General features: G+C 50.2%; 1 protein-coding gene across 1 annotated transcript; it reads right to left on the reverse strand.

Annotated features, from left to right (window-relative positions):
* Nucleotides 1-15,637: 15,637 nt before the first annotated feature.
* Nucleotides 15,638-121,605, reverse strand: IGDCC3 (immunoglobulin superfamily DCC subclass member 3; the record flags this gene model as incomplete). Its single annotated transcript, XM_082321378.1, has 14 exons — nt 15,638-15,802; nt 15,912-16,119; nt 16,603-16,741; nt 17,872-17,976; nt 18,235-18,423; nt 23,443-23,607; nt 23,988-24,235; nt 35,186-35,351; nt 43,299-43,457; nt 50,365-50,502; nt 56,042-56,172; nt 59,046-59,190; nt 109,910-110,215; nt 121,536-121,605. 14 exons carry the CDS (start codon nt 121,603-121,605, stop codon nt 15,638-15,640), a joined length of 2,334 nt encoding a protein of 777 aa, XP_082177504.1.
* Between the last annotated feature and the right edge of the window lie 8,308 nt (nt 121,606-129,913).

The following is a 129,913-nucleotide window of genomic DNA, read 5'->3' on the forward strand; positions in this document are numbered from 1 at the left end:
TATGTTTCTGTTCTTGGGAACTCTAATGGTTTTTCTATCCTGGCAGAGAGCTGCCTTGTGCAAGGGCTGGAGGCTTTGCTGTAAGCACTCGTGGGCTGCCCTGCGCCGTAGAAATGTGTCCGGGCTGGTGGAGCAAGGCTGCTCTGAAATCCAGCTATGAGAACTGCTTTTGCAGAAGGATTGTGAAAATACGCTTTTTTTCTATTAAAAAGCCACATGCAGTGCAGACGGCATTATTGGCACTGGGCAAGTGAAAATGTGTTGGGTTTTTTATTTTTTTGGTGCTTGAAGCTTTTGAGTCTTAATGAAGAATTGTGTGTCCTCTCAAGAGCAGCAGAGTGGAGAAGGAGTCACTAAGGAGGACAGTCATTATACACTAAAATTAACCGGTATGAGATGATCCTCTAAAAAATAATACCTTTTATCTCAGCTGTATCCTATGCGCCGGCTTTATCTGTGCATCTTTATCTTTACCTTTGATGCGTTGGTGCATGGACAAGCTCTTTATTGTGTCCCTATGGCCCGTTCCTAACCTCTGGGATAAATATGTCCTGATAAATACATGCTCATGGCATGGCAATGTCCCTCTTTCCTTTCAGTGATGGACAACCGAGTCTGGGTCCAGCTGAGACACTTGGATCCTGCTGATTCCCTACCGGAGACCTCCCAAATCCTGGTCTCCGGAGAGAGAGCTACAGCTGAAGATGTTGCTGCATGTGCAAACAGAAAACCAAACCAAGTGTCCCGGCTGTGGGGAGACTTTCCCGGCTCCCCGTTCCTGGGGCTGCCCCGGGGCGATGGACGGTGCATCACCTGCAGCCGCCGGCCCATCTGCGGGCAGTAAATCCTGCGGCAGCATTCGGGGCTGACCGCGGCTTCGTTCCCTCTTTGCCTCCGACAAAGCTTTATTGTTTCGGCGTGACCTGCTTTTAGGAGCCCCCTGAGTTACAGCCATATATCTGTCCTTGCCAAATTCTCGAGGGCGGCTGGGACCCCGGCGGGGTCAGTGAAAGGGTACGTCACGGCTGGACGGCAATTATCCCCCGGGCTGGGAAAAGCCAGGGCCAAGGCTGCGCCGTGACCTGCAGTCTTTTAAAAAATCTTTGAAGGGTCCCAGGCTAGCGAAGCACAGGGTTGCTCTGCATCAGCGCATCCTCTGCATCCTCCCCTGGGCATCCTCTGCAAAAAAATTTCCCTGCTTCTGCTTAATCATTCGTTTATTTGGACATCCCATAGCAAATGTAATGCTTTGCCCTGCCCCAGACACCCCTGGGCTGGCGGGGAATGTCTTTTGACTCTTGGATGGGCACTTTCTGATGAAATCCTGCAGGACTGAAGTACTGCGCTGGTAACCCTGCCGCTAACGGGGGTAACCCCAAAAGAAACGGGCAAACTGCAAGTGGGCAAACCGCTGGGCTGGTGATAAATGGGAGATGAGAAGCAGAGCCCGGATGGTGACAGGCAAAATAAAACAAGGTGACTTGTATCCAGGTCAGCTCGGGAGGGGACGGCTGGGGAGGTGTCACTGTCCCCTGGCCGACGGGCTGGAGGGGAGGCAGCCACTCCAGAGGGAAGCCTCCATGTGCCTCCTCCTGATGCTCAGCAGCACTTTATTTACTTAATCTCCTCCAAGAAAAGCAGCCCAATTCCCTCTCCTGGCCGCAAGCAAACTCCATCCCCGGGAGCGAGCAGCAGCGCCCGGCCAGCCCCTTCCCACCGCTCCAGCGGGAATGAAGGCTGCTGGCTCCCATCAAACCACTAAAAGAAAAAAAACCATGGGCAGAAGGTGCTGGTTTGGGGGGAAGGATACTGTCGCCCCGGGGAGATGCTGGTGTGTCCTGTATGCATTAATGAAACACTTTCTTTCCGGTTAGGACTTGAAGGATGCTCATTGAAAATCAGGCTGCCATGGAAACCAAAGGTGTTTAGTCTTTTGGGAATGCTGTTGGACGGAGCCAGGGAGAGGTGTGGGAGGGGGGAGGAACAGCCTCTGCAGATGAGGCATTTTAGCAAAATCCTTGATTTGACGTCGGTCGGTACCTGTCTGTTGCTTGTGGCTGCTAATTGTGGGAGAGAAGGGTTTGCCTCTTTGCTGGATGCTTTTCCTGGCCCCAGAGGCCTCCCTGGCCTCGGCGTCTCCCTGTGTGGATGTGGCACGTGGATCCTCGTGGCCGCGGAGGCAGGGATTTGTCGTAGCAGTGGTGCGGGGCCCGGAGGGGATCAGCAGCCACAGAGCCCCGAGCATCCTTCTCTCCTTGGGCACCAGGTCCCTGCTGGCAGGCAGCGGGTCAGGGGACCTTCAGCTGCTCAGAGCCCCCCAGTCCCGGCAGGATGGGTGCCAGCACCCCGGTCCCCTCCATCCCCTGCCCCGCTCCTCGAGGACGAAGCCTGAGGAGGTGCAAGCATGGAGAGAAATAATGGAATTATTGCACCTCCCCTGCTCGCTCTGTCAAGTACCATTCGTTTTAATTAATGCAGCACATCCGCCCCGTGACAGCAGTATTAACGAAGGTTAGGAGGTTATTGCAAAAGAGTGTCATCTTCCTACACCTCGTCACTTCCCAGCGCTGTCCCCGGACCAAACGCCCTCTCCTTCCCCTGCTCTTTCCCCTCTCCATCCTCCAGCTCTTGCTGGGGGCCCGTGGCCATGGGCAGGAGCTGGGGGCTAAGCCCGCTCCCCCTCGGCCCCCCCAGCCCCTCACCATGAGAAGTACCTACCAACGCACATTTTAATTACAATAATTAAATGAGTCGTGCTAGGAAGAAGGACCGGAGCGGGTCCGTGTTGTAGCTCTTCGCGGTGGCTTGTGCAACACCCTGCAACACTTGGCTGCAAGCACTGATGCTGCTGGAGGTCGTCGTTAAGTCTAATTAATGGCAAAGATACCCAACACTTTCTGTTGGGTACCTTTTTATTAGGGGCTACAATGTCAGCGCATCGCAGCGTGGGCAAAGTCAAGGAGCCGTGCACTGGCTCAGCCTGGGTTTGAAGGCAAAGAAATAGATAAAAAGAGCAAAGCAGCCATCCTCCCTCCCATCAAATGTTCCTGAAATCAGCACATTTCTGCAGAAAACCTCGGCGTTTCTCCAGGCGCAATGGAGAATCCTCAGCGACGGGGGACAGGGCCGTGCAGGGGATTTCAGCATCACCCGCCCAAAGATCAATTAACCCGTGATTTGGATTTCTCTCCCACAGCCGTTCATGCACTGCCAGTGTTTCACCACCATATCCAGGCCCTTAATTACAGTGACTGCACGGATCAATTAACAGCCGCTTAAAGCCATTAGCAGCTCGGGCCCGTATAGCCCGTAGCAGCCCGTAGCTCATGGCCAGCAGCCCTGTGCGTGGCGGAACCGCCTCGGGAGGGACCCATCCTCCTGGTACCTGCAGTGGGCAGCCCCCTCACTTATTTTAAATTTAAATTTTAATCTTGTTTTCCTCATTGCACATCAGTAAAAATCTAGTGATGTCCCTAGCAGGGATGCTGGGCATCCCCCAGCTCCGGGGTCTAAGGCTTCGGCGTGGATTCTCTGATGTCTGATAAAATCAGTCACTGGCCACTAAGACGCTCGAAGGTGAACAGGACGGATTTGCTCTGGGACTGCAAAACCTGCTTTTTCTTTTCTTTCAATTTTCTTTCTGGCTGCAAATATTTCCTTTCTCTGGGATTTCAGCGTCACCTCTTGGGGTTGGCCAAAAGGTGACGCTTCTGCTTTGTAACGGGCTGTTGGGTTGGAAATTTGTCCTTGTTCAGTGCTGGGAGAAACCCAAAGCCCCCAGGGGTCTGGGACTGTCTTGAAACATTCCTTTTCAGAGGGAAAAGCAAAAATCTTTCCTGGGGTCTCACCCAAGGGGGCGAGGGAGCTGGGGTGGGAAGTGGAAGAGGTATATGAATGCCTTTTCATACCTGAAGCCGTAAAGAAAGACAAATATTTTCTCTGTGCCTCAGTTTCGCTGTTGAAAATGTAAATATTGCCTCTACCTGCCTGTGTAACCCGCAGCGCTCTGAATCATGCAGATTCGGAGCTCGATGTTTTAGGTTAAATGGTTTATCACCGGCATGACAACGGAGAGCCAGCCAGCTCTGGTGGGGTGGCTCAGGTTAAAGGATGGAGATGAAGCTCCAGGCTCTTTGTGAAGTCATCTTGACATAGCAGTGAGCACAAGCACCTCAAACACAAGGTTTCCATTCCAAATATAAGCATTTCCATTCACTTTTTCTCTTACACTGAAAGAGGACAGCAAATAACATCCAAAATATTCCCCAAAGAGATCATTTCTTTCAAGGTCTCCCCAAACGTGCAGGTTAAAAAAGTCCCAGGAGAAGCTAGAGGCTGTTAACCAAATCTTGTAATATCCAACATCTCACACGCAGGGACTTTTTTCTCCTCTTTTCCTTCCTCTGATGAAAGGATTTACCGCGTTTAACGGTGGCATGTCCTGACCTGGGTGGCCCTATGGCCAGGGTGTCCTCGGTGGCCCGGCTGTCCCTGGGCAGAGCCCGGTGCCCCCAGCAGGGAGGACCCCTCTGCATTTAAAAAATGTAAATAGCTGGGAAGGTGGTTTTTTTCCTTTTTCTCCTAATTTTGTAATGATAACAAGAAAAAAAGATTAAACTGCTGTGAAAACCGCAATATTTTGGCTGGGGCTGAGGGACCCCCTATGCTGGAGACCCTGTTGGGGCTGTGCTGGTCCGTGGGGTGCTCGGGGGGTCCATGGGGCAAATTGGGGGTCCCTGGGAGAAGCTGGGGGGGGGGGCTGGCTTCCCAAAACCAAATCATAAATCACGCATGTAAAAAGTCACTCGGGGCACTGTCTAAACCAGCGTGCAGCAATTGTAAATATTTCTCATCGAAAGGATTATTTTCTCTTTGGGAAGCGGATCGCTCTGTGTGTGACTTATCTCGTTTCTAGATTGACGTATGTGGGGTTTTATAGGCAGGCACGTGTGCCCTTGTATCTGCTCGTGGTTAGTCGATAATGCAAAAACATATGGGCTGCCGTGTACTTTTCCATGTATTCCTGTTATATAGGATACGAAAATAACTTGAGGGTTAAAAAAAAAAAAAAAATCTCGAGGATGGCATTGTTCGTGCTGGATAAAATCCTGTGAACAAAGCAATTGGCATCATTTCACTTGCAAATTGAGCAGCGAAGCAAAATACCATTTATGAAACTGTAATTTATTCTTGGAAAATCAAGCACTTACAATGTTGGCTTGTCGCAGGTTAAGTTACAGAAAAGGGAAAAAATAGATTAATGATGAACGTGACAACATTTCAGGGTAAATCATCACAGCGAAAGCCTTTGAAAAGCTTGTACGCTCCCTGCACAAACTGGATGTGGTTTTTTTTCCTCCCGAGAACATTAAACCAGCGATTGCTTCGGGGCTCAGCGATGCCGGCTGCAGCCGAACAAGCAATAGCAAGGTCCGGGGAGGTCCCTGCACCCCTTTGCCCCCGTCCTGCTCCATCCCGCGCTGGGGAGCCCTCGCTGCCTTCAGAAACCAAAAAGCAAATTCTGGCTCATTATTTTTTCCCCTGCCTGCAATTAGGCCATCCCTTAATGATCCTCTTTCTTTCTGGGCACCCCTTGATAGCCAGGAGACGCCATGGAGTTGTTGCAACGGGGATGGGAAGAAAATTAATATAATTTGTGCAAGAAGAGGACAGAGCTCATCAAAATAAGTCAATAGGTGATTAGGAGATCTGCCTCATCTCCCAGCGTGGGGGAGTTTCTGGATCACTTAGAGCTGTGAATCCTGGCTTGGGGTCACACTCTGGACGCGTGTTTTATGTCTTTATTAAGGGAAATATCAGGAAATAGTCCTAATCCTGGCAATTTCTGCACCAGCATCTTTTAAGGTCTCACCCCAAGCTCTGGATCCCGCCTCTGCCTTGGGAACGGGGTCTTGGCAGGAGGGAGGAAATTCCTGATCTTCCAAACAAAGTTTCAGATAAAGAAATTAATTAAATGGCCTCAAATGTATTATTGCCGGTGGTGACCGTGCCGTGACCGGTACCTGACACCCCGCAGAGGGCTGGGGGCTGTCTCGAGGAGCGTTTGGTCTCGCGGGGTGACGTGAGGCCAGGGGGGCACCCGTGGTCCCTGGGGGAGGACGGGGTCGGGCAGGCGGCGGTGGGCTGGAGGGGACCCTCGCTGGTGCAGCCCCGGCAGCACGGTGCTTTCAGACCCGTCTTCAAAGGGCCACACCTTTGTGGTGGGCGGGCAGCTGCGATGAGTTTGCCAGTGCTCAGCGCAGGTGAGGGGACCAGGGCCAAAGCCCAACACCCCCATTCCTTCCCTCCAACGCTTCAAACGCTCCGGGTAAACCCCTAGATGAGGGTTTCATGCAATTAAGGTTTAATTTTGCCTTTTACGCTTTGGGAAGGCAGGTAACATCAGATGCAGCGGGGCGGTGTGAGCAGAGGTGTGTTTTTTGCGCGCTGCTAAATCGCAGTCCTGGCAACGAGCTATTTGGGGCAGGAGCGGGTGTTTCCATAATTCGGGCCAAGGCATCAGGTGATGGTAAAACGGAGTTCGTGACCCGAGGAGCTATTGCCAGCTGTAATAGTGTGTCACGTATTAAGGGAGCATGTTTGAAACCACATTATATTATTAAAATTCATAGGAGTGATTTATAGGGGTTTTTAAAAACAGCAGCTTGCCAATATAAATTGGCTTAGGAAAGTCAACTGTAATCCACCCAGGTCCAAATAATGACATTTCCTCCAATACATCCAAAAAGCTGAAAAGCAGAAAATAATATCCAGGCTCCAGAGATAAGGCGAGAGCCCAAGGGAAAGAGGACTCTGAAATATTCATGCGGTTGTAGATTGGATGGTGGAAATGGCCGTTCCCAGCGGCTGTGTTTAGGGACTGATGAATTTAGTTACTGTACCTTTATATTTATCGCTCAATAAACAAGACAAGCTCCTTTACGACACCGAACAAGACTAATTTAGCTATTTTAGTGCTAAGGAAATGGCTTTCTGGGCAAGACGAGGGTTTGATAGTTTTGTATGAAATTAGGAGACTTAATTTAGCCAAGGCAGCGAGCGTTGGTGGGCTCTGATGGTGCTGTGAATAACAGGGACGGCGACTCAGATTTGGGGATTAAACCTGCCCCACACCGGGTCGGGGGTGCCCAGCCCTGGGTTTTGGGGGACCTCGCACCGAGAGCGGGCGCAGCCTTTCGGGGCTGCCTGCACCTGCTGATGAAGATGTTCCAGCTCTTGATTTTTACAGATTATTTTTCGAGGCAGAGACCGTCGCTATAAAGGTTTTACAGCAGCTGTGCTGGAATTAAGCGTGGCTTCGTAAAAGTGTCAGCAAATGAAACGGTGATGCCCGAGCGGTATTAGCACTAAAATGACCTTTCGGATAGTTAGGGCTTTATGGGATATTATAAATTCTCCCTGTGTTGGCAGGGTTATAACTAGGACATTAGCGGTAACATCTTCTCCAGTGATACCCAAGGCAGGAACCCCGTGTTCGGAGCCGCAAATACCCAACTCAATTTTTTTTAGTATTTCTGGAGCTGAAGAGTTGATATGAGCTGTTTCCAGCACAAATTTGAATGTGCACGGTCAAAAGAAGATTTCTTTTATTAAAGATGAGTTTTGAATGCTCAGGTAGGGTTTTTTTGAGACTACTAATATTTCCAACAGCCAAAAAAATCAAAGCTATTTAAACGTATTGCTTGGGGGTTTTATTTCCTTAGTTTCTAAGACTTTAGATTAATATTGTCAAGCCTTTTTTTTTATTGCCATGAAGGCAGGGAAAGTCCTTTTTTAATGAAAGCCATGAGCTTTATACAATACCTTGACTCCGCAGCTGCTACCTGAAGCACCATATTCCACTGAACTTACACGCAAATCCCCCGAGTGAGCTACCTCTGATCTTTTTTTTCACCTCTTGAGTTGCCACTGGGAAGTAAAATCAGTTTTTATGCTTGTATTTATTACAAAGTATATATTTAGACACTCCGTGCTGCAATTTAGCAGTTTGGAGAGCTTCAGGGAGTTGTTTGAAGCGACTCTTCGCTCACCTGCTTTTTGAAACCCTCTTTAGAAAGTGCTGCTGGGCTCGGCTTCACGCATTTATTCCCTGCAGCCCTTCGCTTTGGCTGTCCTTTGGCACCGAGAGCAGCAGCAGGAGGAGAGGACGGGGCTGTTCCTCCGGCCAACTCATCGATAAATGGTGTTTTCCCAAAGCAACCCGTCCCGGGGCTGCTGGGGATGGGCTCGGCTTTGCCATTAACATCAGGGAGATGCAGCTCCTCCAGAGGGGTCCCACACACCGATCCTCGCTCACAAGGCCGTTCATTACTTTCGGCAGCAGCTAATTGCCGCTGCATCCCCCACCCGGCATCAAACCCCTCTGCATGCTTAGGCGAGCTTTTAGGGGTGGGCTGAAACCCTTTCTGTTGCTGTTAAGATGCTCAAAGCATTGACTGCATCAGCTGCCAGCATCCCTTGGGATGTGCGGTTTGCTCGAGCGTTGGGTGGTTAGGTTTTATTGCGGGGTACCTGCTGGCTCCCGTTAAAAACCCATCACCATGAGCACACCCGGCACTCGCCTCGCAGCTCGGCGATGCCAGCGGTGCAGGTAGAGACCTGGCAAACTCATTGCTTGGTGAAAAGGGGTCATCTGCAGCTCCTGTCACTTCTGAAGTGGCTGGTGGCAGCAGCTGCCCTTGTCCTGGGAGGGACTTTCTGGCTGCAGATGGTGCAAATGAAGCAAGAAAAAAACCTAAAAGGACCTGGAGAAGGCCAAAGGCATTGCAATATTTCAGTTTTGGTGCTGAATTGATGCTCGTGGTCAGCTGGGCGGCTGGGCTGAATGGAGAGGCACCGTCTCCAGCTCCCTTCCCTGCCTCTGCACAGGTAGTGCCTGAAAACGTGGCAGAAACAGTCCAAAAATACAGGATATCATAACCGGGTTGGACTTCTGGCTGGTGTGAGTTGGCTGGGCTCCTTCAGTCCCTGCAGGACTGTGTTTGTGTCCCCATTGGGATCAGCTGGGCCCCCAAAAGATCGCTATTGGCCCCGTCCCAGCCATCTCTTCAGGTGGAATAAAGAAAACAGACCCAGCACTGAGCCAGCATCAACGCTCTCCTTTGTGCAGCGCTGAAGCACATGGGACGGCTGCAAGAGGGTGGCCCATGGTTCACAGCCCCCGTTTTGGGGCAAGGATCCAGCTTCTCCATCAGCCCCATGGATGCCGCCGTGTCATTAGGCTTTGGGCTTCATACCTGGCTCATTGGTGCCTTGCGGAGATGCCAGTGTTGGGTTTAACCACTCTGCCCGAGATTCCGAGGTCTGTGCCCACGGCTCGGCGCTGCCCGCTCCCAGGGATGCCCCCACAGCCTCAGCCGTCGCAGACCAGTTTGCAGCTGGAAAAGGCCGGAGCATGGCTTTAATCCGGAGTTTCTGCCAACAGCCACCAGGTAAAGTGTTGCCCCATTAGCGCCCGAGGCAGTGCGAAAAGCAGGTGGCAGCAATAGCTGAGCAAGAGCCAAGATTAACTGGAAATTAATTTGCACCTCTAAGCACAAGGTGTCACACCGTGACCCTGGAGCGCCTCATCTCAGCCACCTCCCCGGCTGCCAAAGAGCCGCCAGCAGCCCCGACGCCCCAGCCCGCCTCCGCTGATGGCTTGGCCTGAGGTTTATGAGCAAAGCAGCAAAATAAAAACCCCTCAGCCCTTAAAAACTGCATTTTGGAAGCTGCTCTTTGAGAAGAGCCAAACTCACCAGCCCTCTGCACGAAGTGGCGATGCCCCGAGCTGCCCCGCACGATCCCCACGCCGCAGCCCTGCATGTGCTGCGGCACAAAGAAAGCACCACTCAGGCTGAACCACTTGAGCTCATTTATTCTAGCTTTATTTTTCTTGTACAAGTAGCCACAGGCTAAAATCTAAACAGAGCAAACTACAAAAAAACTGGGTTTTATTTTATTATTTTTTTATTTATACAGAGCTAACAATCGTAGGATCAGTGGGATTTCAAATATCAAGACAGTTCAAAGTAAGAAAGGTAGAAAATAAACAGTAGAAAAGTGCTTTGCAATTTGGGTTTTTAATATTACTCTTAATGGTTGATTCCCGAAGAGGGCTGGGACAAAGGTTTAGCATCGTCTTTATTGTTATTTTATCACAAACGTAAAGATATTGGGAGTTTAAATGATGGAAATATGATCAAAGTAAAATCCCTCTTTGCTTTGTAAGTAAGACCCTGATCCAAAGCCCCGTGAAATCAGACTTTTCCCCGACTCGCTGGGCTTTGCACCGGCCCCGGCCCCTCTCGTTACAGACTGCTGAAGCTCAGACTCTGCTCTCGGAGGAAACCCAGAGCCGTTTCACTGCTTTCCAGCGTCACGGTGGGTTGGGGTGCCGTGGCCCCGCACCAGCAGCGCTTTCGGCTGGGGATGCTGGTGCTTCACACGTAACCATCTCCCTGCCCGCAGCGCCAGCCCAAGCATCTTTCCTTTTTTTAATTTGATGGGTGACGAAAATAAATGAGCAGGCATCAAGTTGCTAGATAGGATCTTTACTCTGCCTTCACTGGCGCAGCATGGGGAGGGATAGATTTCCAAACAGTGTTTGCACAGATGAAGTAAGTAAGTAGCTTCCCCCCGTGCTGCTGGCGTTTATTTTCATAAGCTTTTAATTTCCTTTTTTTTAACCGATCTTCCCAGACTTAAGTGCTGTCAGTCAGCTCAGAGAGGGCTCAGACACTGCAGTGGTTCCCCCCGAAATGCCAGGGGATGGTTATCCCAGAGGAGCACCCCCACACGCAGCAAAAACCTTCCCTTCACCATCCAGAAGCAACAGCGCTTCGTAGCTTCTCTCCTCTTTTATTGCCCACTTAAAATGTACAGTCCCTTGGTATAATTTTGGGTGGAAGCTTTAAAATTCCCAAACTGGTCCAGCACTTAAATATTTCAGCATCTTTACAAAACAAGGAAGAAGAAAGATATGGTAGACAAATAAATACCTGAATCCAACAGCGTGAAAATACCCTGTCACAGCATAAAACTATTCCCTGTTCAACTAAAGACAATGTGGATACTATCCCTGAGGTAGCAGCCATCTCTGGTAAACTTGAGAGCTCCAAGAATAGGTTGTGCCCATTATGGGTTACCAAAAAAAAAAAAAAAATCAGCTTTTGAGTACGTTATTCCTTGCTGTAATTTCATCTCACCACAGCCAGAAAAGCAAGAAGTTTTTTTTGGATCTGCCCAGAAAAGGCAGCGAGTGGAATTAGTGGAATTATTTGCTTGGAAAAGTACTAGAGGATGAGATTCCTACCCCAAATGCGGGCGGTTGCCAGCAGCTTGCGCCAGATCCACCACCTGCCCGTTATCCAGCGGTTTTATCTCTGGATAAAACTCTCTGATTCTTCCCATCAAAAAAGGGGTTAAAAAAAAGAAAGAAGAAATCCGGCAAGCTGTTGCTTAAATGTTTGGGGTGTATAAATGGATTATTGGGGTGAAGGGCACGCCTGCCGTTAGGTGATCTCTGGCAGGCGGGCGAGGACGGGTGCAAGGCACCGGTAACAACCGCCGGGACACTACGGCTGGTTTGGCCCTCTGGTCCGGGTACGTAAAACGATGCCCGGAGCCCTTTGCTGCGGCATAGACCCACGCCCGCACACCCCGTCCCGTTCCTGGCCCCGGGTGGTGGGTGTTTGGTGGCCGGTGGGTTTGCACCGGGGATGCAGCAGAGCTTTGCCCCAAGACTTGGGAGGGCTCGTCCCTCTTGGGCCGCTGCCACGGCGGCTGCCAGCAGCACAGGGACACGCTCCCAGAGCAGAAATGTTACTGTTCAACCAACAGCCCAGCACAAGCCTGAAGGTGAGTCCTTTGAAGAAGCCTCTGATTCCATGAAAATGGGTACATGCTCACAAAAAACCTGGGAGGAGCATTTTTGGTACCTGTAAAAATGCATCCAAACCACCGGCAGCACATGGGGACGTGCAGTCCTACCTGTCTACCCAAGTACAACGTGTCTACCCGAGTACAACGTGTCTACCCGAGTACAATGTGTCTACCCAAGTACATGTCTACCTGAGTACAACATGTCTACCCAAGTACAACATGTGTACCCAAGTACAACACATCTACGCCAGTACAACTGCACCCCAAGCACAGAATAAAAATCCAGCGTTTCCCTCAAACCCAGAGCAAGAGTTTGGATGGACCAAGGACAGACTTGAAGCTGTACCCCACGCTGAAACCAAACACAAGCTCCTTTTTTTTTTTTTTCTTTTTTCCTTCTTGTTTTACAGATTAAAGCCCAGACACATTCCAGGTGATGTTTTCCCAAGTTTTCGGCCGACACAGCTTTGCCTCCAGCCCAGCTCAGGGGCTGTTACACGTTGCTTCTCCACCTAAGTGGCAGCTGGATGTACTCCACAGCACAAAGCCAAAACGTGCCATTCCAAGGGTTTTTTTGCCCAGTTTTGTGGACTTGAAAGGCTTGGATAATTCAGGGAAGACCATGGCCTCCTGCTGGACTCCAGCCTCATCCCTTCGGGGGCTGACGCAACCGTCTACGTTAGGTCCCAACGGTACAGATTGACAAGAGCGGAAAAGAAACCCCAAAAAAGAGGAAAAGCTAAACATCTAAAAAAGAGTCTTTAAAGATTCACATCCACCTTCAATCATCTCAAACCAACACATAATCTGCATTGGTTTAAGCCATTACATTTCTGCATAATTATTTAAAAAAAAAAAAAAGAAAAAGCTCTATTCTTGACATACTTTCGTATTTCAACTAGTCAAATGGCACAGCATTTCCCTTTAATAAAAGGAAGTAGTGACAAATACTTGTTACTATTACAATATCACAATAATATGATATTAAATTAATAGCATGTTCACAGCTCCAGGAAGTCTGAGCTGAAAGCTAGTCTAAATTCTGTGTTCACTTTGGCAACAGTACTTATTCAATGTGAACGTCGGCGTTACACACACAAATAAAAAACAATAAAAAGAAAAGCTGGGCTGGAGCAGGAGCGGGATGGCAGGAGGAGATTGGGATTTCTTTGATATGAGGTTATAACTCGAGCCGTTTGGCATCTCCTCCTCCCTCCTGCCCTTTCCAAGCCCCGGCATCCTCCGGCTCCTGCGATGGGCTGGGCTGCGCTACTGGTCTCGCATGGTGCCACCAGCGCTGTTCCCCACGGTCCCTTCCCAGGCTGTCTCCAGGTCCGGCATCGCGCGAGAGGGAGCATCCCCTGCGGTAGGTGTGAGCAGGACTCGGTCTGACGGCCCGTTTAGCCTCTTTGGTGGGGTGGGGAGAGACTATCTGGGGCCTTAATGCATAAGTTTAACCCTTCAAATTTTTTCTGTCCTGCAAGATGTTGACAGGAGGAGGAATTTTAGTGGGAGAGGGCTACAAACACTGAGCCTCAAGAGCTCGTTGCTCTCAGGGTCAATGCCGTTACATCTGCTTGGGTCAAGCTGGATGATTTGATCTGGAAGGAGAGAGTCCTGCTCACAGCTAACCCAGCCCAGCACCAGGACACAGCACAGGGGAAGAGACGTTTGCCTTATCGTCCTGTATATTGTATTATTTACACAATTATCGGTAGCATCCCGTTGCAAATGGGAAGGTGATGGGGGATGTTTCAGAGACAAGGGACTCTCCCACTGGTACCATTTAAAAAAATACAATTATTATTTTTTTAAAACTTAAACTCATTTCCTTTCCTGATTCCTTTCATTTTTCCTTGCAAATACGGCGACATTTCATTTACCACCACCTATACAAAGAGTTCAAACCTTCACATTCGCCCAGTTTTAACCAAGCCACGCAGCGGGGAAAGGGCTGCTGCCCTCTGGCACCGGCTGGCCGATGTCCCTGTCCCCCGTGCATGCCCCCGTCTCACCCCAGGGATGATGCTGGTCACACACAGACTCACAGGGCTGCACCATGCCAGGACAACCCAAAACCCATGGTGGCATGTTGGTGGTGGTCCCTGGAGGCAGGGGGTCACGCACAAACCCTCTCTTTGGTGTCGGGAGCTCCTTTGCCCACCACAGGCATGGGGAAGGGGCGGCTGCCGGCAGCCCCCAGCATCCTGCATCACCGCCCGGGAGCCCTCCTCGCCTCGTCCTCCCAGGGAAGCGAGCCCTTTTTAGCTCAGCTCATCCTTTGGCCGTGCCTGCGCGCCCGGGGATGAGCCCCTGCTTGTTGGAAATAGGCTGGAGGAGCTGGGATCAGCTCAGTAGCATCTCAAGGGGTTTGGGAAGCGCTGTATCAGGGTTTCCTCGTAGGCGCTCCTGATGGTAGGGTGGGCTTTGAAGGGACAAGATGGTGACGACCAGATTCCCACCTCCCAGGGGTGCGTTACGCTGCTCGTCCTGGCACATGCCATAAATCATCCTGTGGGGAATCAGCCCTGGGAAGCCGTATCCTGAATACACCCAGGACGGACCAAGGCAGCCACCACCAGCGCCAGATTTGGCCCTGCAAGAGCAACAGTGCCAGCAAGCCATGGGGCATCGAGCCGTGTGCCTGTGATGGCCCCAACAGTCTTTAAAGTAAAAAAACCATGATACAAATCTCCGCCACACAAAAATCACACCGGAGCCCCGCTACGTGCCTAAAAGTAAAGCTCATAACACTCGTGAAGCATCTTGCTTCACACGGGGCTGGGTGGGAGAGGCAGGAATTGGGGGAGAGGAGAGGACACAGACACACACACACACACACACATGAGTTTCTATCACGCTTGAGGTAGAACATTGCTTTCAAGGTTTGGAAGTGCTTTACATGGGAAAGACGACAACAAAACCACCGAGGCGGCAGGTACAGAGCGTGACTGCTGAGGTAGGACCAAGCTTGTACTGACCAAGTGCTATGCTACTTGTTTTTTGAACACGAAGGAAGACGCAGGTATTTCTGCTTCCCAGAAGACATTCATTCCGGTTGAGGTAGGTTCTGAGTTCACTCGGGTTGTCTGTCCAAGTCTTTCAGTAGCCCTCAGGCAGGCATCCTTTGACACACACACTCTTTTTTTTATCCTTTTTTTTTCTTTTTTTCATATTATTTTGAGTCAGTCAGCAAAAAAAGTATCCTGAGAAATAGCGAAAGTGTACAAATTCATTAAATCCATGGAGAGACGGCCTTCCCGGGCCTCAATTTTTGGAGCCAAGTTAGAAGGATTTCTCCAAATCCAGTCTTCTGGAAATAAAAAATAGATCCAAAAAGTAGTCCTAAAGCTGCTGATCAGGAAAAAGTCTGGGATGCCAAGAGAAGGAGGCTTCACCGTATCCCCAGTCTGTCAGAGACGGGAGAGTTTGTCAAACTCTGCCAAGGAGTCTTTTACTTAGCAGCTGCGGGGAAAATACATCGTGACCAGTCTCGGTAAAGCCATCATCGGAGAAAACGCACCGAGAGGCCCGAGAGAGGTCAGAAAGATAAACTTCACAGAGTTTCCAAAAGGCTGTATACATATATATATATATTTATATATATATAAAAAAATAAAGCAAAACAAAAAAATAACAATCAGACCGTAGAAATCTTCAATTGACCTGAGATTGACGACTCGTTGTAAAGACATCACCAGCCGTGGGTTTGGTTTCTGGTAACTCCTACAAGAGGGTTCGAGTCTTGGCAGTTTTATCCTTCATTGGTGGGACCGTGGTCGGGAGCCGGAGCTGCAGGGCTGCCACCGCGGGGGCTTTTCGGGCGGGAGTCTGGCTGCTCCTCGATGATGCTGAACTCATCCAGAGGGCGTGTGGCTATCTGGGTGTCGTCGTGGGTGGCCGGCGGGCTGTGAGGCGACTGGCAAGAGGGAAGGGGACAATGCAATGACGGTGGCAGGTCACCGATGCTCTTAGACACGCAACTGTGTCTGTATTTCCCAGGCATGCTCCCATCCTGCTGGACTTACCATTATTCCCTTATCCTGCTGCTCCTGGGATGGGGAGGCTGGGAATAACCTCTCCAGCTCATTCATATCCAGCTGCTTTCCATTTAAATCCCGGTCGTCCCTGTCCCTGCGAGCGGCCCCGTTCAGGACGAGGCCTGTGGCGCTCCGCTGGCTCCTGGGGATCTGCGGGGTTGACAGCTGCTCCTGCACATTTTTGCACATCAGCAGCCTGAAAAATAAAGAGGCAGAGCCTGAGGGTGAGCAAAGCCAGTGCCTCACCCCCTTCCTTCCCCCAAGCCTGAGTCTGCCTTATCCCTCTGCTACGTTCCTTCACTCCTTAAATCCCTCCTATAAAGTCACGCCTCTTCCCCTCGCCGTGAAAGGGCTTTTGGTTTACAGGGAGGGTCAGGGCTTGCCATAGTGATGCTCCCAGGAAGTACCAGGTCCCTTGATGGGGACCGGAGCTGATGGGGTGTATTCGGAGAAGCCCGCTGGGTCTGGGTGCCTGGGAGGGAGGCAGGAGCCGTGCTGCAAACAGCACCCGGTGCTCACAGGAGCCAGGCTGCGCAATCGCATGCCACGGGATGCGCGTCCTGAGATGTGCATGGGAAACAGCCCATCATCACACTGGGGGTGCGAGACCCCCGGGGGGATACCCACACGGCGTTAGGGACCATCGCCCCTCGTGAGCAGCGGCACGAGCAACCCCTACCTTCCTCTGTACCCAAACATGAGGAAGAGGACGCAGAATATGATGCACGTGACGCCGATGTGGATCCCAATGATGATGCCAGTCGTGGAGGTCTTATTATTCTGCTCATCCTTCATGCAGTCGCAAGAGGGATTCAGCACTGCCAGAAGAAAGGGGGAGAGGGGGGGTCAGTGGTGCTGTTTTCCTGTGGTTCCTCCAGCTTTTGGGGAGCCCAGAGCAAAAGCTGGAGCCTGGGCAGTGCTGGGAGCCGTGTATGGGGAAGAGGAGAGTGGGCCGGGGGGCCGGGGGGGTCACTGCCTCCCAAAGCAGCTCCCCTGCTCCTGGTACTGCAGGAAGGCAGCACAGCAAGCACAGGACTGGGAGGTCCGTAGCGAGCCAGCCCCATTACCTGAGCTGTTGTTATTAGACACAATTAATGAACAAAAAAGACTCCGATGTTAATTTTTGCAAAACTCTGTGGCCGAGGTGGGAGGTGAGAAGTGGCCCCCATGCCAGAGCAGGCTGATGCCTGATGCAAAGTACCAACTAGGCAGATGCCAGGGAGATGAGTATTTACTCCAACACAGACAGAGGAGTAATAACTGTCTCTTGAAGGTATTCCCACTGGAAGGCTTAAAAGGCTTCCAAGAGCAGCAGGATGTTTTTTACACATAGATGAATACGAAAGGTGTGATCAGTTAGAGATTCCCTCTAGAGATTTCCCCTTTTCTGCCACATAATGCAGTGCTCATGCTCTGCAGCCCTCCTCCTTTCCAAAGCCATGCGCCCTCCCTTCCCGGCACCAGTGAAGGTCAAAATATCCAGGAGAGCCCCAGGAGAGTGAAGATGCTCATGCACCGTGTCCCAGCCGAGGATGGTAGCTCTTAGCTTACATTTGGGGGTTTGTTCATGGTCGTGGCCTCACCTCTAGCTCGAGCTTAGGGGACAGAACTGGCAATTACAGGAACATTTGTTTTGTCCTCTCCCTCCCCCTGGTGAAAAAGTCACCAGGTTGAACCGTGCCGTGAAGGGGTGCTGGCTCGGTAATGCTAATGAAGGCCAACCAACAGGGATGGTGCAAGCCACGTGGCAGAGAAGCCATCCCTGCCAGCACCAGGTGGTCCCAGCTCCGCAGAGTTTTGCTGCATCGTTATTTGTGATGCTGAAAAGAAATGAGTGGCTGAAAATGAGATGGGGTAGAGCTGCGGGTGTCTGGGGGATGTCTGGCCTCCCCACCTTCCTGCAAAGCAGTTCTCACAGACCACCTCCAAGACCAACATCCCATCTCACCTGTCCTCTCCACAGTTTCCCTCAAGGACACGAAGCGGACAGTTGAATTTCCATCCCCGTGCTGGTTATAGGCGAGGAGCTTGACTTCGTACACCACCGACGCATCTGTTTCGAAGGAGACACAAGAAGGGCATTTCAGCCTTAATCATTAGCATTATCTCCCCCAGTGATGCTTATTTAGGACACGTCTTACCAAATACACACAAGATGCTGCAAACAAGTACTTGCTACTGGGAAAGCACCCCAAAAACCTGGGGAGAGCTGCAGTATCTCCCATTTAGTGGCTGTGCAACACATCTGAGCTCTCCCATCACAACAGGCTCTCCCAGGGTCAGGAGGGGATCAAGTTGTCACCATACTCACCCAGGTGGGTGATGTTGTATGCTGTTATGTTGCTGGGCAGCAGCACCGGACCTGTGTACTGGGAGAGATGGACCTTGCGGTAATACAGCTTGAAGCCTTCGTGCTGGCCCAGTTTGATGGAGGGCTCCCACGTAGCCTGGACGGCGGTGCTGTTAATGACTTTAATAAAGAGGGATGGCATGGCTGGGACTGAAACAGAGAGAGAAAGACAGTGGGTTGCATGTGCTTTTTTAGTCTGCGTGATGAGAAATCCCCAGCAGCCTTTCCCTGCGGTCACTGCGCCAAAACACATGCTGAATGAGATTGAGAAAAATCAGATCAGATCCTGCTTTAACAGCTTTGAACTTCTTCAGGGAGCTGTAGGAGTTTCCAAGGGTTTCCTCTGCTCTGTTCAGCAAGCAAAGAGGCTACTTTTACACTCTGGCTGCAATCTGATGCTCAGCCCCCTCGGGTCAGGGCAGGAATGCAGCGACTTTGGCAATGCATTCCCAAATTCCACTTTTCTGCCCTCACCCTGAAGGTAGCAAGGACCTTTCAGAGTGATTAATCCCCCAGGGAGGAAGGAACCAGAAGGGATGGAGCTGGAGACATTCATCTTAAAAGCGTGCTAGGTACCTGCACTGGCTTGCAGGGTGCGCGGGAGCTTGCTCTCCCCGTCGGCTTTAGGAGGGAGGTTTGTGATTCTGTGCTGGGGACTTAGGAGAGAAACAGGGCATCTTCATTAACAGCCCTAAATACCTGAGCAGCCTGAGATCCCTGCACAGCTCTGGCTGGTTTGTTTTGGTAGGCAGGCACTTACCTGGCCTTAGGGGTGCACAGGGGTTTAGCTGGGAAGATGTCCCTGCTGCTGCCCGGTGTCACCGAGGCCTGATTCAAAGTCCACCAGGATGCCTTTTGCTCCAGTCAAAGCCCCAAACCCCTGCCCTCGTTCTTGGGGTGTGCTGCAGCGGGGGGTCATGGCCATTTCCTCCCCAGGTCCCCAAAAAGCTGCCTGGCCCCATCCTGCCCCATCAGCCTGGGCTGAGAGGCAAAGATTTGCAAACCAAAGCCACTTTTCTTGTGATGGAAACACCTGGGTTTTCCAAAGCTGGTTCTGCACCAAACCCTGCCCCAGAGCCCTGTGAAGCACTGGGGCACACAGGACCACGTTTGCCCCAAGCCTCCTCCTTCCCCTCTCCCTCCCTTTCTCATGCACAGCTCACCCCAACGCAGAGATGTGTCTCAGCAGGACATTTCACTGATGATTTTTTTTTCACCTCATTTCCACAACACCCCCCCCCCCCCAAGGCCAAATGCTCCCATCAGTTCCCCAGCCTTCCGCACCAGTCAGAAGGTGCAAAGCACCCGGCGCTGCAGGCTCTGCCCTGCCCAGGGCTCTGCTGCGGCACAGGGAGGGAGAAGGATTTTTGGGCACTCTATGGGCAGCGAGCTCAGCTAAATCCTGCAGCAAAAGCACCGAGCAGAACAAGAGCCCTGCTTCTCCAGCAGCCTCCAGGCTTTGAGGCAGAGCTATTTTTCCAATCCCACATGATTACAAGCTCAGAAATCCCCAAATATAAAGATTGCTGGGCTTGTATTGGACCAATGATGTTTTTTGTCTTGTTTTTCCCCAAAGGGTCTCTAAAGGATGAGCAGTGGAAACCCAGCCTTGACGGCGTCGTTTGGCAGAGAGTTCAGCACAGCCATTTAGTGAGCGATGGTGAAAAGCGGATGAAATGTGGCTGTGTCAATCTAAGACTGATGAGAGCTAAAAAGGGCACTTCCTCCATTTAACAGTAAAGGCAAAACCGCACAGCACAACGGTTTGCCTTTTCCCAGGCACTGAGAGCTCAATCTTTTCCACAAGGAGATTTAGGGGAAGGAAAGACATCTCTCCTGGTGAGCAGGAGGGTCTGGGCAATCCTGTCTCTTCCCAAAGTGATGCCCTCCTTCAGGTTGCAGGGGCTTTGCCTGATGCCCTTCGAATAAGCACGGGGAGAGGAACAAGTCCCTGCTGCCTGGCGAGCATCTCCATGTGGATTCAGGAGGAAAGACTCAGAGAGCAGCTGTCCTCGGTCAGGTTAATGAGATCCCATCCTCCCTGAGTGCTGCCAATGGGAAAAAATGTGTAGAAGTACTTCTTCTTGCTAGCATTTATTCTGATTTCATTGATGGGAAGTCTGTGCTTAGCAATTTCTGGGTGCAAAACACAGAGTAAATTCTATCGATACCAGAAGGTACCGTTCTTCCCAAGGCTGCATATTTTTGCAATCCAATTAAATACTCTTTTTTTCTAAGTCTCCCAGTTCCCTGTAGGGCAAAATCAGGAATTGTCTGGATCCCCCCTCTGAGAAGTTGGACTCTTGCTTAAAGCGTCATTTTCCAAATCATGGGTGAAAACGCCACAGAAAGGGAAATCGCATTATCCCATGGACAAAGAAACACTGATGTGGGCCATCCTGATTTGTGAAGAGTTGGCTTTATTTTATGGTTGCAGAGCCTTACATTTAATAAAAACCACAAGAATATCTCTCCTTCAAAGTATGGAATATATAGTATTTATTCAAACTTTGAGTATATATATATATGTATAATATTGATTATATGTATGCACTCGCAGAATGCGTGTGCTGTTTATCAAGTTATTACACAAATAAGTGTATACAGATGGAGTATATCTGCATGTGTGTAGAAATATATGTACACACACCAGTGTATATGTGCTTCACAGAAGTATATATAAGACATAATATGGATCTACTATAAGTAAGGCATGTCCCTCATGCTAAGGGCTGGGACACTTGTTTTCCTCTTCCGTGCTGTTTGGAATTTTCCCCAGGTCATTTCAACTTTCTTCTTGAAGGCGTCTTTAGCCGAAGATGACTAAAGGAACAGTCTTCATCCTAGAGAAATGTCAAAAAGTCCTGGAGAAAACCCTAAAAAGCATTAAAAGACAAGAACAAGGACTGTGTGCTGCTTAATGAAGCGGAGAGAGTTTGAGATTCAAAATACCACGGCATTTGTGAAACGGCGTAAAGGAGAACGACAGGGAGGAGACAGGAGGACCTTCCTAGTGAGAGAGGTTTGCGGAGGACAAGGTTCACTTGGGTACTTTCCCCGCAGTGTCTTCCCTTCTACTTTTTATCCAAAATGATCACTGGCACAAAGGAAGGAGCACCGCGCTTCTAGAAGGCGCTGGAGGCTTCAGCCAAGTGCATTCTCAGCATATTCCTAGCCCTGAAAAGCTGACCTCCCCGAGCCAAAAGCAGCCCTGCTCCTCAGTACCTTCACCATACCCCTACTCCAGACAATACCAGTATAACACGGTCACTCAGACCAGTCTCCAGCTGGCAGCATCTCTGCTGGCCACTCCGACAAGCACTGCCCGGGCTCCGCCGCGCTGTCCCTGGCTGGCAGATTCACCCACCGTGTCCTTTCCACGCAAGGCAGGACACGGCAGCATGGTGGCATGGGGGGCCCTGCCGCCATGGGGCTTCACGCACATCTCTCTGCACTTCTCACGCACACCATGCTGAGCCAGGATGACAACGCCGTGACACGGTGTGTCGGGGAAATCCCATCCCTTTCCGAGGCTGTTAGCACAGATCCAGGGGCTGCGCAAGCCCAGGGGAGTCACAGCTCTCCGGTGCACCTCGGGAAGGCACGGGGGGAAATGGCTTGGCTGTGAAAAGAGGCAAATCTGCAGTGAAACCTTCATTTGGTGACAAAAGCCACTGGATCCTGGCTCTCTGACCTGCTCCCTCCTCTGTGAGCAGAAGGCAACAGGCACCCGAGTGAAGCAAAGCAAACAAATCAAGGCAGAACTGGGGCTTTTAAATCTCTTTTTGTCTTCCTGCAAGGCAAATGCAAGCTGGGGTTGAGTGATCTTAACCAGGCCAGCTTGTCCATCCTGAACATGAGGCTAATTGCTGAAGCTTCGTTACACAGGACAAGCCTTGAGCAGGACACTGATGCCTTGAAACTTCGGAAAGCCAGGAAATTTATGATCCCATTACTGGATACCTAACTATTTCTGTCATGATTGAAGGTAATAATGACAAAAAGTCCTCTCTAGCTTGACCCAGACTTCTGCAGAAACACCAAGCTCTATGAAGCATGGCTGGCTTCTAGCTCCAGTAGCTGAACTCAGAGCATCGGGTCAAGGAGTTTCAAGTTTTGCCTGAGTCCATCCTTCTCTCTCTAAATTGGAAGGAAAAACAAACTCCAAGGGTGACCGATTCTCTGCAGAGTCCCAAGGAAAATAAACTTGCAGGGTAACAACCCAGCAGGGCGAGGATTTATTGGCGTTTTTGCTTAAATGCCATAGTAAACATCTGCAAAGGCTGAAAATGGAGTGAGAACTGGATCCTCCCACCTGGAAGCCAACACGCTCTTTCATTTCATCCTAAATAACATCCTCACACCCAAGGCCCTCTCTGCTGCAAATTCATGGTTACTGAGCGTTCACGAGAACGATGCAATGCTCCTAAGAAATTAGTCTCCGTATGTGAGACGAGCCAGGATTCAGAGGTGCTGGAGAGGTACATGAGTCTCTAGAAAAATGTTCCTGAAATGCCAGCTGACAGATCACACTGGGGCTGTGGTTTCTGTCTGGTGTCTGTGTGCAAGGGTCCTGCATTAGAGCACCCGCTTTCTTACCAGGGAAGCTAACCGGTGGCCACATCTGGGAGGCCCGGTCAGGGAAAAAGCCTTGGAGATTGCCCTAACTTCCCACTGAAACAGAAGGCTGCTCCAAGGCAGGGATTTGTAGGTCAGGACAGCTCAGCTCTAGTGTGATTTCTCCAGGGTAGAGCAGAAAAAATTCAAATTCAGAAAAGTGTGGCACCTATCAAGTAAGAGCTGTGAGTACCAGAGCTGCTGGAGGATGCTGAGACGCTGCTTGAGCGGGAAATCTGCATTTAGCAAGCAGTTTAGGAAAAGGCCAGAGCAGCTGCAACGCACAAGACCAGCCAGACTTGCACTCACCCCCTGCTACAACATCAGCTGTGAGAGGCAATGCCGTGTTTAACGCAATCAGTCGACCCCTGTGTAACGATACAAGTGAGTTTTACACAATACCCCAGAGTACGAGGAGGAGTGGGAACAAGGAGCATCAACACCACAGGCTATGTGCCAAAGCGCTCCGGAGTGGGTATCGGGGTGATGGGTGCTGCTGCTACGCACAGCGGGTTTCAGCATCTGATGGTCCAGGCGCAAAGTGTTCCTTACCTTCTCCCAGCGTGCTCACCACTGTGACTTCTGAGGCTTTGCTGGCACCCCGGGAGGTGTAAGCCTTTATATAAAAGCTATAGCTGGTCGAGGGCTCTAAATCAGTCACTAGCTGCTGGAAGGTTCTCTTGCTAACAGCCTCCTGATACTCCATCTCTACAGGATCTGAAGTGCAAAGAAAGAGAGAACAGAGCGGCGTTAGGCTTTGCAAGAGGTAAACAGACTAAACAGATGTTACAAGCAGTAATTCTGGTCCCCAACGTGGGTATGTATCTGCCCATATCATTTTCTGCTTACATTGCTGTGCGCTTGGCCAGAGACCTAAGTGGGCAGCAAGACCTGGCCGCGTGGCTTCACCCTCCCCACCCTTTTGGTATTTACAGCAGCATTACTGCCTCATCTCTGTCTTTCAGAAACATGGACGTGATGGAGAACATGGGTGGCAGCACTGTCTACTGCAGTGCAGACCTGGTTTACCTAGTGGGCCGCGTTGCTAAATTATGGGAAGGCTGAGGATGCTCTGGGCAGTAGCTAGAGCACCGTACCTGCAGCTTTCCGAATGTGCAGCACGTAGCCGATGATCTCCTTGGTGTTCTGCAGAGGCTCTTTCCAGGACACCTGGATGGTTGTTGCAGAGACCGTCTCAGCCTTCACGCTCTGTGGAGGACCGGGCAGCCCATCTGCCCACAGGACCGTCAGGCGAGCGCTGGCTTGCGTGGAGCCAGCGCTGTTCTCGGCGATGCACTGGTAGATGGCTTCGTCCGCCTGGTTGATCCCGTAGATGGAGAGAGTGCTGCGTGGGGACACGAGAGGGACAAGCATCTCACTGAGCGCTCCACAGCAGACGTCCCTCCCCTCCAGCCATGCCGTGGCCCCCATGCTGGCTCTGATGTTGGGGCATCCCACATGCCTCTATTTCCACGGAAAGCTTCCAGGAAGCTGTGGGCTGGTGCTTTTGGGGAAGGAAAAGCCCAGGAGGTGGATGCCTCATTCCCCAGATCCCATGACTGGGCAGATTATCTCTGTCTTGACTTGCAGAGACTGTGGTTCAGGTACAGCCAGATGAGGACACAGGGTGGGACAGGGAACAGCAGGATCTGAAGGCCTGAATTCAGGAAGATCCTAGACACACTACAGAGATATCTCTGCGGCAAGTGCATCCATACACCCAAACCAGTTTTAACTGGCTTAGCGCCAGTACACACCAGTGACAGCCATCCAGGCACAGCACACAGTTGCTAAGCCAAGTCTAATCAAGCGCAGCCAGAAAGCCCTCTGGTGATGCTCTATAGCATTGCATTATAGCACGTTAGAGCAGCCTTAGGGTAACATTGGGATTAGCTGACTTATCCGGCAGGGTTACAGCCTCAGCTCCTGCTTCTGCATTTTCAGAAACATGATCACCACAAGCCAAAAGCCAAAGCTTACAAGCAAGTCACAGGTTTTGCCTGCGAAACCTCTGAGCGTCTTTTTGATGCTGGCACATCAAAGCTTGCTCTCTCAGGGCAGCAACCAGAACGGTTCTTCCAGCCTGCTCCTGGGGGCCTCCACACCAGGCTTAGACGCTGTTTTCAGCCTCCAAGATAAAGACAGGCACTGGCTACCCTGGTGGAAAACATCCCTAAAGGAGGAGGAAAAGCCAGCCATGTACCAACCTCCCAAATGAGCACGTTCCTGAGCATGGTGCCCATGTCCGCACCACCTCTAGGAGGGGTGTTTAGTGGCTTGATGGGCACAGGGACAACCAGAGTCCATGTACATGTGGCCACCTGAGCTGAAAGCCCTTTCTGAGCTGTGTGACGCCCTGGCAATGGCTGCATACAACCAGAGCAAGTTCAGGGCCAGCCGATAGGTTGCACTGCCCAGTATCTTTAGAACAACGCCAGCAAATATTGAGTCAGAAATAACTGTGCAACACATTAGCTCTGTCTTCCCACCCAGCGTGCAAAACAGCTCTTCTTAATAACATTTGTTCACAAATAGGGACCTGTCGATGAAAGCTCTGCTCTCTCCAGGGCTTGTACCCTTCCTCAGAAACCAAGCCAGGAACAACGTGATTCAATTTGTGACTATCCAGTAGACGCAAGACTCCATAAATAAATTCCCAGTGTGTCTCCCTTCCAAGACGTGGGTTGGGGAGTCTCACCACACTGTGTCCAGCTCTGAGCTGGAAGTGGAAAGGTGGCCTTTGATGTTGGAGAGGTGTTTATCAACCGTGAGGCAGCAGCTCAGGTTATGATACAATATGCTTACGACGCCCTTAGTCCTAGTAGGATGTTCTCATAAACAGGGCATCTTGGGAGAAATTTTGGAAATAAAGTTCCAGTAGGGGCCCAGACTGGACCAGCTAAACCTGGTGACAGCTTTGTCACCACTGTAAATTGTATTTGTAACTGCAAATTGTGGGGGTTGACTAGTCCTATAGATAAGCTATAGGACACACCCCCACAGCACTGAATAAAACACCGCTCACCACTGCCTCCCCTTCCATTTTAGAGCACCACCCATACGTGCACCACTCTGGATTAATCCCTATTTGTGCATCTGTATTTCCAGTCCCACCCAGTTCATTGAACTGTGGTTTGCTTCTGGCTTGGCATGAATGCTTGGGAGACCACGATGCCCCCAAGCTTCACCATCATCTCGTTGGCTTATGACAAAGCTCTCATGAGCTTTTTGGTTGCTATTTTTCTGTAAGAAATAACCCCAAACTAACCAAATCCACATCCCCTACTTGCTTCAAGGGAGAAAGAAATTATTTTCTTCTCCTGCGGTGAATTCCAGGTGGACTTGGGATTTGACTGCACATGAGTAAATCCCAAGCACTCCTGCTGATGTGAGGGGCACTTCATGGCTTTTTGGGAGTCATAGTCAAAGCTGCCCTTTATGTAAATGAAAAATTGTACATGGAAAGTGGAAATGATAAATAACCTGCTACTGCCTGCCTGTATGTCAGAACGAACGCTTCTTCTAATTGCAGCAAAATATTGGTCTCCCTGTATTAAAATTTATTATTGCTGTTGATTTAACATTCGTATTTCTGCCTTGCAAATTATCGGGGCCATGGTGAGTGAGCAAATGTTTAACAGTCATCTATTTATGTCCTGTGCCTTTGTTTCCTTGGAAACATTGTAAATGGAATATCAAATGCGATGGTTTCAGCTGATATGGTGATTTTAGAGAATCAGCCCTAAGCTCCCCTCATAGCCACAGGCTCAACGTATCTGATTAAATGGAAGGAGAAAGGCAGAGCTGGGAGGGGCGTGCAGGGAGGAATGACCCCGATGTGCGGCTCCGCTGTGTCAACAAGGGCCGATTCCTGCGAGGACAGATGGCAGAAGGCAGGATTACGCCATCCGAAAGCTGTACTTGCAGCTCTGCACAAAGCAGATGTGTGGAAGGAGCAGCAGCGCTTCCTTCTGCCCCGTCAATGCAGGGATTATTTCCACGCGGCCGCTGTGCATCTGGGCACCCAGGAGCAGCCAGGCTGGGCTGGCACGCAAGTCTAGAGCAGCATTAAGCTTCCCAAGCACAAATCAGCCCAGGAACAATGAGGAGTATTTAGGCTCCACTGCCTCCAAGAGTATTTATTTGCTTTACATGGAGAGAGGAGAAGATGCAGAGGAGGGAAGAGGGGAGCCTGGTTGGAAAGCAGTGCCAGGGTGCAAGGAGCCTGATGGCAACAGCATGATGCTGGGGCCAAAGACATCTCTCTCCTGGGAGGATTAGGGGCTGAGCAAACCTTGTCTTGTGCAACACAGGTGATGTGCTGGATGCCAGTTGTCCTGGAGGAGGACAGCACTTGGCCACTGGGACCTGGAGTTGGGCAGAGCCTTGGACACCCCAGCTGCTTCTCTGCAGCGGTCCCAGGGTGGCTGGTAACAGTCACGCACAGTCAAGTCAGAAGAAAAAAATAAAATAAATTTCCGCAGGTAGCTGGAAACTTGCTTCAGGCTTTGAAAAGTTCATTTTCATTGAGATTTACAAGGCTGCGTTTAGATGTACCACGCAATAAGAGCCTCAGCCATTCGTTACCTGGGGCCAATGTTACCTGGAACGATGTGCAGGCAACGGGGCCAATAAAACAACTGGATTTTCGGCTATGTCTATAAACCCGGGTAAGGAGCAGAAACTAAGTGCGGAGAAGTTGACGAGCAGAATGCCCAGCATGTAAACACCAGCTTCATGAGAATAAGGGTTTTCTCTCTCCTGTCGGTCCCTCTAACACCCACCAGCAGCCCTCTAAAGGAGGCTGCCAGGCTCCCTGCAAGCCCCGGCGTGAGCTCTGAAGCACGCTCGTAGCTGCGATGAGGAGGGCAGGAGCTGGCAGTGAGTTACACGAACCCCAGCGCCATCCCAGCTGATACCTCTGCTGTGCGTCCATTTTCATCTTAACTACTGACAAATTCTTCCTGCCTTTGCCCACCGCATCACCCACTGGGATGCAGAGGATGCGGCGCTGCAGGGTCAGCATTTGGTCCAGAAGCTTTCCCAGGTTTTGCTGCTTTTTGTCTTTTTCTTTTTTTAAGGAGGCTCAAACAAAAGGAAAATACGTAGTTGCTGTGCGAGGAGGCGCAGAGCGTCTCCGTGCATCAACCATCTGAAATATGCAGTGTCCTTTTATTTCTTCCTGTCAACAGGAAAAAAAATCTGTCACTTTGGGACATCTGCTGCTGGAAAACTTTCCCGCGAGTGCCAGACTGGCAGCGCCGTGAGCACGTCAGACGAGGCGAGATGCCAGAAGGCTTTCTGCTGGTCACCAAAGCCGCTCGGCGAGCCGAGGGCTCCGTCACATCTCCGCACAATGCCCTGACAGGCATTGATGGAAGTGGGGAGAGGAGCCGCTGCAGATTCACACCCGGCTGAGCTGAAACGAGAGGCCTCCGCTGCTCGAAAGCCGCGGTATTCCCAAGCTGTCTTCCCAGTTCATAGGCAATCAGGATGACTGATCTGGCTCGGGTCAGGGGTCCGGGCCGGTGACCGGAGATCGGCTTTCCAAAGGCTCCTCTGAAAAAGTCTGAGAACTGAAGGAAGCCTCTTCATCGATTCAGCAGCACAAAGAAGAAGAGGGGCCCATCTGGAAGGATATCAGCATGCGCGCGCACACGGGCGCACAAAAGAGGGAGTGTGATGAAATTAATGCGGAGAGCAGGCTGTGGCTAGCGCTGAGAGCATTTTAAGTGCTGGCAGCTCCAGCACCTCATTCAGACGCCCCATCCCCGTACCCTGCTCTGCCTCCGTTTGTTATGGGTCGCGTTGTGCCGTGCTGCACCGAACGAACCGCCCCTGGGCTGCTGCCCGGTGCTGCACTGGAAAGGAGTTTTTTCCCCTCCCGTGCTGGTTGTTGGCAGCTTTGCAGAAGTGCCCTGTGTTTGAAGGCTGAGAATAAGGTGCAAATCTTGTAGAGTGACACTCACCATTTCAAAGGGACACTGCAGGTCATCCCCAGCCCTCTGTAAACATGTTCTTACACCTCCAGGAATTAAATATCATGCAGGGCTTCCTAGGTGAAATTGGGTTGTGTTATGCAGGAGAAGGATCCCTTTGGGCACAAACTGGATTATATTTAGCAGGTACTGCAGCCCGCTGGCCAGGGTCCCAGCCTGATTCTGTGGTTACAGACTCACCCGAGTGCAGTTTCTGGAAGGATGCTGCTGGTCCCAGTGGGGTGCACGGTGCCATGGGGAACTAGCCCACCCTCCCCACTGCTGCTGGATGAAAGGGCCGGCAGACTCTCAGCCTGCAAAGCTGGTTAGAGATGGTGCTCCTTCTCACGCCCCTGGGAGAGGACAGAGTCCGGCAGGACAGGAATTTGGCTGTACGGTGTGCTTTCTGCAAATGGGAAGTTGCAAATGGTGTCCCATTTGCTACAGGAGACACAGCAGTGGCACCATTTCATCCTGAAATGCTGACCCTTCTTTGCCAGCTTCATGACACTTGGGTTTGCACTGTCTTGATGTGACACCAAGCACACATGCTGAGCCCTTCGGGGAACCTGCTGCTGCTCAGGCACCATGCTCAGGACAAGCGGAGGCTGGCTCAGCTCCACAATCCAACCAGACACCAAAGTTTATAGGTTTGGAGACTCTGGGTCCCTGGGTTTAGCTCTGGTCCACATCAGAGGTGGTCTGAGCCTTCCCAAGTGGGAAGGACACATCCAGCTGGTGCTGCAACTCCGCACCTTGGAGCACCTCCCAGCACAGCACTGAGCTCTGTGCAGAAGACCTTCAGCAAATGAGTGGCTCCAATTTCCCACAAGGTCTGTTCCCTCACATCCATGGCCAAGGCAAGAGGGTCCAACTGCACTGACGGTGCTGGAGGTGTGTCCTCCCGTCCCTGCAGAGCTGGGAAGTGCACCCTGGCACAGGCAGGAGACACCAGCCAGAGCCAGCTGCTCCTTATTCCAAGACTTGCTGGTTATCTGGTGAACACATTGGCTGCCACTCAACCTGTTTTCATGAGTCAGAGGGTACAATCACAGATTTAACTGAATCCTGTCCCAGGGAGGGAGCAGAAAAGTCTTTACATCTGCAGAACCGCAGGGAAACACAAAACATCTCGGGAAAAGCTACTGGAAGGGAGGGTAGATGCCTGTGTCGGTAGGACTACTAATGCAGATAGCTGGGAGAGCTATCTGCTGCTAAATGTAAAGTCTCCCAAACATTTTTCCCAGGAAGGGGCACAGGTGTTAGAGAGGAAAAAGACTCAGCCTAATCCAGGGGAGGCTGAGTTCAGTCCTGCCTTGAAGGCTCCTGTATAAGGACCATTCTCTGCAGATGTATTTTGCCGTACGCAACAGTTTGAAGAAACACTTAAAACCCTGAATCGGTGGTGCACTTCAAGAGCAGCTCACTGGAGCAGCACACAGACAAAAATTACATGGGCAACTTGGTAGCAAAATAATCGCAGCCACATGAGAAGGACAGACTGATACCTGTCGCTGTCGGCTGCTCCAGGGCTGCTGCAGATCCCTTTCATGGGATACAGCTGTGTGATCCCAGCACGGGATCCCCGCTCGGTGCAGGGAAGGCTGGATCACGCTGATGCCCCACTGCTCAGTAGGGCTTTGAGCACTCGTGCGGAGACCCTCCTTGAGAAGGCCATTTCCACGTGTCTTCCAAACAAAGTCAAACCCATAAATTATTCTTAAATCAGGAGCAGCTGGTTCACATTCCAGTCCTCCACGTACTTATTTGTCCTGCTTCTGGGAACTGAAATATGATTTGCTATACAGTACCCTTCCCATAGTCACCAACGGTCTTCAAACTCTTTGCATAAATAACCTGTGGGCTTTCCTGTCCTTCCCTAAGGTGTCCAAATCCCTACAAATTCAAGGGTTTGTGGGGTGCGTGCGCCACGAAGAGCTGTACAAACCCATCTGCATCTCTCTACACCCAGCTAATGTGGGTTTTATAGAAAAAAGCCACCTTGTGAATGACAGGCTGTAGTTTCCCTGGGTTTGGTACCAAAAGGGTTGTCCTGTCCCAAGCGCTTGCGGTAGGATTAAGCAACAAGACAAGTGCAAGAAAGGCAAAGTTGTCCTGAAGTTTATTTACGGAGGAATATTTTCTCTGATGAACCTTGAGCATTCACAGCCCGTGCAGTGAGTCATTCCCAGAGCACTAAAACAAGTGCAAACCAGTGAGGAAGAATTTAAAAAGGAGACAGTTCATAAGCGAAGGTCACCAAGGAGAGCAAACACCACCTGAGCCCAGGTTCTAAAGAAGTCTTTTTCCGGTGGAACAAATGAAGTCCCTTAATTACCATTTTGTAAATAAAATCTTCTTGGAAAATCAATATTTAGAGCCTGCCTTCTCTGAAGATGTTGGCCTTTGTTCCTTGCTATTACGGCAATATAAACCCCATAGTGTGATATACTTCTAGGCTGAAAATTACCCCCTGAACCTGATTGGGTCAAAGGAAGAAAAGCAATAAACCTTTCAGAGCAGTAATTCGGGTACTATTTCATGCTTCCTTGTAAATTTTGAAGTAATAACCAAGAAAGCATGATTTTACACAAGCCCACAATTAACTCGGCCCTTCCTCCCGCAGCCTGCTTTCGGGACGGGCTGGTGATGCCAGGTGGGAATTTTGCTGGAAATGCCCATTACACCTCTCAGGTATTTGGATCGTGATTAATCCGAATCACTCCAGGAACAATACGGGCAAAACAGCATCTCTGATCAACAGAGAGGGACAGACCCTGCAGCTGCCAGACACGGGGACAGCTCCACCAAAGTCAAAAAGGCTCCATCAGCTTCTCCATCCATGGTCCCGTGCAGCATCACCCTGGCTGCTATCGGCTGCATCCCCAACCCAGTGATCGCATGGCAAGACAGCCCCTTCGTCAGCTCCTTCAGTGATTTTTATTCACAGCTTTTAATGGAAAACCCCACAATTCCCTACGCCTGAGCCTTCATGCATTTTTCATTAACAATTATCCGCTATCCCAGAACTGCTTTTGATTTTTGCTAATCATCGATTGGATATTTTGTTCCCACACAGCTGGCATTTTCAAAACATAACAACCACCTCTGGAGAGGGCACAGCAGAAGGCTGATCTTTAATGCTAATGTGCCCAGAAACCGTCAACACATCAGGTGATGAGAATTCACATCTGAGGGACCACGAGGGAAGAGGTATTTATTGGACGCAGCCTTATTTTACTGAGGTTTATTTTACTGTGCTGAAAGGCTGGAAGTTGCTTAAAAAGTGACTGTCTGATGTTGTACCAGCAGCCACATCCAATCTGCAGTGAATCCAGTCCTGAAGCTGCTCTCCCATCTCAATGACGATGGGCTTCTGAAGTCCCCTGACCTTCAGGGTTTGCTCTCCTTGGGTTTGCAGTTACTGCATATGACAGTGTGGGGCGACGGAGATGCCAAAGGGCCCTTCACAACTTCATGAAGCAACGGTTTGATGGACAGATCTTCCCATCGGCTGTGGGTTTGTGCAAACACGCTACTGCCCGCAGGAGTGATGCCTCAAGCGGAGGCTGTACTTGCAAAGCTTGCGGGAGCAGAGCGGCATCTCAAATGCACCATGTTCTGCAGGTCTGGACCTCACTTCTAGCTGTGTTCGTTTACAAGAACGAAGTTGCTCATAACGATACATTTTGCAATCAATTAACACATGATATGATTTGGGATGATTTACTCTTTTTTTCTAAAAATCCCTTTGGGGGCATTCAGACCTTTATTGCCATATTAAGCAGAATTTTAATCCAAATGAATTTTCTAGGAAACCATGTAATCTAATTAAAAAGCTCATAGTGCAGTTTAGTAGCTTCATTACTAGTAGATTCGAGATCCATCTTTACACGGACAAATATTTTCCAAGTGCAATAGACTGATAAATTCAAGGCATAATCACAGACTGATTCTGCCTGGAACTAAGTGGGTTACAGCACTTAGTCATGCCCATGAGAATGAAACAAAGGACAACTTGAAAAAGCTCTGAAAAAAACCCAGTCGTTGATCTGATTCCTCCAATTCATGGAGCACCCAGCCCTGCTGTACCAGCGAGAGCATTTTTCAGACTGACAGCTTTGGAAACCGCCAGGAATGGCCATTTGCCTGAAGCTGGGGGTCAGAGTAGACCAAGACTAGTGTGAAAGAAGCCAAAAGTTCAACATCGTCAAGTACGATGGCCTTAGGGCTCAGCTTTACAATCACGGTACTATAGCTTGAGAAGATGCCACGTGTCAGCTGAGCCCAGCCTGTGCCAGATGCAGTGTAATCTGATCATTTAGCTCGCAGTGAAAAAGACTGATGCTAAATTGCATTAAATGATTGCCATAAGAAAACGATTACAGCGATGTTCGCCAAGTCGCAGTTCACATGCACGTGTAGCACGGCTCCAGGCACAGGGACCTGGCCAGGAGACATGACCATGACCAAAGACCCTACTTTTACCTTCCCCAAACCGTGAAGAGGAATGATTTCACAGGCAAGATATCCGAGTGAGTCGCAGAGCTGGACTCAGTGTGAGCTTTGTCATGGATTTAATGACCGCTTGTAGTCTTTGGTTACTTCTGACTCCGCTTCTCGGTCAATAAAAGGGGATGCACTAATTTCCCTTCTCCCATTCCTGCTCTGTTCATATCGTAAGGGCAGACATGCCTCAGAAACCCAGGCAATGAACTAGAAGACCACAAGCCTGGATTGAATGGCATCTGTATGTGCACACACAAAGTTCCCTGAAGCTCTAAAAACTTCCAGCTCAGAGAAAACCTCCACTGATTGAGAAGATTTTATTACAGCTCACACCTTATCCTTCTTGCAATGCATATCCTTCCATCCTTCATATAATAAAGCTTTTAAAAAGCCTCAAAACTGAAAACAAAAAGCCATATTATATCAAAACTTAGAAAAATAAACCCACTCCTCTCCCCTGAGGAACAGGCCACGATGCCTGCGCAGCACTTCCCAACAGTCTAAACTGAAGGTCTGGACCCTCCGGCAAGGTTGGGTAATTGCATTCATGAGACGCATTTGTTAATATAGATAGCAGCTATATGACACCATAGAGTACAAATCTCTACCAATAATTTAGGTTTACAACACAGGTACTATTGTTTTTCAGTATATTGTTCCATGCTATTTCCATAGAAACTATGTTGTCAACTTCTAATTTTCACACTAAGTGCATCCCACCGTATCATTTCCTCAGTACAAACATCCCTATCCCCTCGCACAAAAATGCAGTTATGTAGTACTCAGAGAAAACACTCTTTCCCGGTGAGATAAAAGGCTGAAGTTTAGTGAAAGTCAGCTTCCACACAAATGCTATTTCAAATGTATTTGCATTTGCACACCCAGGAAGGTCAATGCTCAGGGGTTAAAGCGTGGTTCCTCCACTGTGGAGTGAGCGTGGTCCCTGCCAGCTCCAGGGACAACACTTGGCCCTTCCAGAAATACCCAGGTGATGATGATCAGGACAAAAGAGAAACTTTTGTTGGGTTCCTGCATCATCAGTCAAAGTCTGACACTGATGTCCTGGTACAATAAAGCACGAAGCACTGAAACGTAAGCCTACAAAGTGCAGTTAGTAGGACCGGAGCAGTGTTTTAGTATATCAAAGCCCAAGTTGAATCCACAGATCTGCTTCTGAAAATTACCACCTTCACCTTAGCTCTTTGCTAACGCAGAAAGAAAGCCAACATCTCTCCCACTCCCATTTCCACTGGACTCCAGATAGTTCAGAATAATGGCTTTTAATTCAGCCTCTCTCAAAAGCAGGGTCAGGGAGCATTGTGTGACAGCAACCCACCTCGCCTGCCGAAGCCAAGCCGGCTCTGAGGCGCTCCCTTTTCAAGGTGCTCAAGCAGCAGCACTGCGGTCTCTCTGGATCACTCACGCCTGTCTCAGCCTCGAGCACATTAGCCATTGCCCAGCGCAATGGGGCTACGGCGAAAGCAGGGCTTGCACAGCTCACCAGGACGTGCTGCAGACCCGACTGCTCTCCGCCAGCCTTCACCGACAGGTCCAAAATTAACTGCTGCACACATCTGCCTCAAATCCGCTGTCTGCGCAAAAGCTGAAGCCTGTGTGAGCTAACTTGCTCTTTGCCCAAGAATTACACCTGCAGGGACAGCTACTTCTGGACCATCAGGTAGGCGATGTCAGTCCTCCATGCGTGGTAACTCCAGGTTGACGCTGGGGAATGGCACAGCCCAGCTGAGCGTCTCACACTGCTCTCCACCCCGCGTTGCAGCGCCAGCGGCCAGCGTACGAGGACTTACCTGTTGTTATTCTTCAGCTTAATGTGGTCGCTGGTCTCCAGGATCTGCCCGTTCCTCAGCCAAGTGATCTGTGGCGGGGGTTCCCCTTGGGCCACGCACGTGAAGATGGCAGTAGTCCCCACGGGCCTGGAAATGGACTGGGGATGCTGCACAAACTCTGCGGGGGCTGCAAGGAGGGAGGAGAAGGAGGGTGAGAAAAGTCATGATGATCCCATTTTATCCTGGCACAAAGAGCAACCTCGTAGCTTGGACTTCAATAAGCCCAATAAGAACATGGGATACTTGGCCAGCCCACAGCATAGGCAGCAGGTAACTATGGTTTGGATGGTGTGTCTGTAATCAATGCAGTGCTGCAATTTGGTTGCCCATCCTGGCAGTCATGGCTTCATAGAGGGCACCTGAAGGTCAGTTCAGTACTGGATGGAGAGCCGAGGCGAGTCCTGCAGGGTTCAGGCAAACAGCATCAAGGTCTGAGCCCCCTCACCTCTCCCCAGTCTCCCACTGAAAGTAACCCCAATGCTGCAAAATAATCCGTATCTGACAAAGGCTATTTAAAAATGCATCCTGCCCGTTAGGGGAACAGGCTGGAAGGTCAGCAGTCTCCGGTTCTTTGCACACGCATAAAACGGAGAGCGTGCATAACCCTTCATAGCGCGTGGCACCATGCAGGGCCATCACCCTGCCCGAAACGAGCCCTCTGCTATGGAGGCTTGCAAAAATCAGCACATATTGACAGTGCGAAGAGCGGTGAGGAAGGAAGGCTGCAAATGCATGCGGCAATCACAGTATTTGCGGTTGGGGAGATCTGCTGTTTCATCAATGGCAGAGCTAGAGCAACGCCCTGGCTTTGCCCAAAGGACCCATACGGCATCAGCAAACTGCCTGCCAATGGAAAGAAATGTATGGATGTGCATACGGCGATCTGGCAGGTTGTTCTTTCCCCAGTAAATATCAGATTTGCTGCAGGCTTTCCTGGTAGCAATAGATTGAGGAGCCTTTTTTACCCCAGATCTGCAGCCTGGGACCCTTGGGGTCCTGCCAAGCCTGGCAGAAGACTCCACTATTCCTGTAACTGCTGCTTACCTCGTAACCAAATGTTTTCACCTTTAACGATAACATTTTTAAATGCAAAGTGATTTCCCCCCTTCCAGCAGCTCAAAATAGATTTAAAATCATTTATCAGAATAAAACAGAGTATCAGCCTACAGAAAGCAGGGCCTGAAAGACACTGCCAAATTGGTGAGTTTATTCAAGCAGTTGCGCTTCAAAGGGCAAAGTGATAAATATACCCCACATTGCTGCTGAAACCTAAAAGCAGGTGGAACTGGCAGCAGCCGCAATGAAGACAAACAGATGAGAGGCACGGGCCTGTAATGGATTTACCGACCAGCAACACATAATGGATGGCTGGCGTTAAATTTTCCCGACAAAAGCAAGATTATCCAGGGAGACACGCTCCGTGCCACTCGCTGGCATTTTCCAAGCATGGGTTGGTGGGCTCTGCCACCAGCAGTGATGCAGGGATGGGAGAAAGGAGGAAACTGGTCCAGCAAAACGTGTTGAGGGGTGGCCAGGCTGCAGGCGGGAGCAGCTATGCAAGAGCAGAGCCTTATGGTTCACAGCCAAAAAAACCCCTCAGGGTTTGCTGTGGGAGCACGGGGTGATAAAGCTCTTCCCCAGCTGCGTGCATGCAAGGGAAGAGCATCGCTACTGCTGCGAAAAGGCCAAACGGCAGCGAAAGGTGCTTGCGTGTCAGAGCGAAGTCATGCACGTTATAAGTCCTGCAAGCAGAAAGACACAGAAATTCATTGAAGAGCCCGGCTACCTCGAAGGAGCCCCCTCTTTCATTTTTAATAATCAAAGGGAAGCGGAGCATGGCAGGTCTGACTTATGTTAGCAGTAGGGGGTGTCCGCCGGCAGAGTTTATTTTCAGGCCACTTCTGTCGGCGCTCGGGTCTACTAATGAACCTGATCTCGGCAACCTAATGGACACATATTTCCAGAACCTCCTGCTAAACTTCCCCATGTGCCAATCGATCCCTTGTCCTTTTGTTTCCCTCCTCCGTTTTTCACCCTCTAGACTTATACATTAAAATAAAATTCAGGATGGGTTCAATAAAAGTTGGAAGCATGGATAAACAAGGGGAAAAACCCCTCATCCCTGCAGTGAATGGTCCCTTTGTGGTGTACAGTGAGAGCGTTAGAGACTTGATTTTCAAGACTTCCTTAACCTCCCGCCCCCCGCTTTGTGCTGGCGCGGTTTTACAGGAGCAATTATTTTGCAAGTGGCTGTGCACCTCCCTGCTTTCATCTGGGCTCACGAGTTGCACCCGCAATACTCGCAGGTGCAAACCCACGATGCCAAGGAAGGGCACAGTCATCTTCCAGCTCCTCGCTGCAGCTTCATTAAAGATCCTGCTGCTTGGCTCTTTGCCTCTGCCTCCCCCCTGCTTCACCAAATCTCAAACCCGCCGTTTGTTCCAGCAGAAACAAAGTTTAAATATGGAAAGAAGCATCCGGCGTAACCCTTCTGGAACCGCCGGCTCTCCTTATCCTCCCTTATTAGCCCGTGTCAAGAGGGAGTAATTGGAGCGGTGTCGCGTGTGACTCGGGGGTAACGAACGTGCAGCTGCGGCCGCTGGCTCGGCGCCAGCGATGCTATTCAGGACTGCGGCCCCTCGGGTTCCTCGGGTCCCTGCTCCCCTCCGCCGTCCCTCCTCTTTGCTGTCTCGCTAAACACAACCAGATCAAAACCCCGGCCCCTGTTTAACTTGCTTAAACTCTCAGGGGGGCAGGCGGCCACTCCTTCGAATGGCTCCCACCTCCGCTGTGCTGAGCTGTCCCTGCTCGATGGCATCCCTCGCTGCAAGACACGGGATGCCCTTCTGCTGCTCCTGCTCCTCCTGGCTTTCTCCAGGCATTGCTCTGTCCCGTTCAGGTCTCACCCTACTCCTTTCGGTGCAGAAGGAGCAGCAGTGTGGAGCTGTAGCAGCAAAAGGGCCCAGGTTGCAGCAGAAACCCATGGAGTTAAAAGGCTGCTTGTCCCCACCACCAGCTTCCGACAGCATCAGAGAAAGCATCAGGGTCTCAACATGGGGACAGACACTGCTGCAAGGAGATGCCCCTCTGCTACCCCAGACCAGGGTGCACCCGACCCGGTGTTCGTACCAGCGGCCCCAGGCGGGGTGCCCTGACACGGCTGCCTCTGCGTCGTCTCGGGGCGAATGCCTCCTTTCCTAGACAGAGGAACATCTGCTCTCCTCCCCCTGGGTCCTCTCCCTGCCCTTTCAAATGATTTCGACAGGAACCGAGAGTTTGCCACCCCTGGCCCTGGGGTAGCAGGAAAGGAGCAGAAGCAAAGCCCTGCCTTCAGCCAAGCCCTGCCTGCTGCCAAGCCCTGCCTGCTGCAAGCCCTGCCTGCTGCCAAGCCCTCCACCCGCCTCGTCATTCATAATTAATAGAGCATCTTGTCAGTGCTCATCTCGCCCTGCACAGGGGCGCAGCGGCCTGAACGCCTCTCCCCCTTCGACACCACATGCCAAAAGGCCGTCGGGGGCAGCGAGAGGAAGCGCTTCTCAGCCCTCCATGAAGATCTTAACGGAAACATTAATGAAGATCACTGTTAAGAGCAGAGGATTCAAACCTGGCAAGAAGAAGCGGGCAGGATCCAGCCCTGGCTTGTGAAGTATGAAGAAACCAGAGCGCTGATTATTCAGGACTTAATGGGAGGGAGGGGATCATGCAGTTTTAATGAATATTTAAAGGCGTGACATTGGTATCAAAAAGCAATAACGCTTAATACCACCCCCAGAATCATTAACGAAGTGCTTCAATAGCTTTTACTGTGCTCAACAAACTGTGATAGCATGAAGATGCACTGTAACAGCGGGTTGTAATGGGAGACCCGGATGGGCTCCATCTCTTTAGGGACATCTCAACAGTGACCAGCCACCAGTGTGTCCCCCAGGATAACAGGGAGCTTCGCTGCCCTTGCCGTGAGTTTGCGGCGTGGTGCTTACCGCAGCGCCTGACAGCTCACTGAGAAGGGCTGTCCTAAGGATCGGGGAGCACTGACAGCCGATGCACTGCTGCCAGCGAATCCTTGCCCCTTGCACCTCAGTATGAAGCCATCCTTAATTCTCGAGTAGCCAGAGTGGCAGTTTAAGGGAGGGAGGCTGGGGTGAGGAGAAGGAAGAATAACATGGAAACAACAAAGCCTCATAAATTAGGTTACCGGATCCTACAACAAGGGTATAAAGGAGAAGACAGGTCAATGGGGAAGTCAGTCAAGCACAGCATCAGATGACAGGAGATTTAAGACAAAGAACTGCTGCCCGCTTGGCTTCTCTCTGTTTGCAACAGAGGATGCCCAGATGTTTATGTAACTTAAATAGTTAAGTTGTAGAGCTGGTGGGATTGCTAGGGCCAAAGATGGAACCCGTGACCATATCCCCTGGGAAACAGGCAGAGACCACTCAAGGAGGCTGTCTTGGAGGCTGTCCATCAGCCCTCAGCACGTATCATGAAATTCTTGCCCTGGCAAGGTGCAGGCTGGAGCTCCGCAGCAGTGGGACGTGCTCCCACATCACCTACCGGCCCGCTCCTGGGAGGCTGCTCCGGAGCGCTCAGGCACCCCAGCTCACTCCAGCATCCTGACGGACGAGATCCGAGTGCCCACCTGTCCCTGCGTGGTGGCTTTTCTTGAGAAGGAAAATGTGGGCAGGAAGGGGACGGCTTCATGGGGCACATTGACCCATGAAGCATGTACTGAAGCTGGTTTTGCAGCATGAATTTAGGGCTAAACTCGAGGACAAACCAAGTACCACAGAGCCGAGGCTAAAACACAGCAACTGCAATACATCTGCTGATGAATTCAGCCCTGCAGCCAAGACTTGCAATGCCAGCGAGCAAGAACGATGGAAGAAACATCAGGAAACGCAGCGGTGGCCGGATCTGCTGGACCAAGGAGCGCTGCCCGGTTCTGCCGGCAGAAAGGAAGGCGAACAAGGCAGTCATTGTCAGCAGAGCCTTCAAAAACATGTCCTTAAGATGGGCACTCATTTATGAGATGGGATCTCATTTTTCTGCATAGCTTTCAGGAGGAAATGAAGCGTGGAGTGGAGAACACTGGTGACCATCTGGCCATTCACAGCCCATCAGTTTGTTATGACACCAAACACATAATAAAGCACAAAAGATTGCACAGGAGGTAGAGAGAAAGCGCTTTGATATATTTTTTTTTCCTTGCCACCGAAGCCTGCTCTTCCCTTGCACCACACGCACGCACACCCTCCATTTCAGCTGGCGATGCATTCGGCCCTTCAACAACTCCCCCCGTGAGACTTTCATTCGCAGCCCGGCACAAAGCAATATTCAAATGGCTGTGCTGGGATCTGAAGAGAAAATGGAAACTTTCTTGTGTGAGAACCTTACAAAAGAGATCAAAGGAGCCTAAATGGCCAGGGGAGGGCAGGGAGGGAGGGAGCGGGGGATTGACGCCTTCTTCTCTGAAGAGAGGAGGAATTCCCAGGAAGATAATAAGACGGCGTTAGATGATCTGAAGGAGAGCCTGCAATGCGAAAGGACATTGCTGCCGGAGCAAGAGCAGAGCCCTGCACCAGGACACCTCTGCCCACGCGGCTGCTGTGATGGGGACGAGGACCACCGCTGGCAGCAGGAGGGTGGACGTGGTCTCAGTCCCAGCCTCCCGCTAACTCCTTGCCTTACAACAGGAAGCATTGCCCTTTCTCCCCCAGTTTCCCACCTATAAAATGTGCCTCCTTCAAAAGACGAAGGGCAAGTTAATTTGTGCCTCCAGGCACTTCAAGGGCCCCTGCATAAAGGCAGCAAGTACCTGGCCTGGCGTGCTTTGAGGATGCCGTATTGTCCTAGCCCTGTGCTAACTTCCTCTCCAACCAGGCTTTTGATAGCCCGCTCTTTGCTTTTATTCTCTTTACGGATGTAATTTGCATCGCTGACATCTTGACAAAGATAAAACCCACAGTCTCCCATGTCAGTCATTATCGGTGTTTTCTTCCCAGACAAACCTAAACAGCAATCATTTGTACCTCTCAGCTGGAAAATTCAGGCAGAATGAGATTCAGAGGAAGGAAAAGCTGCTTCCAGAGGGAGGGTGAGCAAACCTGGGATGAGTCCAGCTGCCTGGCCAGGGTCTATTAGCTTCCCTGGGGAATGACAGCCCCCAAAACCCATGAAGCATCTTATGGATGGGCAACACAGGTTGGGGTCCTGCAGCTCATGTCTAAGGGCCACACCCAGGACGCACTGGCCACACTTCTCCATGCCACTGCCAACTTCTCTGCTAATGCTGAACACAGGAGCATCCCCCTTCCACAGCAAGGCTGGGCTCCAATGGCCCTGTGACTACCATTTTAGGGACAAATTCTCATCTTGGTTCCCCAGCTGAAATTCCACAGTAAATCTACCCCAGATGAACTCCAGCACTAGACCAGCTGATCAGAAGCTGATGTCCAAATCTCCAGAGACTGAAAACTGCCGATCTGCAGCAATAAGAAGTTGTGCTACCTTTTCCCCTCTCATCCAGTTGCTAACAGAAGCAGACTCCAGTATTCAATAGCTGTATTTTTACAACTTCATAGATTTTCCAAGTAATTTCTTTTGACTCTGCCTGCCTCCTGTACATCAGCTTTGTGTTTGGGTTTATTACACCTCTGCTACATGCACCATGTGCAGAGCTGTCCCGCGGCATCTCTAAAGGGTTTATATCAGCACAGCGAGGTTGTTCTTAATGCCTGGGTTGGTGTTTCTTAATAAGGGGACTTACAGGTGTGCCCACCACCAGCCAGCTGGGAGGCCCCCTCATTGCATTGCTCACCCAGAAATCCAACAGCAAAAGAAACAGCGAGATTTCACCTCCTGTTGTGTCTGATCAGGACCTGGGACTCAGGAGGCATAAGCAGCCCTGTATAAGTACCCTTTCTACATTGCTCCTCGCCACTCCCAGGGCAAAGGGAAAAAGGGATGCCAGCACCCTAGGACCATGGCTGCTGCACAAGCGGTGCGGTGCCAGATCACCGCCAGCGACTCCCGGGACCTGTCAGGTGAGCATCAGGGCTGGAGCAGGGCACTTTCCCCATCACCAGCATGAAAGGTTCAATTAGCTTGCTCCGGCAGGAGGTGTGTAATTTTAGATTCAGGATATCATCAGTCAATAGTTAATGAGTGAACTGATGAGAGCGCGAGATGCTTTAAGTGGACTAGCTTGAAGAGGAGGTGAGTGCCTGTAATCAGGGGCGGATTACTGCCATTCAGAGCACACTGCCAGCTGGGTTTGCCTTCTGAAATACTTGCCTGGCTCCCCTCACCATGGAAACTGGTCACACGGAGCATGTGGAGGGGATTTGTTTGGTTTCTTGAGTCCTGATCTCTGCTCTGGGCTGAATCACCCTTTACAAGTGGCATTTCAGGACAGTCGCTGCGGGGAAGGGGAGCAACCTGCATCTCCTGGGCATCTCCCCCAAAGGGTGCTTTACTCAGGTCATGGCAAGGGGCTCAGGTACGGTGTCGACTGCTAAAGAAAAGTCTCACTTACTTTTTGGCAATGGTTTTAGACTTACTGGTGCCATTTCAGTTGGAAAGTAACTCTCTCTGAGTGACATCCACTCCGGGATATCACTGCAGGAGAGATATCTATCATGCAGAGGGGTCCAATATGAGAACAGTGCTCGTGCCCCCATATAACTAAGGACCATGCAGGGGTGAGAGATGAATTTGGCTGATTAATTCAGTCCAGGCTTTCTGCTGAGATGTACAAGCATGACAACAAGTAACAACCAGTGTCCATTAAGCCAAATAAATGCCTGTGATGGGGTGGGAAACCATTGCAACCCATGGAGCTGAGGCCTCAGTTGAATGACACCTGGTTGCCACTCATCTGCACGGAACAGAGAGACATACACCCACCTGGAAAACCACATGTCTAGAAAAGAAGTCCTTTGTCTGATACCATCAGAGAAGCAAAGTCAGCATCTGTCCAACCCAACCCATCACAGCGCCCAGGTGACAAGCAAAGCCTGTGCAGAGGGCACAGCAAAGCGGGCATCACCGCTCCCCAAGCCCCAGGTTTGCTCACCTTGTACAACGAGCCTGCCCTGCGCCGTCCTTCGCACCCGAGTGCCGGGTTTGTTCGCGGCGCACACATAGATGCCAGAATGCTGTACGGTGAGGTCCGAGATCATGAGATTTCCTGTCCCCAGCACCTGGATCCCCTCCACACCAATCGGGCGGCCGTCTGAAAGAAGGGGAAAAGGGTAAGAGTCACACACTGGACCTTTGAGTGAAGTTCTCCAGGGCACAGTCCTTGGTGAGGTCCAATCTAAGTACTTATGGAGCAGTGCCACGCTCTGTTGCTTGGATTTGCCAAGTGAAGTCCATGGGTTTTAGCTGATGCTCTTAGCAGAACTGCCTTCTGGAGAAAACCAGGATCCTCAGGTGTTTGCCCAAAACCACACTTCGTGCTGCTTGGAAAACCACGGTACCATCAGAGGAAATGTGAAAGCTTTCAGCCACATGTTCAGATCAAGATGAAGTGCCCAGAACAATTTTCAACAGAACGGTTAAACCCAGTTAAATCATACCACCTTTTTACATTAGACTGACCTGGGATCCAACCAGCTCAACAGCCTGCTCCAAACAGAGATGCTCTAGGAAGGAGACGACCAGCCAACCTACAGCAGGACCTCCCTGATACACTCTCCCAGCCGCCAGAAATTTATGACTTGGGGATTTCCTGAGCCACAAGTTATGCCTTTTTGCCTGCTAACCCTTGAGTGATTGTTGTGGCTTCGGAAACTATGTGAACACTGGATTTTTGATTCCTTAGCTCTTGAACACACAATAGCTCAGGACCGAGGAGCCAGACCCTGGTGGTTAGATCTGCTCAGCTGCTCTCGCTTGGAAGGGCAACTGGAAAGGGCGGCCTCCATCCTGAGCGCTGGGTCTGGGGCAGGCTGGCAGGAGAGCAGCGATGTTTCCAAAAAACCATGCCTGGGTTCCAGCACAAGGTCTTCAAAATTGAAGCACTTAATGTGAAATAGTTCAGTATCAGGGAATTCACCTTTTTTCCGACAAAGCCTGTTTTCCCTGGAAAATTCCCAGCCAGCTCTAATTACAATGTGTTTCATTAGTATCAGGCTATTGGTTTTTATTGTTTCATTGGTTTGTGTTTTAAGACACTGTCTGACAAAGGCAGCTCTAAATCAGTCCTAGCATGTGTCAGGGTGTCTGAGCAGGGGAGCAGTTTTACTGGAGGAGCAGTTAAAGGGAGCACACTTTCATCAGATGGGAAATGGGAATCCAGTTCCTCTCTTGCCTTTGCTCATGAAGGAGGTTAAAGAACCTACAGAAATGACAGAAGCAAGAACCAGCCCTGGTGATCTTCCCCACCTGACCATCCCATGAGCTCTCCATACATGTGTGCTCCACAACAGCAGAAGAGCCTGTCTTGTGCTTCAAAGTTGTGGCTAGTAAAAGGAAAAATTCATCAGAAAAATTCCTCCTGGGAGCTCTATTGGTCTGTGCCGTAATCTTGCTAATGAAATGGAAGAAGCCAAATAAAACCAGAACTGCTCTGTAGGAAGCAACGGATCATGGGGAAAGATCTGAGATGGCCTAGCTGGTTCCCACTCCTGTGGGCCACTCCTGAGAGATGCTAGGTAATGGCTGTTCAACCCGCTTTAAAATTTATCATCATCCAGCGGGCAGAACAGTTTCCAGGGACGTTTAGCGCCGAAGGTCTTCAGACTCAGGCTGGTTACCAATATTCATGGCACACAACCACTTCAGTGGCTGCATCTGGTGTAATCCAGCAACGGGAAACCTTCATGGAAAACACAGAGGGAAACACAAGTTGCTACGGGGCTGCTGCAGTCACCCCGAGACACTCCATTATCCCCAAGGATTTCCTTCAAAGCCTCTGCTGTACAACAACATGGCCCCTGACTGAGACCTGGCTCGTGTGTGACCTGGGGCAGGCTTCATGCTTCAACACAGACAGGCATGCAGGGCTAGTTAAAAGTCATCTTGCCATCGTATGCTTTAGACATAATATCATGCTTTGTCTAATAAGTAATATTATGAGGATTTGGGGCATTCATAACCAACAGGTTCTGGAATAGATTGGGAAAACGTGAAGGCACCCAAGAAGAGGGACGAATTAAGCATCAACCCAGAAATGCCACTTTGCAACCTGTTGCCCAGCAAGCGCTTGGATCCCCACGCAAAGGCACGTGATGGGATGGAGAGCAAGTGTCTCTGGCAGCATTAGTGAGAGCCGCGCACGTTCATCAGCTCGCAAGCCTGGACCATCCAAGCAAGGGATCCCATTTCAGATTAACAGCAGCATCCTGCTAGGAAACACCGACAAAACACGGGCGGAAAGCTACAAAGCATGTCACAAACGTATCTCTTGCCATGCTCTTTATATATTGTTTTTCAGGAAATTTTTAAACTTAAAAGTTTCCTTGCTTCATTAGGCAGGCAGTGCCAGACTGCTTCATTATTTGCATTGCAAATAAAAATGCTCAGGTCTTTTAGAGAGAGAAAAACAATGTCATTAAACGATTAAATAATCACATAGCTGGCCAAGCCACTGCAGCAGTAAATGGCTCAGTCATAAAAAGGACAGTAAAACATGACCTGTCCCACATTTAATGAGCAATAAGAAGGAACCATTCCTTTCAAACATCATTTGAACTGAGGTGTAAAGAGGTCTGAATTAAATTCAAATTGAACTTGATTTCATCTTTTAAATTAGACCTTTTGGAAGTCCATATTTACAATAGGTGTAAAAATCAAATCTCTCTCTTGAGGGAGGGGCGGAACCAGTGAAAGATGCGACGTGGCCATACCTGGATGCTTCATCACATCATTGCCTTAAGAAATACCACAGAAATGTGACTTGAATGTCAGTAGTTTTACTGTATTATTTATAACGTGCTACATAATTTAAGCATGCAAGGACCCAGCCTGTAGCAGGTACTCCATACAGTCCAACTACCAGCATCGACACATCCTCGGTTGCCTCTCTAGCTCCAACTATTAATTAGAGGTGTGGTGGTCTGAAGAAATGTCTCCTGTCAACCAAGGGTCTTTCACTTCCCTGAAGAACAAAGCTCTCCAAGCTCAGAAACCTCGGGGGATCTCCCATTTCATTCAGAGCGTGGCCACCTCTAACAGCCAGCAAAGATCACCGTGCCAGATTATCCCATATGCCTCTTGCTCAATTCCTCCCTTCCAAAGAGCACTGAAAAGGGCTTCTAGAGAAATATCTCTGCTTTCCCAGCCTGCTCCATCCTCCTTCTCACTCTACTGTGCCTCACTCTACCAGAGCCATCCTCTGATCAGTTAAAGTCTTCAGCTAATATCAAGTCCAACTTAGTAACACTGACAACACGTATAAATAACACGGAGTATTTACACAAGAAATTCATTGCATCCTGAAAGCTCTGCACTTTGCAGAAGTGCCGTGCAGACGGACTGATGTCTCACAGCCGCTTTGCAAAGGTTGCTATCTATTTCAACCCTGTTTCACTTACACGGAGACCTGAAGAGTGGCTTGGATCAAGGGATCCAAACCCTGAAAACCCACCTTCCTGGCATCGCTTACCATCACCAAGTCACCTCTCTATGGAGGAGATCCGAAAGACTGCCAAAGCTAACACTTTTGCTCAGTTCCAAAAGCTCTCAGGACCCTTGCAGGCTTGAAACTGCTGCTCATTTAACGTGACCTTCTACTTCTTTTTATGAAATCAAAAGCAGAAAATTTGAGGGCTGAAAACAAGCCAGTCTGGGTGGAAATGTCTGACAGATTCTCTCCGTCGATCCCCGATTGATGAGGGCAGAAGGGGGAGGTTCAGCTGGTTGTGAAGAGCAGGCGGACAACTGATTAATAAAGGAGACCGTTCTCCAAATGGGAAATGCTCCCAAAGGATGCCCTGGCTATGGACAAGTAGAGGCTTCCAGGTTCCCCATTGGGGTGAAGTCTGGATGAAAGGCGCCTGGGGTTTGGGAGCCACATTATTTATTTTTCCAAGGTGTATGTGATGCTTTCTGGAGTCCATTCTCCGCCTGCTAACCCAGTGATTGGCACACCGGCACCAATTACGGAGACCCGTTAAAACGTGCCAGGCGATATGAATATGCAACAACACGAACGCCTTTCTTTTATAAGTAGCAAGTAGAAAGAAAGTAACAACTTTCTAATGTTGATCATTTAGGTCTTTTGTGAATTCTTTGTATTGTGCCATAGTAGCCTTCCACTTTTTAGACACATGGGTCTCCTGCTCCGGCGGACACCAGGCGCTGTGGATTAGCATATTTAGAGTACATTGCAACAGTTGACTATTCAGTATGTGAAGTGGTGAAATTTACTCTATTATTTCTAAACACTTACGGGAACGGTGCTCCTGTCAACCAGTCAGCCATCTATTGCAAGCTTCTGTGTCCAATAAGTTACCAATTAATTGGCTCCTACAATTGTTGTATAGTTTACTTCTTGAATGGCGCGCTCTTTAGTAATTTCCTTCCCATTGTGTGACCCTTTCTGACAACTTCTGTATAACGCTATCAGATAATCACTGTCTTTTCTCCCTCGCCTCACTTTTCTATATCTCTCTAAATAGTTTATTATTCTGCCTTGGTACCTTTTATGGAGGCCAGCTCAGTGGCCTGTCAGTTAAAGGGTAAGGATACATTAAAATCGTCATTCATTCAAAAGGCTTTGCAGTAAGTGCCCAGGATATTCATTTGTGCACACATACAGGTCCAAGCCTGAAGTGCGTAGCTCTGAAAGGAAAAGCCCTATCTTCCCCGAACAAACCCTTAATGATTTTACATTTCTCTCAGAGCCTGCTCTCTAATGAATGTTGACATTTCATGCACGGCGAGACACAGGAATTCTGTTTGTGGTCAGGGGCTACAACATATTCCCAAGGAAATTAAATTCAAAATTGATTGCATGACACTCAAAAAGTGGCCCAGAATTTGAATGATTTCCTTCAAGCAAAATATAGCTGCCTTTCCCACTGAAAACCAGCCAGGTTTTAGCAAAGCCAAAGCAAAAAGTGCAAATGTTGTTTATGGCTTGCTTTCCCCCTGCACCAGAAAGCTGTAAAAGAAAAATTGTTCTTTTGCTCCTTTCTGATGGAAGAAATGCCACAACATCAAAACCGTGAGGAAAGGGGTGCAGAGAGACACTCCAAAATGGCAACATGCCCTGTGCAAACACCCGGCACAATGGCAATGCCACGACTCTTTATTGCGACCAAGCAAGATGTTCACATAAAATTGACTTTTTTTGTTTAAATTAAGCCAGGTCTATTGCTAAATCAGCTGCATCTCTCTAAGACTTTGTGGCCATGGATTTTTTTTATTTCTGGAACTGGATGAAAAGGGTTTTTTTCCAAGTTGAATAAGTTAACTGGTTATTTAAGCTGAACCAGCTCTGCAGGAGAAACCTCTGGAAGGAGACCCCCACACGAGAGGAAGCCACATGTACAGATAACAGATGCTCGGAGGACCTCCCCATCCAGCCTAAACCGCTCTCCCTCCTCCTGATCACACAGACACGGAGACAGGAAAGCGCTTCCGAAACGGCTACAAAGAGATGACAAACCCACAGACTCATCAGAGAGCCTGTACGCCACATCGCTGTCGAGATCGGTGTGATACTAAACAAGATCTTGCGATGCTTTGGACAGGAAACATTCCTGCTGAAGGGGAGGGAAAATAACGGGATCTCTTTCTCACTCAGTAGCTCTAATTCTGCTGCTGCACTGCAAAGCAGTGTGGAGAGGGCATTTATTTTTGGTGGAAGGCAATGCTGAGCTCAGACCATCCAGACAAACATCGCGCGAAGCTATTACATCTTCATTATTGCGCTGCTCTATAGAGACAAGTGTTTTGAAGAAGGTAATAAGCACTTATAATTAAGGCAATTATAAAGTAGTTTATTATAGTTGAGCGCTAACGTAGAGCCGCCTTGTGTCCAAGAGAACCAAAACAGTGATACAGCCTATCTGGGGAATTTTTAAAACAGCATCAATCTGACGGTTATGGCTCTGGAGGAAAAAAAACAGTTAGCGGCAGACACAAGCTGATTTTACAAGCCACCGGAGGATGCAAGCAGGAGGGCAAACATGAAGAAATCGTGCGATTGATGCTGGATACATGTCCTCGTCCCCTGGCAGATGGCTCTGGAGTTGGAAGTCGCCCTTCCCATGAGCTGGACCCTGACCCTCGGAGAGCCACGGGGATGAAGTCCCACATCCAGCGCCGCAGCACGAGACAGGATTATCCCTGCTTGTGCTTCACAGCCACCTTGGGGGACTTGGGGGGATTAGCATCCCAAAATGACATGACCTTGCAGACCACAGGGGCTTGGGAAATACTAACTGAACCCAACCCCACAGTGTGCACAGGCGGTGTTACAAGCTCTGGAAGATAAAACAAAAGCCATCAGCTCTTTGCTCAGCACAGATTTCTGTAGGGCAATGGAAGTGTCGCTCTGAGCAAAATAGTTTCCAAGCTACTATTCCAAAGTTAGAACCTAAAATAACTCTTGCTTTCAGACTGGGAGAAACACAGCACTTTGCTCTTCCTCGCTTGTATGATGCCATCAGACACTGCCTCTGGTTTCCATGCTGATTAAAAAAAATATCACGGACCCCAGCAGCAAGCATTTGTTTTTTCAGAGCTTCAGACGCGCTACTTTAAACACTCTCTTACCCTCAAAATTTTTTTAAAACTCCTTGAACAGGCAGCAAGTTTCTTTCAAGCCTGTTTTACGTGAAAGATGTGTTTGTGTACGCTCTTGCTTCTCTAGGCCAACAGTGGTGATGTTTTTGATGCAGCTGAAGAAGATGCTGTCACTCGAGAAAAGATAAAATTATCACCTTTCATGAAACATCTACAGGTTTAACCAACCCACTTCTCTAACAGCTGAAAACAGGATCTTGGCAGAGAGAAAAAACAAAGTGTAGACATGACGACAAGAAGCGCTTCAAGCCTACAATTAACTTCAGTGGGAAGGGAAAGGGTGAATCACTTGTTGCAGAAAATAGTCAGTGGCACCTACCTATCTCCCACGCGATGGCAATGGAGAGGAGGAGGAGGAAATCCCGGTCACCCCCGGGGCTTACCTAGGCGGCTCCAGGAGACGATGGGCCGGGGATTGCCGGTTGCGATGCACTCCAGCACAGCTGTCTGGTGCACCGTCAGCGTGAGGTTCTCCGGACCGACGAGAATCATGGGGTCCTTGTAAACGGTGGAGTGGGAGCCTGCAAGGACAGCATCATCATTAAAAGGCATCTGATTCTTGTGTACTGGAAACACCGAGGGCTTCATGCATCCTCTAAGCACAAATGATGTGGCTGGTGTAACCCTCAATAGATTTGAGATGTAAGTGAAACAAAAGGAGCACGATGTTTGCCTGACGGTCACATTGTCTGAACGTGTTTTAAGCGTGTGCTGATATTCCTGGGGAAAACCCCTCAGCCAACCGACCCAGCCACAAGCAGCCCTGTTAACACCCAGATATGGGCAGCATAAGGAAGGGACTGCGCTGTGAACTGCAGAGAGCAGATGTGCAGGAAAAACACGGTATATAGGGAGGACACAAGCAGCAGGACCACTCGTGCAGACAGGAATGCAAATAAATGAAGGAGTTGCTTTGTCTTTCACAGCATCTCGAGCCATAAAGTAATCTATGCAGCCCACAATGCCTAAATCTGCCTCTCTGCGAGCATCTTCTCCTGCTGCTGGTGTAATATGCTCCAAAAGCCCTGTCCTGGGACACAAAGAGCGATGGAGGTGCCAGTCCCTGACTCCTGCTGAGGATCTTTTTGAGAGGAAACTCAAGGCAACTCCTCTGATGACCGCAGCCCACAGGGTGATCATTGCCCTGCCTCTTACAGCACCCCTCTCCTGGCCTGCTCTGGGGTAACTGGGTGCATCCCATTGCTCTGATATAATCGTGATACAATCATTGCTCACAATGCAATCCCTAATCGTTTATTTGCACTACAGTAGCCCCAAGTGGCAGCAGCCAAGAATGAAACCCATCATACAAGATGAGGCACAGACCCATAATAAAATAAAGCCCTGGCACAAGGACTCTGGAAACCAGAGAGGCACAGGATAAGCAAAAGAAACCACATTTCAGCAGACAGGAGGAGACCGTGTGACAAAAAGATCATCCTGCGTCAGGTACACCACAGCTGAACCCGCATCTCCTGAGTCCCCAAAAAGTGCCTTATCCCTGGGCCAAAGCTCCCTTCAGCCTTCACTCCCATTTGTTGGGAGCAGGAGAGGAGGAAAAGCAGGAGATATTCTCAGTTCTCCATCAGTAAACAGGAACACTGATAATCTCTGCATTAGCCTTCTCCCCATTTCCGACGAGAGCTGGGTTATTTTCCAGAAATGCTGAGGTCAAGCAGCGTTTCAGGAATTCCAACAATCTGACAGCTGCTGCTGGCAAAAATGCTCTGTACACCTGCAGAGAGAAATACTTGGGCTGGTCGTCTCCCCCCGAGCAGGAGAGGGGCACAGGGAGGGCTGGGGAGCTGAGCTCTGCCACGGGCCGGGCTTTCCTGTAGGGACCATCCCACGCTGACTCCTGTACATGGACTTTCTGATGTCCAAAAAACCTCGTTAAAGAGAAGTGATCCACCAAAAACTATCTGCAAGGGCTCTTCTCCGAGAATAAATGTCTTTTCTTCGTACGTGTTTTAGCATTACCCTGTCACAGCGGCTCAGGGGCTGAAGTCAGGGTGTTAGCATGGGGATTTCGCAGCGGTCCAAGGGCAAGCACAGATCAGAGCGGCTCATTTGTTAATCGTCCCTACAGGGGCTGAACGGGGAGCGATAAAGCGACTCAGAGGTTGTGTCTAAATGGGCAAAATCCAAGAAAAATCACCGTGTCAGTGTGACTTAAGAGCTGACTTTCTCACTAAACGCATTTCACTGCAAGCCATAAAATGCAGATTTTTTGATGAGAACCAGAATGCACAATAAATTCATATGACTGGCTGGTTAACCCCAAGAGATCTGAAAAACAATACCTTCCTCCTCAGTACCTCGGAGTGCCTTTAAAACCCATGTAGATTTATTGTTCTAAATCACAATACTAAATGTTCACGCTTAGAATAATACGATATTATCATCGTATTATATAGTGATTTCAATATTTCAAAACACAGAGAAATAAAATGAATTGTCCAAGGTCACCCAAGAATATCAGTAAACGGGAGCTGAGACCAAAGCAGAATTTATAAAACACTCTATTCTGACAATAAAATATATTAAAAAAATCACACTCTTTGATTTATACTCTGAGTCCTAAATAGGCATTCAGGTTTTTGGGTGTGGGCTCAGCTCCTCGAGTCCTCCCAAACCCTGCCCAGCTCTGGAAGTGGCATTTCCACCACTGCTCACCTTCTCCTGCAAAGGCCGGGTAATGATCCCGTAGCTTTGCTGCCGAGCCCAACGCCCACGGCAGTGCCAGCTCCAGGGCCCGAAGGGACGGTGACCCAGCAGGGACATGGTGGTCAGATGCCAGCACCATGCAAAGGGACCATGCCCAACCATCACGGAGGACGTTTCCTTCTCCAACCAGAAAAGCAATTTGATGCAGGGTCAGGAAGGAAGGAGTGACAAAACGAGTGGCAGGCGAGTGCTGCTGGAGCCCAACAGGGTTCAGGGCAACACGGGGGGGATCTGTTTGGAAAGGGAAAAAGGCTCTAATGATGCACGTGGTCCCCAGGGACTCTGCCAGCAGCAATCACGGCAAGGATGGGGAGGTCCCCGGCACCACCAGCAGTGACAGGCACTCTAGCAGGGACGGGAGCATCGCCGGCATGGGCTGTTAGATCTTGATCAAAAGGACAGCAGCAGAGAGAGCCGCAGCTCGTGCTGAAAAGGTGTCAGCGCAGAGAGGCAGGCAGCCCCTCGGGAGCATCTCCGCTAAGCAGGCACTTGAAAATAATCAATCAGTAGGGCTGGAAGACATATCCATGCCGCTCGCTGCCGGCAGCCCCGCCACCGCTGCCGGCGAGAGGAAGGAAAGTGCTGCGAGCAGGCTCCTTCATCCCCTGCAGGCAGCCATCCTCCTCCTCTTCTCCATCTGGGCTGTGGCAGTGCCCTGCAGGGTAGCGGCTCCTATAGCCCACCTCCATCCTCTCCCTCCCCCCTACCCAGCCAGGGCTCCGTTTGGAAACCCCGGTGAGGCGGACCCGGTGCTTCTCTGTGGGCGAAGCATCGGCTGAAGTTGCTGCCCCATTAAGAGGAGAGGGAACCCTCCTGCCTTGATGAAGACCAGAGAGCACCATTCCCTTTACCCCTCTGCGCAAGAGGGAGGCGATGGAAAGATTTGCAAGATCACTGCTTACCCCATCATGCCTAATGACATGTTCACAGCAGCACCCACGTAAGTTCAGTATTTACTGATACAACACCCACAACAGCGAAGCAACGTCCCTGTGCTACCGCTGCGGCACACCACAACCTCTGTCAGTGTGCCAAAGCCTAGGCTTAACGTGCTAGCACAAACCCGCTGTCCTGGTCTAACAGATATTTGCGTGCTCTTAGCAAACACCGCAGAGCATAAACCTTTTTCACTGAGGTTTAACCCAGTGCAACAGGTTTTCCATGGGCTGAGTGCATGCAAACGTCCCATTACGGCAGCTCTGCCGACATGCAGTCACTGAAGCACAGTCCAAGCCCTTCAACAGACACTTACACACAGTGCCCGTATTCATCATCCGACTGCTTTAAGGAAGAGAAAAACCACAAACATTTCACGGACAGGAAACCTGGAAAATATCCATCTGAAATGAGGGATGGTCAGATGAGAACAACTAGCACTTTCTGCCCTGTGAGGAATAATAACTCAGCCCAGTAAATTGACACAAAGAACTTCACCACATCGACAATTTACTGTTCTCTTTTCCCTCCACGTGACTACTGTTCGCGTAGATCAAGAAAACAGATAAGTAACGGGCATCAAAACCTCCCAGGTCTTTCAGAACCAGCTAACCTGCTTTCTTTCCCCATCAGAATTGATATACACAGCATCACTCTTTCCTCAGCTTCACCCCATTTCACATGTTCTGCTTTTTTACAGTCGGCAGAGGCTAATCTGACATTCGGTACAGCCGTTAAGTCTCCTACTCCAGAACCACTGGCCAGGCAGCCGTTTCGGAGGCTGAAGGCAGGCTGTGAGATACGAGCATATGCTGGCAAGCCTCCAGCCACTGGGTACCCGCAATTATGTGTATCTGATGGACAGGAGGATCACAGCTCACGGGCGGGGGGGGGGGAAGACCCTTTCCTGCAAATAAAAAAAGCTCACAGAGAAACACACACCCAATCAGCCCTGTGCAGATTTCCCATGCCTCTTATCTCCACCACTGTCATCTCCATTTCCACGGGGAATCTACACTGGTCCCCTAACCAAGAGCCACGGGTGCATCACTACTGCTGCCACAGGGGATCACAGTGGTACCCAGCACCCCAGGGGGTTCTGACCTGCACAGAGTCCTGGATCTCAGAGGCCACCCTGCAGGCAGGACATAGCCACAATTTGCAGATGACTACTTCTTTGGCACACTTATCTTCTCTGAGGTAACCCACAAATGCTCTGAAGTTCAGAGCTGTCCTGCTTTCATACAAGGAGGCTGAGCATATCAAAGGCATTTCTAAGAAGAGGGCACAAAGGTGTCATTCACTCCTGGCTGCTTGATCAGGCTGGGTTGTATGATTTGACTCAATACTTCCCACCTCCTTCATACTAGGAGCAGCTACTGAAACACTAAGGGAGACTTCTGAAGCTAAAAGTGTTCTAAATTAAAGACTGACAAACGAAGAAAGCCTAACTAGAAGGTGACAATCTAACATCAGGTTTAGAAATTGGCTGATGAGTTATTGCTCGAAGGGGCTCCAAGAGATCAGTGTGGGTCCCACACGGATAGCTAATGGAGGATGGGCAATGGGCAGGTCAGCGGAGGGTAGCACAGCTATGGAATTGTGGTCACAGTGTATTTGCACCCTAATCCTTCCTTCGCTGTGCCCAAGGTCATCACTTCCACATGACATTTTGCGTGCTTTCACAAACAGGCCAAACTTGTGAACATGCAAAGTGTGAATGTGGATTGCTTTGGTTTGCCCTTATAGCTCCATCACATCCTACCTCCGGCAGCATGAAACCAAACAGCAAGCATGTGATTTTGGCCTTTTTTTTGGAGAGGAGACCATAAGGCACCATCATTTCTTGAGCTGGAGCTTTCAGACATGAAAACCTGTTTCTGCCACTGACTTCAAATGTGGATGGAGAACCAAGTCAAAATTCAGCCTGGGGTGCTCAGGGCTTCTCCTTCTCATCTTCCAAAGCAAGGTTAGCCGCTTTGGTCGCAATGCAATGCTAACAGCCTACAGAACATAATTCCCCCATTAGATAAATAATTGATCACCCTGTGTGCTGCAATTACTTCCAGAGTGGGCAGGTCTCATAAGGAAATGATGAATCTTCCACATTTCCAAAAGAATTTATTTTATGTAAAGCTGCTGTAACTCATTTTCTCACCATCATCCCTCTACCCAGAAACTAGCGCTAATTTACAGGCAAAGAGACAGATTTATCTGCTATCAAATGGACTGATCTGGCAGGAACTAATAACAATGCAGAACAAGGAAGGTGCAATGGCTGGACAGAGGGATGCTTCTCAGTGCTGTTAGCCTAAAGCTCTCTTAAACTGTCCTGGTCCAGACCAGCAGCGGGAAGACGACAGAAAGACAGTCAGGAGAGTGTTGACTGGTACTAACCTGACACGGTGAGTCTGGCTTCCCGGCTGAACTTCACATTAGCGATATTTGTAGCAACGCAGTGAAAAATCCCACTGTCTTCTGCCCTCAGTCCCGTAATCTGGAGGACCCCCTTGGGAAGCAGCGTGTACCTGCAGGAAGAGAAAAGCAGAAACAAAAACTTGCAAAGCGGGACATGATGTGAAAGCAGGCTGCCCACCCAGCCAGGTGAGGCAGGCTGGCTCCCCGCATCCCAGTGCAGAGGTGCCAACACTGCCCAAGTGATGCAGCCCCCGGCAGGCTGAACCCATGCTTATCACTGCATCAGTTCTTTATTTTTTTTGATATTTGAGCCTCTTGTCTTTTTTTACAGGCAGTATGTTCTCTATCTTCTGATGCATCCTTGAGAAAGGATGACTTTTGCTGGAAGGCTACAAAATAGGTGCTGCTTACTTCATCTGTGGAAAAGCTTTGGCAGTGCATTTGGATGTGAACACGGCTGACGCGGGAGTTATCACTCATCAGCTGAAGCACAGTGACCGTGGACAAGCATCAGGGGAAGTGTGTGCTCCACGGCCCCAGCTCCAGGACTCATATCCACGTCACCTTAAAACCTCAAATGCGTGGAAAGGCATGTTTAAAATAGAAAGCGAGTAGGCATACATGAATATAAATAAATATTTTATATACTTAAAACATAGGTACATTTAAATCATGCATGCATACACACATATATGTATACATACGTTACAGGTTGCTTGGCAACTGTGTGTTTAAATTGGCTGGTAGTAAGTCATTACATTGTGATGAGTTAATAATCCATTTCCGTCTGGAAGATGAAGAATATCTCTTTCCATATCAGCATATGGTTAAGTGCCTCTAACCTGCTCCCCGCGCTGGGTTCCAAACGCGCGGCTCGGTGTTGGTGGCAGCGTGACGGCAATCAGTTTTACACGTACCGAAGTTGATTGCAATCTCTCTGGGACTTTAAAATGCCCATTGTTTTGGATGAATTATACCACAAGAAGCCTTCATTTTTGTTAACAATCTGCCCACAGCATTAGAAGATTCAATTCCAAAGCTATTATTCTGCCTTCAAAGCCTCCAAGTGCAAGACTCGGCATACAAATTTATATACACTTTATACGCAGAAATGCACCAAGCATGATTAATGCAGAAATCCAATTCAGTTAGAGAAGCAACCCTCATCACCCAGGCCCGTTGGTGTCAGAGATTAATCTACTGAGCTGACAATAAAAACCTTCCCCAGTAACTTTACTGCTACAAAAAGCCAAATCTGTTCAAAATCAGGACACTGAACACAGAGAAACTGCTCCTAGCCCGCATCCTCCAGCAGCTTGGGGCTCTCTGGGTTGGAGAAAAGTCTTGGCTCCTCAGCCTTGGGGCTCCTCAGCCTTGGGGATCCTCAGCTTTGGAGGAAAGAATTCCTGTTCACACTCAAATCCCCGCCACATCTCTGACCATCTCCACAGCTGTGACCCTGGGCTCAAGGGGAAAGGAGCAATAATGCATGAAGGACTTCAAGGGAACTTCACCTGTCCTGCAGCATCTCATCGGGATGCACACAAGGTGTCAGGCCCAGTTCTGCACCCCTTAGTCCTGCTGATAGCACCTCGGACCACTCACCCTGCTCTGCCACATCCCCAGTTTCGCACTTGTGCGAGTAAGCAGCCTTCAGAGGAGATCAAGTTTAACAAATCAACCCCGTGCTGGGCTAAAAAAAGCTCAGATGAAAAACGCAAGGAAAAACAAAACCTGACAGTTGCAGTTTTCCACAGCAGGGTTGGGCCTCTTGGGTCCTTCTACTGTAAGTTCACCGCAACGCTGAAAAGGTCAGGCATTGTTCCAGCCCTTGTGTTTTCTCCTGCCTCCAAAGCACCCAACCACGTTCTGCTGCAGCACTGACATTTTTAAGAATAGGGGCTTTCAGGAAAATATTTACAGCTTCCTGGTTTCGCCTATTCCCAACGCACGGACGTCAATTCGCGATCGAGGTGTGCTGCAACCGATTGTCTCCCACCATCGGTTGTGCGATTCCCGAGCTGCAGCTGGGACCGCCGGAGGCTGCCGGCACGGAGCACGCGTTTCCTGCCACCTGTCCTCCGCCGGGCCCCACCGTCGCTCGGAGGATCAAACCGTGATGAGGGACGTTTCCGACACGAAGGGAGCAGCCTGTCAAACACAGGAAGCGAGGACGTGCCGTCCCAGGTCTAGGCTGGGGAAGGGGGGCAGCTGGGGTTTCTCTTTAGGAGAGTTGCATGGGAAACGGCAGCCCAGGGCGCTGTGGGATGCTCTCTGCAGAGCTTCCCTGCCACCACACACAAAGCATCATGAGGAAATCCACCTGGGAAGGAAAGTGTAGCAACCACTGTGTAATTCATAGAATCATAGAGTGCTTTGGGATGGAAGGGACCTTTAAAGGTCACCTAGTCCATCCCCCCTGCAATTGGCAGGGACATCTACAACTAGATCAGGTTGCTCAGAGCCCCATCCAGCCTGGCCTTGAACGTTTCCAAGCGCTTGCAAGAGTTCAGGACCCACATGGAAGACCCTAAGTCATGGATCTGGCTCAGAAAGAGTTGCACAAAATGGAGCCACAGAGGGATGATGGATGCCAAAACTACCCCAGCTCTGCTAGGATTGCTGGGTGGGCTCTCCACGCTGGAAAGTAAACCTGGAGGAGGGCTGATCAGGGAAGGTCAATGCAAGCCCTTGCCCCCTCCAAATCAGCTAACGGGGTTTATCTAGTTCTCTTGAGAGGAATCAGCTAACGGGGTTTATCTAGTTCTCTTGAGAGGTGCAGTATTTCTGCACAGTGTTTGGCCAGGAGGAGCCCAGACAACCCACAACATTAACTGACAGAGCTTTCCATGGCAGAAACGCCAGCCAAGACCCTCAGCCCCGATCAGTTGTGTCCTAGCACAACTATGAGAGCAAGAGCAAGCCTGGCCACCTTTTTTCACCTGGAGAAAGGACAGCAGTACATGGTTTGGACATGTCCTACCTTTCGTTGTCTGTGTTGACCGGCATGCGGTTCTTTTGCCAGAGGATGACCGGCTCAGGCAAGCCATGGATCTGGCACTGGAATCTGGCTACGCCGCCTTCCTCCACCACTGCATTCTGAGGGTGGATGTGGAAGTCAGACATCGCTGGAAGACAAAAAGAGAGACAAAAATATTCAAATGTGAAAAGAGATCCACTGCCAACATCATCACATAATCTAGAAACACCCCAATTTCCCAGAGACAGCAAATGGGATTGTAACGCAAAAACAGAAGGCTGGTTTGCAGCCTAACCTCCTTGCATGAAGAAACAAGACTAGTGGCAAGTTCTTGCTATATGCCTGCCTCTGCACATTGAACTGATTGACTCAACCAGGACAGGAGATGGTGCTCCGTGACCCACATGCTCCACACCAAGGTCTATTGAGGCAGCAAGATGCACAGACACTGCACTGGCACTTATCGGAGGTCATTCTCAACAGCTTCAGCAGGCTTTGGATCCAAGTGCACATCAGAAAAGAGATGCCTACCCTTGCTGTTGCTGCTAAGGTCTTATCTGCTGTAAATATCCTTCTGATGTGCACAGTTTGACTATTTTGCTTTAAATACCTTGATCAAAAGAGCTCCCAGATACCCTAGTAAAACTTGCAGCCCTTGCTTTCCATCTCTGTTTGGCACACGCTGCAGCTCATTGCATGCTCTGCCTCCCAAGCACCGCAGAAGGAATGGTCGCATCCCCGCCTGGAGCAACAGGCTTCAGCCGATGGAAAGAGCAGCTGCCAAGAGCTCAGCAGCTCAGCTCACCCAGGCTTTTGGGGTTGGGACCACCCGACAGCAAATGACAAACCTCAGCGTGCCCACGCAGGATGAATACAGACCAGCCTGTTTCAGCACAGCCACAGCTGTAACCATTGTGCAGAAAGACTCTGGCATGCTGTTAGAGCTACATAAATAATACAGTAATTATTACTATTAATTAATTGGAAGGTGCTGCCTGTTGACTCTGCAGTAAACATATTTGAGGCTAATAAACATCCCAGTGGTTATTTAGCTCATGATTCATTTATAGTGCTGCATCCGTGGGAAGATCTCTCACATTATCATACAAAATAAACTCCAAGAGAGCCCTCTGCTCTGCCACCCCAGCCCGATAATACCCCTCTCTCCAGCGAGAAAGCCTTGTCCCCTTTTACACGCGTCAAGTGTAATGAATGTACCTCTGCTAAGGAACAAGCTGCGTATGTGTCAGGGCAGCTTAATCATTCATCTGCAAACTCCAGTTGGGCTCAGGCAGATGGGAGATGGCCATTAGCAATCATACATTAAATATGTGTTGCATTAACCCGCACTGCTCCCCCAACCACTGCTCTCAACCTGCTGACTGCAGATTTGTTAAGCTGATCGAGTAACACGGAGCAAAACCCCGGCCCCGCACGGCCGTAGGATTGGGAAGGTTTTGCAGCCGTGAGGGTCGGATGGGCACCCAGCCCCACATCGGGATGCAGCGACGGGAGCAGGACCGGGAGCTGGCTGTGCAATGCTCCAGCCAGATGGGAATGCACCATCACGAGGCAAAAGATCACAAAAAATATATTTCCCTCTCGCAAGATGAAAGCTAATGCAAATATCCTCTCTGGTAAGGGATGGAGTGCAATGGTGGAATGGCAATTTACCCAATTCATACACATTTAGCCTTGAAATGAGCCTGCTCGTGGCCCAGAGCACTCAGCCATGTGGGAAGGAGCCCAAAGGCTGCTGGGGGGTCTCCCACACCAAGTGATTCCCCTTCCAAGGTGGCAAGGGATGCTTCAAAAAAGGGGGTTCCGGAGGTGCCCATGGCAGGTGGGCTCGAGGGAGCCTGCAGAATATTTCAAGGCCACCATTTGGAGGTCCAGGCCAGGGCAAGCATCTTGCAACCAGAGCTTGTGAACTCTCACCGAGAAATGAATCCAAGAATTAATGAGAATGACACAAAGCTCATTAATAAGGGGGGGGGGGAGCAGAGATTCAGATGCCTGCAGGAAAATTCCTTTCAAATGTACAGATGCTCAGCGCTGAGGTTTTTCGGTGGCTGACAGGGTTGATAAGAAGAGGGAGGTGTGAATGAGAACAGCCCCGGCACAGACTTTGCTCTGCTGGCTACAGAATTCATTGTCATTCCTTTATTTCAATAATATCAACTCTTATAGGTAAAACTGCAGCAATAACCTCTACTCTTAAAGACACTAGTATTAATATTTATCATGAATAAAACATGGGAAGTTATAAATAATTCAGTTATGAGGATGTTAAGTAAAATATTACTCTTCAATGACCCTATAATGTGGCTTTGAAGCACGGTTTTATGTTAAATGCCTAGGAAACACTGTGACCCTTGCCAAGACCAGCTGGTTTGCAGAAGATGCATTAAAAATTCATGCGCCAAGCTACAAAATGCTATTTTTTTTTAACACAGGTTTACGAGTTTATTTACAGTTGCAGGGACAAAAGCTTTTGTAGCATCTCCTGTAAAACAGCAACAAAACTTGAACGCGAGTGATTACCTGGGATGCTGTTTTCTGCCTGGAAATAAATCACTGGGTGTAAGGAAAGGAGAGGGATAGGAGCGCTACTACACTGCTCTACAGGGCATCACTTGGAGGGGCTAAATCTCTGCTGACCCACGTGCGATGTTTATATATGTCCCAACTGACTGTAACAAACTCGTACAATGGAGTGCTTGCTCCTGTTTGTCACTTGTCGTTCAGCAGCAAACGCCAGGACCCCCGTTAGCAGCCGGGTGCTATTGTTTCAGCGGCCATGGAGGAGAGCTGCACACCAGCCCGGGTGGGGCTGGCCAGCAGCCAGGGAGCTGCATCTCATTTCTATGCTAATGGGCATAATCATTTTAAAAATAAATACATGCAATCACAATATTCACCCACGAGCTCTTAAGAGGGGAGGCACCCTCTAATCCATCTGCCCACGGTCTCTGTCGTCCAGCAATGCAGCATCTGTGTGCCAAAGGAGGGGCTGGTGCTACCCCAGGCCCCTTTTTACTGTCATCAGACAGGCTGAGTGTTGCCCTGTTCCCATTAAACTTCCCTCTGCCATCTCCACATGTAGCACGGTACCATCCACACACACAGTGAGCAGAGGGTAGTCATCAAGCCATAAAATAAACCTAAATCATGCAGACGCTCTTTGCTCCGTATCGATGCTCCAAGCCACGGTGTTGGAGTGCTTCTGCTATCATCACACCTGGATTTTGGCCCCGGTACACACAGGCTGGCACAGGGCAGGGAAAAACAAAACAAAATGGGCTCACAGCAGATGGGGAATGGACCTAGCAGCCCTCCCACGCTGCAGGCATGGGTGCACCTTCTCCCAAAGATGTTGCCCAAGGCTAGATTCAGGCTGAGTTGTCTACAGCCACAGTAACGCATGAGGCAGAGGAGTTATTCTTCATCTCTTCTTCCCCCATGTTGTATCATGGAGGACCTCAACTAGGATGAGGCTGAATCACAGGTGAGGCTCTTCCCTAAAGACAAACCCATGCTTGGGATCTCCCACCGCCTAACCCTCACCAGGACGCAGTTCCCAAAGGCATGTCCTAAGGACACAGAGCAGGTGAGCAGCAACTCTTATCCTCGTCCATATTCACAGAGGATTTGTTCTGGCAAACGAATTTCCTGGGTCTCCCCTAATCGAAGTGCAAACACTCTCTCCATCCTAACAAGCCCTGTGGAAAGGCCAATGGGATAAAAATGAAAATAGGTATCGAGTGAAATTTTCTTTACTCCATGAAAAACTAAATTGAAACCATTAGTGGCCAATCCTTTTTTGCTCAGTACAGCATTAGTGCTAAGCCAGAGATTGACCTAGATTTGATATAGAAAAAGAAAACATTAACTTGGTATGTCAAAGCAAATCCCAGGCCTGTTAGAATCATTAAAACGCAAACATTATCATCAACTGCAGGCACAAGGGGAGGAAGACGACTTGAAAGGTTCAGTGCCAAGCCTGGTGTTAGGAGAGTATTTGGGAAGCCCAGCTAGTTCTGCAATCACATTGCTTTTGGCTTTTAGGTTACTTACGGGGAAACAGATACCCAGGTTGGCTCTGACACAAGAGGATTCTGGGGAGCATCCTCATCCTGCTGAGCATCCTCACCGACACTGACGCCAGGCAGTTCACAAACAACAGCCCACAAGCGAAGACCCTTTCTCCACATTTCTGCCATGACCCTGTTAGATTCAGACCTCTTCCCATGCAGGCATGTGGTTAAAATGCCTCAAAGTTAACACAGTACAAGGAACAAGAGTTTAACGGGGACATGCCTGGGCTCCCAGACGCTCCTGCCAAGGAGGGCAAGCTTCGTTAGCTCCATTACAACTGATGAAGTGAAGCCTGGGAGGCAAATGGTTTGCCCAGTGTGAGAGAACAAGCCATGGGCAGAGCCGACCACTTCCAAGAGCGGCTCCATCCTGATGCTGGTGACAGCTGCTGATTTTCATACTGAATCTCCCAACTTACTAATAAAATCGAATTTCCCCTCGGGTCAGCAGAAGTCAGGGTCGTTTTTAAAACACAACAACCACCATGCCGATTAAGCCCCGACCTAAACCACTCTCAAATCAGGCTGACAGCTCCAGCACAACCAACTCGCAGTATCTGTGAGATTTATTAAGCCCCCATCCGCCTTGGCACCACAGCTCCTTCCCAAACGCATTCCCTGCCCCAAAGCAAGCGGAGGGATTACACCTTTTTCCATTCCCTCCTGACTTGGGAGACCTTCACCATTAAGTTAGTAACCTGTCAAGGCATATTTTCAAAGAAGTTGGCAGGTGAAGGCTTCGCAGACACAGGTCCCCTATTTGCTCCCCTCCACACTCTGGAAATGGAGGATTCTCCTGCAAGAAAGAGCCGGCACAAAAGATGGGGGGCGTACGGACACCACAAATCCCATCCCCTCCTCTCTTGCCCCTGCTTTCAAACAGGGATGCTTTCCCAAGTCTCTAAGAAAAAGACACTGCATCTTCTTTCTCTACATTTTTTTTAAAGATGCATTTTTACAAATATAAAAAAAGCCCACGTCGCAACAGCCCAGTGGCTACTCCAAGCTGCAAAGCAGCCTCTGCGCCTGCGAGCCGGCCCTGCGTGTCTAATGATGCTATTGTGCGAGGCTGTTGCTGAACTGCCATGAGCCCAATTTTGAATGCAAGTTGCTTTGTGCATAGTGAAGCGTGAACAACAGCGCCGCCCATTTATCTATTTAATTCTCCAGGAGTAGCAGGAGCGGGGGCCTTCGCTCACATCTAAAGGGAAGAAAAATCGCCTTTCTCTCGGCTTTGGAAAGGGAGGGAAATATTAAAGACTGGCCATGCCTCTCCCAGCACAGAGGAAAATCCCCTCTGCCCCTGCCCACTAAACATAGTGGTGAAAATCCCAAATCTCTATTGTCCATGCTGGGCCTCAGATCTCAAAAGAAAATGGGCTGCAAGACTCAGGAGAGTTTGAAGCAACGAAGACATTTTGGAGGAATGCAGCTCATTTAAGGGGAACTAAAATACACGGTGAGATGAGAGAGGGAGGAAACCCCATCTCACTCTGTGCTGGGCAGATGTAGAGGGAAAGAGGGTCAGCCCTGCATGCTTTTTCTTTGCAATATTTGCAAACAAATGCTTATTCCTCTTTTGCTTGGCCTGTCGTTTTGTCCCCCCCGGCGCTGATATGACTGCTCAGAGCAGGGACGGAGGATGGTCCAGACTCCCCGCCCTCTCTGCATTTTGCATCCTCCTGTCTCCATTGTTCTCGCACTCAATCAAAGCTGAGTGAAATAATTTAAACAAGATTGAGAAGACACCCCATCAGATGGACTTCTCTGGTTGAGGAACAAAGTCTCCACCTGGCCTGTTTTTTTCCCCCCCTGCCCTAAGCCCCTGGGATGGGGATGAAAGGGAGACAACTGAGCTAATGCCTCGCAGTGGGACACAGCAGCTGCCCATGGGAGGGAACATGCAACAGATATTTTACAAGAAGGCGGAGAGGAAAAATCTACCACCTCATGACTCAGGTCCACCAGGAGGCAAATTGCTGCCTGATCTGGGACTGTGGCTTCTCCATTTTTCACATAACAACATGAAATGACTGCGAGCCAAATCCAGCTCAGGTCACCTCCCCGCCGCACTGCAACAAGCAGCGCCGATGGATTCTACCGCCCCGTGATTTACTGTTTGTTTTGGTGCTTTGAGAAGCAAGTGCAAAAAAGCACAGAGCCCTGCGGGGGCTGCTTCTGCGTAGGGATGATAAATATCCTCCCAAGGTAATGAGCACATCTCCACTGCACGCAGATTGCGGGAGGAAGAGGGTCAGAGGGAACGTGCTCAGGGGTCCCTGGCTGCTCTACTCGCCCTGCATGAGCAAAGGACCAGGGCTGGGAGGAGAAGGCCGGGTCATTCCTGCGAAGGTCCCTGTAGGGACTCTATCGTGGCACCTGGAAAACCTTCGTATGCCTGTGCTGCAGCTCCACTCCTCTTCCTGAGGCTGCCTTGAACACGCTCCCCACCACCAGCGCACCCCAGCCTCTCCTGCACAATCACACGTGCCTCCAAGCCGGTCTCCTGGTCCTAAGGAATGTTTAGTAGATTTATGGTATTGATTATAGCTCGCTTATTGGAAAAATAACTATAACACCATCAGTTGTTGATGCAGGGGTACTCTCCTGTGAGTGGGAAAGATTTTTGTATGGATAAACACAGTCTCTGATCCATGCATGGAAATAAACAGGGGCCATACACCCCCAGGGCTGTTTTAAACTGAAATATCTCTCAATTTCTAGAAAGCTCACAAAATGCTATCCCTCTGCAGAGAGACTGTGCCCACACCGTCCCAAGACAGCATGCCAGGGAGCATCCCCACCACCCGACACCCCACCACCCTCGCTATCTTGACTTGGGAGGACAGAGAGCGCCAGGGGAGCTGCCTGGGCCAGGGGAAACCCAAGAACGCAGGGAGTTTCCTTCGCCACGCTCTGCCTCGCGCAGCAGCGCTGCCCAAATGCTGCCTGCTCAGACCCAAGACCTCCTGCAACGTGGCTGCAGCCAGAAATCATCCCAGCCTGGAAATAAGGAGCAGCGAGTCCCAGTGCATCAGCACAAATGCCCTCTCCATAGCCTAGCGAGCAACCAGGGCTGCCTGAGCATCCTCAAACCTTTCCTATAAACGTGTCAGTCATTTTACAGAGACAGGTACAGGGGACACAAAGTGACACCCAGCGTCACAACCCAAATCCACCATCATCCCTTGAGTACCAATGGGACGCTCTACCCACGAGGCAATGCTGCTCCTTATAAATCACTTCGAAAGATGCATCTTGGCAATCCCACGGATCAAATTTCTCACTTCCCTCCGTGTTCAGAGCACACAGCAGCATCCCAGCCCGTTACCTGCTACGGAGAGGAGCACGGCAGACAGCCCAAGGTGGTTATTCATCTTCCAGCACCCTCTTGTTTTGCAGGGGAATCGACTAATAAACAGCCCCTTTAGCACGCTCAAATTGGTTTCAGGGAGAAAAGAAGTTTCTGGCGGAGAGGGAGGCATCACTGGGAGAGACCTTTATCAGAGAGCGCTATTGCAGTAATTTTTCAAGACGAAATTGCTCTCTGGCTCATGACAGCGTTTAGTGTATCCTGAGGCGACCATTTGTGAAGCCAAACCTGTGGTCCTGCCGCCCTGCTGCTGGAGGGAAGGGGGAGTATTAAATGTCATAAACAACTCTTAATTTGCTTGGGCGGATTGCATATGGGGCTAGCGATTCTGCAGTGCAGGAGGAGGTTATCCATCATCATTACAGTGCTCCGGCACCAAGGGTGATGCTGGTCGGGCAACGCTGGCTGCTGCCACACTTGCCCAGTGGCACTAGTCACCACGAAGGGCTCCTGCGTTTCTGTAGGGTGACTTCTTAAGAAACCCCAGCATTGCACAAGGTTCCCTCACCCCAAAGCAGGGCCCCCCTCCAGCATCGCAAGATGCTCCCTCCAGATGCTCCCTCCTGTTGCATCCACAGCTCACCCCGCTTCGGGCAACAGCTTCTTCAGGACCTCGCCACCTCCCAGGCTTTCCCCCGAAGCACGTTTGCTCTTTGCAAAATACCTATGATTTATCCTACTCAAGTGCTCTCGCAGACCCCTGAAATAACGAGAAAATGAAGGGCAAGCTGCCCCACAAGCCTCCGGGAGAGGCTGGCTTGGCGAGGGCAAAGCAAAGCGTGCAGCCTGCTGCCAGCAGGCAGGTCTCTCCTGCCAGATTCCCATCCAGAGCTCCTCGTGTTTTTCCTACTCCGACACACACAATTAAGACAAATTACATAGTTACCATTTTGATTTGTTGCACAATAACAATGTTTTCCATCCCTCTCCCAAATATTGATGGAGATGGTACAAGAGGAAGCTCCTGCACAGCCGTTTTTGGCCCTGGACCACTTTGTTTGCAGCCAACTGCTTCCGATATCGAGCGCGGATGAGCTATCCTGCTTTTTATCAGCTCGGAGAGGCAACGAGCCATCTGAGCACAAGGCGTTACCCTGCCCCGCCACAGCCCTTGCAACACCTCTAGGTAGAAACATCCCTGCTCAGACCTCCCAGTCTGCAAAGCCAGCAGCCTCCCCTGGTTTTTCGTGCTCGCCAACGAGCATGCGCTTCATTTCGGCATCTCCGGAGGCAACGGTGGAATCCAGAAAGGTGAAGGAAAGGAAGCTTTTCATCGTGACTGCCCATGGAAATGCCATCAGCCCCACTTTCAGACAGGGAGCTGTCCTGATTTACAGGCTAATGAATTTTAAATGAGATGCATTTTTTAATTTTTTTGTTGTCAGCCCCCATTTTTCTGCTAGCAATCATTCCAATAATAGCTTTAAATTTTCAGCATCTGTTTTTACCAGCTCTCTTGTAATTAGTTTACTAATGTATTTCACTGCGCCTTTGTTATTTTCAGAGAATTACTTCATTCCCAGCTATCAGAGATAGTGCACTTCAGTCTATAAGGAGTTTGGCCTTTGTTCCCTCGTGGTTATTCACATGGGGGAAGATGGCTCAGTGAATGACAAGCCTTTCTATCACCACATATTCTCCATTTAATGTCTTTATACTGGCTCATTAATTACCACAGAAAACTCCTTTCCGAATGGAACCTGTGATTTATAGAAGACTTGGGCAAGATGCCATTTTTATCGGGCCGACAGCGAACAGCACCAGTGCCGGTAATTCACTCTTCATTTTCCCTTCTGCTGCAGCAGGGTCAGCCCCGCTGCGGTGGGAGTTTTGCCCGGGCAAGGGAGCTCGGCAAGTGCTCGGTGCTGCCGAGCCGTGGCCGTCACGCTGCTCCTGCGCGGCTGGGATGACCAAGTCCATAGAAAACTGAGCTACAGCCCATTCTGCCTGGGTACTGTGGTGCCCGCTGTACAGACTGATACACTCCCTTGGGCAGCGGCTGGATGAGTGCCTGGAGGAGGTGGGACTGCTTCCAAGATGATGTCCTGCATCTCTTTATCAAATCTGGTGGTCCAAGGTGTTGGGGTGCACACAACGAAGCACCTCTTAGCACTCGGCTAAAACCCAAGCACGGTGCAGAGAGAGACTCAGGCTTTCATTAAGGAGTGGGCAGTCAGACACGATGGACTCCGTGGTACCTAGATGCACCTCTCTGCCATGTCCCATTACACAGCACAGGCTGGACGGCAGGTTTGAGTCCCAGCTGTATCCCTCAGACTCTAAAACATTACAGACTTGCAAACCTCCCGGCAGCACGGGGTCCGGCCAGGGGGAAGAGCTGCGCAAAGACACGAGGTGAAGGCTCCCTGTAGACCCAAGGCAGCCAGAGTGCGGGAGAAAGGCGGCTGCCCTGCCTTCGAGAGGGAGTAACCCGAACAACGGTCTCTCTGTCCGATGGAAATTAACTTTAAATCCTTCAGAACAGTATGTCTTTCACCACGTCCATACTCTGCGCCGAGCATGATAAACTGCCCCCTTTTTTATTAAGGAATGGAATAGAGGTGGAAATGGTGTGCACGTTGACCAAGTTATTCAACACAGAAAAAACTAGAAGCACTGCTCTACTGCTCCTTTCTGTTCATTTTAACGCTGAATTTCACTCGAATGCAGGTGGTTTTCCAAAATGCCGAGTGCTCCTCTGCTCCCATCCCTTGGTGATGAGCACAGCCACTGTGTTATGATGTTACCTGATATATATTGAAGGCAATAATATCAAAGATGTAAAAAGGACTGAACTGCTGTGATACTGAGAAAATCCAGCTTCCTCCAAGGTCTGCTTTTCCTCCTAGCAGCAGCTAAGCCGTTAGCTGTCATCTCATCCCTGTGGCTGAGTTACATATATAAATTCCTGTTCGCTCCTTGGCAATAGCAACAGCTTCCTATTTTGCTGGCAGCGATCCAGGGGAAATTCAAGCTGAATTACAGCCATTCTTCAGAAAATAGGCCAAATCCACGAAAGCAGGACACATGACCGCAGACGTAGAGCTCGTCCTTTTTCTATTTATTTTGCGGCGAGAAGCCCTGTTGGCTGAAAATAGCTTATCTCTGGAAGTCCCCCTTTCCGTTCGCGGCTGCCGCTCCTGGCTGCTAGCCAAACTATTACCACCTCAAAGAGAAAGTTCATAGCTCTGGCGTATCAGCCCCACTGTACAGGACGTGGGGTTTGATGTTTTCACCGATTTCTCTCTGGGAGCTCACAGGAGACAGGGATTGTGTTTCTGTGCATGAGCCAGAGAATGTTAAGTCTTTTCCTGCGCCTCTGCTGGGATGGTTGTACTTGGGGTTGCATCCCAGCATTGCTTGTCAGCGTATACATAACAGCGTGCGTACACGTGCATGTATGTGCATACATGTGCATGTATGACACCACACGGGTGGTAACAGAGGCTGGACTCTGTGAACCGGGGTCCCTCCAGACACCCGTTCCCATGACAAGGTGACAGCTTACATTTCGTGCCGGGTCCCCGTGAAGCAGCCACTCCATCTGAAAGCACCTCTGCCCCCACAGTGAGTCCTCTCTCCTCCCCACATACCCCACAGCACCCTAAATACGACTGGGAGATACGTTGCTCTCCCAAAGCATGCAGACAGATAAACACGAGTAAGGACACAGGAGAACAGTTAAGAAGGATGGGGAGGATGGTCACACAGAAGAAGAAAGTGATGGCAGAGTTACAAACCACAAATCTCACCATCTTTCTCTTCCTCGCTATCACCAGACCATCACCAAACCCGAGGAGCACGGATGCATTCCAGAAAACACAGCTCTCCAGGGAGGACTGGCTGCTGGTTGATAAGGAGCGGGAAGGCTTATCTCCCAAACTCGCAGCGACACCTCACCCTGGGCCCAGTTTATCAAATTAAACTCATTACCTTCGAGGATTCATTGAAAAGTGGTGGGTCAAGGAGGCAACACTCCCACTGCCCGGCCGTGCCGCTCCTGGCCCAGCGCATCCTTACCGGCACGTGCAAAGCAGCGGTGGTGGCTGGTGGGCCAACATCACCTGTGAGACCACCGCCAGCACCGAAATGTCCCAGAGCATCCCGTCAAGGAAGAAAACCGACAGAAAGAGGAGATGCGCTGATTTACTGCGAGGCTGTCACACAGCTCTGCAGTTTATTGCGTGTACAGCCATGCCATGTAGGGCTGCGCTCGCTGGGTGTGTTTGCTGCGTATAAGATGGTTTACAACAGCAGGTTTCTATGTGGTAGAAAGATAACCTCACCGTGCCCACGGGAGAGCGATGTGTCGGGGATCTGCCATCATCCGATCTCCGTACTGTGTCACAACCAAATACGGGATTTTGCATATGCATCTATTACTGGCAAGGGGAAATAACCAAGGCCTTTCTAGGAGGAATTTTTCAAACGAGCAGCCAAGCAAAACAAAATTTCAGCTTTGAACACTTTGCTAAGGTATTCAGATATATACTTCAGATATTAATATTTTTTTGCTTTTTTATCATAGATTAGACAAACACCAGTAACCTCAGGTGGTGTCTCTCTTCTCAAAGACCTTTGGTACTGTTTATAGGAACGGGATACGACAAGGAGCTGTGGGTACCACGAGGCGAGGGCAGCGAGGCTTGGGAAGCCTTGGAAGAGTGTAATTCCCGAGGGGTGCTCCTGGACGGGATAACTATTAGCTTGCAGAGCTACAAGGAGGAGCTCTATCGATTTGCTGGGAGGAGGAGAGATGGGAAGAGCCTGTGTTATTTCCTGCTGTGGAATTTGCAAATATTTTACCCAAATGAGTTTCAGGATCCACAAACACATGAAGAAGCACAAACACGGCTGGTCGGGGTGGGCAGGCTGCCAGTCTCCCCAAACAGTAGTCCCCTGACTAGGGGACACAGGTTCTCCCGCGGGATCGTGGTGACCATCAGATAAACCCTCTGCAGATACGCCAAGTCCCTACGCCCTCCATTGCTCTGCACCCGCACTTCCAAACAACCCCTGGCAGCAAAATTCAGTGTCATGGACAAACGACAAGAGGAGACCTTGATAAGAAACCCAGCACCCAATGCCCAGCCTGGAGAAGGGCTCAGTGTCCACAGCTCCTGCCAAAGGAAGGAGAGCTAGAAGAAAGGCTGGACACTCAAGCAGCCATGCGATCCAAATTTAAATATCAATATTTGCGTTCAAAGGCTCCCAGTGATGGGAGAGCCAGGCAAACCTGCAGCTGCCCAGCTATGACGCAGAGGAGGGTCCCTTCTGTGAAGGCTCCCCGGCTTTGCCGGCTGGGTGCACCCACGAGAGAGGACAATCTCGCCCCGCACACCTGGGACTCCTCCATCCCCATCCCTGCTCATGCACTCGCTGTCCCCATTCGCTTCCCGGAGGTACTCCCCACCCAGATGCCAGGGTTAACAACATTTAGCCACCTAAGCTCCCTGTCATCATGAAATTTCATTTTAATTAAGGTTTTTTAAGGGTTTGGGATGTGCACACGAGCATGCAAACCTGCCTGGGCCGGAGCGATGCTAAATGTCAAGGAACGGCGGCATTGCAAAAGCAATGCGGGTTTTAGAGAGCAGGCGGAGGTCAAACGCTGCGCCTGAATGGTGGGGTTGCAGGGGGGTGTTTTTCCTGACTTTGAGCTCTGAACTTGAGCTTTGCCCGGGTGTTTGCAGCACGCTGGGGAAATCAGAGCCAAAGCCCCGTAAGCCTGATCTTCAGGGGACCTCTGCAGGGATGGTCAGCCCCTCCTGCACCGAGCCTGGGGAATCAGTCCTCTCTCTCCTGAAATGTGCATCTTCATCAGCAAAAACACTTGCACCCCAAAAGAAGCACCTCTTTGGTATTAACGAAAGAGACGAAAACTCGGTAACAAACGTGTAATTGTAGCACAGACTGTTAGAGACCTGAAAAACCGCTGGGACACCCGAAATAGGCAGGACGGTGATTAAATCTATCTTAACAAAACCTTGTGGCACATAATGGCTCCCCAGGAGACCCACTATGATACCCTAATAACTTGTTTGTGCAACTAAATTGTCCAAGAAGCGATTTCATGAGGGTTTGCACGTACACGGGACCGTGCGCCCCACGTGCACATTCAGGCATGGAATAAAAGATGGGAAATAGCAAAGTCCGTAAGACACTCGCGTGGGACAAGGCAGAGGCATCCGCATGGAAAACATCATCAGCAACTTCACAGCCCTCCCCACCACGAAACGAAATAAATAAAGGGAACTCCAGGAATTAGCTGTGAGGGTGACAGTGCTGAAGGAAAATGAAAGCAGAAGTGTGGGGGGGAAGAAACCCAGCCCGGCTCGCTTTTGTGTTCTCGCACAATGGGGCACGTCAGCTCCGGAGCCTCCGCAAGCCATCACCCGCCATCTGGCACCGGGCTGGACCGCTAATGGGAGGCCCCGGCGCCCCAGCTGACTCCCAGAGCCACGGGGGAAATCAAGCTGACGAGCTCCCCACATTAAGCCAAGTAAATTAATGCAGATGCGTGGCCCGCTCCCGAGAAATTTGGCTAGTGAACGGCGGCAAAGAGAGCGGTGTGAGCCGGCTGCAGCGTGCCATGAACCCCGTGCCAGCCCGGAGTTACAGCCCAGCCGCTGTATTAAGCGGGGCCAGGGTGGACGTGAGCCGCCCTTGCTTATTTGCAAGACGAATTGTTGGCGAGGGGATCTGGAAGCGCAGCCCTTTTCACCAAGTGCTCGCAGCTTGACTGCGAGATGCACGGCGCCGGCCAGATGCAAATTCTGCAGCAGCTGGGACAGCCCAGATTAACACCGCCTGCCCGATACGTCGCTCTCAAAACCAGCCTCATTAACTAATGTTCCTGTAATGCTGTATTGGAGCAGATCAGCTAGGAAATTACTGTGCATGGGGTATACGCAGGGAAGGGGATGAAGATGTTGATATGAGTGCTCAGGGCCAGGTTCGACAGCAGTGGCTCTCCCCAGCAGCAACCCCGCTGATTTTGGCAGGGCGGACCGCAGAGGACTCATCGCCCCAAAGGAAGAGTTACTGCCATGAATATCTGATTTCCCCAAGCACTATGGTACAGAATAAGGGTGCCAGACCCCCGCACTGAATCACAAGGTAAAATTCAGTGCTGTCCTGCTGAAGCAAAGGGCTGGCTGAGCACCTTGTCGAGGACACGAGGTCCAGCTCCAGCCCCTTCCCTTGTCAGCTGTTGCATGAGGAGTGAGAAGAGAAGAAGTCACAGGGGATTTCAGATGCACAATGCTCCCAAGGCATGGCAATGTGTATTGGAGAGCCCATCCATGCAAGCCCACCTTCTCCCCTGCCCCTAACACGGCAGTGGCCTTTGGGGCCAGTGCAGAGACCTGTGCCTCTGAAAGCTCCCAGGGTGCCACCCTGGGGACATCTGGGTATGCTGATCGGTGTCTGAGGCTGCTTCTGTGGCATAAGATGCAGGTCACAGCTCTCTGAAGGGTCTCGGCTCTGGCTGGACCACGCAAAAAGATCTGCCCCCTCTACCTGGGCACAAACAGAAAAGTCAGCCTTCAGGCAGAGATTTCATGTCTTTTCTCCATCACCTGCTTTGGAGAATTGATGGGAACCCAGCTCCACAGCAGCCCGAGCCAGGGATCAGAGACAGCAGGGTTAATTCAGAGGCCGGCAAAGAAGAGCCTGGGAGGATCAAAGGAACACTGCAGGAATGCTCTCACCACTGTGCTTTTGCTATGGCGAGCAGCGCTGCCTGCCCACAGCTGGTCCCCCACGCACTGCCTTGCACCCCAGCATGCAGAGGCAAATGATGCCCTCGCTGGCTTTTTGCATGCCTTTGCAGCAGCCTGCTTATCGCCAGTGCCAGAAAAATAGCCATATACCTCCCCAGGGTGAACTCAACCAGCAGAGACCTCCAGGGAATTGCTGCAACAAACCTCGGGCCAAACAAAAACCAAATCTTTAACAACTGAGGCACATTTCAGCACCCCTAGGTACAGCTGCTGTTGCACAGCCCAGGGAACCTCTCGGGGTGGCAGCGATGCCTTGCAACAAGCAGGTATTTGGGGATCCATCACTGCCGCCGACAGCTGAGCTCCTGCTTGCAGCACCAAGGGTAAACCCAGACCCTTTCTAATGACTTTGGATTCATAACCTATTCCCACAGATGGAAAATTTTATTCCCAAATGCACAGAGACCTACACGGCAGCAGCTTGAGTGATTACGGTCTCTGCTCTGCGGAGCTGCTATCGTTTGCAGGGAGGCAGAAACACCCCCATTTTACCTAAAGGGAGGGCGGTAGCATATGGTAAGCGTAGGTTACACTCAGCCCCAGGAGCAATGCTCTAGCTCTTACACAGCTCATGCCGCCTCTGAATCGTGTTCCAGGTCCATAATGTCCCACCAGAGGAGAAGCAGAATTTTTGCTGGGGTGGGAGAACGGGAGAAAACCTCTTGACGCAATTAATTTGCCTCCAAATTCAAGCTAGTTGAAATAATCTGTTAGTAAACACAAAGCACCATTGGGATAACAGCTGAGCAGAGGCTTATATTAAACAAGCATCTTCAGATGAAAATATCACTCATCTAAAAGGCATCACCATTCATTCATGCTCAATAAAACACAAAATGGTTACAGATAGAACTGATGGAAAATGAGAGAGAGAAATGGAAGTAAAGGTAAAGCTGCCAGGCAGGAAACAGCACAAGAAGAAAAAAAAAAACCCAACACCGTGAAGAGGTTGATTTAGCATTCTGCTTTAGGAGAAATTTCAAAAGCAGATTTTAACATCTGATAAAACTTCACTGCTGGTTGCCACGCTGCCTGACGGAAGCACAGAAGGGGACTAATAGCCCTGGCGTACGACATGATAAAACATTTTAAGCCGCATAGCTTTACTTGGACTTGCTACATTTAAGGACGTTTTATGGTTCACTGCTATCCCCCAGTGTCTTACCAACAACCCCTGAGCACGCACAAGCTCTCAGCTACCCACCAGGCAGGTAGTTTCACCTAAGGCTGAGTTTTTGCAGCCTGCAGATTGCCACAGCTGAGTATTAGCACTTGGCTGCATTGCTGCAAGGAACTGCAAGGGGCTGAGTGCGGGACCGCCCGGGCTGGTGGCTCTGGTCTTCTCGCCTCACATCTGGCTCCTTTGGGGCTCTCCAGTGCCTGTCCCGCTATAATGGGGCCCGTTTGAAACCCCCATCGTGCAAACTCTCCATCCGAGCAGCTGGATGCTGCTGACTCGGCATTAATGAGAGACACTGGGGCTCAGTTTCCAATCAATTCTGCTTTATAAATGATTTCCCAATCTAATAAAGAGGCAAAACGTTATCTGTCTTTAATTCTCTTATTTCCCAAGGAACAATAAGGCTGGAAACATCTTTCTGCTTCACTAATAGAACTTTTATAACCCACTTCTCTGACAGCCCCTGCGCAAGGGCCCTTTTCCCAACGAGAAGCCTGGGAAAAGCAAGGAAAGGAGGCGTGTGATCTGTATTCACAGCCCATCCTAGCTCAGGTGGTGGCGTGAAACGTTGGAGTCACACTTGGATGCAGGCTGCAAAAATACTCCCCTTCGCTGGCTGCCCGGGGATTGTTCTTGCCAGTCAATGCATGCAGGAGGCTTTACTGGACACAGGACAGCAGAAGCCCCACTGCCAAGATTTAAAAGCTATCTGGCCACGCCGGGGGAAAAAAAAAATAGAGGCAACTAAAAAAATAAAGGCAACTAAGATGGGGTTTATTGGCTGGTTGGAGTCCTATTTTGTTTGATTTTTTTTTTTTTTTGCGATGGTCTGGTACCAGCTTGTATTTCCTGGCAGCCATCCTGCCATTTCCAGTTTGATTTTACATTAGGGGAAGAGTTGAAAACCAGGCAAATTTGGCCATGGGAGGGACAGGTCTACCTGAACATCGCTCTGTACGACTGCAGGTCTCGGCACAGCCTGCAGCTGCGCTGCCACGCTGGCGCTGCTGCCAGGACAAACTGCCCTGGTTACTGGACAGACTGCGTGACAGCAGGAACAGGGCTCTTTTGACTCATACCTCTGCATTTCCAGGATTGCCAAACTGGTATAGGTGTATGGGCAAAACTGTTGAGACTACAGAGCAGGCTTGTAGATACCTGGAGGCAGAAGATGACAGCAAGTTTTCCAAAAAGCATAGGGTCATTGGTGCAACAAAAACAAACCCAACAGGTATCAGTGATTTCCACGCTATATTTCCAGCTGGAAGGAGGAAGAATCAGCACAAAACAGGCTGTCTGCAAGCAATCATCTTTCTCGGTCTTCCCTGTGATGCTGCCCTACACAGAATACTACTTTATAACCGATCCCTCCCCACGTGGGAGACAACCGCAGCAGGGCGAGCGAGAAGAGGCACGAACCCACTGACTCACATCGCAGCTCTGGGGCTGCGCTGAGAAAGGACAGGGTTGGCCAAAGTACATAATTACCGGGAAGCCCTAATTAGGAGGATGGAGAGGAAGAACATGGAAGAGGAAAAAAATATTGAAAGCAATATGGCTTAATTACCCTGGAGGAGCCTTCCCCGACGGCCCGCTACTGCCTCCATGCACACATGGATGGCCAGAAGCAGAGGGTCGGGAGGGGGAAGAAAGGGAGAGGAAAGCTACTGAGGAGGAGGGCAGGAAACTTTTTTTTTAGGAAAATCACATAAATCAAGCCAGGGAAAAGACTTCACGCCCCAGAAACCCAAGGCCAGGTTACTCATACATTCAATCATAAACTCCAGGAAGGAGAGGTCTTTCCTTTCTTTCTGCAAAATGCTTTTTTTATGTCAGGAATGGTTTTAATTAGCGTGCCCAAAGCTTGCAAGCAGCTCTGGGAGCTGAGAAGTCTGCTCTGTTAATGGTCACAGGGAAAGCTGAGCACCCCAGCAGGATTCATCCTGGCTCCTGGGGACAGCTCGTCCCCCCGGCTCCAGACCAGAGAACAGTGCGGGGTAGGTGTCCACATCATGGGAGATGGTCAGGTTTCTAAAGGCCCTCACCGTTTCTTGGCAGCCCCATGCTCCGCAGCAAGCTCCAGGTATGGCTCTGAGCAACACCAGCCCTTTCCTCCCCTCTTCTGAATGGTTTGCAGAGATCAACACAAAGACCCCTAACAGGCATTTCACCCAGCGCTGCTTCAGGCTAGAGTTTTCCACATGTGCCTGAATATTGATAAGAGCTCCAAAAGCAAATACCCGCTTACAGGTCCAACTGGGCGCACCTCGCCTCCTGAAAGGTCCAAGCCATTTGCAGGGCACACGTGTGACACCCGTGCATTTTTGGACCAGGAGTTTGCTCAGATCCTGGCTTGGCACACGGCAAACAGCTGGGGAAAAGCTCCTTTTGGAGGTAACGTTACCCTTTCCCTATAATCCTTTAGCCCAATCAATGATAATAACCGCTCATTAAAGCAGAGTCTTGTTTAGAAGAGCACACACCACCTCCCTCTACATTAAAATAGCAACCTGACCTCAATAAAGTATAAAACAATTAACTTACTAATTAGTCAACAAATAACTGTTTCACCCAAGTAGATACTAAGTTGTTAGGAAATCTATTAGCATTTCCACTGTAATTTCATGCTTTGCTGATGATGAATAAAACAAGGTTGAATGGGACCTATTCACGTCCAGAGCACAATGCCCCGTAGTTGTAAGATAGCTGGTGGGAAACTTCCTCAAAAGAGCCAAATACCGGGACCAGAACCACCGGCGGGATGGTGTCACCGACACCACAGCAGCACCGAAACCCGGCAGGGACGGTGTGCACGGCCAAAAGGAAGAGCAAGGGCTGAGAAGCTGCTAGGGAGGAAGCAAGCTCTGCTTGCACTTCCCATCCAATGTTCACAGAGGTAAGTGGATTGGGCCAAAAATATCCCAACATTTTTTTTAAATCGATTGTTTTAAATTCCCCCACCCAGCTCCACCATGGGCAATAGAAATCTTACCAAAAAAGCTAGGTTTTGGACACATCAACACGTGCCCTTGTGCTGTGGTCAACAAGCAAGGCCAACAAAAGCCATCAACCCGTACGTATCCTCTCTCCACTCGCTTCCAGAGAAACCAAGGACCCCTCGAGCACAAGCCCAAGATCAGACTGCATGAAGATCCCCGATTCACAGCACACAGCTACCAGCCCTTCCACTTAATGTGAGCAAGTCTTAATGTGAGTGTCTGTGCTGGTCCCAAGGATGAAGACTGGGGTCTCCCAGGTGACATCCATTTACAAGATCTTCTTCCATGTCACGATGGGCTCCTTGATTGCATTCTGAAAATGCAACAGGGGAGATGTGAGTGTCTTCCAGCCCTGCCTGCCTTCTCGCCTGCCCTGGCTGTGAAACCTCGGTGTGCAGGCCAGCTGGGACCCCATCACGGGAAGGGACAAGGACACAGCCAGCTCAAAAGGTAGGTCTACAGAGTCTTGGATAAGCACACATGTCCAAAGATGTTCAGAGACACTGATAATAATACCTAAGGCCAGAAAGAAAGGGCAAAGCATGTGAGCTGCTGTTTAACAATATGGTCTGTGGTCTCTTTCTTACCTATGGATGAAAACCACCTAGAAAACGAGTGTGAAATTCAGATCCAACACAGTGAATCAACAGGTGCTCTGGACCACCAGCCAGGTGAGGCACAGTCTGTCTGCCGGGGGTACATCCGACACATACACTGGTTTCACAGCCGTTTGCTGGGGAGGAGAAGGAGGCTGCAGACTAAGCTGTCCCATTCACACCAAAGCACAGGGATTATCAGGCTCCATGGTAGGGGCCTCGTAGGGAAAAAAAATGAGTTTCAATGCTTGGATCAGTGAAATATTCTGCAGCCATACACAGGTCTCCCCATCCAGGCAAGGGCTGCTGCTCAGTTGCATTTTACCTGCACTTTATTCACCCAGATTCCAGCATCCTGCTTAGCATCACCTTCTGATTCCTGGAGAGCTTCTCAGAGACCTTGCAGCACAACACACCCAGCCAGAAACAGGTCGACACATCCAACTGCCTGCAGAGTGCCTGATTCCACCCGCGTAACATACACCCATGAAACACAGCCCCTGCCTTCCTTACATCCTAACGTACGCCGGCTTCGGAAAAAATTTGCATGTTAGAACAATTAGACGTGAAACATTACATGCCTTATCTCAATGATATTACATAATTGCATTTGCGGCGCATACAGATAATGAAAGCCAGAGCTTCCAGCAGCCAGAAATATAAATCAGACGCTGGATTTTTCTGCAGTTAAAGTTAGGAATATTTTAAGAGGCCCCAGCAAATACGTTGTTTATATTAAGAAATCGAATAATGTTATTAGGCCCTCCATTTATCTAGTAAAATCTTTAAAAAGCTCATAAACTCGTTACTTTATTAGTTCAGACTTATTATATGTATTTGAAGCAATACTCAGAGGTATTGTTAAGCTACTGCAGGCAAGGGTTACAGGTCTTATGTATTTTCCTTTTGGTAGTACCAGATGTGTTGGAGGCAGCGGCTGTGCTGGGGGCTTGTTGGGAAGCTCACCGCTCAGGGCAAGCCCAAGCAAACTTTTGTGCGTTACTGTTCACCGGAGACCTGCGGCACATTTAGCGTGCGGGCAGCTTTGCTTTTTCCATGGATAACTCTTCACCTGCCTGCCCACCCCTCCAACCCGTCCTCCCCCAGGAGGAAAGGCCACCTGAGAGCTGTCTGTGCAAATGCAGCTGTAAGCCTGCTCCAGAGGTAATGACGCCTGGACTCCTTGCACTAATTAACCCAAACGAGTTCCTGCTCTGCATCACCGGAGCACCCACGGAGAGCGTGCAGGACGCTAGCGCGACTTGCATATCAGGGAATCGTTTACAGAGCTGCTCTCACAGCAATTCATCTCCATCATCCTCTCGGATCCAGAAGATTTATGCAAATAGCTTAATGTGTTAATTTACATATTTGATGAATATGCATTGTCGTGCCCATGGAAGTGACAGCAAACATCCTAATTACCAGCACACAAGCCTGATTGGGCTGCAGGATGGAAAGAGCTTGTGAAGCAGAGCTGTGCCATGTTTCTGCTGGCTTTGGCTGGGTCTGGCGGCTCCTGGAGCTCAGCTCCTCCATCACCTCCTGATGTGCGCCGTGCATTGGGGCCCTCGGCTTTCATAGGAGCGGGTCAAAGAGCATCTGATCCCAGAAGCCTCCCAGTATTGCCAACACATGTGCTTTGATCTCCAGCCTCGCAGCAACTGCCGTTCCTCCCCGACCCTGCTTGCGGGGATCTGCAGGAGGATCTCGGCTTAGATTGGAATAAACAAACCTGTCCCTGGTGGCTAGAGAGAAAAGCCTCAATGAGGGACCCCAAAGCATCCTCAAGGCCCAGAGTGCAAAGTCACAGATCCCCAGAATGAGGGGGATTTTTTTTCCTCCTTTGTCAATCTTGTCATTCTTAACCCACTCTCCTGATTTTTGGGGGTTGGATCTGATTCTGGAAAGCTTAAGGCCATCCAGAGCAGGGTGTATGAACCCAAGGACACTCAGCCATGTTACCAGCCTCCAACAGGAGCACCCCTAGCAAGCCAAAATCATGCTCCAGAGTCTCCAAGAGATGTGCAGGACCCTGTTATATCATTTTAGGCAGCACTGCTCCAAGGGGACTACGCTTTTAACAGCTGCCCTAACCCATAGGCAGTGCCTCACACCAGCATCTCAGCAGTGCTAAAGATTGTGTCCTCGGCACACAGCCTGCACACCAAATTTGGCAGGTCGAGGGGTGTAAGGCATCGGCGACACGGCTTTCCCCACACTGCCTCCTCCATCCCTCTGCTTTCCCTGGGCTCCTTCCTCCCGGAGCAGCTGTGGACCAGGTGAACCGGCCCACGGGGAGGCTGGGCAAGGGGCTCGAAGCCCGCCGTGACCCCGCAGCTCCTCTGCCCCCTCCCCAATGCCTGCCTGCCTTTGAAGCCCTGCTAATGACAAAATGACATCCTGCTCCCTCCACCTCCCCCTGCCCGCTAACGGGGGGCCCCTCGCCTGACCTTAAGGTGTGACGGCTCCTCAGGTTCAAAGCAGAGAGAGGATGCTCGGAGCTGAGCCCCAGCCGGCTACGGCGGCGCTGCCTTTGGTGGGGGGGATCGAAGGGGCCGCGGCGAGGAGCCCCGCATCGCCCCACACTTCGGCTCTCCCCTCCGACCGCTCCTCGCCGCCTGGCTGAGAGGAAACCGGCCATTTCGCAGCCCCAGGGGCGACAGCTCTAATGGACGTTGCAAACCACCACCACGTTTTTCCTTGCGCTGCGGCCCTGAAAGACTCAGGAGAAGGCTGCTTTTCTCTGGCTCCTTTTTGCCAGCTGAAATGTTGGCAGATTCAATCACTACGTTGGAAGGTTTTACCTGGAAATTGGTCACCACAGCTCCCTGTGCCACCAGAGTCTAAATACTTTATAAGGTCTAATTATTGATGCAAGCAAACAGGGCCCTGATCGCTCCTCATCAGTGTTTCAAAGAGGTGTATCGGATGAGAGCTAGCTCTCTATTTGATATGTCATTAAATCACGTTCCCCTTACCTGCTTCTAGGCTCAAACACCAGCGAAGACAGATGAGACTATTTCTTAAAGTGTTTCCTACCTCCTTTTTGAAAACAAAAAAAACCGGCAAAACTTGAACAAAGCCCTCCCAAGCTTTCCAAGCAGACAGGGAAAATATTTTTAATCTCTCCCTCTGTGGTTTAGTATCAACAATCAGTTACCATTGGCTCAGATTTATTTAACGGGCCGTACAGCATGAACAAGCAACCGTCTACTATTAGAAGCTGGGGATGCAAAACTCCATCACTGGCGGCTGCAACCATTGTAAAGGCCATTAAGGGAGCTAGTCTGCCTAAATGCACATAATCAGCAAATTTATGGCCTGTTTCTTCTGTTCAGTGAGGAATTGGCAGAGGCAACAAAGATGTGTGATGCTGACAGCTTACAGGCAGGGCTAGTGTGCAGGCTCAGAAATACTGTCTGCCCCAAACCCGCAACAGTTTGGTGTACAAATGTACCACGCATCTCACGACAGCTCCACCGCACACATACACAAAGCTGCCCGCTTCAATTTAATTGATTCCCCCAAGGGCTTTGGTATGGGTTTTATAGTGCATAACTAATACTGATAAGCAGGCGTGATAAGGTAGTGTTATTACCCAACTAATGGGTCACTTCATCCACAAATACTTTCTAATTTAATTGACAACAGGAACATGAGCTGTGAGCAGTCAAAACCTCCGGTATCATCCACACCAGCATTCCTGGTAGTTTTTTTTTGCTCTCCCCTTCCCACCTTCAGTAGCTGGTGAACCACAGCAGATGTCAAAAAAACATGGTTTGTGGCTACAGATTCACAGTTGAAGATCTCTGGATTCAATTCAGCCATGCAGCGAGGAACTGCAGCTCCCAGGAACTTCAAAGGGAATTGCATCCATCACTTTCAGCAGGGCTGAACTGGCCTTTGCTTATACCTACCTCCCTAGGTCTGCCCTGGAAAGGAAATTCCTCGAATAACTTTCATGTGCTTAACCCTTCGGAAATGGTAGGCATTAATAAAGCCCCTCCTCAGCATCCGCTTGCCTGGCAGAGGTTGGAGGCCATCCGCGTCTGACCGGCAGAGATGTTTGCCGGTCATTAGCAGAAAAACGCACCTCTGCATTTCCATTCTGCTGGAAAAGAGCGTATTTCCAGTCTCTCCCGAGGACATTCCTGAAGAGCACAGCTACCATTACACAAATTGCTTTAACGAGAGCCTGGCCTCCTCTAATAACAGCTATGGGACCAGACAGAAATATCAGATGAACTTCTCAGTTACTGGGGTACTGGAGAAAAACACAATTCTAATTCACAGAGAATAAAGTGTTTTCTCCATTTTCAGTTGGTCTAGCACTAGCCCTCCTCCTCCTCAGGGGTATTTTTGCCCATTCTCACCCATCCTGTGCTCAGTACCAAGGGGTGCTACCACATTGCAATGCTCTAGCTTGGCTCACGCTTAGAAATCAGCCCGATGCCTATGGTTGGAACTGAGAATTACTGAAGTATTAGTGATTACATCTCCCCCTTGTGCCTACAAACTCTGCGAGAGGCTACAAGCCCAAGTTCTGCTGCTGTTTAACATCAAAAGTTTCCTTTAACTGGGAGAGACAGAACTTAGAGCAAAGCTGAGCCCAGTCCAGCGGCAGAGGGCAAGGGTTCGATGTGGTCCCAGTACCAGAGCATCGCTTGTGCCGTGGGTGGGCACATAAGCGGGCTCACACCCTGAGTGCACACCTCGTCCATCAGAAAACACTGGGTTTTGCAAAGCTTTTAAAATAAAATGCTTCCCAGCCCGTCCATGAGTGCGTTTCCCTTCATTAGCACTAAGATCAACAATTTAGCAGGAGGCAGCTAGGGGATAGCAAGACCAATCCAAACAGTTTTACTTGAATTCCATCTAAATGAACCCAGTTTTCTGGGCTTTTAGCAACAGAGGGATAATGTATGCCTATTAAAGAGCATGTCAAAGCCCCAGTCACACAGTCTGGGCATTCAGTTAAAGCGAAGGTCACAGATCTGTGCCCTGGGGCCAGGGGAGAAAGGCTCAGAGGAAGAGGAGTGGCCATCTGGTCCCCCCGCTTATGCAGAGGTCACTGCTTTCTGTCACCCCCCCTGTGGCCTCTGACTTCTAGGACTCAAAGAGGGGAAAAAAAAAAAAAAAAAAATAAAAAAAAGCCAGGCATGATGAAAGCGGGGCCCTGATGTGCTGAGACAACTTGCTAAAAGAGCTCTAACTAAAACCAGCCACATGCTCTGCGCGGTTAAAGGGACAGCTCTCCCCTTCCCAGCGCCTGCTGCAACACTGACTCCGGCACGGGAGCGTTTTCCACGCGTGGAAAAGAGATGCGATAAAATACCAGTAATGGGGAAGCAGGGAGCCCGGTTTAATACACATGCATGCAGCAGCAGCATGATCAGGATGGAAAGCGAGGGGAAAAACCAGAAGTACAGCCTGTTTGCAAAGCTCTCTGAAGTGCCAGATACTTGCCCATGCCTGAAAATAAGATTGATGCTATTCATGCCCGGCGTGCTTGTTTCCTGCTCAGCAATGGCATGTGCACTGAATCGAATCCGCTAATTGTTCCGTCCACATCACGATTTGCAAACTAGATCGCTTAGGAGCCAACAGAAAATAAATGAGGTGTTTATTAGAAGGAAGGCTGGTTTCATATTCTTCATAAAAGCAAAACAGCTCTGATTCTCAGCGCCGTCTCCAAACTGCTTTGCTGGTTGAGATGTGACTTTGAGCTGCTAGGGCTTTTATTTCTCTGGAGATACTCATTCAGCATTCAAAGCAGAAAGGCATTATAGTAACTGTGCCATTTATTTTCAGAGTAAACAGGTTTCTTGTTCATTAATTACACGGGTCTTCAGATAACACACACAATTTCCCATTACCTGGACTCTGTGCAGTTTGTTCCCTGCATGCCAGAACACTGTAGACTTTTTATCAAGCAATTCTGCTTCATTTTAATCTGTGATTTATCTGAGGGCCCAGCATCGGTGCCTGAAGGGTATTGTTTAAGTAACAATACTGATGTACACATTCCCACATCAAATGTCAAGGGAGAAGAGGGCTGCTCCAGAGGATGCATGGGCTCAAAGGAAATCATTAAAAGCCACTGGCCTGCAGAAACTAAATTGTATTCCAAAAGAAAAACTAACAACAGACAGGAAGCTACTGGCAACCAGGCATGGCTTAGGAAAGCGGCTCTGGGGGGAATAGCTTGGTTTCCCCTTACAAACTCTCATCATGGCCCAGTTTTCTCTTTTTAGGCAGCGACAGACACAAATTTCAATTCCAGTTCATACACACGTGCGTGGATCGATGTTGTTTGGATTTAATTCTCGTTTTTCCCAAAGTACCGCCGCGTCGCACCACGTCCCTTTGAGGCAACGGCAAACCCGCCACCGCCCGTGGATGGAGCCGGGGTTTCACCAGCCTTCCTCCCTCCCTCCCTCCCAGCTTTGAAGCCACTGGAAATTAGTGCAGCCCCATCAAAAGCAACAACTCCAATTAAAAGCTGTTGAGAACCTTTCCCACTTTATATCCCAAACGTGCTCCTGTTAAAGCACACCCTCAAGCAAGCGCATATCAATCTCGGGGAAAGCCACAGTTTTGTGACAATAAGAAAAAGAGTCATATTTGCTAACTCTTGCTATATTTGCTCAGGAAAGAAGTCGTATTTATTCCTAGGATGCAACCTGCACCGCAATGGACTTAGAAGCTACTTTTAAATTAAGGGAAGGGCACCATGCTATATAAAAGGCTAATCAGCACAACGCAGGGAGAAAGCGAACCATTAGTTTTGTCAGAATAATTTTTAAAAGAGCGACTAAAGCAAGACACCATTATCTCATACCCGCTGCTCAAAAAAGGTCAACAGATGCTACTAACACGCCAAGGATGGAGGCAGCTTTCAAAGGTGTTGTGCAAAGCGTTCTCAATCCAGCAGAGCAGTAAAGCACCTACACAATTTACAGCTGAGAGTAATGCCACCAAGTGTTGACTTTGTGGCCCAGATCCTAGAAAAGCTAACGCTCCTGAAGACCCCAAGGAGACTGGTACTACAGCCCTCTGGAAGGCCAAGCTGTGCATGTTCCTCCAAGGAGGTTGGATTGGAGCCTATGAAGGACAGCAGAGAGAAGAGCTGCTGGTTTTATTTTTTCAGTAACAGATCACACTAATGAAGGCTTGACTCTATGGAAGTCCTCTGCAAACATGGGGGAGCAGCGCCACGGAGGGGGACCCTGGCACGCCGTGGTCCCAGGGTGCTGGCAGGGACACACGCAGATGTCACTCTCCGCAGTCACATCTTCTCAATGAGTTTCCAGCCCTGGAGGTACCTGTTCTCTGAGGGAACGAGGCATTTTAGGGAAGAATCTGGGGCAGGACTACGAGCCCCAGGGTCATCAGCTCTTTTCCTCCAGGAAGCCCAACAGTTTTGCAGATCTCCAGGAGCACAGGGAACAAAGATACCACCACACCGAGCTCTGGAGCAATTCCCAAGATAAAGTAGCTATAATTTTTCCTTAGGAAACCAATACAGAGCAGAGGGAGAAAGGGAGGATGCCCTCCTAATTTGGCACCGAGCTAGGCACCACCAAACTTAGACTGCATTTTACTTTGCCAGCCATCAGCAGAGCAGCTCCACAGGTCCATGTTCCCGGCTCGCTAATACAATGGTGCCTCCAGCAATTAGGAGTTAGCTCACCAGAGCGAATTAACACAGCCGGCACTGGCTGATCCGGGCCCAATTCAGGAAACCTCCCACCTAAGAACAGCCAAGTAACAGGCTCAGCCTGGTTTTAAAGGGTCTTCTGCCCACACCTTGGTGCTGTCTTGATTAGGGATGCTTTCCAAGAACAATCATCACAGGAAAAAACATCATCTTGCACCATTACCAACATTTTACTGCGGGCTGTGGGACTCTCCCAGCTGAAGGACTGACACTTCAAACCACTCACACAACTCCCAGCGACTTCTTTTCCTTCTTCCCCAAGGCTGAGGCCATTTCTCTGCTTTAGCCACCTCCAACATGTTGTCGTGAGCCAGCACTTGCAGCCCGTGTGAAGCCCACCAGCTCTCCAAGACCACAGCAGCCTGCCAGCAACCAACCTGGGCTGGAAGGTCCCAGGGACACACACTGCTTTTCTAGCACTATGGGACTCTTGGTGACACCATGTCCAGAAAGCAACAGCATCACCAGAAATGCCACTTATAACTCAATAATTGATAGACATAGCTGTACATAAAGTGGTTGCACTGTGAATTCAAACAGCAGCTCCAAGACAAGCTGGAAATGGAGCAGATCTCATGGATCTCCTTTCAAAACAACACAAAATAACAATGTCTTTAGGGAAAAAACATTTCCAGTGTACTTTACACTAAGGAAGGGATAGAGGAATCAGATGGTAATTCATCTGCAAATATAATTAAACTCTGCAACGCTAAGACTTCACTGTTAATTTAGTTGCACGTCCATGTCATATGTGCAACAAATCAGAAACAGGCCTATTAATTTACAACTTTACGTATAATATATTCAGAACGTAGCATAAAATGGCAGGAATACAGGCAGTTCCATCTAAAACTCTGCAGCTGGTAAATTAAATCTATTTGCAGCAAAGTAAATTGAAATACATACTGAACTTATTACTGTGTCTAGTTTAATATCTACAAATGGGTTGGATTTCTCCAGGTGAGCATTAGCCATATGCAGTAAAAGAAATTTGGCTGTTTCCATCTCTCTGCTTACAATATCACTCTCGTCCTGGAGGGGCTGCTGAGCCCTGACTGGCACTGGGGGTTTGGGGTGGATGGTGGGGACGGAGTTGCCAGCACACAAAAGCTTCAAAATTCGACTGTCCTCCAAATATTAATAGGAATAAATATTGTATTTTCAAAACATGGCAGTGTCTTCTAATGTCCCTGCAAGATGTCAGACACACAACTGGAAAAACCAAGGTGTTTTGGTCCTTCACAGAAGCACTTAGGTGTCTTCATGCCCAGGGGACCATCGAAGATGCACTCAGGAAGGTCAGGGTTGTTCCACAGGCTATTACAGCCAAGGCCTTAGGACACAATTCAGGGTTGAGCAGAAATTTGAAAGGGAAGAAAATACTCATGTAAAATGTTTTTTCCACCCAAGACCATCTACAGGATCCCTTTGCTCCCAAGCCTGCAGACTCAGAGACAGCCAGCAGAGTCCAGCCGGACCAAACATCTAACCAAGACACCCAGCCTGAGCTGTGCAGTGATTTCCTAACTTTAAGTAAAGAAAATCCAGACCAGCACATTAGAATGTGCTTGAATTTAATTTTCAGGGAAAAAAACACCCCCTTTTTCCACCCCCACCACACTGCTTTTGCCTAACGGGCTTTATTTAAACAGGACTCACCAACAGCTCTCCCCCCACCCCCTTAATACTTTCAATCCATAATGCCTGAAAGGCTCTTTCCCTGGACCTTGCACGGTTTATAGGGTTAATTGAATGCACACTGATCTACTAAGTGTCCATAAGAAGAAGCGCCATTCTTTAAGATGTCATTTCTCCCCCCGGCCCCCTCCCCGGCCCCCCGGACAATGCTGCGGGGCTGTGCCCGGCCAGGCTTGGCCCCAGCGAGGTATTGTTCCCCGGGCCGAGGGGGCTTTGGAAAACAAAGCAAACCAAAAGAATCCCTGACATGCCTAAAAAAGGAGACTTCATGCCAGAGCTAACCTTTGAAGATTTATTCCCTGCTGCCCTTGTGACCAATTCAACCTCCATTACTCAGGAATTCCCCAGACAAGCCCCGAAAGGCAGGGATGGAATTTCGGACTTTCTAACTCATTTGTTTGTGCAGGACAGGGTGGTCTGGCAACCCCATCCAGACAGGGAACTCGTGTGCTGGGAGAGGCTTTATATAAATATACATCTGTATTTATAGGTACTTTAGGTATTATATGTAATTATCATGACGATTCCCTCTCCCTCCGCTTAAAATTGCAAATCCCCACCTTGAACAATGCGACTGGATTGTAATAGGCTTTTGTGCGGTTGCTTCCCTCAAGCCTTAGAATTCACCGCCTACTTTTGGGGCTGGAAACTGGAGGGGGGAGGGAAAAAAAAAAAAAAAAAAGAAAAAAAGAGGCTCATCTACATTATAAAACTGAAGCATGTTTCTCTTGAGAATATCTCTAGTGGGGTGAGAACTTGGGAAATGTTCCTTTGGGACATCTGCTCCAAAACACCTCTTGCAACAAAGCCTTGGGAAGGCTGTGGGGTGAGTGGGGTCCATGACGTGCCGGGCTGGGCAGCCCTTAATATGCAGGGCCACGAGAGATACCCAGAGAGATGCATCTGTGCCTGGCAAAAAGTCAGAGAAACCCTAAAGGAAAGATGTAAGAGCCATAAAGTCAGACAGACCCACCCCCAGGAGCTTTATCTCTGCATCACTCTTCTGTCTGCAGATGGCTTTCCCAACAACACCGGGGGGTTGGGGGAAGGAATCCAATTTAACACTAAAAACTTGGAGGAAATAGCTTGGGAAGGAGTCATAAAAATGTCACATACGCCTAGTCTCATTAGTCCAGCAAGGGACGTGTCCCTCCCACCGTGCCGAACACAAACCAAGCCGGAGAATGTGTTTATCCCAGGTCCAATTCAGTCCTCCAAACGTCATCTCTCGCAGAGCCCTGCTGAACATGGGCTCTCTCGCGGGACAAATGCCGCAGCCCCACAGGAGCAAGGTTATTGCAACCACTGAGGTCCGGGACAGGAGCTGCACCCTCTTCAGAGGGTCCACTTTCGCTCCCTGCACAGTAATGTGCGTGAGCTTTTTGGCCCGTATTTTGCTCAGGGCTCACTAATCAGCCATGGTTACCCTTGGACCCTTCCTCCGGGACGGCAAGGGGGATTTTGCATGCCTCAGGTGCTGGGAACAATGAGGTCTTGCACTCTGGAGGAAGGGGAAAAATTGTCTCCCCATGGGTAGCGGTAGGTGACAAAACCTGGCTGGACAGAAAATAACCGCCCGGCTCTCTAGCTGCCCACCGGCCATGTTCTGCAAAAATAGCTACAAGCTGCCTGCAGAATTCCTCAGCTTGGGAAGAGCTCACGCCAAGGCATCTCTGCCTCAAGCCAACATCTCCCAAGGTGGAGGAGGACCTCCCCAGGGAATGGTCCTTACTCCAGCCCCACCACATTGTGCACAGTGGAGAAAAAGTAACACCATTAGAACCACTGAACACCTCAGAAATCAAGAAGCCAACAGAGGTTTATTTGCAGGAGACCTCAGAGACATTTTTCTTGATGAGACCAGGTGCTCCAGACTCCCACAGCATGAAATACTCATACCGCTGCTCCCCTCTTCCAAAAGGCATGATCCTGCCTACCTACCCGGGCAGCAAGGCAGGAGCAGAGAGCACTCGCAAGCCATCAAGCATGACATGAAAATATTCTGGGCCAAATGGAGGCTTATACACTGGCACAGATGTGCCCCTTTGGAGGGCAGGCAGCTCTTGCCCGCTTGCAGAGCGACAGCACTATCCAGCCTCAGCAGCAGGCAAAATCCTTGCTCTTCACTTACAGCGCCAGAAAGATTTCACCAGCTCTTGACACTCACAAACACAGAGCGTTTAATCGCTGTAGTTGGTTAAGTGCAATAATTAATGATCTTACTGCCATTTGTGTGTTAAAAAGCTTCGAATTAGAATGGGACCTTTTGATGTTGGCTTTGAACGAGCACGAATGACTCCAGCAGAGCAGATCTGAATTCCTCTCCACGCAGGGCATGCAGCCCCAACAAGAGACTGAAAGCTTTCACACTCCACATCAGCTCTGCAACAGAGCTCTGGACTGTCTCAGCATCGTCCTACCCCTCCTATTCCTTCGTGTCCCCTCTGAAAAATGACAGTGATAGCGTTCACCTGCTTCGCCGGCCCTGCAAGAATTCCCTCGCTAATCTTGGCGCAGTCCTTTGTAGCTACAGGGCTGTTCTCCGCTGGAGCTGTGCTGATATACGCCAGCTGGAGGTCTGTCCCATTAAGGGGTAGGTGTTGCTTGGGTCTATGTTCAATACCTAGGAAACAGGCTTGAGAAATGAGGTTATGCACACAGCATGGTGCTGCACGTGAACTAGTAAAAAGGGCTTTACTTCTGCCTAGTTGATGCAGTCCTGAGTGACTGGCTGATTACTCCAGCTATATACAGTAAGGCTACACTGTAAATATGTCAGCATTGTGTCAAACAAACCTCAGAAGTGGTAAGTACAAGGTGAGAGTCTGGAATGTAAAAACAATCCCATTTTTTTGCTGGTATCTGCTAAGTACATTGGCTAAATGTCTAAACTGTTATAGGAAAGAGCTTCAAAGTGACCGTCACTTAGCACAGCACACATCTCAGATGTATGCAACGCAGCCCCATGCACCACGGGAAAAGTTGTCTGCAAAATTCACTATATCGTTATCCAAATCATTTACCAAGTCTCAGCAGACATACTAGGAAGTCTCCTGGATTTCTTCTAAAACCTCTCTCCCTAGGAAAGACTTCAGAGGACATCAGCATTAAATCCCAGGTAGCCACACCACCCCAGCTAAAAAGCCCTATGGACCCAAAGTGTAGAGATGTCTCCTGAACAAACACAGGGTAGGCTGAAACACCCTCACTAAGCAAAACTCTATTAAACTCCTGACCCTTCTTATTAAGATAAATGAGGTCTGACTATCACTTTACCTTGCCACCCTTTCACTTAAAACTGAGAAGGAAGCAGATGCTTAATTAGCATCCATCATGGGTGTTCACAGGTCTCTGTGTAAGGAGTAAGCAATCTGCTGCTACTTAGAAATCCTGGGTGACATCCTCCATCTACCTGCAGCGACACACGCTGCTGAAGTCCCTGGAGGGACAGAGGGACAAAACTCCAGGTGTGAAACCAGGACTTTGCTAGGAGCCCATCTCTCCCCTCCACGTCTCAAGGCAGCCAGATGCCAAAGCCAAACACCTACAGCTACAAGGTCTGTGTGATCTCTGTATCTGTGGTTAAGCTTAAAGATTTTCTAGCTCTTAGCCAAGATAACTCAGTTACAGACCCAGGAACAGAGTATTGTACAGTCAAAAACCCCGTACACTATTAGACGTTCATGAACTCCCATTAGCTGGGGAGAGGCTGGGTGGTGAATGAGCTAAACTGGCTGCATTACAGAGCGCTTGCTTTGTTATTGCTGGAGACTTTCCTGCCATGGACTGAAACACTTCTGAATCAAGGAGCACTGAACAGTTTCAGAAGGAAGAAAAGAAGAAAACAAAACCAAAAACCCCAGATCTGTTTTCAAAATTTTTTAAGTAGCCAAGGTTTAAGCTACTCATTGAGGACCAGCAGCTACAAGGAGACTCAGACACAACCTATAGGACCCAAACAATAAATGATAAATACAACTGGTGGAAAGCTCCAGACTCTTTTCAGCCCCATAAGGACAAGTTGGATTTAATACAACCATGAGCTCCCGTGGTCCTTCTCCTTGTAGGAGAGACACAGATTCTCAGCTAGGAGGCAACCAGCAGGAAGCAGTTTGCACTTATGCTAGTTTGGTCCAAGGACGCAACTACCTGAAAAGCCAGTCTCCTATAAGCTCTGTTGCACCCCTTGCACCTTCCTAACATTTTGCAGCACCCAGGGAAATCACAGAATCATTTAGGTTGGAAAAGACCTCTAAGATCATCGAGTCCAACCGTAAAGCTAACACTGCCAAGTCCACCACTAAACCATGTCCCTAAGCACCACATCTCCCCGTCTTTTAAATACTTTCAGGGATGATGACTCCGTCACTTCCCTAGGCAGCCTCTTCCAATGCTTGACAACCCTCTCAATGAAGAATTTTTTCCTAATATCATTTAAACCCTCCTTAGTGAACGGTCCCTTTGGGAACTGGTGCCGAGCCCAGTCTGCTTGCCCACTCAGACCCAGATTTGTGCGGGTCACTGCTCTGGTGTGCCAGGCATCAGGAGGAGGCTCTGGCCTCAGGTAAGCTTCAGTTTCCTGCGCTTTTGTTCTATCTGGCCATGGTCCATCTTGCTCCCATAGTCTCTTTGGTCAAGTTGCTTTACCCGAGATACTGCAGCCATCAAAAGCTACTCAGCTTCTCCAAGGAAGATAGGAAGAGACAAAAGTATCTCTGAGAAAACCAGGAGGAAAGGGACCCTGGAAGGAAGGTACCAGAGCAGCGCTGCAATCAGACCCCAGAAGGACAAGAGCCCTGCGTCCAAAGTGGATCCACACGCTGTCGTGCAGGAGGTCATCTCATGCCACCTTTTACCAAACCGCAGCTGTATCACTCCTGTGACGGGAATGTGAAGTGGAATTTGCCATCTTCCAGAGCTACTCACCCAAATCTCAGGCAGAAGTTACTACAAGGAGCACTGACGAGGAATAAGAAATCCTCAAAGTGCTGAGATTGTCTAAATAAATCGTGCTTCGAGGTACGATTCAGCCATTCATTCCCACCTGACAAGACTCTCAGCAACTTTTCTCCAGTGAAAATGCAGCAAGTCTCCAAGTGAGAAAGAGCAACGGATTAGACCCCTTAGGAAAAAGATAAAACGGACTATTGGCTGTTTAAGAGTCCTTGATTTGAGGAGGATGGGATTGTGGTTCAATTTTATCAGCTGCTCAATAGGTACATTTAATGAACTACATTGCTGGCGGTCTCTCAACTCAGATGGGGATTAGCATTAAACTGGGAGAAAACAAAGCAATTTGATGGAAAAACACATGACTGGAGCAAAGTGGGACAGAGACCACTTCGACCTCCACAATATCACAGAAGTTTGCAGCTGAACCCATAAAAAAAGTCCACAAATATCCTGGCTTAAAAAATAAAATCCCCAAAAGTCACCTTTAAGCAATCCTCCATTTATTTCCCATTAAAAACTCCTGGTTGCGTAAATTGGATTCAAATGAATGTATTTACATTCGCAGTAGAAACCTGAAGTCAAGCTGTCAAAATGTCATTCTGTCACTCATGTTTTCATTGCACCCTGTCACAACACTGAGACGTTTCCCCCCACTGCCTCGACAGCCTCCTTGGACACAAGGGAATGAGTGGCAGGAAGGAAGGACGGCTGCTGGGAGGGTGTCTCATAAGGATGCTATAGTGGAAAAGCGTTATTTGCCTGTGAATTCTGGCACGCCGGGCTCTTATTGTCATTGGCTTTCAGCCAAGCACTGCCAGGACACAAAAAGTCAATTTATGTCGGGATTTTCATTGACTCCCTACCTCATTCCTCACGTTTTTGGGGCAACTTATTATGAAAGCTGGCACTGGCCATATGTAGAGTTTTCACATAAGCGTTCATCCCAATTAACAGCATGCCAGGATGGAGAGTAAATTACAGCGGACCAGGATTGTGTTCAATGTGAAAAATACCGTGTTATTAATCTGGGACAATCTATTGTATGTCAAGGATTACATGGCTCCTCTCATTTTCCTTAAAAACAGCCCCACAGGGAAAAAAAACAGTCTTTAAAACCAAACAGTTTAGAGCCATAAAATCTTGCTCTTCTAAGTGAAGTTTCTGAAGGCAGTAAAAATCTCCAGAATGAAAATAAATTCCAAGTAAGACCAAGATTTACCACTTGAGGCTAAACGTGGGGAATAGCATCAGTAAGTTATTACTTTTCATTTCATAATAAGATGCTAATGGTGCAGCGGAGATGAGGACTATGTTTGCATCGGTCCCTACACAAGGACAGGGCAATGATAAAAGGCCCTAACCCCATTTTTTTTTGTTTCTCCCCAAAAGAGCTCTTTCCAGGCTCTCTCTCTCCAGGCCTTTTGGGTAGCAGCTCCCAAATATTTTGAGACTGATTTTCTCTTGGGAAGACAAACCGGAGCTGCACATGGGATGGTGAGGGGAGAGCAGCATTTTAGAGGAGACACCCACACAACCCAAGGGCAGAAAGTCATCTCCTTTTTGGCTGCTACCTGATAGATACTCTTGCAGGATCAAGCAACAAAATAACCACAAACTGATACCACTCCTAAACAGAAGTCAGCGCTAACAAAGCCAGAAAACGGATCTGCAGCTCTGAGCACCGATGACAAAGTACACGAGCTGCTGATGGAAGGAAGAAACGTCCAGCAGCCAGGCTGCGCACGCACCCGATGGCGCGGACAAGGTCCAAGTCAGCACACAGAGGCAAGAGATAAAACTGGCAATCCCACGGCTTTTGCTCGGCCAGGCTCCCACCCCGGGCATCAGCAGGCCAGTGTCTGAAAACAGGGAGTATGTCTTACTTAGTCTGAGTAACGTTCCCTCTGGGAGGAGAGCCGTGTAAAGAAGGCACATTAATAGAAAAGCAAAGCAAATGGTGGCAAAGCTGGTAAGCAATGCCACTTCCAATAAGACACAGGAGATGGACTAACCCCTACAGACCATCCAGCTGTGTGTGCAGGGTTTAATCTGTACTAAGTGAGTACCGGTGCGATGGGAGATCTCGGTTGCCTGCCATACATGGCTCTAGTGCTGGCCTTAATTCTTCCAGCCAGGTCTGGAAACCTCCCTGGTTTTGCAAACATGCCTCCGTCTCTGGCAGGGAACATGACTGCAGTCAAACAGCACTGAGAAACACTTAAAAATACTGCCCACTGGAAAATGAGGAATAAGCTTGGGTCCGACTGACAGCACGAGAATTACATGGGTATCCCAAAGGATGTGCCAGTCCCCCCAGCCACACTGCTGCCTCTCAGGACCCTGGGTTCACTTGCTGTCAGGAAAAATGCCTCCAAAGCCAGAACTGCTAGGATGGGGTAAGGTTTTCTAGCTCCTGCCTAGTTGCTTACCATGCCAGAGCAGTCTGCTAGCCCTTCTGGGCCCTATGCCGTGAAGAAAAGCTGGAAAACAAGATGCCTACAGTCTCCAAAACCAGGAGACAACCCAAGATATCTCTTAGGAATGATCTCTAAGCCCAGATTCTGATTTTTAAACATAGCTGCTCCCAATCCAGAGATGGAAGCACAGCCCATGTACCAGAATATCCCACATTTAACTAATCAGTATTAAAAAAACAAAACAAAACAAAACAAACCAACCCCAACTTATTCTCAATACTCATGTCTTGCCCTTTTCTCTGAACCAGCTGGTCTGGACCCTGTCCGTCAGGAGACTGCATTAACCAGAGCTGATGTACTAACCCATCAATCCCGCACTCCTCGGAGATGTTGCCTTCAAGCTCATTATCCAAAGCCTAAATTGCAAAGAATTAGATACCTTCACTCTGCATACCAGCAGGGAAAGGGGGGGGAAATCAAGTAAAATTCACAAGCCCACAATCTAATTAAGAAAAAAACTTCCAGTCCTGAAGCGTTTGTCAGTTTTTCATCCTGCAAAATGCATGCTAATACCCTCTCCCCTGCACGCTGCGTGGGGCTGCCATTACGCTGCTTCCATAACATGTCAGAAGTGATCAGCATTAGGCCTTCCTAATGTGTCTCAGAAACAATAGCAATTACAGAGTCGTCCATTCATATCTAAAGGCTTACCAGACTACAACTTCCCTCAGGAGGCTAAAGACATTTCATCGAAGCAATTATATTTATGTAGCATTAAAGTACTTTCTTTACAGCCACGGCAGTTACCTTTTTGCATTAGAAGCAGAGCAGTAACGAGGAGCCCTCTCACCCGATCCGAACTCCTCCAAGCATATTTTTTGCCTGTTTAAAGATTGCTAACACACGTACCTTGGGGTTTTTGCTGCCTTATTTTTAATGTTATTACACTCCCTTAACCCAAGGGATCTTGACATGCAGATTGGAGCCTATTTACATGATAAGGGACCAGAATGGAAGAAGCTCATCAGTTTATTCAGCTTTCCCAGCTCTCATCATGTCATCAAGGACCTTGTGATGTCTGGCAATGCTGTGAGGCCCCAACTTTCAGCGTTTCGCAGCTCTGTCAACCTTAGCTCTCGTTATGCTAAAAGCGAGATGTTTTCAAGCTTTTTTTTCCTCCATGAATCACAAATGTTAGAAACATGACTTAAGTGTATCATAACAGCTAAATGTCAATAAACAACCTAAAGGAACTAATAATTCGTTATTTTTTAATATCAAGAATTCAGAACAAGTGTTATGATTTTGGGAGGAGAAAGACAGCTTGACTCAGATTTCGAATGCTGGAAGCTGTCAATATAGTACATTATTTATTTTCCACTTTTTCCCCCCCTTTTTCCTACAGGAAGGCAAGTAGCTCTCTAGAAATATTCCACCTATGAATTTCACAGCATGCATCGAAAAATCAAAACACAAAGCCTTGGCGTGACGTCTCAAATCTCTGCCATTCAACAGCTGATCATATTTTCCCTTTGAGCTGCACCAGCTGCACCCCACCGGCACGCCTGGCTCGCGCAGGGCTGCCGGGAGGTGCCAGCGGCAAGTTCGACAGCCGGGATCCCGGCTTGAAGAGACATTTCCTTCAAAGCAAACGCTGCACCTAGCTCTGAGACGCAGGGAGGATTTTTTTAGTGCTTGAAGCACTAATAAGAGGAACGGATTCCTTGTGTTTGACCAACATTTCCTTGGATCTGGGCTCTCCGCCTTCCTTCCCGAGCTCTTTGCGTTGGAGAGCAAGAGCTGTCACGACTCTGCACACCAGTGCTGCCCAGCTCAGGATCCCAAAAGGATTGCCCAGCACCTTGCCTGTCCTTTTTGAGTAGGAAACCCGCAGCCTGAATTTTACAGCTAGCAGAGCATCTTACAGGCATGAAACCAAACCCCATCCCTCCTGCATCCCCGGGACTTTCTGGGGATGCTGCAAGGCTGGACCGGCTCCTGGCCGCCTTGCCACATCGCAGTCAACCGTTGTACTGGCCTAAGGATGAACTTGTTGCCATGGCAGGAGTCGAAGCATGCATTGCGCTGCCGGCATGGCAGCGAGCAGCAGCACGGAGCGCCGGCTGCTCCTCCACAACGGCTTTTTGTTGTTCCTTTCTCACCGAGGCGGCCCTGCCACAATGCGCCCATCCTCTCACCGTGCTGGAGCAGCCTGGCAAAATCCAGCTGACCATAAAGCACAGCAGCACCGTGGCCATGGGCCCAACATCGCATTCCTCTGCTGCAAACTCTGCCTCTTCCCTGCCTGCTGCAGGGCACAGCATGGGAACGCAGACCCCATGGCACAAGGCGAGCCTCCTGCTGCAAATACAGGACATAAAGGGATGCCAAAGTTTTGAGGCAGGAGCTCTGTCCAGTACGGAGAAGGAGGTTTTAAGTGAGGGGAAACAGCATCGCTCAAAAAGGAGGTTGTTTCCAGCTAATGCATTTCCTCACTGCTGCTGGGATGTTTGTCACAGGACAGGCTTAGCTCGGCCGCCGGGTAGTGCCTTTTAAAACTCCCTTACAGCTTTGATTAGCCTTGCTAAAACTAAGGACATCTCTCATTCATACACTAATTAATGGTAGGCTCAGAAGAGGTTGGTATCCCTCATCGCTGCAGATTTTAACAAGGAGAAATACAAAAGTGGACTTAAAAATAAAAGCAATGCTCCTTCCTGAGCAGCGGTTTCAGTGCCTCGGAGATTACAAGCCAGCCCTGCTCTGTGTGTCAGCAAGCCTTTCCAAAATAATGAGCCTGCTTCCGTCCCAGGCAGCTCCTGTTGCACTGGAGAAATGAGCAGAAAGGTATTATGGGCTCACACTCACCAGATGGATGTCCTGCTTTGTTCTCCGCTTACAGAAAACCCTACACATACAGTTTGGATTATCTTCATTGTAATTCTAATCACCACCTCTCTGTAAGGAAGAGAGGGAGGGAGGGATCCTTGCTTCGGTCAGGAGAGCTAATTAAAAGTTGTGAGTCATCCAGACTTCTCCGCACATTGGAAATGTTTTTGGAAGATCAGGTAATCTCTCTTTCTTGGGGGAACCTAGTTAGCAAAAGAAAAATTAAGCAGGCTCCCCTTGGGCAGGGAGCTGTACAAGAACAAATCCCGTTTTTCCCACGGGACGCAGCAGCATGAATCGCAGAGGTGCTTCAGACGTACGCAAACTACGCTTTAAAACAGAAAGGCTTGTACATGTTCGCCAGCACAGAAACACAAACACCTCCTGTATAAGTATACCCACGCTGGCTTTTAAAACTCGTTGTCTAAGAGGCTTTTGCATACAAATATACCATGCAGGGTCCTCTGTCTTCCCCTAAAAGAACTTCTGAACCCTCTGGCTGGTTCTCGGACGGTTGGGTGCAAGCTCAAAGGTCTCAGAAAAGCCAGACCCACGAGTCTCATGAAAACCGACAGCCGGCAGCAACGCAAGGTCCACACGGTGCCCCAACTCCTCAACCCCGATTAGCCGCAGAGCAATCGGTGTCGAGCAGCGCGCCCGGAGGGAACCGGCCTCCCCAGACCCGCTGCGGTGGGAACGAGCTGCCCGTGCCGATAACGAGCTCTGACAGCTTCAAGCGGGGCCAGGGCCCCCCGCACCAGCTCGGTGCAGATAGTCTGCGGGCGATGGGCCCCCACACCCAAAGTGGCCGGGAGGAACTGGGGAGCACCAATGCCTCCATCCCTGACTCCTGGAGATGCAGGAGAGTTGCCTGAGGTCACACGGGATGGCAGTGGCAGAGCCAGGCTTCCCAAGGCATCAACAACCACACTGCTTCAGCTAAAATGGTTGATCCTGAATCCTTAAAACCAGCACCCAGGTTCTGTATTTAAGATGTTGACCAGTCCCTGTCATTTAGAGGTGCTGGGTGCCTGCAGAGCCCTCGCCCTCGTGAAGGTCTAGAGCACCCATGGTTGTCCCAAGGGACAAGAAAGCTGTTTTCTCTTTTGCTACCATAAAATAAAAAAAAGACGATTTTTTTGTCATCCTTCAAATGGCCGGTCCGGCACTCAAAGAGCCTCTTTCGCCTGGGCAACAAGTGTTGCTGCTCTTCCTGCTGGAGAGATCAGGCAGAGACCACTGCTGGGGTGGGGAAGGAGGGAGAAGGGGTCTACCTAACTGTATCCTCAGGGCTGCCAACACTCGGCTGTGTCCATCGAACGAGACAGCCTGCCCTGCCACCCCAGGCGTGAGGCAATGCCCTGCGGAGGCACGGTAGGCACAGGGCTTCTCGAGGCAGAGGGAGCGTAGCTGACGCGGCCCCACGTGTGCCCTGGAGCAGCACCTCCACATCCCCCCTCTGCAAAGGTCTCTCTAATGCAGCAGAAGAATTTAAAGACAGATTTTTCCCAATGGTCATAAAACGTCTCCAAGTGTTATTACCTATAGGCTCACTTAAAAGAAATTATTTTTATAAAGACTTCTTCTTTTCTCTCCCCTCCTTTTTTTTTTTTGAGAGAGAGAGTTCAAGCAGGGCCCGGCCTCTCCTCTCCCCCCAAGCATTAGGATCACTAATGAAAGATGCAGTCAGGACTTCCCCTCCCACCGCTTTACACATTGCCGTGGGAAAACATGGTGAGCTGGGCGCGGATGCTGCTCTGAGCAAACAAAGTACCCTCACCTTGGCGGAAGCCACCACGCCAGGGACCAAAGGGACACAGCCACATTGCTTGGCCATTCAGGGCAATGTCACTGCAGAGAGCTCAGGATGAGAGCAAACCCCTGGCTGAACGTCCCACTGCCCTCTGGGGAAGATGCTGAGCTGCAGGGAAAAAAACTGGTAATGGGCAAACCACACCAAGTAACGAGGGGAAACGGGGGACTGCTGCTTCTGCCTGAGGTCTGGAAGTCAGGTCAGTACCATAAATATGTTTTGGTTCAAACCTATTTAGCCTTTGCTTCATGGGAACCCCACAGGTGCTGGAGAACCCTCTTGGCAAAAGGACGCTCCAGTTGATGCTCCTACGTTTCTGCCCAATGCAAATCAAACCAAAGACAGACATGATGCATTTCTCCTACCAAAACGATTTGCAAACTGATTTTAACTGGCACAGCTTGGGGATCTGGACATTTGCAACCAGCTCATCTCGAATACACATTAGCTCTGACTTTTTGTTGTATGTAAAGACTTGGGCAAACCTGAATCACGGTTCTTCAATGCTCAGTGAAGCCACAAATCCAGCTCACACACCCTTGGCTTTTCCTTGTCCCTGCTGCTGCATTCATAACATCCTCATTGATGAGAGTTCACTGTCCCCCTTCCCTCTTGGACACCTCCTCCAAATCAGCGTTCCTCTGCAGTGTCAGCAGAGCAGTGCAATCCCTGGGAGGGCGAGCTACGGCCTGAGATGAGGATGGGCATCACCCTGCCCAGAGAGGTGGGCAGGGAATGCAATGCACTGCGCTCAAAAGCCAACAGCCAGTTTGCAGTGCCATGCTCCAAGATGAGCAACGCAACTGAAGAAACACAAGCTCCTGCTTCTGGCCAAAAATATCTTGCAGGGATCAACCATGACTTGATCCGGCAGGTTTGCTGTCCCTGCCCCTCCTGGGCACGGCAGGCAGGAAAACACTTGGTTTTCCCTGGATGAATAAGCACAGAAGTATTGATCAAATGCAGCGGAGTACAATGCTGCAGCTGAAGTATGCACACACCGAGCCTTTTCTGCTACCGCAACACCGCCACTCATTTACACACCAGCAGCCTAAAACTATCTCTTTTGTACACCCAAATTGATCCTCACTCTTAATTAGTGCTCTCAGTTGCAGCAAAATTTCATTTGTTTCTTCCAAATGTGGCCTGATCCATTGTCCCTCTCCCATGACCTGTGAAAATTAGTCATTGAGCTCAGTGACAGTGGTAAGTGCAAAATGCAGCATCAAAGGGACATAATGGGGGCCTCTTAGGACTGACAAAAAAACACCATTAATCAAGGCATGCTCAAGAGGTGCCAACTTACTGAGGCATGTGAGTGGCTCTGGTCCCAAGTGCGGGAGGCTGGATGCAGAGGGATGTGCGGGCGCAGGAGAGCTCCCCGCCACCCCGAGGACCGCAGCCTGCCCCAGGCAGGCGGATGCATGCGGGAAGGAGCAGCTACCCCAGCATCGCTGCTCCCTGGGCAGATGGTCTCTGCTCTGCATCTCCTGAGGATTTGTCCACCTGCTTTCCAAAAGAGGTTACGGAGCCATGCTTTTCCAGGCAGCTCCTTGATTTAAAGAGTGGGGATGGAGCTTGTCTCACGATACCCAGTGCTTTAACTGTGTCCATGGCCCCTGCTACTGTCAGGAGTGATGTACGGAACACCACACCAGATCAGGAGGGAGATGTCAGCATCTCCATCTGTGTTTTCAGAGCAAACACGAGAGCCTGCAGGCTCCCAGAGCCAAACACAAGACATCATCCATCCAGCAGCACCCTGCACTGACCCCCTTGTGCGATCCCGGGACCAAGCTAAGGGGGAAGGCACAAGCTGCACAGACCAGAGAGGTGTGGAAGCTGCAGCAAAATCACCCGGGGAATTATCCCAGGGATCAGGGCCTGAGAGCCCTATGGGCAAACCTGTGCAGGTACAAAGCCAGGGCAGCCCCGCAGCTGGGGAGACAGCAGCGGGACAGCTGACAGGGTAAGGGACCAATTTTAGCTGGTCAGGGCAGAGAGACTTTTAGCATCAGAAAACCAAAGCAAAGAGGTAGATCTCTGCAAAATTCAAACCTCCTTAGCAAAGCAGTGTGTTTAAACTCTCTCCTGCAAATCCATGTCATTAAACAGAATAACTTGGACTCGGCAAATCCAAATGACTCTCACTTTCAAGGTCCTGCATTCAGAAGCCCACAATGGAGAACAATGAGGTAGAGAAAAAGCCGAGGATCTTGACGCCGCATTCAGAAGGCCATCTGGTCCGGCCGGCACAGCCAGCGCTGGGAACGGGCAGCGTCGTGGGTTGAGATTTAATCTGAGCCACTTATTGAGTGACCTCAGGCGAATCGTTTGACCTCCTTTTGCCTCAGTCAACCCAACTGTAAAATTGGGTTTAAAGCAAGAACCTCTCTGAAAACCATATGCTGTGCCTAGGAGGAGTGGGAGCAGACTCCCTTCCCAGCAACAGGGCTGCGACAGCGGGTAGAGCCAAGACCAGAGCGGAAGAGGCGGTGCATGGAGCGGGGATCCAGCATCCCTCGGTGTCGGGGAGCTCTGGCTGACGGCTCTCCCAGCTCTCATCCCGCCATCCCTGGGAAAGCAGCTTTGGCCCCCATGCAGGGACTCACCTGTAAGAGGGGATCTCTGAGGTCTGCCCTTGCTCATATCACTCCTGCACCCAAGGGCCCCAAACATTCAAAGCAGGGTCCCCAAATCCCGACCTCATCGCAGGGAGGCTGCTGTGGGCAAGGATCAGCACAAAAGACGTGGCCCTGACAAAATCAGGTATCTTTCTCTACAACTTCTGTGGCCTTTTATTTATTTACATATTTTGCTGTTTTCAGTAACTGTGGGTTACAACCATGACCAGAGCTTCGAGGCAAATGCAGCGATGCTTTCCTTTAACTCACTGGTTACCCACTAGATCAAGAGCATTGATTGCTCTGGTCAAATGCCCCCCCAAAATCGATTCCTACTCACAGCCTTGCCAATGAACAGGAGCAGAAAAACAGCCCCCCTCTCACCTGGGCACCAGCCTTTCCCTGGCACTGCCTGCCCTTCACCTCTTGGCAGGCTTGCAGGGAAGCGGCGGCGCAGATGAAACACCGTCCCCAGCTAATGCGGGTCCCCGATAAACACAAAATAGCAACTTGCCCCCCCCAGGATGCTCACAGGGGTGTGGGAATGGCGGCACTGAGGCAAACCCACCCTGGGTTCAGAGAGGGGAAACTGAGGCACAGGTCGGTGTTACTGGGCACAGCATGGTGACTGGCTCAGCCAGCTGGGACCCTTGTAGGGCAGCATGAGAGCGAAAGCCATAGATAATCATCACGCCATCACCAGCCCGCTGGAAAAACAACCGTATAACTAGTGGCATTACAAATCCTTAAGCTGAGACAAGCCTAAGCAGATAAAGAGCTGCTCTAGGTGACAGCATCGAAGAGATCCCGGGGTGATGACTGCAAGCAGAAGACTAAGGTAGCAGAGACCTGACCTGGCCCCATGCTTCAAGGAGAGGCTGGAGCAAAGCAGCAGCCCAAGGAACAAGCAGTGTAAAAGCCCACGGGGCTGAGCCCCGCGCTGCCTCCCCGGAGCTGCCCGCACGGGTACCGGCAGAGCATCGCCCTGTGCTAAAAACGCAGGCAGCAAAGTCGGGAGCAGCCCCGTGCTGCCGGCGCGGGCTGCAGAGGTGTCAGAACTTCCTCAGCTGTGCTCCGAGAGTTAATTGAGACAAATAACTCAACAGTGCTACCATTAATGAAATTCTTCTGATATATTTCCCCTGAGCTTTCTATAAATGACTAAGTGACATTACTGCCTGCAGTGCAAACCTCCTATATGAGAGATAACATTGCCGGAGCTAAGGTTGGTGCAGCCACATTAGAAGCCTCATGGAGAAGTGCAAGATGATATTTAAATAACTATCACACTGCTAAGAAATGAGCAGCCAAAAGAAATATGGTCTTATAATGTGCTCAAGTCTCAGGATGAACCCTGGCTGTTACATGCAGACTCTGAAATGCAGTGGGTGGTAAGTGACAAACTCTTTTAATCCCACAAATCTACTAAAATTCCCAGTCAAATCTCTCCAATCTCCCCCCGGTGACTCCTATATTTGTATATTTGTTTTGCAGCACACAGGGCCAAATACTGCAACAGTACAGATGTGAGAGGCAGCATCACACGAGCCAGCATGTCCTAGAGGCAGCCAGAAGAGCTGATGGAGGGAAATAACCCACTCACACATCATTTCCATCCCCTGGAAACCTCTCACAGTCTCTTTGCTTTACTTATTTTCTTTCCTTTTTTTCGTAATTCCTCATGGGCATTTTTCCCCTCTGAGACCTACTGCTACAAGCCCAGAACTTGCTGTGGGCTTACCAAGAGCCGTGAGCATTCAAAGCACAGGACAATGAAGAAACATCACTGCCATCAGAACTGAGCCCTTATGCTCAGCATTTGAGAAGAAAGGGCATTAAATGCAAGCAGAGCCACAACTGAAAATAAGAAAAAAATCTTTTTTGGGGATGGAGGAAACTTGGCATGCAACACCAGGGGTTGAACTGCAATAACATGCAAGCGACGACCATTAGCCAAAAGTTCCTGGGAGTAACACGACCATGTCTCCAGAGCCGCCAACTGACACCAGGGCGCTTGCTTTAAAAGCATACCTTTACCTCCAGCACGTGTTTTGCACCACCAAAATGTGTCATCACAAAAGTATCCCGCTTCCAGCTGCGGAAACAGGTTCACTTGATCTAAGCACAAGCTATAGGTAGGGCTCTGCTGACAATACGGATACACGCACAAGAAAAACCAACAGCAAACCCACGTGTTTAAGGTCTGCCTTGATGTTTTGAGCCGAGACTCGCAATCTGCATCCAAACAGTGGCATTGCCCAGGAAATACCTTGGTGACAACTTTGGTGCCACCTTATTTAAACCTTAATTTAAAATGCTAACTTCATAATGAGTGGAACAAAACTGTGTAAAAACATTTCCCACTCTAATCCTGGTTTGATCCCCCCAGTATGGCCTTCTTTTGTAATTACATCCCTTTGTGATCTCGCTCTAATGCCTTGTATTGTGACCCATAAAATAATCAGCCCCCTTTGTCTCTCCCTAATCCTTTTAGACTTCCTTCTTGTCTCTACACTCTTATAAATGCTGCCATTATTTGGGCTCAGCAGCTCTTCCCACCACCCCAGAGCCTGGAAAGGGGGCTGCAGGTTAAACCCTGAATATATTCTGTGCAGAGGAGCTGAAACGATGGGAATATCTTTCCTGCTTTAAAAACCCCACAATTCCCAGCCTCCTCCCCTAGCCACACAGCTTGGCAGGGAAAACAACTCGCAAGCATGCATATGCACCAGACCTCCTCCTTTTTTTTTCACTTTGCAGATGACCTTGAGACCCTTGGCCTGGAGGTCGCAGCAGCCAGCGTGTTTGCAGGGAGAGTATGCTTGGCCCCAGGCTGGGCGAGAGGAGCTGCTGCTGCTGTCTGCAGGGATCAATGCAGAGAAGAGACGCAACATCTGCCTTGCCCAGGCTATCAATCCTGCCAGCAGGGTAAGTGCCATGGGTGGCCGGGCACAGAGGGATGAAGGAGTGGGATTTGGGGCAGGATGCAGAAGGGAAGGGGGTAAAGGAGCAGAGAAGGGACGCACGGTGCTAAGCTTGGCTACAAAACAGTCCCCCCACAGCAAGACACAATGAGGAAAGCGTCTTTACAAGCCCAGATATCTCCAGAGCTATTCTCAGGTCCCACAGTACTTCAAATATTGAACAGGTCCATTTCGCCAAGCTTCAAGAAACCTCTTTGGCTCTAAGTTGCACAATTGACTTCCTTTCCCTCTTTCCTGTTTTTTATAGCACCAGATCAAACAGGGAAAATTGCTACTCTCAAGCCGGATGCGTGCAGAGCCTGATCCGATACCCAGTTTGATGGTGATTTCCAATTAGTGGTAACTGCTTGTTATTGAGTGATATAATCAATGGGTCTTACTCCACCGGCCGGGCCGTGATTTATGATGACGTGGAGCCAGCTCCATCAAATTACAGCATCGGCAAAAAGGGCTGGAAATGCCATGAGACAACACAATCGGAGTCAAGTAAGGCCAAGTTAAACAAAGGGGGGTGGTGAGAAGAAAGGCGGCTGCGTTTTGGGGAGCTCATCTTCCAAAGGAGTGGACTCTAGCCGTTACGGTTGCTCAGAGGGTATCTTCATCCACCGACAGCTTCTTGCATGCACAAGGGAAATACAGCTCCTCAAAGAGACCCGCGAAGACACAGCCAAGCACTGCCTTCAGAGAACACTCTGCCTACAAAACTGATTTTAATTAAGACAGCTTGGAGTCATGCAAAATTATGAAACTGTCATTAGCAGAAAGAAAAGATCTGTATTCAATAACCTGATCAGATTATAAAAACATGTTGCATTCCACAACCTTTTAAACTAACACACCAGGGTTTGAACAGACACAGAAACAGCAACTGAAAAAATTCCAGCCGGCGTGTTAGGCAGCGGGTGGAAATGCCGAGGGCCTCCGCTCAACTCAGTCACGCGTAGGCTTCTTGCACACTTGTGCTTGTTCAAAGGAAGGTTATGCTACAAAAATATTACCAATGCGTTTAGCCCCTGACCTGTGAATCCACAAACCAGCCAAGGTCCACCTCCCTCCGCTGAGCATCTTTGGTTAATAATGACGACATACAGAAATCCCCCTGAATTTTAGTTAAATAAATGTAATGAGTCAGTTTTTAGGAGGAAGGTTTTAAGAAGTGCCTGCTCCGTGGGGAAACTGCATGCACCTCGAGCCGATCGGGGCCGCACGCGCAGCGGCTGAGCGCAGCATATTCTTCCAGTTAAATTTTACTCAATGCCAAGTGTTGAAGTAAATTTGAAACATAAAAATATGATATCCAGCCCACATTTCCTGAATGCAAATATGTACATTCCTCCAAGCCAAGAAGATTATATTCCAAGCAATAATACAAAGCCAGGGTCTGTAACGGTGATATGAGACTAACAGCCTGCCTTTGAAGACAGCGAAAAGTGCAGCCGAGCTCTCGAGGGGCTCCACTCTGTCAGATCCCTTTTATTCCTCGGTAGCACAGCCTTGATCAACTTTCAAGATTTTTGTTTGTGAAAGGTTTTTATTTCTCCTTTGCTTTTGTGTTCAGATGTCAGGCTCAGAGGGAAGATCAGCACTGGGGTGAGGTTTTACCCACCGGCAGTATTTACTCTGCTTCGCAAAGGTCTGCTTAGCGCTTGGGTTTTTTTTTTTCCTTCCAGCCAGCCAGCACCCATTTCTTCGATGCAATGGTCCCCTCATCTCTAAAACGGGGATAATTACCCTCCTCCTTTGTTTGACTTGCTTATCAGGACTTGGGGCAAGGAAAATCGCTATTACTTGTGCGTAGCCACCCTGAGACACGGGGGCTCGAGGGTACAACTGTGTTTCATTCTTAGGAGATTTCACCTACGTTTAAGCTGAGTCCTAAGTGCAAGTGCACGCTCCTGTGGTTCAGGCACAGCAGGGGAGCTTGCCCTGAGCAGCAGGTTACATTTGCCCACAACATCCCATTTTATTCCCATTATCCGCAGGCACCTGTGGCATCGAGGCCAGGTGCCCCACGTTTTGTGCTGGCTTCACCCAGACCTTTTCTCAGGGCTGGCAAGAAACCAAGCCTGAAGCCAGAACAGAGTCCAGAGCATTTTCAACACGATCCTTTTTTTCATTTTGATTCACGTGAAACTACGGCTACAAAAGAAAATGCTATTCAGGGACACACAGCACATCACATACATATTGATGCAGGAGCCGAGATAACAGTGTTTATTGACAATCCCCTATCCCAAAGGTAATTCCTCCAGCTCTCATGTCTCCTGTTTACAGGTCCGAGAAGTTTGACATCGTGCTTGTGCGTCAGCCAGCAACCAGCTCATAAATGCCAGAGCCGTTCACCAAAAGTGCTCCAAGGTTTAGCACCACAAGACTGACGAGTTTGAGATCCAGCTGCTAATCTGGCACGGACCCAAAGCCCTTGGCTCCTGGACAATGTCACTTCTTACACTACTGAAAAGCTAGGTTTGCAGATGGCCACTTCATGCACTCGGGGATTGTTATACACAAGGGCTGGAGTGTTCCCTTGGTGGGCTGCCAGCCGGCCCCGGCGCTGCGGGGAGCGGGCGGCAGCGCTCCGAAAGGCCCCCCAGTTTGAGGAGTGCAGCCAGGAGACTCTGGCCCCAGACTTTGCTGTAGATTTTTCATGCTTTGCACCAAAAAAAAATCACGGTGCCATTTACAAACGCAACAGAAGTGGTAGTAAGTGGCTTGCACAGAAAGACATCTCCCAGACAAGTTGGAGAACCCTTCAGTAAAACTTATTTAACAAGCCAGCATTTGGCCAGGTCTCGGGGCCATACTGGACACCCATCCTCACACCAGTCTATAAATTACACCCAGCAGCGGCTTCTGGTTTAATGCAAAAAGGATTAGTGGCTGCAAGCCCAGAGCCCACAGTCTGTGGGCAAAGCTGGCCACCAACACAACAGGGACAGAAACGACCACGACACCTCAGCTCTGCCATCAGCCCCGGGACAAACACGAACCAGCAATCAGAGCCGGCAAGGGGGAACCCAGCAGCCTGCATGGCCAAGACCCAACAGGACCAACCCCTCTGGCCATGGCGACGCAATGGGCTAAGCTGGCTTCTGCGCAGGGCTGGACTCACAGCCTGCCCCGTAATTCTTCCTCCCCCACCTTTAAATTTCATTCCCTCGCTGACATTTTCATCTCTCCTCCTCCGGGCTCCCCCACGAGACAATCTGTCTGGTGTTGTTAGCCTTGCCCCCAAAGGCACTGCCACGCTGGGTAGTAAATAAGACCTTGCTGCCTCGACACTGCCTGCCTTAAATAACAAAATGAAAGAAAGCGTGACCTTCAGAAGGTCTTTGCCTATGGTTTGGAAAGCGCTGCCTGCCAAGCAGAGCCCAGACGTGCTGCAAAGCAGAGGGGCTTCCAAACCCACCGCAGGAGATACACAAACCATAGACTATTTCACTGCGTGACTTTTAACATAACTTACCCTTCCGAGACAGGGAATTTACTGCTAGAGGGTGGCTTTTAGTTTTCTCCCCCTGAGAAGGCCGATTAGCTCTTCTTTCACACCCGGACAGCTACGCAGATTAGATGCCAGCCAGATCCCCACACCAGCTCCAGGTTCTTTTTTCTCTTTCCCCTCTTTCATCCTCCCTCCCTGAACACCCAGCACCCATCACACTGCCCTTCTGCTTCCCGGCAAAGCCAGGGCCCCTTGCGGGATTGCCCCATGCAGGTGGGACGACGCCCGTACTTACTCGCTGCCTGAATCTTCGCCTTCCGGCTCACCACCAGCCCGTAATGGTTTTGCGCCATGCAGTCGTACTCGCCTTCATCCGAGGACCCATCTCCCCGGACCCTCTGGAAGCGGGAGACGTAGAGCGACCCGTTGGCCAACATGAAGGCATTCTCACTGTCCACGATCATCACGCCATTCTTCCGCCACGTGATGGTGATGGGCTGGATGCCCTCCACCTGGCAGTAGAGGATCAAGGGTTGCTCCTGCACAGCTATGTCATCGCTAGGCTCCACAACGAACGCCAGCTCGGAGGAATGGCCAAAATCTAAAATGAAGAGAGAAGGACAGAGTCAGCAGTGTGTTCACAAGAAGCAGCACGAGACAACTGCTACGGCAGCAAACAAGGGATGACGAAAACATTTTGGATAGAGGGGGCTACAACAGGGCTACAGAGTGCAAGTGTTTTGGAGAAACACGAAACCCTTGGGCATGCTTTGCCTCCCAAGGCTTCGCTATCAAAATGTCGGGGTGCAGTTTCCAAAGACACAAACAGGCACAGACCTTCAAGGCTGCATTTGGTGACCTCAGTGAAGGGGACGGGCAGGCGCACCCCTCCGGTGGCTTGCCAAACCCCAGCTCCACTTCAAACCCCCCTAAAGATTGCCTCTTCACCGCCCTTTGCAGGGAAACAGCAATACAGAATAAAAACTTGCACAAGCATGGGGCAGTGCTTATTTCACATCAGCCATTCCCACCCCGGGAGAAGAAGTTTACACCAGTTCAAGCAAGCCGTTCCTCTCCCCCACGTAACCAGGCGGGGAGAGGGTTTCACCGTGCCCCAGACCCATTTGCAGCACAGCCGGCAGGGGTGAAGAGGGGGATCGGCAGCTCCCGATTCAGACCCTATTGCCACCGGCATCTTCGTGACACTTCTCCCGCTTGGCAGAGCGGGAGGCTGTTTGCCTCTCGCACGTAACGCCATGCCCTTCTGTCACTTTGGTCTCTCTCACGCTGTAACAGGCAAAGGAGGGTGCTATTCAGTCCTTAATGAAGAGCAAGTTAAGCACTGAAATACAAATGCACAATGTTCTGGCTCAGGGACACAAAAGGTTTCTTGCAAAGCAATTACACTAAATGAGGTCCAGGAGAGATAAGTTACTGCAGAATTTGTACCAACAATAGGCAAACCCTCGCTTCCCATCGTACAGATACATACTAATTTATGTCTTTTGCCAACAGAACGTTTAAACACTATGTCTTTGGCATGTTATGCTTCACTTGGTCCAGCACACCTTTTTAGGGTATAATTTGCCATACAGTCATGATTAGACACTACAGAAGATGACAGAAATAGAGCTCTTGTTTAAAGATTAGCCCAAAATGCATGCTGACATGAAAGACAAAAAGCGACCAAGAAACAGGAGTCACAAATATTTGAAGGGTGTAAATGCAGGGATGGAGGTGAATTTTTTTTTTTTTAAAGAGCAGCAACAGAGAAGAAATTCCAACAGAGTAAGAAAACTACAATTTCATCCACATACAGGGAAAGCCTGTCTAACAGTTCTCTTGTGCAACAACCCCTCGATGGGTGGAGGCTTCCAATTGCTCAAACCTGCGATACAGCTTCTCCCCTCTTTCATGGGCTCAGGGGGACCAACTCCACAGCTGCTCGCAGAATTGGGATGCACGTGGGCAATTTCTCTTGGCAAACACCAGCCACAGCACAGTCTTTGTAATGCCTGTCCCTAATACGGATCCCACTGCACTAGGCTCAAAAACAGAGTGGAGGGCAGATCATTAATGCATGGTAAAAACAAAAGAGACGAGAAGAGGCAGTTACCCTAAAGAAAAAGAAGAAGAAAACGCCTGTCTTTTCTGCTCTGCAAACCCAGTGAGATTTTTTTTCTTTCTTCCTGTAAATCCCCATTGCTTTCTACGGCAACTTAAATTGGATTACGGGGGATAAACATTGAGTGCAACCTGAGCCGAGGCAGATGGACGGAGCAGACAAAGAAGGCAGCGGTAGTGCACGGCAGGTCAAAGGTACTGCTGTCAAGGTATGAGTGTGTGCAGGGAATGGACAAGCTCTACTTAGTGACAGACACCTAAAACACACACTTTATTAACCCATTAAGTCTTAAAATGTCAGGCTAGCTCCAGCCATCTCAGTGATCTATCGCTCACTGTGACTTCTTTTTTATGAGACAGCCCTGGGGTCCTCTCAGCAAGTTAGACTACAGCCAGCACAAACCCATCAATTACTTTTTTTTGTGAAAATTAAGGAATTAGATGAATGCTCCGCATTTTTCTGCAAAGTGGCCAGAGTCTCAACAGCACCTGCCACGCCGGGGCCCCGTCCCCTGCGTGGGTGCTCCTGGGAGTTCGGCGGGATAAGGACCCTCGTGTCCTGACTCCCCACTGAACCGAGGGGGACTTCTGACTCCAGAAAGACTGAACAAGATTTCAGGATTTAGCCTAACAGGCAATCAGGAAAAAAAATCCCTAATGAAATAAATGCCCCATCTTCCCCCAGCTCCCCTGTACTCTTAGATAAAACAGCTTATTATTATACGTACAATAAAAGGAAGAATCAACATAATTACATGCCCTTCCCACAATAGCTGTCATTATAATAACCATCATTAAGGCCTGTGATTGGAGATAATCATGTTTACCTCCATAAACATTCGGTCTGCATCCTAACTCCAGGCTGCGTGAGCAGCAGAAGTGATGACACTCATAACTGGGACCCATGCCCTCAGACACACGCCGGGGTGGGGACGGACACTGGCTGTCCTGGCGTCTCCTTGGGCTGTAGGCAAGAGGGGGATTGTGCCTCAAGGTGTGACACTGTGCAATGGACAGCGTGCAGCTGGTTTGTAACCCTCAGACACCTCGCAGTGTCCAGAAGCACCCAAATTCCTCCTCAACAGATGTTTTTTTCATGGGGTGTTTTCCTGACCTTGAACTACCTGAAAGGAGGCTGTAGCGAGGTGGGGGTCGGTCTCTTCTCCCAAGTAACAAGCGATAGGATGAGAGGAAACGGCCTCAAGCTGCGACAGGGGAGGTTTAGGTTGGATATTAAGAAAAATTTCTTCACTGAAAGGGTTGTCAGGCACTGGGACAGGCTGCCCAGGGCAGTGGTTGAGTCTCCATCCCTCCAGGTATTTAAAAGCTGTGTAGATGTGGTGCTTAGGGTCATGGTTTAGTGGTGGACTTGGCAGTGCTAGGTTAACAGTTGGACTTGATGATCTTAAAGGTCTCTTCCAACCTAAACAATTCTGTGATTCTATGAAAGCCCACTGACACTCTCCCAGGGCTTCAGGGCCAGGTGACCAAAAAAATGGACGCATGGGGAGAAGCAAGCCCACCCCATCTGGAGATTTAGGAGAAACCAAGCTCTATCTTCTACCCTGACATGGCCTTTCCATGCAAACTCAGCAAAAAGTCTCTCTCCTCCCCAGATACTTAGATCCTGAAAGACACAGAGAAGCATACGCCTTTCCCTGGCACCATCGGCACATTAGACATCCTAAAGCTGCCTACCTACATCATTAAATAGATAGATCTGAAATTGTCTTAAAAAACTGAGCCTTGGTCCTCAAAGGCCTCGGTATCCTACTCTGCAAAAACCACCGGCTCTGTCTTCCATGGGGTAAATGTCCAGGTCTCACAAATAGGTAAGTCATTGGTGGCACGCTCAGCAAGAAGCGAGTTGGCCAGCTGACCTGAGCGCGTTTCTGCACCGCTGTGGCACTGCAGCCCAGCAGGTCCCCAGCAGGCAGCAACCTCTGAGGAAGCAACCATGGGCTCTTCCCCAGCCAAAGGTCACCTTGAAGACAGCGCTATCCCCTATGGCCCTTGTGGCCTAATTTGGGGACACAGAGTGGGCTTGGTGAGAAGGACACGCCTCTCAATGCTGTGCTCCTACAGGGCACCACGTTCCTGGAGGTTTTCTCAAAAAAGAATGAGGCTCTGGGATGCTGCACACCATCAGGAATGGGTAAGAGAAACCGGTCCACAAACAGCCCAACCTAAGATCCACATGGTGGATGCACAGCCGCTCTGGAGAGAACTGGGTGCAAGGCATGGTAGAAACTGGGCGCCTTACAGCTTCTTTGTCCCCTTCTAAAGACCCCCATTTATCCATTTGGCTGTGACTAGGGAATTATTTGCATTAAAAGTAGTTCTCAAGGATCGGGCTTCAAACGTGGATGTTGGGATTTGGCCTTCCAAGATTGGCACTGTGGGGCTCCAGGTCTCGAAGGCAGACTCTGAACGCAGAGCCCTGCCTCCCTGGGATGCTCAGGATGAGAGACGAGGGGACAGGGACGCTCGCAGAGGAATCGCCATGGCGGGACAAGAAGGCTCCTGGCGTTTGCTCTAGAGGTCAGCTCAGATGGGCCAGAGGGAGAGAACATACAGAGCAAGGAGGTGACGGGGGAAGAGAGGGACCCGACTCCATTCGCATAAATAACTGACTGTAGTTAGCAGCGACGCAGAGAAATGATGCTGCAAAGTTGGAAGTAAACGGCACTCTGAAGGCACATGGAAACAGTAAAAGTGCGATTAATTGAGAGAGACAGAGAGGAAATCGCCGAGGCTATGCACATTCACTCAGGGAGTCTGAAAGCCCCATCCCTCTTCAACAGCTGGCTGCATATCCAAACCCAGCTCATCCCACACAACGGCCCGGGTAGCTCCCGAAACGGACTGCGAGGCACTCTCTGCTCGATGCAGAAACTGTAAAACTCAGCTCACGGCAGCTTGAGTTTGGAGTTAGAGGCAGGGGTGTTGCGCAGGCAGCTGAGCAGACCGCTTGTCTCGACGCCGGCAGGCTGCGCCGGGGAGCGCGCGAGGGAAAATTGCTTTGCTTTCTGCAAAAGGATGGAGGAGGAAGCGTTATTAGCTCTGACATAAAGGCCACAAGAAAATTATTGGAATCCTCATTCTACAAGTCTCCTTTTGAGAAACATTTACCATCTCCCTGAGCAATACAATATGTGACTATATGTGCAAATATTTAACAAAAACTACTTCCCCTATTGATCAAGCAGACAGGCATACTCAGAGAAACCAATTAGCACTTGTGCTTTTGAACCAAGAGATTTATTTAGCGCTGAGAGAAAGAACTTCGAATTAATGGGAAGCTTAAACGACACTTTGAAGTACATTTAAAAAAAAAATAAGTTTAATTATTTTTCACTTGACACTGTGATTCATGTTCAAAGCTTCAAAAGAACTTGCTCATACCCTGGCATTGTCCTTTTCCATTCGGGAAACACGATTTTGGCTTTGTCCTCCTGCGCTTCTGAAAAATACAGCAGCTAATCTCACTGCTTTAGTTAGCGGTGACATCCATCGCAAAGGACCTCAGTCACATCACGGCTCATCCTGCTGGACCCTGTCCAGACCCACAGCCAGCAGGGCCTTCCCTGCCCTGGGAGCACGTGGTCCCGACAGATGAAGCCCGTATTATTATTCCCATTCTAGACAGGGAATATTAATCACAGAGAGATGAAATGACCTGCCAAGGGCCCGGTCTGAGCTCGTGGCAAGGCAAGATATTGCAGGAGCAGTCAGGTCCACCCTGCTCTTCCCAGTGCAGGGAGACCGAGGCAGCCCCAGCTCCTCTCTCATCACACCAACAGCATGACTTCCACTTGCAAACTGCCTCCCATGAGCAGAAATTTGCCCTCTCTCGATTTACCGTGTTCGTTCCCAGCATAACACAGCATAAATCAGCAGCGACCCACCGGCGAGCCTTACCATCACCAAGGATAGCCACTCTAGTCCTCCTTCATAAAGCCAAACGAAGATGCCCCTGGAGGCCCACGAGCCCAGGACCAGAGGATTTCATAGTGGGATGCAGGTTAATATTAGAACCAAAAACCTGGGTGCAGGCTGGGACAGCCCTACAAAAAGTGGCTCCCGTTTTTCAGTGGTGGTGGTTTTTTTTCTTTAAAACTCTTCTGCAAATGGGATGATATGGGAGGAAGAGATATCTGGACCTGAAAGATGTTGTCCAGCAGATTATAACAGGTTTCAGGCTGATGAAATTGGCAACCTAAAAATCCAGCTGGTGCCCCCTTAAATCTCCTTGAGGCTGACCCAGACCCTAAGGAGAAAAGCACTATGCTGCAGTAAAGCGCAAATTGGCTCTTTAGGGCATCCAGAAAAATTTACATTTAAAGAAGGGGAGAATAGGCTGTAACAGGCCCAACATCTTGCTGGCAGTAAAGTTTACTAGCTCAGAATTTTTTATTCCCTTTCCCTTCAGATGGGAGGTTATATAAAGTGATTTTTTCCATCAGGGCACATAAACCACATCCACTCGTTAAGCGATTGCAGGAGGTCTCTGTCCAGGATAACGCGACCTCTCGGCCACCTGATGCGGAGCCCAGGGACATGCCCAGCATCCCTGCCCTCGGTGAGGGCACAGATTTTAGCCAAGGAAGGCAAACACAGCCCAAAGAGCCGAAGAAGTGGCCCCAAATAATTTTCAGATGTTCAAGACCAGACTGGGCAAATCCCAGGAGGTCGCTTGTTAAACACAGCGTGGAAGCTGGAAGCATTCACAGCACAAAGACCCTTTCCAGGACAAGCTCCGAGTCCTCGTGGGCTCCCCCATCTCTGAAGAAAGCAGGGTGAAACCTGTTGGTATAGCTGGAAAGGGCAAACACCTTTTCTGAGTTAATTGCCCACAGTAGCTCCATCCACAGTGGGGCATCCAGAGAGCACGGCAGCAAGCCGGCCGTAGGATGTACTGTTATTTGCATTCTCCACGTGTTTCGCAGCCCTGACCAGATCACAGTCCTACCACAGAGGCCATCAGCAATGCAAATACAGGGCAGGGAACAACTGCGCACGAGAGGACGGCAAAGGCAGCAGCCAAGATGGGAAACGCTGTGCCCAGAGCCGGGGTCCCCACAGGCTTCAGCCCCCAAGGCGGCTCAAACGCAGAACAGGGGGTTCAGCGCCCAACTCTGCAAGAAAGCATCAGGGAGGTGGCCGTCCCGGTGGCCGGTCCCTTGCACAGACCTGGCAGGGCACAGACTGGCCATGCAGTACGTAACGATGCTCGTGGATCGCAGACACGGTGGCTGGGAGAAGGCTGAAGGCACGAGGCTGCCAAGAGAGCCCCAGGCACCCTGGCATCATGGTGGCAAACCCACCAGCCAGCACAGCCCCGTCACCCAGCCCTTGAAATTCAGCTTGAGTACTGGCAGGCAGGACTGGATGGCGTGCAAGGAAAGGCAAGGCAAAGTCCTTCTGGAGGAAGAGAAGTTTCTGTGCACATTAAAACCTTTGAAACTCTTAATCGCATCCAGGGGATTCAAAGGAAACAGAGCACTCTCCTCCCTGCCATCCCCTCTGCCTTCTCGCCTCCCACCCTGAAATTCAGGATGGAGGAAAGCATCGCCTCACTCCTCTCAAGGAGCTGAGCACCGCACCGATCCCTGCTTGCTCCAAAACCTAGAGCCGTTTCAATGAAACACTAGCACTTCTCTCCCTTTTCACGTACTCTCAGGTTTCAGCAGCAAAGATCCTTTTGCAAAAGCATCTTCACAACTCAACAGAATCACCCGCCACGACCTGCATCCTCCTGCCTTGCCATTAGCTTCATCAACACGACCACATGCGCAAGAACAAAAACAAAACAAAACAAAAAGGCAGCAAATCCTTGACTCTGCTCTGAAACTCTGGTTTTAAATTACCAACGCAGGAGCAGGTCTGGGTTGTTAAGTGACTGGGCTGCTCTCGAGTGGAGGGTGCGATACAACAGTGACATTTGATATAATAGCAAGGCCAGACCAGTATGCTGTGTGCTTTTCTCAGTACACTCGCCTATTTGCCTCTCTCTTCTCTTAAAGTGCAATTATTGACATGTTCGCCTCCTTAACCATCAGTTTTATATGCTTGCCAATGACTCCTGGACATGTGTAAACAATTATTTTTATTTTGTTGCAAAACCAAAATGTTGCATATTCTTTTGGATAAGCGGACTCGGGTAGATTTTCATGAGCCCTGCTACATAATTTATTAGTTTCTAAACTCTGTAAAACTAAAAGCTCCAGTAAAGTTCAAATAAGTTTGTGATTTCAAAGTAATTTTGAACGGACTATTCCTGCTCCTGCCTGATGTTATTCAGTTGATTTAAATGGGAATTCTTAATCTGCAGAGGGGGGCTCCTGCACTGTTTTGTTAGATCAAATAAAAGGACAATATCCGGGGTCAGAAGCCCAGGAGCGCAAAGTATGAAATATAGGGGGGAAAAGGGGCACGGAGAAAAGCATCTTCTGTTCCAGATCTGTTGCAGGCTGCAAAACAAAGTGCATGGTCTGCTCAAACGCATGCTGGATCAGCTCGCTGCTTCAGGGGGAAAAGCCGGGCACCGGCGGCGGCTTCGCATGAGCTCCACGGCACGCTGCTCCCCGTGCCGCAGCCCCACGTCGGGGCCCCATCCTGCTCCCGCCAGAGCCAGTGCTGGATCCTAATGCTGCAGCGAGGCGAGCAAGGCGGGATCAGCCATCCCAGAGCAGCGGAGAAAGATGTTCCAAGGCAGTGGGACGGAGAGGTGCGGGAGGAGCAGCATCCCAAGGGTTTGTGAAGCAAGGGGCTGGCATTGCACGGGGTCACTGCTTGGCACTTCACACGCTGTGACGTGGGACTCCCCAGCAACAAGGAAATCGGAGAAAGAAAAGTTCAAGCAGGCAGAAAAGAGAGAGAGAGGCTTTCTCGTTTGCACACATAAAACGAGAGCAGTTTTGCAGCTCTCCACTGGGCAGTACTGCTGCTGAGCTGCTCCACGCTGGCCCATGCCGGGCTCATTGCACCAGGGTACGCGGGCCAAAACTGGGACTGAGCAGGAAGGAGAGGAGAGGGGAACCGGGCTGTAACCTTGGGTCTGGGACCCGCTGCCCAGCTCCTCTCCCAGCAGCTAAGCGAGCGCAGGAGCTTGCGCTGTGCAAGTTCCAGAGTCTGACAGGGAATAAAAAGAGGGGCAATTCGACTGGTTTAGGATTTCGGACTCCCTGCGCCAGGGGTGGCAGGGCAGATCAGGAGGGGACCAACCCGCCCTATTCCCCTCTCTATCAGCTGGCTTTTAAATACTTCCAAGGAGAAGTTTAGTTTTGGCACCATGGTGGCCCCAGCAGATGTTTGCGTGCCACTGGCACGGGCGGCTGCACGCTCGCACCCCTGCGTGAGCTTCGCACCCAGCACCGGTCCCAAACGCGGTGCACAAGGATACGGTTGTGAGACAACCACCCCGTTTCAGGGGCCGCCGGCTGCATCCACCACGTGGGAAAACCACGTCCCGAGATTCTCCTGTTGAACTCCCTGAGAGAGACAAAGCCCGAACATGGGCTTGAATTTCATATAGCGGCTCTGAGTGTTACTGGGGAAAAATGATACCAGATACCCTCGATGTATATTAAGAAAAAAGATGGGGTATTACACTAATTTAGGAGAAAGCAATCCTTTTTTTTTTGCATCTAAAAAAAACCGAACAAAGCCACACAGAGTAGGAATTAGTGAAAGCTTATAGCTTCAATAATTTAGAAGTTAAGCCTACTTAAGTATAAATGATGATGTTTAATTCCAAGGCTGTTACTGAGCAGAGCCGGGGAGCCTCTCGTGTCCAATGCCCGCCTTTGAATGCCGGGCTCAGCAATAACAGACAAAAGCTGTCCACCACCCAGAACAAAGAGCTCCAGGAAATTAAAAAAAAAAAAAAAAAAAAAGAAAGAAAACACTGTCTTACTGCTGAGCCCACTCCAGCACGCTGACCAGCAGCTCCCAACGCCTGGTTCACAGTCGCCAGGCCAGCATTTTGGGGAGTTTGAAAACCGCAGGGGCGGGAGCGGAGCATCCCGTCCCGCGCAGCGCGGCACCGCTCCCGACGCAGCATCCATCCCCGCAGCGAGGCTTTCTGCTCCGGCGCTGATCGACACCGACGCGGGAGGGTTTATTAAATACAGCAGAAACGCGTTACCTCGCTGTTAACCACCTCTAGAGCATATAAACCCACCAAGGGGGGGGGGGGAACTCAGACCAGAAAAACTTTTAAAGCGCAGCCAAGCAGGGCCAGCAAAACACACCCCGAAGTCAGGAGCCACCGACCTGCCAAGTCACAGCATAAACAAACACACAGGGCAATTTGGACAGCAGCAGGCGATAAACTAGACACAAACTCATTACTAAAGTTTTGCTTTCAAAAATTCACTTCTTTTCCTTTCCTCCCCCCCAAAATAAGTACTTTTGCAACCATCCTCGTTGCACCGCTGCGTGCCCAGGAATCCCAACAGAGTCACAAGACCTGCTTCATTACATCCACTTCACAGATAACTTATATTTTCCGCGAGTTACACCGGCTTCTCTGCCTCGCTGTGGCTGCTACGAACCACGTGGCGAGATTTATTACGGGAATAGCCCACAGCCTGGTTTCCTAAACACCCCGGCAGCTAATCTCCGATTAATCTAACACACACTCTTCTCCCTCTGACCATGCTGGGCTGCTTGCACGTTTTTTTAAACAATTCCTACTTTTCCTTATCTTTAAGGCTGCTAAGCGAGGCGAGGGCAGGATGCACGTGGGTATTTCGCCGCAGAACGGCATCTTTCTCAGATTAGACTCACGCTTAAGCAGCACCACCAGTAGAAGGAAAATATTGCAATTTATCAGCAGGGGATGTGCACAGTAGGTCCAGGGAAAAAATCCCTTTGATGTTTTTGTAGTTCGGCTCTGGTCCGGTGGGTGGTGTTACCGGTTGCGGCTGTGTGAACCGAGGCAGGGGAGGACAATACTTGGTTTGAAGTAGCTCACCCTCATCCCCGCAACTTGCAGCCCAACATCTCTTTTCCGTAGCTACCGCCTTTGCTAACAAACACGGCTCGTTTGCTCGGGCGCTGTCTCCCGCTCCCATCCCGGGGATGATTTCAGGTCTGGTCCCTGAGCGTGGATGCCCAACCACGGCACTGCCACGGCGGCCACCCCATCCCTCCCCAGCGCCGGCCGTGGGGGCGAGGGCCCCCCAAACACCGCGGTCCCCTCCCCGGAGCCCCCCGCGCCAGCGGGGTTTCCAACTGAAAACAGAGGGTCGGGGGAAACACTTCAGGGCTGTTTTCAGCTTACGGTGTTGGATGGGCTGATGTAGAAGTCTACAGCCACGGCCCCAGCGTGCCTCCCCGGCGGGACGAGCCCCCCGCCCCGGCGGAGCGATGCTACGGCGGCGGCGGACGCCAGCAGCCGCGGCCGCGCACCCCCGGGCTGCGCAGCGGGGCCGCGCTGGCTCCCTCCGGCCCCCGGAGCTGTTCGGCTCCGTCCAGCCTCCACGGCGGCCCGGTGCTACGGGGACGGGCTGGGAGCGACCGGGGAGCCGTGCGGGGTTGGGAGCGGCGGGGGACCGGGACCCGCCGCGGGGATGGGGAGGAAGGCGGGGGACCGGGGGATGAGCACGGACGCGGCCACCACGATGGGATGCGAAGTGCGGGAGGGACCGCGGACAGGGACGACAGACCGACGGACGGACGGACGGACGGACCGGCCGAGGGGCGAGGGCGGCGGGGAGCGGTGCCGGTGCCGGGCGCGGCGGCGGCAGGTCCGCCCCCCCGCCGCTCCCCAAGCCCAGCCCGGCTCTTACCTCCGCGGCAGCCGAGCAGCAGCAGCAGCCCCAGCAGGCAGGCGGGCAGCGCGGAGCCCGGCGGAGCCATGGCATCCCGGGCGGGCGGGCTCGCCTCCCTGCGCCCCACGGGGAGGGAGCAGCCCGCGCAGGAGGGAGGGAAGGAGGGAGGCGAGGCGAGAAACACCCCCAGGTGCGGCGGGGGGGGGGGGGGGATAAATTAAAAAAAAAAAAAAAAAAAAAGGGGGGGGGGTGGGGGGGGCAAAAAGCGGGTTTCAGCGCTGCTCCCCTCCGCGCGAGCACGCCGCCGCGCCGGGCGGGCGGGGGGGCGGCGCTGAGGGAGCGGGGCCGGCGGCGGGCGGGGGCGGGCGGGCAGCGCCTTGCGCCATCTTGCGCATCCGCCGGGGCGGCGGCAGCGCCGCGCCGGGTCCGGCCGGGCTGAGGGGCGGCAGCGGCGGGGGCGTCCCCGTGCGGGGCCGCTCAGCGCCCGGCGTCCGCGGGGACCGTGCCCGGACCCTCAGCGGCGCTCCCCTCACCGGAGCCCTCTGACCAGAGCCTCCTCACGGGTCTCCTCTCCCCGGAGCCCTCTCCCACCTCACCGGGGCCACTTCACGGGTCTCCCCTCACTGGAGACACCTCGTGGGTCTCCCCTCACCAGAGACCCCTCACGGCTCTTCCCTCGTGGGTCTCCCCTCACCAGAGACCCCTCATGGGTCCCCCCTCCCTGATGTCCCCTCATGGCATCCCTCCAGCCCAGCCCTGCGGGTGCTGTGGACCCCCCCAGAGCAGGAAAGCCCTCCAGGGGTGCAGCCTGGACTGCCCGGTCCCACCATGCCCAGGGGATGGCTTGTCCCACCTCAGAGCTCCTTATTTTAAAACGCCATCATAAGGTGACTTACCCAGGTCGGTTGCACAGATGTTGGACCAACCAGCTCAGCCTTGAAGAGGCCCCAGTAAGGGATGAGCCTGCTCCTAAGTCCTGCCACAGCCCTCGAGATAATTTGTCTGCCCTCCTGGCATGAAAGGAGGATAACGTGTCCCTGCGCGGCTCTCAGCCCTCGCACCCACGCGGTATTTTGCTGCCTTCCAACTGATCCTGCCCGGTCCCTTGGCCCACGTTCTCCGCAAACACATCACCACCAGCAGCAAAAGTCATCTCTGCGATGACAGCTCAAAGTCTTTTGTGGTGTTTGCTTGGGGAAAAAACAACTTAAAAAGAAAAAAGAGGATCCTAACTAATTTGTTTTTTCAGAATAAAAACAGAGCTTGATGCACTGGGTTCCCAAGCCCTGTAACCGTGCCCAGAAACCTGGTGAAAAACACTTTGTAAAGACGAGCGATGCGCGGCCGCCCTGGATGGTGCACCCTGAGCGTGCTGGAGTCGGCTAACGAGGAAAGAAGACGTCACTACATCTGCTCCACATTACGGCTTCCCTCGTTTAGCAGAGGGCTGAGCTGTATGAAGTTGCTTTCAGCTGGGGAAGAATTTGCTCTGGCTCCGTCAGCCTCTCGGTAACATCTGAATTTCTGTGCTGTCCCTGACCTTTTGGCACCGACCCTGCTCCTGTTCCCCAGCCGGCTCCCTGGCTCCCGCCGCAGGGCCCCGCCAGCGTTTCGGTAACGCTCGCAGCCATCGTGGGCTTGTGGCAGCTCCCGGGACGCCGCCGGCACCAAGGACAGCTTGTGGGAATCAATAACTCCAAGGGAAATGAAGGGCTGTGTGTTTTACAAGGCTTGTTTTCCCCAGAAACCAGAGATTTTGGGTGCATTTTACTCCCGTGCGCAGGCGATGGCCAGCATGGCAGTGGCGGGACCCAGGAGCCGGGGGAGGCAGCTACATGTTCAGGGCATCACCAAGTTCAGCCCCCCATCTTGCAAATGACACTTGTGACATCGCTGGCGTCACATTCGAAAATCGCAAGTGCGGGTGGTCCTGCCAAACAGCGGGACTCAGATGAAAAGCTATGAGGTTTTTAAAGAAAAATGCAGGCTTTGGGCTCTCCTTAGAGCCACCTGAGAGCAGGAATCCAGAGCACTCATGTTTTTCTGTGCTTCTCTAACTGTGAGGGCTTAAAAAACTTGCTTTGCATTGGAGGCAGGGATTTGCTTATTGCACTGCGAGCAGAAATTTCAGCCTTTCGAAAAGCAGCGGGGTTACAGGAGCGGCCGAACCGAGGCTCCAAACCCCTTCCCTGCAGAGCGGTCGTGGGCTCCATCCCTCCATCCTCCCTCCTGCAGAGGGGCACAGGGTCTGTCCGTCCATCTGTCCTCCCTCCCCACAAGGTTATCCTCCACTAGCATGGGCCTCAGAGGGTGTCGCTCACCCTTCACCCCTTGCACAGCAGATTTCCATCAGCTCCAACAGTGCTCCTGATTTACACCAATTAACTGCAAACTGAGGTCCCCAAGACACCATTAGTAGTTTCAGCAGATGAAGTGGGAGATTAACTTGTCTGAATTCACTCCATTTATTATTCGATGTGTAATTGTGGTTTCCCTGCCTGCTAACAGCCTGGGAGCTTTTCACTTACGTACATACACGCGGGGTTTTTGCATCTGTTTCGTGGTCAGGGAGCAACAGGGAGGGGAGCCGAAATCGTGGCACCCACCTGGAGGCACGGAGCTGAGAGCCGTGCCGGCAGTGGTGGGACAGCCGCAACGTGCTCCGGGAAGCTGCTTTCCCCAGCAGAAACCCTTTTCCATCCACTTTTGGCTGTGTAAGGACACAGGTGTTGTGGCGGCAGGGGCCAGCGCTTGTCACCAGACCGAGGGGTGACAAGCCTGGCACTGGCTGCCTGGCTGAGGAGCTGTGTGTTCCCCATTAACTGAAAACAACCGTGCCACCGATCCGGCAGTTTTGTCATCCGTGGAAATGAGTGCAGGGAACAACGAAACCCGCACAATTGTACCTGCCACGCAAATCACAAAGGTCTGACTGTGCTGGTGTAACCGCTGCTGGAGGGGACGTGGTCGGAGGAGTCCCCATGAGATGCAGTTTCCACCGCTGGTGTTCGCTGAGCATCCGTGGAGCATCCCTGGCCGCCTCGCTGCATCGCGCAGCCCATCGCCTCGTGCTGTGGTGTTTCCCGGAGGGTTGAGCTGGGCAACGCGCTGCACCGGGCACTTGTAACTTACTGAGTTACCGGACACCACACGAGGCCCAAGCCCGCCGTACTAATATTGCCAGCTGCATCGTAGCACAGCGTACTGCGGCGATAAAGGCTGGGAAGAGAAAGAAATGCAAACAAAGGCCTCGCTCTTATCTTTCCTTCTCATGGTCCCAGCTCCCTCTGCTCTGTTCACCTGTGTGCAGCCACCCCGCCGCGTCCCCTCTCGGCTGCCTCCCACCAGCGTCTCATGCCGCGAGCGGAGAGCTGGCAGTGGGACCTGCAGTCACTCCTCACCCCCCCAGGGCCCCTCCTTGCTCGTTTGCGGGGTTACCTGGCGTTAGGAGAAAGACTCATCAGAGTTACGCAGCCTGACACGATTCCCTTTAACCGCTATCAGAGAACACTATGCTAAGTGCAGATTTATTACCTCTGTAATGCAGATAAAATGAGATTTTATGGCTCCGTAGTCCTGGCAGCATAAAGTAATAATGGAAACTATCTACTCAAGTAGGGAATGCAGCCTAGGAAGAACGGGAGATGCATGGGAGGTTAATAGCGTGTCCTCGGGCACTGCCAGATAGCCCCTCGCCAGTCTTGCTGGATGCGAGCCACTGAGCGTCTAGCTCACCGCACCATCCAAGAGAAGGCTCACCGTTCATTTGCTTGATGCTTCTGCTTATTTTTCACATTAAAAAATTCCCCAGCAAGATAAAGCATGAAACTGGACAATTTTTTTTTTCTTTTTCTTACACGAATCGGTTCAAAACTGAGAAGTGAGCAAGCATCAAGAAATGCCCAATGAATCCAAATTCTGCCCACACCTGAAATCCCTGAAGAATCCCTAAGGACCCAGGCAGCCACCACCACCCCCCATTCCCAGCCTCCACGCTTATGAGCTCAGGCACTGAACTGGCAGGAGCGTGAATCCCCGGTCCTGCTCCCGCCGGCGAGGCACAACCTCGCTGCGGAAGGTGCTCCACCACGCCGCCCCGGCTCTGCCAGCTGCGGGGCCTTGTTCGGATCCATCCAGAAGTCAGCGACTCAGGTAAGCACGGGGCTGGATTTGAGCTGTTAGGAAACGCACCCGCAGGCCGCCCTGCACCGCGAGGCACAGCTCTGGCCAGGCTGACGCTGGGGGCACCTTGCAGGTCCGTCTCCGGCAAACCCACGCGGGCAGAGAGCTCTCCGGCCATCCTCTCCGGGTTTCGAGGGGCAGGGCACGGCCCAGCACCTAACAGCAAATTTCCCAGGGTCCAGCCCCTCCGAGCAGAGCCGCAGGATCAGCCTTCCACGGCAAGACTTCCTCTCGGAGCAAGAGCTGCAACAGACTGCATCGTGAGACAAATTCCACCCTTTTTTTTAAAATATTTTATTAATAACCCATTAGTTAAGGAATATAAGGACAATGTCTTCTTACACTTTTAACACTAAAGAGTATTTGTGGAGTAAGAACAGTCTCTGAAGAAAGTAAGTTATAACTAAGTACAGCATGGAACCAAACACAGACACAATCTTCAAACGAGATCAAGTTCTGGTTACACATCCTTATGCACTGTGCAGAAAATTAAATGAAGTTTAATTTTAAAATATTAGCAAGGGAATACGACAACAGAACTAGATGGTAGATTTCTGCTGGACTAAACACCTCTTTTCTAACAAAAGTATTGATTAGAAAAGACACGATGATCCCTTCAAAACATCTATTTCTAACGAGATCAAAAACATACATAGTGCTCTATTAAAATGGTTGTTTCCTCACACAGCATATTTCACGGGCTGATCTCGGGTTTGTTAGCTAGTAATGTAAATAAACCTCAAAACCTAGATTCTAAGTTATCTCATTTGAACTATTTAAACCAGAACTTTGCTGTCTGTTAAGAAATCAAATCAACAAAAAGTTGAAAGAGATTTTTAGCCGAGTCGTGTGTTTCGCATATCACGGAATTAAAAGAAATAAAAGGATGAGAATTGTGACTCTCGCAGCAGCATGGGGAATATACAGTTGTGTAGCCAAACGGTAACATTAATACTACAAAATTATGCCAGTGAGACAAACCTGACATTTTAACAACGTAAAACAATATACACCAGCAAAAGTTGAACAGCAATAATCTTTAGTGTTACTGAAAGGAAGAAAAAGGAGAAAGGAGCTTGATGCGTAGGAACAATATATTAAGTATGATGGGTAATTAAAGGTATCAACAGTTTGTGTGTCTGTGAGAAATCTGCAAGAAAGCTACTTATTTCATGATAAAAAAATATATGCACTGGTTGTTTCAGCTTTACACATAAAATGTGTATTATCTGTCTTCCATTCATTTCTAGCTGAGAACAGAAAGGTCCCACGTGCGTTCAGGACGGGGGGACCTGGGGCACAGCCGAGTTTGACGTGGACACCCAGCGCCGCGTGGACACGCGCTGGTGCAGAGAACAGCTTCGCTGCTGCCGGTCAGTGGCCATCCCTTGGCTCGGAGGGAACCGCCTTGTTTTCTGTAGCTGAGGTCTGGCGTACCAGTCCACAGCCACCGCGCGACTTGGACATCCAGACACTGCCGGCTTCGCGCTCTGGTACAATTCAGCGGGGTGTAATGAGATCAGAACAAGTCTCAGCGTGAGGAGGCAAAGTATTTTTGTGATGCATAAGCAGAACTGTTTGTGCTCTGCTGCATCTCCCCCAAAGCTCTCGGAGCGTGTAATTAACTCGGTGGTTTCGTGATCAGCCCAAGGTGATCCAGGGGAATGGTGCCACATTGTGCCTGCTTGTGTTGGCTCCAGTGGCGGGCAGGGGTAGGTTTTAGGCAGATCAGCAATGCTCACCCCATGGCTAGATGATTGCTGAAGTCAATACGGACAAAGCAGAGGATACACGTACAAAGGAGCGCCCCAGAAACTGCGGCACACTCCTAAATCAGCCACTGGATTAAGCTCTACCCCCACGTACCCGTGGACGGAAAGCTCCGGGCTGGCAGATGACCTGCCCCAGTGTCACAACAGGGAGTCAGGAGAACTCCAGTGCCTCGGCCATACCCGCTGCTGGCCAAACTCCTCCCGGCGCTGCCCTCCGGCAGCCGAGACGCTCAGCAGAAGCGGTCCTTCGGCACATTCTCATGCTTGCAGGCGGGTGACTTGGTTTTGGAGGTGAAAGGAAGTCACCAGGGGCTCCTCTGGAGCGAGCTTGTTGGAGAAGGGTCCTTCTCCCTTTCTGCACCTCAGCAGTGGCGACGGGGCATGTTCAGGGTCTGTCCTGTCACTGGGGAAGGGCAAGGACTCTTCCACGGAACTAACTGTGAACGGAGGTGCAGCTGCACCAGGCTCCCCGCACCCTCCGCAGGCAGTGCCCGATGCTCCCCAGCTGGCGGGTTTATACCTCTGCAATCGCATCCGCTCCCATATAACCGTGAATTGCCCTTATTGCCTGCAATAACACTTCACCGCCTTATCTGCAACCCTGCTAAGTCATTAGTTTCAAAGTCTTGTGGCAGTGAGTTCTGGAGGTTATTTACGTGCTTCCTCTGCCCAGTTATGATTTCTCGCCTTTCTAGCTCCTCGCTCTGGCAGCGCGCACACACTAAGCCCTGCCTAGCCTGCTCACTGGCACTGATGTCCAGTCTCTGTGCCACAGCCTTTCAGAGTCATGGCGCTTCAGAGCGTGGAATGGCATTTCTGCGACTCCTCAAGATACCAAGCAGCAGCTGGAGCAACAGAGCAAGTGCAACAAGTGGAAATACAGCCATTTACCAGAACAGTGCCTCATGCTGGGAGGAGACGCTGTAGGATGGGGAGAGGTGGAAGCTCCAATATCCTTCCCAACAGGGTACATGGAGGTTTGGATGTACTCCTCTACCGAAGAGCTGGAGCTAACAGGGTTTGATGGAGGACTGCAAGGACACGGCCTGGTCCAGCTCAGCTCCAAACACACGGCACAACGTGACGTGGCTCTGCACAACAGAAGCAGGGATAGGGTGCTGGTGGAGCAAGGGTCTCCTTGCTGCAAGCAGCGGTAGCTCAGTCCAGATTTCACCACAAAAAGCCAAAGTCTAAAGTCTTTTACAGGATCAGGTCAGCACACAGCTCCCCATACAGCTTTGGGGGAATTCTGGTAGGAAAAGAGGGAGATGGGCATCTGTTCCCTCATTTTTTAATAAACAAATGGCCAGACATCCGAACCCTCCAGGAACGCAGAACATTTATCAAACACCCAATGAACAGAACTACCCCCGAGGAGCTGGTCCAATCTGTTCCCAGTCAAACTCTGCAAGCCTGGAACAGGGCAGAGCCAGGCTAAAGAAAAGGTAGAGAAGAGTTCAGCCAACCCCAGAAGGCCAGGCTGAGAGCCATCTCAGCAGGAAGCAAACAGCGGCAGCACGGAAGAGTCGCTGGATGATTTTCCAAAGTTATCTGTAATAAACCCAGACCGACTGGTATGAAAGCAAGGATTTGATTTTAATTGTTAAGCTCTGGTGGTGCGCTGGTCTTTAAAAAAAAAAAAAAAAACAAAACCAAAATAAAAAGCACTTTGGCCAGGACTCTCAGAAGTGACTGCAAAATTTCACTTCTTCACCCAAAGCCTTCGGCAAGTCCACTGCTTACAGAAGGCTGAGAGCTGCTCTCTGGAAATCAAAATCATCTGAGATGTCTCCGCTTGAGCACAAAGAAAAGAAATAGATGTCCCCAAGATCACAAGTTACTTTTGCAGTTGTTGGTTCCTTTCTCCCCAAGATCTCAAGTTAATTTTGCAATTGTTGGTTCTTTCTTCTCTTCGCTAGTATAAGCTTCTTAAGGAAAAATGGATCAACATCCCGCCAGCTTGAAGCGGTCTCCTTTGGCCAGCTCCTGCAAAACGCAGTCCTACAGAGAAACACAACCCAACTCTCCAGCTGTAGGGAAGGCGTCCTACAGTGACACTTAGAAACAAAGCAAAAGAGACATCAGATCTGCAGCACTATGCATGAAAAGAGTTAACAACCAGTGCAAACATATTCTTTAGAAAAAGACAGTATAAGAATAAGTTAAAACCTATAATGGACTATAACAAAAGAGTAGATCTACTGCTTGTTTTCTCCAACAGACATGAGGTAGTTGTGTTGTTAGGGAGGAAAAAAATAAAGAAAGAGAGAAGTAGTAAAAATGCTACTCTATACCACACACTACTCCACTTTATAAAATTAAATAATATAAGGATGTTCCAAGGAAATAAAAATACATGTTGTACATTAAAAGGACAGATGTGTACCTAAAATATTAGGTACAAGAACCTACATAAACCAAAGTCCAGGTTGGTGAAATGAC

This window comes from Platalea leucorodia (assembly GCF_965183815.1).
Source record: "Platalea leucorodia genome assembly, chromosome: 9".
Lineage (NCBI taxonomy): Eukaryota > Metazoa > Chordata > Aves > Pelecaniformes > Threskiornithidae > Platalea > Platalea leucorodia.